Source organism: Patagioenas fasciata, chromosome 2 (assembly GCF_037038585.1).
Source record: "Patagioenas fasciata isolate bPatFas1 chromosome 2, bPatFas1.hap1, whole genome shotgun sequence".
Taxonomy (NCBI): domain Eukaryota; kingdom Metazoa; phylum Chordata; class Aves; order Columbiformes; family Columbidae; genus Patagioenas; species Patagioenas fasciata.
In genome coordinates this window covers 142,006,667-142,150,845 of record NC_092521.1, presented here as the reverse complement: position 1 = coordinate 142,150,845, position 144,179 = coordinate 142,006,667, and the positions used below count along the sequence as shown (strand labels likewise).

The 144,179-nt window shown below is 39.1% G+C and overlaps 4 protein-coding genes across 10 annotated transcripts in view; 2 read left to right on the top strand and 2 right to left on the bottom strand.

Annotated features, from left to right (window-relative positions):
• The window catches only part of TAC1 (tachykinin precursor 1), a 7,042-nt gene extending 1,635 nt beyond the window's left edge, over positions 1–5,407 (top strand). For both annotated transcript variants that reach the window (XM_065832047.2, XM_071805113.1), the window contains exons 4-6: positions 321–344; positions 2,013–2,066; positions 4,775–5,407. In XM_065832047.2, the coding sequence (XP_065688119.1) occupies positions 321–344; positions 2,013–2,066; positions 4,775–4,824 (128 nt within the window). In that variant the 3' untranslated portion in view covers positions 4,825–5,407. The remainder of the gene's footprint in view (positions 1–320; positions 345–2,012; positions 2,067–4,774) is intronic.
• Positions 5,408–21,718: 16,311 nt separating this feature from the next.
• Positions 21,719–38,670, bottom strand: ASNS (asparagine synthetase (glutamine-hydrolyzing)). Its single transcript, XM_065832618.2, has 12 exons — positions 38,583–38,670; positions 37,128–37,410; positions 34,611–34,848; positions 32,933–33,118; positions 32,501–32,602; positions 29,749–29,876; positions 28,844–28,970; positions 27,273–27,379; positions 26,825–26,925; positions 24,961–25,042; positions 24,539–24,694; positions 21,719–23,188 (listed from the first exon to the last, which is right to left on the bottom strand). The coding sequence occupies exons 2-12, from the start codon at positions 37,374–37,376 to the stop codon at positions 22,979–22,981; spliced, it is 1,686 nt and encodes a 561-aa protein (XP_065688690.1). The 5' UTR covers positions 37,377–37,410; positions 38,583–38,670; the 3' UTR covers positions 21,719–22,978.
• Positions 38,671–56,520: 17,850 nt separating this feature from the next.
• Positions 56,521–73,084, top strand: C1GALT1 (core 1 synthase, glycoprotein-N-acetylgalactosamine 3-beta-galactosyltransferase 1). Of its 6 annotated transcripts, none has more exons than XM_065831662.2 (4): positions 56,521–56,627; positions 63,558–63,797; positions 65,508–66,175; positions 68,599–73,084. In XM_065831662.2, exons 2-4 carry the CDS (start codon positions 63,575–63,577, stop codon positions 68,806–68,808), a joined length of 1,101 nt encoding a protein of 366 aa, XP_065687734.1. In that variant the 5' UTR covers positions 56,521–56,627; positions 63,558–63,574; the 3' UTR covers positions 68,809–73,084. The 6 variants fall into 6 exon arrangements, with proteins under 6 accessions (XP_065687734.1, XP_065687730.1, XP_065687733.1 ...); XM_065831658.2 differs by lacking the exon at positions 56,521–56,627 and adding an exon at positions 57,234–57,370; XM_065831661.2 differs by lacking the exon at positions 56,521–56,627 and adding an exon at positions 57,240–57,380.
• An 11,027-nt stretch (positions 73,085–84,111) lies between these two features.
• Positions 84,112–141,662, bottom strand: COL28A1 (collagen type XXVIII alpha 1 chain). Its single transcript, XM_065832574.2, has 37 exons — positions 141,613–141,662; positions 141,463–141,536; positions 140,332–140,488; positions 139,210–139,769; positions 137,692–137,712; positions 137,041–137,097; positions 135,744–135,797; positions 135,182–135,223; positions 134,448–134,474; positions 133,213–133,257; positions 130,523–130,567; positions 127,183–127,236; positions 120,445–120,513; positions 119,380–119,448; positions 118,114–118,182; positions 117,119–117,187; positions 115,501–115,569; positions 114,951–115,019; positions 113,756–113,824; positions 112,585–112,656; positions 110,630–110,698; positions 110,001–110,072; positions 109,289–109,357; positions 106,677–106,745; positions 104,197–104,265; positions 101,960–102,028; positions 95,451–95,519; positions 94,310–94,378; positions 90,232–90,300; positions 89,806–89,886; positions 89,680–89,715; positions 89,443–89,479; positions 88,615–89,169; positions 87,262–87,443; positions 86,501–86,717; positions 85,876–86,052; positions 84,112–84,919 (listed from the first exon to the last, which is right to left on the bottom strand). The coding sequence occupies exons 3-36, from the start codon at positions 140,450–140,452 to the stop codon at positions 85,883–85,885; spliced, it is 3,483 nt and encodes a 1,160-aa protein (XP_065688646.1). The 5' UTR covers positions 140,453–140,488; positions 141,463–141,536; positions 141,613–141,662; the 3' UTR covers positions 84,112–84,919; positions 85,876–85,882.
• Between the last annotated feature and the right edge of the window lie 2,517 nt (positions 141,663–144,179).

Sequence of the window (144,179 nt, the reverse complement as noted above, 5' to 3'; positions counted from 1 at the left end):
GAATTGTCTGAGTGTGGAAATTGGTTGTATATGCAATTATTGTCGTGTTTTCTACATGTTTACTAATCCAAGAACTGATCTAAGAAACTGCAGCTAAACAGATCTAAACTGCGTGGGTTTATCTAAAACAAGTTTTTGTAGCCTGTTCAAAGAGAAGTGCAGTTGTAAATGATCAGTCTGATTTGCCTTAATTAGAATACGTGTAGGGTAGTTTCGGTATTTGATTCTTCAAAGCATTGCATTAGCATCATATGTATACGCCAATTATTTTTCAACAACTCCTTTTTTTTTTTTTCTCTTTCCTTTCCTCTTCCAATCAGGATACGGCCAGATCTCTCACAAAAGTAAGTTTAAATACTGCAAATATGTTAGGTAATTATTAGAAGATATTTAAATGGGGAATAGCATACTTAAGAGGATTAGTTAGAAGGTGTCTGGGTTCAGCTAGGGACTGATCACCAGTGATAAGAAAATGTTCTGTTAAAGGATTGAAACCCCCCCCACTCAATGCAGCCATGAGGCTGGACCTCATCCGAGCTTCCACGAGCTTTGAGATTTCGATGCACATTAATGTGTGGATGTTGCAGCTCTCTCTTATTTCCCATGGGGGGGATTCTGTAAGCATTTCTCACAAGCAAGGCAGGCTCACTGCCAGACTCAGAGAGGAGCAATTAAGATGGCAAAATCTGGAAAATTAGAGTAGTGAATTCCCAAATCCCTGAGAATTATTTCACAAGAGATCCCATGCCATTGCCTGTGAGATATTGTATCTGTGCTCTCACTGCTGTCTGGGTGGGAATCAGACCCTTACTCACAACAGGAGCAAACTAATGATCTGTCACTATATAAATAAGCATATCTTGACCCATTAATAAGTGCGTCTTGCTTTGCTTCTGTGTAACACCAAGTGGGAGATGGTATCAGCAGCGTGGTGTTGCTTTGTTCTGCACAGTGATAGTTTTATTCTCTGAATTTATCTGAAGATACTTAGACGGGAGCCAGAAGATCTTGTATTCTATGTGACCTCCTCTGTTCACAGAGGTCAATAATTGTCCCAGTGTTCTGTTAGCCACAAGATTTTATCACTAGGATTATGTATTGGAAGACCAGTTAAAGAGCCTAATATGAAGCTCATGCCAAATAGCCTGCTGACTAAAGTAAAAAAATTATACTTTTCTGAAACAGCTTTGGCTTGAATTAATACTGATGGAGTCTGAGGATCATTATTCTTGCTTTGTAGATTAATTAACCAGGCAAAATTCTTTCCAAAGAGAAATTTCTATGTTTGCCTCAAAATTTAGCTTTGAGAAAGAAGAATGGCTCCTTTTCATTCCTTATCTGAAACTATAGCTACCACTGTATCTAGTATGTGTGTAGGCCAAAACTTGGGATAATTTATCCTTTACACATCCAGTACCTTGAGGAGTACTAATGGGACAGGAAGGTAATATTTGAACTCATAAATATTCCAAAAATAGAGTCAGACTGTCTAGCTCAGTCGTGTCCAGACATACAGAGTCCAATTGGCTCCCTATCCAGTAAGGGCTCTGTCTGACCTGCAAGGAAGATTATACTTCCACATTAGAGAAAAAAAAACCCAACAGGTAGAAGAGATGCATTACACAGATGCAGGCTATATCAAGACAGTGGTTTGTTGTGCATCTTCTCAAATCAATAGAAATTGTACTGGGAGAGGAATAAGAATCAGTTATTTGCCATTGTTTTTCCATTATACTTAAAAAACAAACAAACCAACAAAACAAAACAGAAGTGTATCTGAGTTAATGAGAAGATGTCCACCAACTGACCTGTGCCTTGGTCTGAGCTGTTTAGTCTAATTAGTCAGACTGATGTTCATTCTCCATTGTCTGAGAGTGGTGTGAACAACTAGTCTGTGAGATGAACAGGTTTGGAGCCTGTATATTCCTTCCTCACAAGACCACATTACCTTAAAAGCCTGGCTGTTTAAAATGTACTAAACCACCCCAAAATACATTTTTTTTTTTTTTCAGGGCATAAAACAGACTCCTTTGTTGGACTTATGGGGAAAAGATCTTTAAATTCTGGTATGTATATGACTAAATCTAGTACTCGGTAATATACAGCTTCTTCATTTCGTTACCTCTTTGTTCTCTCCCAGTGGACAGAAGCAGCCTTTCTGTAGTGTAGACCCAGAATTCTCTGAAAAAGGATCAGCATTTTCTTTGTTAACCAAGAAATTTTGGGATCTGCTTCACTCTGATGTTTGAGATGATCAGGCTGGTGTGAGCCGCAGGCAAGGTCAGGTAGAAGTCCCCAGGGCACTTTCCTTACTGCCCTGTCCTTGCCAGCAGCATGTTCTGCTGGTCCCCAAAGTGCTAATACAAGAAAAACTAAATTTTACCAACGCATCAAGAAAAATTTGAGGCTGAAAATGTAAAGCTCATTTAAACTTGTGATCCAAATCTGGATCTCCCCAGGTAAAGGGATATCCTCATCACCTCTGGAGGTCATATTATTCTGCAAACTTGGAGCAGAAGGTGGAAGAACACCTCATTCTGCAGGTCAAGGTGTTACACATTCCCGGTCTCTTTTAGCTTTTAATTTTACTTAAGGAAAAAAAAATAACAACAAGCATTTTAAGCTTTGAACAAGTACTGTGAATTTGTGTTTGGTTTGTTGTGGGGTTTGTGTTGTTTTTTTTTGTTGTTTGTTTGTTTGCTTGTTTTTTTTTAGTTTTTGTTTGTTTGTTTGTTTGTTTTGTTGTTGTTGTTGTTGGGGGGGGTCATTTTTGTTTTTACTCCATAGCATCCATATAGGGCAAAATCCTCCTCCCTCATGTGCACAGCCCTTGTGGGTAACTGCACACTGTCAGTAGCTCCAGCTTCCTGGTGCTATAGGGCTGTGCTGAGGAAATCCCTCACTGTGAACCATAAAGCGTCAGTTAATTCCTCAGAATAGGAATTAAAAAATAAAAAAACCTAATACATATTTCATGTCTCTGAAATACTTCTCACTGTTTTCTTAAATGGATTATAAAAGTTAAATTACTAGCTGACACCTTTGTATTTTGTGGATACATGCTGTGATCTATATTCTGCAATTATGGTTGTCAGTAACTTTTATTTTCAATTAAAGCCTGTTCAGACTAGTAATATTGCTCTCTGCATCATTTTGCAAATTGCTATGTATCACGAATAATTTTGCACAATTTTATCTGTGGTGACAATAGCTATTAAATGCATAATACCTGTAAATACATCTGCTATCACAAAAGTAAATAGCCTAGAAGTAACAAATTTGGTTTAGTTTCCATTGGGATTACATTTACATTAACATGAGAATATAAAATACAGCGAACGTTTAAAAAAGGCAAAGGTTTTGCTGCCCTAATTTCAAATTGCTGCTACAGGCAAGATACTGTTATGCGTTATTTGTAACAAAGGGGAATGGTGAAGTTTTACCCTGTCAGGCTATATTATACCCGTCTGACAGGTAAAACTAGAATTCAATGCTTTTCTGCCTGATTCCCTGAGAGGAAAATGCTAAGAAGTTGCTTCTGCTTCTCTGGAGGAGAAGATCAGTCCTAAGGACTGTGCAATCAAAGCAAGATCAGAAGTATGTGCTAGGACTGTCCTTATGTCTCCCTACTGAAAGACATTTAACTGGGCAGGAGTTTTTCTTGGTGCCGTGCCTCTGTGCCATGGTTTTCTTCTCCTGCAGAAAGTTCCTGAGTCCCCTGGCCATGTGGAGGGGTTCAGACCGCCCTGCGCTGGGTGTGAGCACGGAGCTGATTTCGAGCCTGGTGTAGAGAAAGCAGAGCAGCGGGATGCTGGTGGCTCAGCTCCTGGTTTGGTGCAGTGGGTTCTGACACTGCCTGTGTCCCCAGCTGTGCAGTCTGTCAGATGAACACTCCAGGTAGAAAACAATCACACCTATGGTAAAGATACTCTCAACAACACATATTGAAAAAGCAAGCTCAACTCATTTTGCATCTAGCCTGGTGAAAAATGAAGTCAACTGGTGAATTTAAAAGTGTCACTGGTCCAATATGCCAGCTCCCTGCAGGATACAGTGCTGAATCCCCCCAGACTAGCTGTGCATTGCATGCACTAGGCAGGCATGCAATCTTCCCTTTGGGGTCAAAGCAAAGGTGATTCTGGTGACCAGCTGTGTCACCCGATAGTCAGGCTCTGCCCAAGAAGGGCCCTCTGGGTTTCCCTCTCATTTTAAAAGAGCAAAAAGGAGAGATCTACTGCTACTAAATGTGAATATGTTATTGGAGATTATTTTAGGCTGTGGTTGGTCTACAGGGTAGTCTGAGGTTTGCTTAGTTCTTGCTGCAGATTTTAGTATAAGGTGTCTCTGTGCGCAGGGATTGAGGGGTAGGGAAGGTTTAAATCTGGTGAAGAGCTAACTTTGCAGGATGGAAGGTGGACATGTTGATGTAGAAAGCCTCTGTTCACAAATTGATCCAAGTGCACAGGTCCCGTCAGTTAGATAGATTATTGGGAGGTAAAGAGGCTCTGAGTTAATGGTGCTTCAAGCAGCTCGATAGACGAGAGGTAGAAAATGAGGCTCAGACCTTCAGCCTCCTGAAGGACAGTGTAGTCTGAGAGGTAAAACCAAAGCAAAGCAGCTCAGGGTTGGACAGGGAGCCCTCATCTCAGTTCCAAACACACCGATGGGGTCCAGCTGGTGGCCCAGGAGGCTGCAGGTCTGTGAAGTTTCCTTGTGCTTGCTGGGGTTTACACAAGGCTGTGCCATGTGCTTAATTCTGCTTTGTTTTTTACAGGGTCCTCTGAAAGAAGCATAGCACAGAGTTATGAACAGAGGCGTAAATGAGACATTCCTGTGCATTATTTATTAAACTTCATTTGTTCAAATGGCCAATGCAGTGTAATATAAACTAACCACTGTATGGAATAATTATTTATTTAATAATAACAGTTGGGTTTGTTTCTTTTTTGAGTTGTACATTCAATAAAATTATTATTTTTCATATTGTGGCAGTGATACGTGTTGTACAGGTGCGTTGTGGTTCTGAAAGGACCAGGAACCCTGGTGACATCTCGCAACAAAGCACATTATTTGATATGACCCGTAAAGTCATGTTCACTAAACAAAAAAACAAATTTGTTCATTGAAAGCGAGTCTATTGGCTTCACAGCCAGTGCAGAACAGAGCTGATGTACAGTCTAGTGCCTCAGTTTGTTTTCATGGTTTATAATGTACTGTAATTTCCGTATGAAAAAATATATTTGTATCATTGCAGCATGTTTTATGTTTTGTGACTATGTATCTATATATTTTAAAAAAGGGGGATGGGTAAAGTTTGAATGGGAATCCAAGATCTTCATTTCACAGTCTGGAATTTTATGATAGCAACATTTTAAATAAAAACTACTCTGGGGATTTTGCAACATAACTTTCTTTGGTGATAGTGATGGAGTTATTTCCCACATTGGTCCAGAATGAGACTCAGATCCAAGCGACAGTGGTCTGAGACTGGAAAGAAACACCAAATTAATTACTTCCTTTTGCAGGGAAGCTGTGAGCCTTCTAGTGTGGGTTTGGTGAAATTTTGGGGGATTTGCTACTGGAGACAGGTGTTCCTAGGATTGCTTCCGGTCACACAAGGTGCCGTCCATCCTAAACTCAATGGAAGTCAAGACGCGTGTTGACTGAATGAAAAAGGCCTGATGTATCCCCCAGCTTCAAGTGGAATAATTTGCTGTGAAGTTCATCCCCTATTGCAGGTTTATTATTTGAAAGTCAAGCTTTTAATAAATTCTAGCCCTCAGATTCATAATAAAAGCACCCATTGGCTTGAATCCATGAATATAAGAGAAAAAGAGTATAATTATATTTTTAATTAAAGTATCTGGCTACTATATTTCCAGGACAGTTCCAAAATGATACATACATCTCACCACATGCCAAGGCATCTGGACATCTATATTCTTTCCACCTGCTAAAAGCTATACTTCTCTGTTTGATGCTGTCGTATGAGCTTTCGTCGCAGATGAAACAGCAGTGAAAATGGCCTGCGTATACTAATCAAATTTCAAAACAAGTAATACAAAGTGATTAACTGGTTGTTGTTTTCTATTTTGAAAGCGAACTCAGCAACCTCCATTTTCAGGTTTACCGGAAGCATCACCTCAGCTGCACCTATTAGGAGTGGGGGGATAGAACCTCCCTCCTGCCAGGTTAGGAGCAGCACCGAAGCTTGCTCATGCTTAAACTAGACCCCACTTCCAGCTATCTACGACCTGGCTCTAGTGAAGTGGGAGGCTACACAGTGGGAAAACTGAGGCAGACTTGCTCTGGGGACCATGTTCGTGTGACACACAGTAGAGGCACCGGCGCTCTGCCAGCTCTTTGTCTTGCCAGGGCTAATTTTCAGACTAATAAACTGCTGTATGAGCTCCCACTGAGCTCAATGAGGGGAGAAGCTGATTGCTGGGCTAACAGCATGGGCAAAGAACTGTGGAAATGCATGCTGACTAACGCTCAGTGAAGGGTAAAAAGAGAGAAAAACCTTTAAAATGCTCTTCTTCAAGCCTGGAGGCCCACGGTGCTCCTGGAGCTCACAGCCCGTGTGTGCTGAATTGTGAGATGCAGAGAGGAGAGGAAAAGCCCCACTGCTCACTCCCTGCAGCCTGAGCATCTCACAAACTGCCCCACAGAAGAAACCACTGCAAGCATATTTGCATCCAGAGAAAGTCATGCAAAACTGAGTGGGCTTTACATGTTTGGAGAACAGCACAGAAATTAGTTAACAGCATCCAGCAAAGGACTGGGACTGAATTTTCTGGCAAAACCAGGGAATCATAGAATAGTTTGTGTAGGAAGGCACCTTTAAAGATCATCAAGTCCAATCTCCTGCCATGACCAGGAACATCTTTCACTAAATTAGGTGTTTCAAAGCCCCATCCAACCTGGCCTTGAACACTTCCAGGGATGGGGCATCCACAACTTCTCTGGCCAAGCTGTTCCATGTTCTCACCACCCTCATTGTAAAGAATTCCTTCCTTATATCAAATCTAAACCCTCTTACAGTTCAAAACTGATGCTCCAGGTCCTGATGAAAAGTCACTCTCAGTCTGTTTTATACACCCCCTTTAAGTACTGAAAGGGCACAACAAGGTCTCCCCAGAGTCTTCTCTTCTCCAGGCTGAACAACACAAACTCTCTCAGACTTTCTTCATAGGGGAGGTGTTCCAGCCTTCCAATCATCTTGGTGGCCTCCTCTGGCTCGTCTCCAACAGATCCATGTCTTTCCTGTACTGAGGGCTCCAGAGCTGGTTGCAGGACTCCAGGTGGGGTCTCACCAGCAGGCTGAGTAGAGGGACAGAATCACCTCTCTCAGCCTGTTGGTCACGTTCATTTTGATGCAGCCCAAGATGATAGAATTGACTTTCTGGGCTCCACGTGCACACTGCAGCTCATGTCCAACCTTTCATCCACCAGTATGCCCAAGTCCTTCTCCACAGGGCTGCTCTCAAACCCTTCATCCGCCAGTCTGTATTGATACTGGGGGTTGCTCTGGCCCAGGTGCAGGCCTTGTGGAGCTTCATGAGGTTCACATTGTCCCACCTCTCAAGTCTGTCAAGGTCCCTCTGGATGGCATCCCTTCCTTCCAGTGTATCAGCTGTACTGTGACCATTTTCCCTAGAAAGGAAGGCTGACCCTCCAGCTTCAAAACATTTTCTTGTTACTTGGCTGTATAATGAGTGGGTTTAATTCGGCATTTGAAACAGTTCATTTTAATTTCTGGTAGTAAAATAATGTCAGATTTGTGCTAATTTAGGTTTTGAACAGTGAGATTAAAATTGGCATTGATTTATGTTTGTACAGACATATATTCCAAGCTAGAAATAAACACGACACACACCAAAAGGCACAGCCTGAAATGCTCCAACTAGCTCCACCAATGATACACAAAGAAGAAAAGCCCTTATCATATTTCTGCACTGGGAACCGTTTGGCCGAGCTGTGCCGCGGTGGGGCTGCGGGGCCATGACTGCCCAGTGAGTCCAGGGCAGATGTGGAAGCACATACACCATGCACATCTGAAGACATCCAGCCCCATCCCCACCGCCAGCTGACTCCTGCCACCCTTGTGCCCCAAACATTTGTCCTCACAGACAGCCTGGGATCCTGGAGACTCAAACAGAGATTCTTAGTCTTATATTTTTTTTCAGCCTTTAGAAGTAAGCAATAGAATCTATACATTATTGACCAGTTCAAAGGGACTTTTTAATCGTTTATGTGGTCTTTAATTTCCCTTTTGAGGCTCCTTCAGCTTTTAAATGCTTTTATGTGTTGGACAGCATTGCTTGCAGCCCCAGACCACTTGTGCCTTGGATCTCTGGGTGATGCCATCCCTTCAGCTCCACTGCAGGCTTTGAGGGGCTTTCACTAAATCCCCTGAAGTCTCTGCAATAGCCAGACACCACCGTGACACAGACTTCGCTCTCTTTTGGTGGCAGCAGCCTGACATCCCTCAAACTGTGCAAACTAACTGATAAAGCTGCAGCAAGGACATCTGTCAGTGAAATGCAAGCAAGCTTGAAGTAAAGTTAATAAATATCTTTCTAGGAAATCAGCACAGAGAGTAAACCCAGGATGATGCTGGTAGTTGTCCCCACTGGTGAACTGGTACAGGCAGTCTGACATCACAGCCTGCCTCCAACATACTCCGCCCCCTTTTTCCTTCTCTTTTTCCCCAGAAATATATCATTTACCTGCAACATGACATGCGGCTGTTCTTCTGGTAGGCACTGCCTACCTCACATGTAGGCACTCCCCTTCTGCCAGATGGAGGGTGCTGAAGCTGGGCTCACAGCTGCCTGCCTTGCCCAAGCATGACCTGGAGGACCATTGGCTCCATCCATCATCTCCATCTCTCTGTCACTGCATGGAGACTGTTCCTCCATGGCACAGATGCAGCCAAACTTGCCCTGGGGTGCCAGAGCCATGGTGCATGCAGCCTCTGCATGAACTGGGGAGCTGGGAGAGGGGTCTGGACCCTGTGTGCACCTCACCAGGGGAGCTCAGGCTCTGCAGCACTTGTCCACTCAGTTGCCATGAGCAAGTCCTTTGCTGCATTCACATCAGGAGCCTGATATTTTTCAGCATGGTCCTAACCAAAAGTAAAAGAAGAATCTGGAAATATCTGGGTATGGAGATCTTTCCGGGGAAACTAGTCCCCAGCCATTGTTAGCTAGAGCAGAATAACATCAAGAGGTTTTTTTTTTTAATTATTAAAGTGATTCTTTAAAATGCACCAGTAGCAGCTCTTTCAGAGCTACCAAGAACCGTTATTTAAATGCAGACTTTATCCCTGTACCTTCTTAAACTAAGGCTTAGATAACTGCTTTAGCATAAAGAGATACCAAGCAAGTCCCAGTGCAAACTTTGGTAATGACCAAAATTTTTCCTGATGAGCCTGAACGGTTCCCTTAGCCATAATATCGCAAACTGCGTTAACAAACGTCTCCCAGAGCGCTGGGACAAGAGCACACAGCGGCTCCTTCCCTGGAGTTGGACTGTGTCAGGATGCAGCCGTCTGCAATTCTGGGTACAGCTCCGTGTCCTCATGCTACCTCCAAAATGGCTCACTTCGCTTCACAGAAAACAGTCATTACTGGAAGAGGAGGATATTTTTTTGTTTGTTCTGTTAGCAAACGTACAAATGTCCTCAAACCTATCCACATCTTTCAAGGAAGACAAATAGTCTCTCTTCACATTATTTTCTCAATGTTTTTGAAGGAGCATAGTCTGAAACATTCGTCAACAGGAGGGGCATCTGGGCTGTATGAAATTCATTATGATGTTCATTAAAAATTATCACTGCTCCATCCCTGATAGATACCTGTTTTCCATCAGAATAAAACAGCAGCTCATCAGCTTCAAAACTCCTTTTCAAAGAGAGCTTTGCACAGTGCGTGCAACAAACTTCACCTCTTGTTTTCTGCATCCACCTCCAAATGAAACAATATCACCTTTTACTGCATATAGAAGAAATGAAACGTGAACAGACTGTTAAAAAATCGAAGTTGTCTTCAGTCACAGTGCTTTACACTCTCTCAGAAGCCTGGAGGAAGGAAAGTGAGGTAAAAACTGTGGTTGAGCTAAAAATGCAATGCATACCCTGTACCCAAACAGACACTTCTGCAAGGTGCTACCCAAGTGCAAACAAACTTGGGAAATGATAAAGGATAAGGTTGAATGCTAAGAAAATCTCTGGTAAATAAAAACAAACACTTTTTTTTTTTTTTTTAAATCTAAACCCTTTCTTACATTAGTATTTCAGAAGCCTAGCTGTAAGAGAGTTAAAATACATACCTGCACCAATATATGTCAATATACTTTTTACATTGTTTTCTATATTAACTGGTTTGTGTTGAAAACACCTAACTGAGCAACAGAAGACCTTTAATGACAGATATCTGATTTTGGCACTTCGAAATGCTTTTGGTTTTCACTGCTAAAATACTCAGAAAACAATAAACACATTATAATTCTGTGTACCAAAGCATTAAAATTCAAGCAACACCCTATGGAAGAATGTCTTGATTGGAGAAGATACACATTAATTACTGAAGGAACATATACATGCAGTATGGCTACATTTAGACTGCATTTAAAAGCAAAAGTTAAAAGTAAAACCCTGTTTGTAGGCAATCTAACAATGGTGACAGATTTTCTGCGTATCTGTGTGAAAAACAGGTTGTATTTGTGTCTGTTAAGTTATATGATGAGTACAACTGTGAGAAGAAGTTTTCAGTGTGATAGAAAAAAAGATATTTTAAGAACTATTTTGCATATACCTGCAGTTTTCTGTTTGCAGAAATTTTACATATGCATTTAGTTGTGGTTTTTTATTGTTCATATGAGGTACTCATATACTCGAGTTTGTTGTAATGGAAGCATATCACATAGCTGAAGAAATATTGTTGCATGCTCTTTCATTTTCTGAAAATATTTGGGTTTTGAGATACCACCCTGTGATGGATCATGGGGCACAGGGGCTACACCCAGGAATGTAGATGCTGGATTTATTTAAAAATAAGACCTCTGGGGCAGGGCAGCAAAACCACTACTGTTTCAGCGCAGCTCTCTGCTCTGCTGTCTGCTACAGAGAGGAGGAGGTTGAAAAGCAGGCTGAGCTTGGCAGAGCAGGGACAAGGTGGCTGGGCAGCCCTTCGCAGCAGCGCCATGGGACTAATGCCCACGGTCCCACCGCTCAGGGACCTCTGGGCCACGGGACCTTCTGCTCTGCTGATTTAAGTGACCCTGGTTTATGAAAATCATATGGGAAAAAGGGTAGAACTGCACAGAATGCTTTCCTTTTTACCCTTCTCTGTGCACACAGTTACTGGAAGAGTCAAAGGATCTGCCCACACAGAGAGGATGTAGCTGGGCAGCACCCAGGCCAACAGGAATGGACACTTTCCAGCTCCTTCTCCATCCATTGTGGAAACTCCCCCAGCTTCAGCCTTCGACTGGCAAGGAGAAGGAAGGGGAGCTGAATTTCTAGCAGGGAAGCAGATCATCCTTCTGTCCCACGTACCTAGCTGTGTCAGCAGAAGTTATACACTCCTTTTCTTTCCATGGAGTCAATCACCACTATAGCTGCACTGGGTACGTCAACAGCTTAGTTTTAAAGCACCTGCCTCTGTTCAGAGCTGGGAATCTGAGTTTATCCACTTATCTTTTCAAGTATTTTCTAGGGGAACATTTGTTTTACCATCACTGTTGGTAGTGCTGCATCTAATATATACAGCTATATGTGTTGCAGAGGAGATAATTTATTGCACTGAATATGGAAAGTAAATCTCATCCAGCATTTACCATTACAATAGAAGAATGAATTTGGGTTGGAGCATTTTCCACCTCAGACAGCTTATATCTATTAGGAAAAAAAAAAAAAAAGCTTTGCAACAGAACAGAAAAGTAAAACTTCCAAACGAAACAATACCAGATGCTGAAATGATGAATATACTTTGCCCCTCATTGGGAAGTGTTTGTGCTCAGCACAAACCTATCAGCTCATTACATATTACTAGTCAGTGCAAGTGTTACGACTTTGCTTGTTATAGATCTGATATTATTGATACATTCCAAATATATTTATTTAATATTGTTAGATTTTATACGTGAACCACACAACCATGATAGAACCTCTTATTATTTTGCGAACAAAACAATGTCTTATAACTCTTAATGCTAGTTCTTCCAAAAACTTGTCCAAGACACTCCTTGAGGAAGATGGGCAGGGTGGCACTGCCACATCTCCCTTCTTCTGATGTTTTCCACAGGTGCTGTGGCTTGGAGTCATGTAACTATATGAGAGTCTCATATTTTATGCTGAAAAAGAAAGTTTTCAGGCAATAGATTAAGAGGAAAACTTTGAAATTATTCTGAAAAGAGAAGGAAAGGAGAAATTCCAGGTACAATTTTTATAAAGATTTATGGTCTTAATATATGTCTTAAAAAATTTTAAAAATCGAGTGCTTGGCACTGTCAGCATTCCATATGTTTGTACACTAGAACTCCATCACATATTCTCAAAACCATCAAAATGCTGTTCCCAGGGGGAAAAATGTCACCTTGTCTTAGTCACTCCCTTTCTCTGCAATTTTACAGAGCACTGAAGCTTTACTCTATAGAAGCATTTCCGCATTGCAGAAGATGCTCCTTATCATGGAAACCCAAGGGAGAGCTGACATTGTGCTCTCCTCAGGATTTTCATCAGCACCTTATTATTTTGTCAATGGCTTCATCAGCACAGCCATAAGCCCCAAACCAGAAGGGATGCACAATATTGTTTTGGTCCAACAAGCCCAAGAGCACAATTGAAATATCATTAAATATTTTCTTAAGAGTTACAGAAGTTCTTTCTTAAAGGAAACGTTTTAGCTGGGAACCACCACACTCTGGCAGGTGTAGCCCCATCTCTCCCAACCCAATGTCACTGACAAAACCACAGCTGGAAACAGAAGCTACTGTAGAGAGGAACAATATGCTTAGTGATTCAAAGCAGCACTGTGGCTGTATTCCTCTCGTATCATTGCAGCTTTTAAACACATCTGAAAAGATATAATAATCGTGACGCCCCCAAACACGTGCTTTAAGCACTTGATCCAGCTGAGGCAGTTGTTGTAGCATTTAATGGCGATTACAGCAAATTTCTAAAGCTCAATATTTCTTCAGAGCTCTACTAAAACACTCATGAATCTTTCTATTTTTGTCTCCTAAGAGCAAAGGAGATCAAAGGTATAATGAAAACAAAAAAGGCCCCTGAGTGGTTGCAACGCTGTTTGAAGAGAATTCAATTGAAAACTATGTCTGATACTTCCTACACTTCATTTTTTTATATTGATTCCTTCAGACTTATCTAAAATAGAAGCAATTAAACAAGTCAATAAAAAAAAGAAATCCTGAAATCGAGAGTAAAGATAAGCCTTGAGTAAAAAGACACACTATAAAGAGTATCCTGGATGGATCCATCCATTTCTGTCTGCTGAGCAATCTTATCACTTCAGATAAAATTAAATTTGCTGTTTACCTATTACCTTTTTGTGTGTGTTTTTGAAACAACAAAAAAATCTTCTATCTTGCTCCACTTTTAGTTCAGCATTGCACACAAAGACATCTCTTTATGTGCTGAAACAGCAGAATTTGTGCTCATTGCAGGGGGTATGGACCAGATGACCTTTAAAGGTCCTTCCCAACCCCAACTGTTCTACGATTCTATGATTCTCTTGCCTGGCTCACGGGGTGGTTGAGGACAACTGCTCCATTTCCAGCCCCCTCGATGCAGCAGATGCCACCTCCACAGAGGCGTCGTGACTCCCAGCATTTAGCAGACATCAGCCAGTACTTTAAAGGCAAAAATTAAATAATATTCTGTCATCAGCACCCTAACGATAAAAATATTTATCCTGAACTTGTGCTGGGTGCCACCCACCTGTTTCTTACCCAGTTCTTAAAAACAGCTGATGTCCCCATATAACACCAATTTTCTACAAAACCGTAATGCTCCCAGCTCCAGGCTCTTGCTGTCACAACATGTGTCTGTATCAAAGCAACACATCTGCCAACAGATGAAGCCTGAAAGTTTTGCACCAGGCTGAGAGGAGGCTTTCTGCTGTGCAGGTGACCAGCTGCAGCAGCAGCATGTTCCATGAGACCCTGAGAGAAAGTGTCACCCCCAGCCGGGTCATTTCACATCACACCTGGCCAGGCAACGTGATGGCTCCTCTGCAAAACAACAAGGTTTTCCAGCCATCAGTCCTCAGCACAAGCGTGCACACAGAAATAAAGCCAACATGTGATGAGCATAGGCAGTGATGGGAAGGTATTAATTCTGCACAACGTTTTTCATATCCCACACCCACTGCCAACTCGATCTGCGCGTGACCTGTTCTTTGGCACTGCAAAATTAGCAGCAAGTCAGAGGGCTGCAAATATTGCTGTGCCAGGGCAAATTTTTTTCACAGGAATAATGCAGGCATCTCTCATTCCCTCCTAGGAACTTTGATAGAGTCAGGTCATCACTGAAAAATACTTGCTTATTAAAACTGTTTCATTATCTCATAAATGCCTCTAATCAGTCATTTGCATGCTAAGAGGAGAAGAATGGTATCAAATCTGAAGAGGCATAGGAAGTGAATGCAAATACCTCTTCACAGTCTCATGAAGCAAAATATTTCCAACAAAAAGTGTATTTATGAAGGAAAAAAAAAAAAACAAAATCATAATAAGTCTGTTTTGGCCATGATGATTAAGAAAATTACACCACAGCAATAGTTTCCATAATAGACTATTTCAACCAAACATTTCTGTAGAGGACACTTACATTTCTGCAGAGAGCTACTTACTGTGTTTATCTTTTCTATTTCGAGCTGGGGCAGAAAGCCATGCTTAATTTTAAACAAGAGAGGAGAACTGTCTGACAGCTCCAGCTGTTTTAGCCGTGTTCTGCACCAGAGGAAAAATATCTGAACAAAATTTGAGATTAATCACCCTAAGCTATATTGAAACTAGTTAATTCTCTAACAGTGAAGAGAGGTGTGATTTAAAAAAGACATAAATCATGCTAAGAAGTCTGAACAAAATTCCTGTAGCTTAGCATCCTCCACAAGTACTATCTAGGAGATACAGGGAGACCTCTAGATCATCAGATATGTTTTCTGTTGTTTCTATCTATATGGACCAATATTCCACGCAATTCAGCTTACTCAGGGAAGCTTACTGTCTTTACATAAAACCATAAAGCACTGAAAGACCGTGTTCCTATCCTAACTGTAATCCTCCACAGCTAAGCCTAAACAGAGAAAAACTTGTCCTGTGGACCTTGCCTAATGCATGACAAAAGCAATAGGAATCTTGCAGTGATTTCAGCTGGCTTTCAGCAAGAACGTAAAATCAAAACCAAATAAACAAAACAAAAAACCCTCACCAACAAACAAACAAACCACAATCTACCACAGTCAATAAGAGTGATCAAACCTGGTGTTCACAAGGGCTGAAGACTGGAAGGTCTGAGAACTACCTTGCTGCCCCCAGCTTGGTGGTCATGCCCTGGGAGGTAGCATCCCAGAGGATTTGCAATCTTCTCTGTCTTCCCGTGAGACAGAAGTTCCTCTGCTCCGTTGTATGTATTGCACTTATTTTCCTGGGGCTACAAAATAAGGAGGCATTAAAAATTCTTTCCAGTGATACAGAATGCCATGAGATAACTGCATAAGCTCCCACTGTCTTGCCACCAGCATACGGAGATGCCAAGGAAGTGATCAATAAAAAGGAAAGTTACTTTCAGGCATTCCAGCCCTGTGCAAACTTGATCTTATTATAATTAAAAGTCTCTGTGAAATTAACAGAGCAATAGGAAAGCCAAATGGTGCAGCTGCAGGGCGAGAGCTCCAGCAGCTCCCAGTATGCTCCACTGGGAGTCTCATCTCCACCAGCTCACACTCTGCACCCAGAGGGGCTTTACAGAAGTGTTGGCAAGAAGGGGGAAAGGAGCAGGAAGGTTCCACGTGGAAGCTGAGTCTACCCTGCAGCTACTGGCTGAAGTACACATCCCACACCTCACACAACAGCCAGTGCCAGTCACACTAAGCCCAGTTTAAGCACAAGCTGCAGCCTTGATGGGCACTGCAAACTCAGGGTAGGCAAAGTGCCTCCTCTTCAGGGTTGCATGAGCAGATCAGAGTGTGGGACAGTTAGGCCAGATCCTATCACTGGTAAGAGTAAGACAACTTTTCTGTGCTGTTTCCCAAGGTACTTTGGGCTTTCAGGCGTTCATTTCCCACTGATGAGGAGACGAGTGGTGCCGCCTTGTCTGCTAACGTGCATCTTTCTGCCTCAGCTCTGCTCAGCTCCCCAAGCAAAAATTTGCTTGACTCGGTGATGTGTTACAGGAGTAGCAAAGGCACACCAAGCACAGGGTCCATTTGCATCCAGAACCCTCTGAAGCATTGTTTTTCTCCTAGACATGTCACCAGCTTGGCAGAGACGAGACTTCAATCCCCCAAAGAGCCTCCATGGCATTTCTCAGTCCTCCACTCTACTGCTTGTTTTTAAAAGATGCTTCGCTTAAAGGGATATGGCCTCATATAGACAGATATTGCAAAACACTTTTCTACTATTCAAACAGTCCGTAGTACAGCTAATTTTGGTTTGCATTTGTATAGGTCAGAGAAACAGGCCAGTCTGTCCCCAAACATCTTCTGAGACACAGATGTGTATTTTAATAAAAGCTGGGGGCAGGGGAGGTGGGCAGGGAGCAAGTTTAACAAGTTATCCTTGACCTTAAGTTTTGGAAAGGGCCCGTTCGTGTGATGATGGTATATCCTGACAGAGGGGGTCCCAAATTAATTTGCTGAAATACCACCAGGAGCAGGGGTATGCCTGTGCAAGACTGTAGGTTCCCAGGAGCACAGGTTTGGCTCCATCCCCTCCCTCACCTCACATCTACCCAAACACGATCCAGACTTGCACCCTCATGATATCCGCCTCATAACTGCACACTCCCAACTTATACTCGAACCAGTCTTCATTTTCCTCCCAAACCAGGACCTACAAGCCTTCACTCATCTGAATAACACTACAGCAGTGATTTTTCCCTTGACTCCCAGGCAAATCCTGAGCTAGAAGCCCTGGCTGGGCTTCCACAGGCACTGGCACAGCACCATGTTGCTCTTTGCCAGATGAGTTTGGTGACACCTAGACACCCCCAGGCATCAAACATCTTTCAATAGGGACATGGATACTGAGCAGCACCTTCTGATGTGCATCACTGAAGTGTGAGCTCACACAATCCAAGTAGTCAGCTGCAGAGTTGCAGTCAAGAGAGGCAGGAAGGCCATCTCATTTTCCCTAAACACCATGTTTAAGCTCCAGATCCTCATGCTTTTTTCCTGCAGGAAAGAAAAAGCCCACCTTCCCACTCAAAACTCCAAGATGAGATTCTGTCATCAGTAGTTGGGAAGTCCACTGTAAAAACTGGCCAGGACAAAAGCGGCCAAGCAGGAAGCTTTGCTAGAAGCGTAACAGACTGCAGCCTCGAGGGAGGGTGAAGGAGAGCACATGCAGCCAGGAATGAAAGAAGTCTGAATCCCTCCTGGTCTCTGTACCTTCACAGCAGCCTTTTGAGAGTGGGACATGGCTGCGCTGGAGGTGGTAGAGAGGCTTAAGTGCTTTCCTACTGCTCATGAAGGAAGTTTTTGCTGGAGTGAGAGGTCAGACCCAAGTTTTCTGTTGTCTTAGAACCCTAAAGGTGGTTCAAGAGCTGTGCTGGGAGAGGGATTTCCCTATGCCTCACAATATGACATAAAGTGTGTAATTTCAGAAAACAGGGCTGGTATCATAGTACATGTACATGTACCCCCTTTTCTAATGACCTTCGAGTTGCTAATACATCTTTTCCACCAGCAACTTGCCTTTCTTCATGTACCGCAGTGGAGCACGGTGGCAGCAGTGGGGAAGAGGCTGCAGGAAATGGTGACAGACACACCTGAGAAGTATGTGAGTGCAGATGGGGAGTTTGAGGGTGCACATGGATGCCCCACACTGCATCCTTGACCTCAGTATGATTCCTACCACTGGTGTTACTGACACTTTTTCCTGTGGAAGAGGAAGCAGGAAGGATTTTCCAGGGTGGAGAACCACAGGCAGCAAAAGCTGCCGGTTGCTAAGAAAATAACAATCTCAGTGAGAGAGTAACTAAGAGATGTAACAGCCTGTCATCCTGGAGAGCATTGCAGGGTGTCACAACAGATGTCTCACCTTAACCCATGCGGCTGTCGCTCATGTTTCAAAAGTAACCGATGACACCCAACATGCAGACATCTCTACCACACAATGCAAATGCTGCCAAGGGACAGCGATCCTTCCCCTGAGGGGTGCCTCTGCCATCACCTATACCAGCTTCTGCGCCAAAAACTTGTACTGACTTAGAGCCCATAAAGCTCAAATTCCCAGACACCTGCTCTGCATAGAGTCACCCTGCAGCACAGATTTTTCAGTTGCCGGCAGTGAAAATTTTTATAATTCAGTGAATTTTAAGGCAGTGAATTTTTATAATGCAGGAGACATGGTGGGTCTTCACAAGAGCTGAGCATTCCCAGCTGGGATTCCCACAGCACCCACTCAGCCCAGGCTGAGCCCACAAGCAGGATCAGCCCAGGGAACCAGCAAACCTCACCAAAATCATACATGGGCAGAAGATGGCACTTAAGACCATATTCTTGAAATATAACATGAATTCTGATGTCTGCGGATGGCAACGGCCTGTTTATCCACAGCACATCCTCCCCTTGCTTCCTTACCAACCCAAGTTCAGCTGGAGGAAACAATCAAACCTTCCTGCCCTGCCCTCCCAGGCTGCCAAAGGAGTTCCAATTAGTGTCAATTGGGATAATAGCTCCATTTGCATTTTTAAGCTATTATTAGCAAGTTGTCAGTCAGCCAGTAATTTGTATAACTTTGATATAATGAGTATTTAAATATTTAAAAAGAGAATGTTCCTTTCTACCACCCCCTTCCTTTTTGTGCTAAAATAATAATAGTTTTAATCAAAAGTAATTTGTACTAATATACATTTTGCCCCAGGTGTTAAGAGCAGTCTTCAAGAGCAGTGGTGAAAGATGTTAAGTAATACAGTTTATTAATATAGACAACTACATCTATTCTTAATAGAAGAAATGGAAGCTGGTTTTGCAACCAGATCATTCTGGCTCTCCTCCTGGCTTCTGCAAGATGATGATGGTGTAGGAATTGAGGTCAGCTCTGATAATTTTATGTACCTGGGATTATAATTCCCTAAGGGACTATTTTGGACCCAATTACTCCATCTACTCCTCAGTGAAAATTCCTAATTGAAGTATCTCGTATCATTGAAAAAAGAAAAAAGCAAGCAGTGGGGGAAGTGCAGACCTCTCTCCAGGGTGAGCCTTGAGCAGGGGAAAGGGTGCATTTGTCAAATCAGCCAGCCAGCTGTACATTGGCATTATACTATCGATGGTCACTGGGGGATGTTTCCTGGCACAGTTGGAGTGTCGGTTCTCAGGTACATGTAGCATGGCACTGTTCATCATCACATAGAGCTCATAAAGCACCGGGATGCGAAATCTTTCCAAATTCATATGACGTACTGCATTTTATAATTTATCTCTAAACATATATATATATTTGAAATTATTCTTTTGAGAAAAAAAAAAACAGAGGTATGGCCCTAAGCCTTTCTGATGTGCATCTGTAAAACCTCCTAGAAGGAGTTATAGAGTTCTGTCTGCATGACTGTCTGAAATCCTAAGATCCACATGCTAATCATGACAAAAATAGGAGAAAAACAAAAACAAACCCTAACAAGTTCAGAGGTAAAATTAACCTTTTTCCTTCCACAGTCTAGTATTACCTTCCATGTTCCCTAGAACTGGCATTTTATACCTGATACAATTCTCATTTCTAATTTCTGATTTCATAACTTATTTTTAACTACTTTCAAATTGAACATTGAACACCTAATGTATTCAACTCTCACCTGCAGCACCAGCATGAGAAGCTCTGCACAGTATCTTGTGAGTAACAGCAATTAAACAGCCTTTTTCTTTTCTGCTTGCCTTTACCCCTATTCTAAACTAGAGCTTTCCATGAAACTCTCACGCAAATCCCACTCACAAGTGTATGTGAAGGAAGAGGCTAAAGGCACAAGGAGAGAGAGAGATGGAAAGCAGTCTGGCCTCGGGATGAAGAGCTTGTTTGCATGGACATGCTAACAGTGTCTGCCATCTGCCGGCTAGAAAAAAAGAGATAGTAATAATTAAAAAAATAATCCCAAGAAGAAACCTTCTGATCTGAATTCAAACTTTGGGATGCTCTTTTTGGCCTGCTGGAGCAAGCCCGTCTGCTGTCAGCCCCCTGGGACACGGGCTGTGAGGAGGAGCACACAGCGCAAGGGGCAGAGCTGCAGAGCTGAGCCAGCCACAGCCTCGCCTGGAGAAACACCAGTGCTGGGTGGATCCCAGTGTACCATCAGCATTTGCTGCTGTGGCCCATGGAACACTTGAGAGATCCAAACTTAAACATACAGGGCAAGAAAAACTAGCTGCCCAGCTAGATTTCTCATTTTGGAAGATTTTCCAGGCAACTCTAAGATGGAAAATAGCATTGTTGAAAGGGGTAGGTGAGATACCACAAACAAATCTTAAAAAAGCAGCACGGACAAACCCTGTTTATATGTAACACCTCCCATAGCAACTAGCTTTGTAAATAAAAATGCAGTTGCTAAATTTAAATGAAAATAAAAATCATAAAACTGTGCATTACCTGCACCCAGAGTCAGGCTCATTCAAAGCCTTTTAAGACTTTCCTAATTGCAGCCCTTATAGTCAACTACAATGTATTAATTCATCTGTAAATGAAAACCAATAGGTCCTGAAATTCCAGCAGAATGGCTACTGCATAACAGCCATCCTATAGGTGATGTTTGTGCTTGGCTACCCCCAGGAAAGTCGCTGATGAACACACAGCTTACCTCACAATAGGGAAAGGCAGGTTCTGCACTTCAGCCCTACTCTCCTTTGGGTCGATTGGTCAACAGCCAGCTCAAACACAGGTTTACCTTGATTAAATATCCTTGCACATTTCATCTCTCATTTACTGAGGTCATACACTAGGTCTGTCAGAACACAAGACTAAGTCCAGCCCCACAAAGTCTCAGTATAATTTTTTTGTATTTTATTTTTAACCACAATTTACCATATTTTACCTCAGTTCTGAGTGGAGAAACCTGACAACCTTGATTGATGTTAACTGTGAATCTGAATAAAATTATAAAACTCATTGAGTAATTAGCTTCCAGAGCAAATCAAACACGGGTTCCTGCAACCTAGCTTTCCAGCTTCCTTTTTTTAAATTTTAGTGAAGACAATTAAATTAGCATCACCTTGTAGACGATGCACATCTTTACTGCTTCAAAGAAATGCAAAAAGACAAGTGCATGGCCCTTAAGTAAAGAAGGCTCCAGGAACATATTACCTTATTCATTATATATGAATAAATAACTAGTATGTGCAAGCCTATGTCAAAATCTGGCCAGTACTGGCCATATCTGGACATTTTCTGCGCTCCCTGGTACCACAGAGAGGTTCAGTAAGGTTTCTGGAATACAGATTCAAAGGCAGGACTAGAAGGGAGTAATAAATAGACAATCAGCCATTGTATGAAGGTTTTAAATCAGAATTGCTTACATTTTATCTTTTAAATAACAATTTGCTTTGGTTTCCTAGTCAAGAATGACAAGAAACTAGAATTCTGTCTTCAAAAAGAGCATGCTGTTAATCAAGCCAACCTGTAGCACACATACATTTTTGATCACCCTTATGTTTAAGTTACCTTCAAAAAAGCAACCTCATGCCTAAGTAGTTAATAAAATTTGTCCTGGGTAAAAAGTCATTTTTCAGTAGGGTATTAGAAATTCTTGTGGATTCTGAAGAAGCCTTTTTTTCCTGTTTTTCCAAGCAAGGTGCCTGATCCCATTGTCTTCGACAATGCTTTGTCTGACTAAAAACACCACGCAGTTGGCCACACGCAGTTGAGCAGCAACAGTCTACTTTTTCATCAGATGGAAAAACTCCAACAATAAGTGAAAAAATTTCTTAAAATATTCAGCCATGCAACTTCCATCAGACTGATACAACTCACCTGGTTAACACTCTATTTTCAAGAATAATAATTATACTTAAAAATTGAAGCCCCTGAGTTAGAAACAAAGACATAACTCAGCTTCTCTAGTCTGTTCTGTTCTTTGATAACAGTCACAATATCTTTTGACTGCTGGTATATTTACAAGATTCAAACCAGCCAACTGGTCACTTTACAGTAGCAAATAAGACTTCCATTCATTTAAGTAACACCCATCACCATCATTATTATAAACTCTAGTAAGCATCTCTGCATAACTATTAATATCTACATACCTTTTGAAAACCAGACCAAGTTTCTCAGGAATGCTTAGAAAGACATTCAGAATAGGACAATACAGACAGACTATCCAAATCCCACAGCCAGGAACACAAATCATTACATTGTGAGGGTCAAAGTCCCCTTTGCTCGTCAGGCCTGCAGCAGTTTGCATCACCTAACCTAATTCAAGTCCTCAAAACAGAGCTCACACTAAAACATATGAAATGATTGCAAGGCAAATGAATACAATCAAGGTCACATAAGGAGCAGAGCTGCCAAATAAGGCAGATTCTTGTCCATAAAGTATTTTTCCATGAATTACAAAGTTCTGGTACAGCAGAGTGAATGTTTAATAGTACACTAACCACAGAAAGCTCTTATTTCCAATAGTGTTGTCAAAATGCATCTTAAAGACCATTTAAGCTTCAGGCTTGCATAATTTGTTTTTTCTTAAAGCAGAGTGCATGCAAACTGTTTGCAGCACTTCCATTTGGGGGATCGTTCCAACAGCCTATTCTTGGGTAGCCGATTTGTAATGTTTCAACGTGCGAGCAGAAGGATCAGTAGCTTTAACCCATCTTGGCATCCAGTAGTGGGGCAGCCAGCTGCTTCTCCCTGGGTAGTGCTTTTCAAAGATCTGGCGGTAGTAATAACTTTCTTTTGTTTTGGGAGGATTGAAAAGATACTTCTCTGCTGCCTTTTCCAACAAAAGGTCATCAACCTACAGACATAAGCAAAACCCAAGTTAGGCTGCAAATACATTTAACTTTTACAAGTCAATTTGCCGAAGTTAAAGACATACAAGGATTCACCAACCACTGAATGGCCATAGGTTTAAAAAAAGTCTCTTCTAGAGGAAACGGTTTCTCACAGGTGAATTTTTATCACAGGCTTCCTTGACCTTTATGAATACGTAACTATATTTCCAGTGCTGTTAATATTTCTCTCTGCATTATGTATGTGAAGTCCATTTCTCTTTGGTTTACAATCACCTTTGCTAGTAAGCTCACAAAAATTTCTTTCCTATCCTTCTCTTTGTTATGAATCAACTGGAACAACCTAAAGCAGTATTTTTGCCATGTCAGTGGCCTCCTTTTTTTTTCCTTCCCAGCCCCCAGAAACCTGTTGACTCTGCTTGTATAGCCAAGCTCTTAGCAACAAAAGACCTGGGATGCAGAGGCAAAAACACCTGCAGTTGCTAAGTTGGCTAAGAAAGGGAGGATGAACAGCTGCACCAGCTGAGACAACTTGGGAAGCAGCTCACTTCTGCTGCCAACCTGCTGTCTACCTCCCCACAGCCTCAAAATAGATTTGCCCCAACTACACCAACACAGGCTCAGTATATGCATCACAACACTGTTGGCTGACCCAACTACTTTCTTGCCTGTGGATATAGAGAAAGAAAATACAAAACAAGCAGTTGGTGATAGGACAGATAAGCACTCATCCACAGGCCAGAATACACATCTTTCTGTAAAACAGAGCTTTGGTGTAAATTGGGTGTTACTGCTTCCTCTTGATGATTGAAATATCTGTGTACACCAGAGACTATTAGACTTTGTCCAAAGCCAGAATGCTGTAAGTCTTCATTGGCTAGCAATGCAAGTAGAGGTTTTCAAAAGCAAAAAAGGTTAGCTAGGCATGGCTTGGAAAAAAAACGACATAAACAAGAAAGGACATTATAAAGTCATTATGGTGTTACTCAGCTGCAGAGTGAGTTCATGCAAGTGCCTTCAGCTGAGCAGCTGCCTTATGTGTAACCTTGAAATTGTGTTTGCTGACACACAATTTAATTTGCAATCCAGATACTTAAATTATGTTCATTTCCTTACACAGTAATTTCTGTCAGGCTCTAGCATTTCTTTGTATCTAGGATTTCAAATGTGTTTTACCAACTCAAATAACTAGAAGATCATTGACTGAAGTTTATCTTGCTCTTCCACCTTGAAGCTCAAGTTACTGTCATACCCAAATTTATTCTCCCAGTTAAGCATGTGAGCTGCCTCCCATTGGCAGCCATATCTAAGACACCTTAACATGAAAGACAAAAAAAAAAAAGGGATAATTTTACCTGTTGATCAATATAGTCCTGAAGAATAGAAAACCAGGATTTCTTTACTGATGCTATACCATCACTGAAAGCTTCTTTGGGTCTCCAGAGGATTTCTTTGGGAAGCAAGTTAGAATCTTCAAAGGATTGTCTTAAAAGGTATTTTTCAATTCCATTCTGTTGGCACAACAAGTAACAATGTTGTGAGTCTCAGGAAATGCAGTAAAAAGATCCGGCTTTAAAAATGTAAGAAATTATTTCCTTTCAGAAGATCTAGTCAGAAAATGGTTCCCAGTAGTCCAACAATCCAGCAAGACATTTAGGAGCATGCTTGACTTTGGGTAGAGGACTTAACCATTGAATTCAGGCGATTTGGTCATGCTTAGAACACGAATCAGTGAATTTGTAAGCTTACATTTGGGTACAGCCCTAGTTTTACATACCTTTGGGATTCGCAGTTCTGCTGGTAGAGATAAATAATAAGAAGTAAACCTATGATCCAAAAACGGGACTCTCAGTTCAAGACTAAACAGGAGAAATAAACAGAAGAGATACTGAATTAATCCAACAAGTCATCTATTTACAAGTTGAATAACAATCCAGCTTTCCCTGTCTTTCACACAAACACAAGGTTTTCTGCTTTTACTTAGAAAAAGTTTCACTTACATATTCATGACTATTGCCATTCAGTTCATCAGTTTGGAAGCTTAAGTGTATGGTCAGCACAGATCAAATAAAGATCTTGATGATTTATGATGCCATCTGCTGGACATCTTCTAATACAATGAATTTAAAGACTACAGTCCTGCAGGACTTGCAACAACCAGTGTCCCATATAGACAAAAACACATTGAAAACAAAAATCCTGTTGCCCCCATAGAACTACAAAGTTGCTCACTGAGATTTGCATCCGTGTTTGTAAAGATGTTACAGAACCAAGTAACAATTTCTGCTGTAATTTCTGAAATTCACATTTAAGACACCATTAAGTTATTGATTAGTGATCCTGCAGCTTTTGTTGTTGACTCTCTTAAGGGACAGGAGGCCTTGCAGAAGGATCTAGATTGGGCTTTGAACTGGAGCATCAGGCTATGATTAATGGGATGACATTTAACAAGTCAAAATAGGATTCTGCACCTTGGATGGAGCAATGCCGAGCAAAAGTATAAACTGAGAGAAGAGCAACTGGAGAGCAGCCCTGCAGAGAAGGGTCAGAGGGTGCTGGGTGGCAGCAGCTCAATATGAGGCAGCAGCGAGCCCTGGCAGGTGAGGGGGCAAACCGCATCCTGAGGGGCATCAAACCCAGCATCACCGGATGGTCAGAGAAGTGATTATCCAGCTGTATTCAGTGCTAGGACAGCCTCACCTCAAGTATTGTGTACAGTTTTGGGCCACACAACTTAAAAAAGATGTTCAGGTCCTTGAATGTGTCCAGAGGAGGGCAACAAAGCCGCTGAAAGGGCTGGAAGGAATGTCCTATGAGGAGCAGCTGAGGGCTTTGGGCTTGTCTAGCTTGGAGAAAAGGAGACCTCATGGCTCTCTACAGCTTCCTGAGGAAGGGACATGGAGATTTAAGTGCTGAATGCTTCTGCTGGTATCCAGTGACACATCGGAATGGTTCAAAGCTGCGCCAGGGGAGGTTTCCACTGGGAATCAGGAAGCATTTATTTACCAATAGGGTGGTCAAACACTGGAACAAGCTTCCCAAAGAGGTGGTCGATTCCCCAAGCCCGTCAGTGTTTAAGAAGCATTTGGACAATGCCCTTCATAACATGCTTTAACTTTTGGTCAGCCCTGAACTGGTCACACAGTTGGACTAGATGATCACTGTAGGTCCCTTCTAACTGAAATAGTCTATTCTATTCCTGATACAAGCCAGGATGCTGTTGGCCTTTTTGGCCACCTGGGCACACTGCTGGCTCATGTTCAGCCAGCTGTCAATCAGCACCCCCAGATCCCTCTCTGCAAGGCAGCTTTCCAGCCACTCTTCCCCGAGCCTGTAGCACTGCCTGGGGTTGTTGTGACCAAAGTGCAGGACCTGGCACTCGGCCTTGTCAAACCTCATACAACTGGCCTCAGTCCAACGATTCAGATCCCTCTGTGTGGCCTTCCTACCCTCCAGCAGATCAACACTCCCACCCAACTTGATGTTGTCTGCAAGCTTACTTAGGGGGCACTCAATCCCCTTGTCCAGATCATTGTCAAAGAGATTAAACAGAACTGACCCCAGTACTGAGCCCCGGGAAACACCGCTTGAACATCTTTTAAACCACACAAGTCCTCAGCATCCAAGAGACCATGTTTTACCCGTGTGCTGCAGTAGTTCTGTCCGCACGGAGTACATCAAACAGGTAGAGCTCCTTCAGAAGCCTCTCGCTCTCTTCTGCAGCTTCTTCGGGAGATGGAGCCTGTAACCAGACATATGCATGTAGCACACAGATATAACACGACTGCACCAAGGGAACCATTACTTGCTGTCTGGTGTTTGAGCTGTAACGATCACTGAGTAATCTCAGAATTAGAAAAGACCACATACAAGAAATAATAGTCTCAGGAATTTTGAAGTTTAAAAAAAAGTTATCTTCCAAGTGATTAAACTGAATCCCTTGGATCTTATGCCATCTCAGGAGAAATTCTCACCAAATATACGGCTATGACAACCCTCAAACTTCAAGCCTTGAAATCTCAGTAGAGATTTTCTGTTGAAGGGAAGAACAAGCAGCTCAAGGACATTCTGTATAGTGAGTATACTTACCTTATGGAAATATATATATCCTTGTGTCAGCTCATCCGATCCTTCTCCTGAAAAAATGACCACACTGTCTGTTTTCTTCCGTATATATTTGGAGACAAGATACATACCTTAAAAAAAAAAAAAAAAGTTATTACAATCCAGCAACATGTATGATGCTCTATACAGCTAGTCTTAAATTTAGCATTATAGAAGTTTCTCTCCTACACTACCTTCTTCTGTAGCAAACAACTGCACTACACTAAAATAACATCTCATTGTTATTCAAAGCCATCAACAGCCACACAAACTAAGTGCTGCAAATACATCTAAATCATGTACTTATACTTAGCCCTCAAAATATCAGAAAGATGTGTGTGTCTGTGATCCTGGGAATGTTGGGAGGATTCCCGTGGGAACACATAGAGGAGTTGCTCTGAGTCAGTTTGAAATTAAGCACATGATTAATTACAGCACAGTCCTGAACAAACCTTCTAGCTTTGAAGAACAAAAGTACCAGTAAAAGTTGCTGCTTAACTCTCTGGCATTGTGGGTTGAACTGCATGAAGCCCTTTTTTCAGGTGTGTGGGGTTTTTGTTTTGTTTTGTATTTGTATTTGTGTGTGTGTGGTTTTGTTTGTTTGGGGTTTTTTTGCGTGTTTTTTTTTGTTTGGTTTTTTGTTTGTGTGTATGTGAGGGGATTAAATAATTATTTATTAATCATAATTATGCCTTCCCCTCATTACATCTTTTCAAAAGATATGCTTTTATAACAAGAGATCTAATGAAAAGGATCTAGTCCATTACTTTTCATACTAAGCTGCAATCACAAAGAAAAATGACAGATGAAAAATTGGTTTTATTTTTTAAAGAAACACTTTTGACATTTCACATTCCAAAGTCCTACTTTCATGTACCAAATTACATGCAGGGACCTGGGTTTTCAAAACTGTGTTGCCTATTGGGCTTATAAACTTTTCTACAATGTTTTAGGTTGACACAAGATTAATTGAGTAAAATGTCATAAGTGGTATTACACAGGTCATCACATTGGATTACTGCATTTTCATTCTATCAGGTTGACAACCCTTTCTAAGGAGCTGCTGGTGACTTCATTTCTCAGAATCAAACATACATTATAAGAAGTCAAACTAGACTGAGTGCATGTATTACTTGAGAGTGACAAAAAACACTCCATTTTAGTATTAAAATCATGCAAGGAATAGAGTAATCATAATTGGTTTGCTATCATATCATAGCTCAGACAACCTTTATATTTCCCCCCCTTCTTCCAAGGTTCACATTTATGAGAGGAGAAAACCTGGACCTGTAGATCTAACGTTTCTTCTTCGTATAAATTTTGCTTTTCCTCCCAAAGCTTCAGAAACAGCTCTTGACAATTGCTTTGTACAGTTGGTAACTTTGAAACTAGTAACTGGTTTTGCCTCAGTGTGGAATCACAGACAAGACCAGGGAGCAGAACTTGGGAGTCCCAGTTCCCAGGTTCTGTGACAGCTAAAAGATCTAGCAGATGACTATGTGATTTTCCATAAAATTCTATTCTGGTGATATAAAGCTATTAACAAAAAATCTTACCAATTGAAGCTCTTACTGTTGTTATATCATAGGTTTCCAAGGAGAAGATAACGTCCTCTATTGCCTGAATTCCCTCTTCAGAATTAAATATTACTTCATGATGTTCACTGCCTATATGTGCTGCCACCTGTTTGTAAAAGGTCACAATAATGTATCACTTCTAAATTAAAACATATTTTAAACATACATTGTGTTTATAACACACACAATGAATGAAAGCACCAGCTCCCTTCTGCCACAGTGAAAATCATATGACATCAGGCCAAGAAAAGACAGTACTGTAGCCGCCCCTCTGACTTGCAGTGGTACATTCACCAGAGCAAACGTACTCTCCCTAATTACAGTGTTCAATTGTGACAACAAGAGACCATCCAGTTGCTTGCCCAAAGCCAAACAGAATCTATAGAGGCCCTAAATATTCTGGATATTTGCCCCGAAGAGAAGCAGCAGCTCAAAAGACATGACAGCCTGGCTGTCTAAGGGGTACCCTATATGTCATTCTGCACATGGCTCTGAATTCAGTAAACTGGCAATTAACTTACAATATTTAACATGAATACAAATGCCATAGCATAGGAACCATAGCATGGAGATTTACCCTAAAACCCAGAGACAGAATTGAGACAACTGCAAAGTATCATCCTTTTGGTAACAATGTAATGGGAGCCTGGCATGAAAGTCTTCCAAATACAAGAGAAAACAGGTCACACTCAATTATCTCGTTTGTAAGATTTAACTAAACAGCAGATGTTGTACTAAACAGTCTCCTGCAAACTGATTTACATCACAGCAATACGTTAATATGCAGTATTACTATTAATACGATAGTATGAAGGCAGCACCATTAATATATACTGTTTAGTAATCAGCAGCTCAGAACAAACTAAAAATAAGGCTTACTGTACCTTTCTGGCAGCCAGTAAGTCGGGGCTGTTTTCCATTCCAATTGCAAAGGTTTGTAATGGATAATTAATGTTGATTTCTTTCATCAGTTTCAGAAGAACAGCTGCAACCAAGCTGGAATCTAAACCCCCTGCCAACAAAACAAATCAGTTGGTTAGGTGTCTGACTGATTTTTTTTTGGTTGCCCCTTAAAGACACTGAATCTAGATAACAGAATCTCATGAGTGGGCTTCATTTTTAAGCCATGTGAATCCAAGATACTTCCCGCACAAGTGCAAATTTACCTCTGCTTAACAACAGCATCAGGCAACTTCAGTGGAACACCTTCAGTAACAGATACTTTGGGTATCAGAAGCACCAGTGGAAATCCCTCTTTACAATACACACACAGTGTTCGGAAAACAGTGCACCACTACCAGAACACACCCCTTCTTAATTCTGCTATAACAGGATTTATTGTCCATTTCAAAACTGCTCTCTATACCTTTCTTACCCACACATACTCTACTGACTGTTTGCTGGTTGAATAAAAAAGAATTAAGTAAAAGAACAGAATGTTTACTGTAAGGATTGTACTCTTCTCCAATCATTTTTTAAAACTGCGTTTCCCACATTTTAAATGAATTAATTTTTAAACATCACTTTAAAGTGAAAAGGTTCACTAGTGACATTCTTATTTTTTTCTCTTAATTCTCAGAGGAGGAGAGTGGAAGGATTTGGAGAGTTTGGAAAACAAACAAACAAGAAATCAACAGAAGCGCAAGGTGCCCAGATGTACTCTAAGGCTCCACCTTCTCATTCTCAAGAGCCAATTACGCTAATCCTTGTCTAGTTCTACTTGCTGCTCCCTTCTGAAGAACTGAGCAAAACACAGTACCTGTTCTCCCACACCTGCCTTCAGTTCTGACAGGCAACAGACAAAATCCTCTTTGTTTCCTACAGCCTGCATGTGGTTTTTCAGCTGAGTGCATTAGCATCCATCCTAATCTTTTTGGGCATGTTACCTTGTAACCTTCTGCACAAATTACACACTAAGTCTGAGAAAAGAAGGGTACAGAAATCAAACTGAGTGCTTACAACGTGGCTATTGGGAAAATCAAATCCTGAGTTTCCACTGTGAATTTGCAGAACTCCCCCTGTGACTGGAAACAAAAGCACTTCTCCAACAAACATATTCAAAATTGTGAACCGCAGAGATACTCTGGTATTATACCAGCAAGGGCACTTAGTTTTGCTACTGAAACATTCTACATGTGCATCTGTGGAGCTGCTGACTGCCTTCTAATTTGATATCTGAAATTTCAGTTTAGAACAGGCTTTTTGGGATCTTCCAACTCTGCATATCTCCCCGTTCCATTTATCTCCATCCTACTTTTTATGATGCCACAGTAAGGAAATGGTCCAATGGTATCTCATAGTCAGTTCTGTCTCATTGAAATTCACATTTAATAGGGTCCATGATAAATGAGTGTAACTACTGATGTACAAAGCCAACCATATCTTGGGCTGAATCAAAAGGAACATGACCACCAGGTCAAGGGAAGTAATTCTGTCCATCTACTCGGCTCTGGTGAGACCCCACCTTGAGTCCTGCATCCAGCTCCGGAACCCTCAGTACAGAAAAGACTGTTGGAGAGGGGCCAGAGGAGGGGCACAAAAATGATCAGAGGGCTGGAGCAGCTCTCCTACAAGGACAGGCTGACAGAGTTGAGGTTGTTCAGCCTGGAGAAGGCTCCAAGGAGATCCTATTGCAGCCTTTCAGTACTTAAAAGGGGCCTATACAAAAGACAAGGACAGACTTTTTAGCAGGGCCTGTTGCGACAGGACAAGGGGTAGTGGTTTTAAACTATAGGAGTGAGATTCACACTAGACATGAGGACGAAATTTTTTACAGTGAGTGGTAAAACCCTGGCCCAGGTTGCCCAGAGAAGTTGTGGTAGATGCCCCATCCCTGGAGACATTCAAGGCCAGGCTGGATGGGGCTCTGAGCAACCTGATCTAGTTGAAGATGCCCCTGTTCATTGCAGGGGGTTGGACTAGATGAGCTTTGAAGGTCCCTTCCAACACAAACCATTCTATGACTCTGTGATATCAGAACTGTAACCACAAGTACAAAGTGCTACAAAACCACAGTAAGTAAGATGTCAGTGCCATGGGTACAAGGCCTTTCTTCTGTCAAGCACCTCCGTAACACTGATCTGGTAACAGCCAATTCACTGAACTTCCTGTACCACAAGCTGTTACCTCACCTGAAAAAGGAGTGTAGAAATTAATTTTGGTCCAGGTGCTCTCCTGTAATTTGGTGAATCAATGGCAGTCTAGGACAGAGGCTAAAGCAAAGAAGGTGACAAGTAAGAACTTCAGTTCCCCCTGCTAGCTGAACATGCCAAGGCCTTTTTCTATGCTCACTCCGTGCACAGTGAATGTAATAATTACATTTTATTTTCATATGCCAACCTAAGCATAAATCTTACACGTTTAAGATCATACTGTGTGATTTTTCAGTTAACAGTATTGTATATTTTTCTTAGTCAAAAGCAGCCAGTGTCTCAACAAGACATCCCATCCCAGAGTAAACTGAAAAACCTAAGACTTGCAAGGTACTTGCAGACTGGAAAACTTGATCACAAAAAAAATGAAGATTCAGATCATTTCAAGCACATCACAGCAGAGCAGCCAGCATACTTTCCTCTAACTGGTAGATGATGGGCAAAAGAGAGAGAAGACACAAGAATTGTGATTCTTGCTACTTGCCTGACAAAAGGCAACCAATCCTTCTGTGAGCCATCAAACGTTTTCTAACAGCATTTTCAAACAGAATACGGATGTTGCTTTTCACTGTTTCAAGATCAAAACCTGTCCAAACAAAGAAGAGGAAACAAAAATCAAACAAAACACACACACATCAAGAAGCGTTACTTAGACTTTGGTGGATTATCCAATTAGAAAAACAAAGATATTTGTCTGAATTTCCTTTGATAACGAAGGCACGCAAATTCAAGTATCTTTGTACACAACAGCCAACAAAAACAATTTTCAAGTTCCTACCTTATAAAGGTTCTTCCATTTTTGCTGTTTTTTTTTTTAAATGGCAATTTAAAACCAATTAATACAAGTTTTACAATCAAAGACTATAATATTTTCACTTCCTAATCAGAATAAGTACCAAATACTTTGCTGTACTACCTGAAGGCAGATTTTCCACTGTATCAAACGCAGTATGGAGTGGTTCATCTTTATAGCTATGAAATTTTACTAATTCCACTGATGCGACCTTGCCAGAAGGTTTCAAATCCAACACTTCATAATGACCTGGGAGAAACGGTTCCACTTTGGGACATAAGGATGTTGAATGCTTTAAGTTGATAAGTCCTACAAATAAAATGGGGAAGAAAAAAGCTTTTCACTTAGGGTGGTTAAATCATACTACACTCGAACAGCTTCTATACTAAAACTATAGATACAAATATGTTCTCTGAATCCTAAATTTGATTTTTAAAAGTATCATTTTGAGCCTGAGTCTGCCCTGGCTGGAGCATGATTCTTTTTCTGGTAGATTGCACACATAAATTTGAGCCATCTCAAGCTGAGGCAGACAGTGGAGAAAGGAAGCCAGTACGTTTTACTAAATGACAAGCTGTAATTGATTCCTGTGAGCATTAAGAAAAGCACTTTTCTAACTGGCTACATGAGGTCCAGGTTAAGGTGTAATATGCTTATGAGAATTCCAAAGACATTTAATAACTGATTTTGTGTTTAAAATTAAGTGTAGTCAAGCTAACAAGGGGTTTGTAATAAAACTACATCACTGAAGAGATTGCTTAATTAGCACTGATTTAGTGATTTCATAACTCACTGGTTTCAGACTGACCTAGAGCGCTGCTAATGAACGCTAAGAATCAAACCTGGGGCCAAAGCCCATTTCCATTCCTCTTGTGAAAGAGGATGTTTTACACCTGCTGGTCAGCTGGATGCCCCTTACGGAACACCCCAAAAGAGATACTGAATTACTGTTAGACAGGGACCAGTAATTCACCAGGATGGTTAGAGGACACAGTCCCTAAAATATTTGCTCCCCTTCCTCCTTCCCAAGAAGCAGAGAAGGTGCAGCTTTATTGTACTGGTACTTAGTACTACTGTTAGAGGAGTCAGCCTACATTGGTGTCTGATAATAAAACTGATGTACAGAAAACAAGAGGGACACAAGCAATTGTGAAAGTCAATTTTAGCCAAGTGTATTTTAGGCAATAAACTCCCTTTTGGCACTGTTTGGATTTGTTTATGCAAGTTTGAAGGCTACAGATAATTACTCAAAAAAAAAAAAAGAGAGAAAAAAGAGACAGTAGTGGATATGTCATCTCAATGGACAAAAATCGTCATAAGTGTCAGTAAAAAACTACCCACTGCTGCAGGAAATTTCAGTGGGGTTTTAAAATTCTTGGCTTTTACAGATTTACTCGTTCTGGTGGCATTATTTTCCAGTTCACCACAGAACACCAGGAACAAATTCTAATGTAACTTATCATAGCATAAATCTAGACTAACACTACAGACTACATTTAACTTCGGGACAACATAAAATATCTTAGGCTCAATACTGCTATGATTCCAGAACACAAAGAGTTATAAAATTATACAAGCAAGTTATTTTAGATATATTAAGGACAACCAAATATCTTAGAGCTTTATTGTCTGTGGCTTTTGTTTTAATGATGTGTTGTTCTTGCACTACTAAATATAGTTCATTTACTACTGAACTTACAGCTCACTTTCTCTTCACACTTAGAAGAAAAGCCTGACAAAGAAGTTTGTCTCTGATAACAACCCCTAAGATAATTTAGGCACTAAACACAATGGGTTTTACCTTTTGCCTCAGAACAGACACCCAAAAATCCATCATCAGTCAGCACCTTAAACAGTGGTCTGACTCCATAGGTATCTCTTGCCAGAAACACTTTTCTGTTTGTGGTGTCCAGCAGGATGAAAGCAAATACACCATCTAACATGGATGCTGTTTGTTCTATTCCTCCTCTGTTGTAAAGATGAAGGATAACCTCACCATCCACTAATGTTTGATATTCAAATCCAAACTGCTTCTGCAACTGAGAAAAAAAATAGAGAAAAACACGAATAAGCATCTGCAAACACTGACTGCTTATTAATTGAAAAAACACCACCATTCATGTAATTGTTTAATAAGAAAACTGAAAGGGTTTTTTTTGTACAATCACAGTTCAAGCATTATAGAACCATTTCCACTGGAGAAGGAAATTATACTTTTGTGTTCAAAATATTATCCAGGATCATCTCTCAGACAATGTAGATTGACTCTGCAGTCTTAAGCAATTCAAATTGTGGCAGGTTTTCAGAGATACATTTCTATTTGAGGATGTCAGACTGCAAACCCATGACCCTGGTTTTCAGAAGCCCTGCCCTCCCCATCTCCCACAGACAAATGGCCGAAGCAGGCAGCCACTGCTCCAAAAAATCCAACTCAAAATAGAATCAGAACCACAGGCAACATTTTTTGTAGTCCCAAACCACTCGGGGTCACATCCTTATCTGATAATAATGATATTTACATAAGCCACACCCTTCCCCAAACACATTCACGCTGGTAACATCTCTGCAAAGTAAAGTCCTTCAGGAATAAACTCTGGTTTACTTATGCAGTCACTGCAATTCCTCAGCATTGGGGGCGGGTTGTGTGTTTTTTGTTTGTTTGTTTAGTGCTTTTTGGATTTTATTTTATGCACAGAGAATATCCTTCTGCCTAATCTTCCTCCATTCCTCAAACTAACCTTTTCACTCTACCTGTGCAGATGAAGTGGGGAAAGAATAAATTAGCTGTCAGACTTAACTCAGACCAAATATTCTTCATGTTCTTGTGGTGCTACTCTTAACGCCCTTTCAATATCTCCCAGACAGGGAGAAAAAGGGTTTCAATAAAACAATAAGAAGCCAAGCAACCCCACAAAACCAATGCTTTAGCATTTTAATTTACATTCTTTGGTTTTAGTTGTTATTTACAGGGAGAAGTCTTGGATCAAAACTGAGTCAATATCAGAATAACTAAGTAATTGCCCTAAACAAAACACCTGTTTCATGAATGATTCTTTCCCAGGTAGGTTTCAGCCCCAAGCTTGACAGAAAAATCTCTTTATAAAGAAAGAAGGTACATAACGTAGCGAGAATAACTGAACAAACTCCTGCTGATGACAATGCAAACTCTGCATAATTAAATTCCCCTTAGGGCTGTGTGTGTAGTGTAATTGACAGTAATTTCAACTGCTTTCAACAGCAGAAAAACCACAATGCAAAACACAACAAGTATTACAGACTACTGGTACAGTATATTTCACATGGACTGCAGGGCAAAGTGTATCTCACATTTCAAACAGCTAGATACTTAAAAGATTGGGAAAAAAAATGTCCTGCCTATTCAGTCAAATTCTCAATGACATGACTGATGTCACTGACATCACTCACAGCAGCCTCACTGACACAAAAAATGTGATGTTAGAAGTATCAAGACAGCTCAGATTATTCATAAGTTTCTGATACTGCCACGCTCAGTTTATGATTCATTTTAAGCATTCCATTTCAGCATAATTCAGAAACAGTCACAATTGTAAGATGCTTTATACACCAAATTTGGATGATCTGAATCACTTCCATTTACAAGTAACACAGGCAATAGGGACATCTCAGCACAGGGACTGAGGAACACTGATCATGTTCAGCAGCAGTATGACACACATCAGGGACAGTCAGACACTTTAGGAAGCAAGTGCAGAGTTGTTACTTGTTTTGTGCCAAAGAGACTTGCTCAGGTGGCTCTCCAAAGACCCACAAAGCACCTGCCTTAAGCTGCAGACACCTAAGGACTTTGGTGGCATACTGCTTTAACGTAAATAAATAAGCATGCATACGATACATTAATATATTATAAGTGACATATCCCAAATAGATTAAATGCGATAACTGACACCTTGGAGAACAATCCAAAATAACTGAAGAGCAAGACAGTCTAGAAGTATTTGCATTATAAAGAGAGAAGGGGAGAAAGAGGCCTGGAATTCCCTTCTCAAGAGATAAAGATGCATCTTTATTTTAAACTGATTAGACCTAAAAATACAAGTACTTATTGCCCTTCTTGTCAATTAAAACCTGATTTTTCATGACTAAAGACTAAGTATGTTAACTATCTAAGCCACCACAGATTCACAGCTCATCAAGATAATTTTTTTTAAATACTAATAATTTAATAACTTTTGAAAAGTTTACTGATATTCTAGTCCACCATGCTTTAAACATTTTCCAAATATCCACCAGTTTTTAAATAAAATAACGAAAGCCATATGACCTGTATAACACCTACCTGTTTGAAATTGTAGATTTCTCCATTGTAACACAGCCACAGATAAGGGAATTTCTTCACCCGGATAGGTTGCATGCCATACAACTGATCAACAACCGCCAGGCGGTGGAAGCCAAAACAACAGTTGGTGAATCCATTGACGTTCTCGAAACGAAAAGCATCAGGACCCCTGTGTGCTATCTTCATGGCACTCAGACACTGGACAGAAAGGCACTCATCACTCCCAAACAGGGCCCAGATACCGCACATGATGAGGCTGCTGATCTACCTGAAAGTGGAGAACCTGTTCAACAAAGACATGACCATTATAAGCAAGAACTGACAGCTAGAAAGCACAGATAACAAATGCAGACTGTTAACTGCTTAACTATCAAAAGGACTGATCAAGAGAACAGCATCTTACTATCACAGGTAAAATGCTGTTTGCCCAAAATATAATAAGACCCCTTTGGCCAGCAAGAAACTAGGCAGAAGTTTAGCTTTAGGTACACCAAGGTTGTCGATTATTTTTTTCCACAGAGCACATATACAATAGATCATTACTGGGCATCAGGTATGATCTCTTTAAGTAACATCATCTCAGCAGAAACATTAACAGTCCTTGCCGTTTGTGGCCTTTTGGTATAAAATGAGGGCTTATAAGAAAGAGAGAAAGAGGCTTTTTACTGGGGCCTGTGGTGACAGGACAAGGAGCAATGGTTTCAAACTGAAAGGCAGTAGGTTTAGGTGGGACATCTCCAGTGCCATGCATGGCCCAGGTAAGAAAGGTATGGAGTGTGATGTTGGCACAATGCTGTGCTCCTTGGCCATGACTTTTGCAGCCATGCTGTCCACAGAGCTGTAGGCTTGGTGATTCTTGGAACCTGAACCCTGACCTTAACCCTAACTACAGCTTCGGGCTGAAGTCCTCAGTGCGCATCACTTGACCTGGAGACCACCAGACTCAATCCACCTCTACCATTAGTTAGGGTGAGGGTTCTGAGAATCACCAAGCCTACAGGTCCAGGGACATCGGGGCTGCAAAAGGCAGGCCAAGGAGCACGGCACTGCACCATTGCTCCCTCCACGCCTTTCTCACCGGGACAAGCGATGGCGCTGGGGAGCTCCGCCCCAGCATATGGTGCCGGGCTCTCCCACCGGCTGGGGCGGCTTCCGCCAGCCCCGCGGGCCCGCTCTCACAGGAGGCGCCGGCACCCGCCGCCGCTCGCCTCCGCGCACGCCCGCTTTCCCGGGCCTCCTCCTCCGGCAGCCGCAGCGCGCCCTGGGCCCGCCGCGCCCTCGCTCACAAGCCGGGGCAGCGCGTACCGGCGAGGCGAGGACGCCGGGACAGGGGGCGGAGGGCCGGAGCTCGCCCAGGCTGCCGCGTCCCCCACGTTCCCAGCCAGCCCTGCTCAGCCCAGCCCTGCCAGGCGCAGCCCCGCGCCCCAGGAGCCGCCGCCCGCGCCGGTGCCTTACCCGATCCCGGCCGCTAGCGCACAGAGAGCTGCCGCCCGCGCCGCGCCGGGTGATGAAGGGGAAGGCGGCTCCCGCCGACGCCGGCTCCTCCCCCGCCGCCTGCTGCTGTTGAAACCCGCCGCGAAGTTTCATCATGCGCTTCTCCATCCGGTGTCGGCAGGGCCCGCGGAGCTCAGGCCAGGGGCCGGGGCCTGTGTTTGGAAGCCGGGCTCGGAGAGCCCCACAGTAGGGCAAGAGCCAGCTCGCAGGCTGGGGAACCCGGGGCTAGTCATCTCCCCTGGGCCGCCGTGGAGAAAAGCACCTGCTACGAGGCATTGCTGGGAACATCAGGCTTATGAGTGCAACTTGCAGCCGTCAGAAATCCTGTCCCTGCAAATCTGCCGAGTTGTACCTCGTATTGTGCAAAGTGAAAAGAGCTCAGACACCTGCATGTGGCTGCCTGCGAGCTGCTTTATTTGGTTTGGCAGAGAGTGCTTTCAAAGCTCACACCTTTGGAAGCATTTACAGAAGACTTAGGATTTTGCTGGGCAAAACGTGGTTAATAGGTGCTATGGGTAGAAAAGAATTTCGATGGTTACCTGAACTTCATTTATTGCAGTTTTGCCTTTTTGCCTTTGAGAGTGCTAAAGTAAATGGAATTCAATAGTGAAGACTAGGATGTGAAATGCTAAATAGAAACCTTAATTCTCTACCTATACTTCAAGAGAGCTGTTAGTAATTTGCATGCAGTGCACTTTCATAGGTAACTTTAGTGGACTCAGTGCTGTGCCTGAAGTGCTTCAGGTTATGCAGGCTGTCAGCAATAAATGTGGTCTGTGTAGAATTTTAAAAGGACCTTTAAGAAGCCATTAAAAGGACATTTGTAGGTTTTAGAAAGAAAACTGTTTTCAAGTGCCCTATGCAAGAGAAGCAGACTCCAGCACTGATCAGGAAGAGATGTAGGAGGTTTCTGTTCAGCAGAGCTTCACCTGGACACAGGACTGGCCTTGGCAGAGTCAAGGTGTTGGGCAGCCTGCAGACACCATGTGTACAGTCCTGGGACCTCTGCGCTGCCTGCAAGAGCAGAGTGAAAGTGCGTGCATTGGCACTGAGTCACTGCTCACCGAAGAGCAGTGGTAGTGCTGCAGAATGCCTTGTTTTGGTTTTTGTTTGTTTTTGTTTTTCTCTCTGTCCCCTCCCTCAATATCTAAATGTCACAGCCTCTGCATTTTGGAATACTACAAGAAATAACACAAAAATGTTGCATTAACCTGGGTTGGTTTGTGTTTGTCTGGTTTTGTGTTGTGGGTTTTTGTGTGTGTTTTTTGTTTTGTTTTGTTTTCCAGATACTTTCATAAACAGCTTTTCTTTACATATTATTTTCTCTGCACAAAGATTTTTGGATAAGCCTGCTTAGGCCTGTAAGGAACATTTAGTGAAGAACTGTTGTTTTTACATAACTGAGGACCTGGCACCTGACCCCAGCAGGGGGGAAGGACCAAGAGACATCGGACTATGAATTCTTATGTAATACACAGTCTCTTCCTGGAATATATACTGACACCTGTATACGTACTGATACCTGTATTTACAAGTTAATTTAGGAGAAGGGTAGCCAGAGTACCAGGAATCCATACCTTAAATAGATTGATGAAGGGAAGGGTATTGTATGAGTTGGGGTAGTCTGTAAACCCTGAAGTACCCAACCAGTGGGGAACAGGGGAGGGAAATTGCGGCTGGGATTTTGGGAGGATATAAGCAGGGGCTTTTTGCCCTATTAGGTGTGCCTGCCTTTAGGTAGAACACCCGGTCTTGCAAAATTGTTATTAAAACATGCTTTGCTGAGAGATCCTGCCTGGGCCTATTATATTTGCAAAATAGTTGCTTCCTACAGATTTGGGGGCTTGTCCAGGAAAGACGTCGTCATCTCAGGGGTCCCTATCGCTGAAGGACAGGAAGATGCGCCCCGTTGATTTCAACAGCCCTGTGGATCATTGGTAGGGACTCTAGGACAGACCAACAGAAATCCTGAGACTGTGTTGAAAAAAGCGGATCTCTGCAAACCATAGGGGAAAGGGGAAAGGAAAAAGTGGTAGGCACAATACAAGCAACCAGGCAACTCTGTGCACGGACCAAGGTAAGAAAACAGACTGTTAAGTACTACCTTGGTGGTCGGGGGCATTCTGAGAGGAGGGATGAGGCAGAAGGAGAAGGCTTGGGACCCAGAATGGGAAATGTAAAGGAAAAATGATCACATTCCTCCATACACTCCTTTAGGGAGGACGTTAAGGTATTGGGGAAATGTGTGATGTACAGAAAGGAAGGATAAATAGAAAATGATAAACTATTGTGGTTTTGTCTGGACAAAAGAGCCCATAATAGAGCAGAAGGTATTCTGGCCAAAATACGGATCTGATGACGATTGGCTATGCCAAGATCTAAATTGGTACATTAAAAACAAACAAACAAACAAACAAACTGTAGGGTGTTTAAATCTTCCTCCATACCAGGGTGGGTTTGAGTCCCTCCCTTGCTGCAGTATGTTTATGAGTGCAGGGGCTTCAAATCTCTCTTGAGAATGGGAAAATATCCTTTAGACATAAACCATTGACCATGTCTGAGATTAGGATTGGATCCAGTCGCACCTAAACTCCTCTCTGAAGGAGTTTAGAAAGTAACGGGGTCCTTTCTGAGCCTTGTGACTTAATGAGATGGTCTCCCTGAATTTTTTTAGTGATGGGAAATAAAACTGGGCATATAAAATGGGACGCCCTTGGCCGAGGTATTGCAAAATGGGGAAAATATTTATGGTACAGCAAGTTTGTCAAGAAAAGCATGCAATGACCTTATATTGAGAAGACTGGCAAATTGTAAGTAAAAATCACCTAGAAAACAGATGTCCTGGACAAATGAATTAATGGTATGTATAGGATGATTTGGCATATGACTACCATAAAGAGGATGGTCGAAAACTGGTATAAAAACCTAGAGAAAGAATTTTAGCTACAGTTGGGAGTAATTTAACTAAGGTGCTTGCAGAGATGGTTTCTGCTCTCTGTATCACCTCTTGATTCCCTCCCCAACTGTCTTTGTTGTCCTTACTGATTTGCTGGGCTTCACCCTGGGATTGCGAAAGTTATTTTGCAGTGCAGCCAGCAGCAGATGTGTCTGTGTGTGTGTGTGTGTGTATGTGTGTGTAGGGGAAGAAGTGTGAAAGGGGGGGGGATGTGCATGTGAATGCCCTCTAGTGTTACATGGATGCACCCATCACCCCCGACACCCCGAGGATTTGATTATGTGAGGAAATCAAACTCTTAAGGGAAGGTGGGGTTCGATGCGCATCATTATTTTCTGATTTTTTTTTTTCGGGATATAATCCATCCTGAGCCGATGTTAACCTGTTATTAAGAGAGTTGGTCTGTCCAGAAAGATCATTTAAAAGAATGTGGAACTAACTCTACAGACAGGGGAAACTGGACTGCCGGGCCCCAAGGTGATTCTAATTGAGATTATAATAATCAAACAAATGGAGATAAATGCCAAACAGTGGTTAAAAATCTGATAAAAGCTTTCGAGCTTTTGAGGAGATAAGAATAAATTGAACTGAAGTGCAGGAATGTAGACCAGAGGAACGCCCCAGCACCGACTGGGGAAGATTTTTGGAAGGCTTTGTAATGAACTGGTAGCAAGTGTGTTTGTGGATCTACGGAAGTATTTCAGAGAGCATGTGCCAGGTTGGCAGGAGGAATTAACAAAAATTCTGAGTGTGGTCATGTTTGTGTATGATGGTCGGGAAGAGAAGCGAAAAGTTGAAGGAGATTGATTTGTTAATAGCAGCTTTAGCTGGGAATTTGCAAGTGAAAGATAAAGATTGGAAGGGGAAAAAACCCGCAGAAGATTTAGACCGAAGTTGGTGATAAAAGTGAGAGAATGAGAGAAAATGGAATGCTATTATTGTGGAAATCTGGGATATTTACCCCTAGGGCGGCAACTGTTAGAAGTTACTAAAGGAAGAAAACTCAATGCACTTTTGAAAATCACAGGGGCTGAAAATGTTTGTGGTGGCGGGTTTTGTTTTGCTTTGTTTTTTGTGGGGAAACTTGTTTTAATCACAAAAGGGCATATAATTGGTAAAGTAGGAGATGATGAGGTCTAGTTTTTAGTAGAAATGGAAGCTACCCTATCCCTTCTAAATTCTATCCTAAAAAGATCTAAAACGGAAGAGAGTTGTAATAAATGGGGTAGCAGGGTAGAAGGAGAGACAATTATGAATAAATTCCTGTTTGTGATAATAAGAATTAAAAGTGTATGGGGAAGGAATATATTAGTGGAAGATTCCCCAGCTTGTTTATTAGAGAGAACTCTTTACAGGCTCTGGGTGTGGAAACATAGTTATTGCCTGGGGGAGGGGTGACAAGGAGAAAATTTGAAATATATTATATTCCCTGAAAGCTTGTGTTGGTTTTGGCTGGGGTAGAGTTAATTTTCTTTATGGTAGCTAGTGTGGGACTATGTTTTGGATTTATACTAAAACCAGTGTTGATAATAGATGTTTTTGTTATTGTTGAACAATGCTTGCACAGAATGGAGGCCTATTCTGCCTCTCACAGTGCTCCACCAGCAAGTGGGCTGTGGGGGAAGCGACAACCAGTGCCACACTTATCTAAGCTCTTAGACCCAGTGTCTCAAGGTTGGCCACAGTGTGTACAAACTGCAGTAGCAACCGCTCTTCTGGTGGAAGAAAGCAGGAAATTAAACCCTGCTGCTTTCCTATGAAGAGATGACAATTGGCTGCACCTCTTGAGAGATGGATCTTCAAGGGTAATTCAGGGGAAAGGACACAATGGGTGTGCCATCATTGAAGGTGTTATCTCACACTTGAGGTCCTGGCCCCACAAGAAATTCCAGTTTTCAATGAAAAATAAAAAGAAGTCCTCCAAGAATTAGGAGCCAGCGAACAGAGAGGGAAATGGGTACTCTCAGATGGTAGAGAAATGTTAAATAAGCAAATCATGAGGGAGGTATTAGCAATTTTACATCAGGAGAGTTAATGGGGAACACAAGTAATGTGTGACATAGTGTTAGGAAAATATGGGTGTACTGGAATTTATACTATAGCCAAGCAAATTGTGAAAGATGGGTGGTTTGTAAAAAGAAAGCAGCCTGCAGGAGGGCAGAGTCCAAGTTTACAACTCTTTCAAAATATCCAAGTTGATTTACCAGTAGCTGGTTGAATTAAATACATACTAGTGTTGGTTCATCACCTTACTGGGTGGGGAGCAGCTTTCCCCCTGAGCACTGCCACGGTGGCAGTGGTAGCAAAAGTGGAATAACAAATGGACCCCCACAGTGTGAAACTAAGGATCTGTTTCAAAAACTGTATACTTGGCTTGTCTTCTTTTCTATCTTCTTTCAGGTACCAAGGGCTTCTAGCACGAACTCTGCCTATAGAGTTTGCAGCTCACAAGTTTCAGCCTGGAAACTGAGTCCTGGTCAAACCCTGGAAAGAAACTAAGCTTCAGCCAGATTGGGAAGGAGCATTTCGAGTTCTGCTGGTCACCAAGACAGTGGTACGACCAGCTGAGAAAGGCTGGACTCATTACACATGGATTACAGAGCCAATTGAACCTCGGAAGGACAATGATGAGTGGCAAGTACTGAAAACTGATGACCCCCTTCGACTAAAGATACAGAGATGAAAATGAAATGGAACTTTTGGGGATTATTAATCCTGTATTATGTAGAATTTACAAATGGGTTACTTAACATTAACATCACTGAAACTGAAGGTTCCCTAACAATTTGAGTAGACACTTGCCAGATCCTTAACTGTGGGGATGTACAGAGCTAAAGAGAATTGAGTTATGAAAACAAACACATGTGTCCAAGGGGACTGAGTCAAAGGATGATTTAAATAAGTGCATAGTTTTTGTTGCTGTCTCTCATTGCCCCTCCTGGTACAGTGTTATCTGGACCACAGAGTTTAGGGGATGGACAGTGAGCAATGAAGAGTTACAGAGTTGAAATGAAAAATTACCCTATCTAAAGGGCAATCTCTCCTGAGATGTGAGTCCCTGCAGTTCAACCCTTTGCTAATTACAATACAGGAAGTAGATGATTCAGTAAGTGGGGTTTCTGGATCACAAACAGACATTAGTGGAAAAGATGCCCTGGGAACGTTCAAAATATATGGAGATACAAATACCTGGGTAGAATGGATCATATATATGGTGCAAAGCCTAAACAAGAGCAATTGCTACGTCTGTGCACCAGGAAGGCCTCTGGCCCAAGTGGTATTGTTCCCTCTGAGATGGAGCGAAGATTGACAGGGAATGGAGTGCATCTTAGCCTTATACCAAGACTCTACGGCATGGGGCAATAAGTTGTGTCATACTCTCTCCCTACTATTTCCAGCCTTGCAGGGAAAAATATCAAAATTCCTCTGGCATTTTCAGGAATAATTGGAAATCATACTGCCTGTCTCTCACGACGGGGCAGGAATGATACCAAGTTCCTGGGAACGTGAGTAGGTGTGTAGAGACACAGGAAGCTGGTCCTCATACATCCTCAAAGGCTTCTTGAGTGGATCTTTGGTGGTACTGTGGGAAGATGACACATCATTCCATTTTATCCCCCACTGGGAAGGTACATGTGACATTGTTCAATTGGCAATTCCTTTTACCCTGGCATTTGAACACTGTGATTCATCAGGGCAACAGAAAAAGGAGTTTAGGGTTTTCCTTTGATGGCAGAGTTTATCTTCATTCGATTGGGGTCCCCAGAGGGGTCTGCAATGTACACAAAGCAAGAAATCAAGTAGCTGCAGGTTTTAAGTCCTTTTTGTTTTGACAGATAACTATAAACAAGAATGTAGACTGAATACCAATGATTTATAAGTTGTACTAGACAAGCAGTTAAAGGAATCATCAAACAATTAGATGCTACTAGTAGAATGGCATGGGAAAATAACATGGTCCTAGATATGACATTGGCAGAAAAGGGTGATGTATGTGTAACCAGAGCTTTGCAAGGACTCACGACTTTAGCAGAAGAATTGTCTGAGAATTCAGGTACAGATAGTCCACTCAGGGGATTGTTAGAATCTTGGTATGGAAAATTGAAAGAAATCTGGTTTTACTTCTTTAATTGTAGTAGCAGGAGCACTAATTTCTGTAGCATGCTGCATCATTCCTTGTGTCCAAGAACTTGTTCAATGCCTTATTGAGACAGCTCTATCGAAGCAAATGCCTTAAAGGGCCACTGCCATACTCAGATAAAATGATGCTGCTAAAAGAACAATAAGAAAGAAGGAACAGTGAACGCATAACTCCAGAAGAAAAATATGAAATCATGTTGTCTAGGCTTGAAGCCACCTATAGAACTGTATCATAAGAAAATGCAAAAACAACAAAAGTATAAAATAAGGAAGGAGGAAATTGTAAGGAACAATTAGTGAAGAACTGTTGTTTTTACATGACTGAGGACCTGGCACCTGACCCCAGCAGGGGGGAAGGACCAAGAGACATCAGACTATGAATCATTAATGTAAAACACAGTCTTTTCCCAGAATATATACTGATTCCTGTAGACATACTGATACCTGTATTTACAAGTTAATTTAGGGGAAGTGTAGCCAGAGTACCAGGAATCCATATCTTAAATAGATACAACCTATTATATTTGCAAAATGATTGTTTCCTGTACTTGATCTCTAAATGTCACAGCCTCTGCATTTTGGAATACTACAAGAAATAACACAAAAATGTTGCATTAACCTGGGTTGGTTTGTGTTTGTTTAGTTTTGTGTTGTGGGTTGTTGTGTGTGCTTTTTGTTTTGTTTTCCAGATACTTTTGTAAACAGCTTTTCTTTACATCTTTATATATTTTCTCTGCACAAAAATTTTGGATGAGCCTGCTTAGGCCTAAGTTGTAGTCTGGACATTTTCATTTTATGAGCAATTTCTAGCTCATAGCTAGATATCATACAGTGTTTTACGACAGTAAGTCACAAGCCATTTCATGAAATAAGAATCTTTTCATGGAGAAACTGAGGTAGAGAAGGTGAGAAGCAACTTGCAGAAAGCAGCCCAGTAAGGCTGGGCGAGCACATCCGGGGAGGAGCCAAACCTCCCAACTCCTCATTAATGTCTGCACCCTTAGGGCACACTGGGTAACAACTACATATTAATCCCACCGTTTACTACCCACTTTTAAAAACTGGGGATAACTCCTGCATTTTACTATGTCTTGCATGTTTAATCCTCTATTTTAATTGAGTTTATGATGTTAGATATTACATGAGACTAATGACAGAAATACCATACAAAATCTATTTTTAAACATTAGCAATGTTACTGTTTGGTAGTTACAACAGTGCAGGTGCTAACTGGTATGGCCCTGTCCTTTTCTAGCCTTTTCTCTGCTATTGCCAAGCCTGTTACTGTCCCTTTACATTGTGTTGCTCTTCAATGCCCAAACCTTTCTTTCAGTGTATCTGCAGACAGCACTAGATGTAATTACACCCCAGTTTCACAGCTCTGTTCTTTTCAATCACTTTTCCTCTCAGTTCTCTCCTTCCTGAAGACATTGTCATGTCTAAGTTTCTCCAAAGCAATTTCTTCTCCACTATACTTCTCCAAAGCTGATTTTTACTTCATTTTTTGTTGAGAGGAATTTAAATTGATGCTAGCTGGGTGGAGAGAACAGGTTTAAACATAAAAATTGTGTGCCATGAGTAGCTAAGAGACTTTCTACTTCATTGTATCACCTGTTTAGTACCTGAGAGTAACCATCTGGCCACAAGCTAAAACCATCTAAGAATGTCTGAAAAACACTGTAAGACGGTTCCTGATTAATTAATTAAGAAGTACTTGGATTAGTTTTATTTCTAATCACCTGAAATGAAAGGCTAAGAGGATTCTCTGAAAGCAGCAGGTAAATGAGTAGATGAAAGGTGAAAGTGATTAGGTAAATTAGTACAATGTATTACAAAAGAACCTGTTGCAGCTGTGTGACTTACACTGAGCTGGTCACTGTCAACTCAGCTGTCAGTGGAACACTGCTTGTAGCTGAAGTCTGTGCTCCTCATTTTTTTCCACTAAAGATGAATACCTTTGGTGCATCCATGGGATGTGGTGCCACCAGCATACCTGGAAGACTGGAAATGTGTAATTTCTGGGAGATCCATGAAATCTGTTTGGAGAGGAGACAAAACTGGGGGAAAAGTGGAGAAATCAGAGGTTGTGATTAAGATGCAAGTCTTTTGCTTTCACAGCGATGACTGACAAGTTAACAACCTGTAGTACCCAGGGCTTTTACAGGGAGTAGCCTCCTGAATGTATCCCTCATAGCTCCTGGCGTTTTGCATGAGGGAACATGTTTCAGCTGTTTTTGTGGTGGTGGCTTTCCCAGCTCTCTGTTCCCATCCTTTGCTCTCTTGCCTCACTGTGCAAGAAGACAAGATCTGAAGTAGAAAACGATGGCCAGACTCAAATATTTGAGAAAGACTTTCCTTTTCCCGTCAGCATCAAATACACATACTCTGCAGTTTCTCAGACAGGAATTGAAGACCCTTTGTTGATACTGAAGGTTGCCACGAGTAGCTTCATGGGCCATGTCATTATGATGGGCAGGACTGTAAAACATCTGAAATTCTATTGGTGTGCTCAGCCTTGTACCAGTCCTTTGCACAGCAATTGCTGGTGAGTAGCTGCAGAACACAGGCATTCTGCACCCCGCCAGACCATCTACATAGCCATGGACCATTTTAAAGGTGCTTTATCACCAGCAATTTGAGGGATAATAAGGATAATGCTGAAACAGTTTCTATTTTTGTAAAATTGGAGATTTTGGCTAGGCGAAGAGAGGGATGTACCTTGTCTACACTCTCATGACTCCCTTGGCATCCAGTATCCATTTTTAGCTTGGGCCAACTGGTCTCCATGTGGCCTTGAACACACCCTGAACTGCAATATCAATAGTATTCTGAACTCTCCAATGCTTACTCATGTAGTAATGGGGTTGCAAGAATAGGCAATTTTAAGTTTCCAGATGCCTGAAACTGTCTGTTTCTGAACTCTCAGTGACTGACTGTTTATGAAGTAAGCTTGGCATAGATCACAAAGAATCCTGTATTTTCCAGCTTGAAATTTTTCCTTGATGTATTTGCTACACAACACTTTGCCACACATCATCACTGAGTAGGATATCCTACTATTGATTTGTTTGTGTTTGTCAGCATCTACCAATTACTTTTGTGTTGAAGTCTGTGTACTACATCTGTGTACATCTTCTGTCCCTGAATGTGCAGTAACAAGAATCTAATACCATTCTTGGGGCAGGGAGTTAGTGTACAGCTTCATTTCCACCAGCAAAGAGTGACTTTACTCAGACATTGCTCCATGATCCAGCACTGGCACAATAGCAGAAAATCAAGTGGCAAATGCTCCTTCTGGAAGCAGCCTAGTGTATTTTCTAGGACGGGGACTGAGTTTGAAAGCAGAAGGTTGTTTCTCCTAATGGAGCCACACAGAAACATCCATGGTGGCATTAGGAGCCCATTATACACTGAGAGAGATCAGTGGTGGGCAGGACTCAGGGGAAGGTGGAGATCAGCTCCTCCTCCCCAGTCACATGCGTTGACATAAATAATGTAACTCATACCCTGGCTGTCTTTACAGATATAAAGATGTGTTGGGAACATGGACCTTTACCAGACAATAGTTGTAGTGCCAGGTGTTCTGGTAATTCATTTGACATCTGAAACCTATGGGTATATGTCAGAGATATGCGTGTGTGGAGAGCGAAGGCCTCTTCCTACTTTGGTTTTCCTTCCCCAGGGGAATCGTAACATGATGAGCTCCTGAAGATGAAGTGCTTGCACTCAAGATCTCAGGCAGAACCATACTTTAATCTCTGTATCTGAGTGGGGGGAAAAAAGTGAAGAGAGAAACTGTCAAATTCAGATGCTGTTTGGGGATCTGTGATTTGAAGCAAGGCAGGCTCACGTTTGTATCGCTTGGTCTGCCTTGTACCCGGTGGGACTGCACCACATGCCAGTGAGCTTTGAGCTTGCAGCTTTTAAACAACTTATCAACCTAACAGAGCTGTTTGTTCCTATATTTTTGAATATATATATATTTTTTCCTCTCTGTTATTTTCCTTTGGAAGACATTTAGAGGACAGGCAGACTGTTTGTCTGTCCTCCAGACAAAATCCTCTCTCTCATGGCATAAAAAGTACTTGTCTCTCCCACTGGGTGGGAGTTCCTGTTGCTATAGTCTCTCGTATTTAATCTTTTTTTTTTTTTTTTTTCCTTTATGCTTAATTATGTTAAGCTCCAAAACAAATAAGACTTGCTCTGACCTCGGAGTTAGAGGTCACAACACTGAAGTGTTAAAATCTTTTCTAGAGCCCAGGCATTCAGAATTTCAGTAAAGTACTAGGAAGGTACATCTAGTGCTGCAGCGAAGAGAGAACACAAAGCAAGGTGATTTGTTATTGCTTCCACAAAAGAGGAAGCACTTTGCACTATTGCTCCATCCTTTTTTTTTAACATCCCAGCCCTTCTATTATCCCCCATGTTTCTCAGCACAGACAAGAAGGGGCTGTTGAAAGAGCTGTTGGCCATACAGCGCACATGGCAGCACGGCATATGGCACACCAATGGCTCTATTGTCGATAGGCCCAAGGCCACAGAGGAATGAACCATTGCTGACTTGAACTGAATAGTGCTCTTGCCTAAGGAGAAGGAATCCAGTGTAATTTATTCTCTCCTCCTGGGGGGTGGGAAACAAACCACAAACACAAAGAACTATTACATATGCTTTTTTTAACCAGTTGCAGAATAAGAAAGAAAAATGACTTGTCTGATATTGATTGTATAACGTAAAGCTGAATAATTCTCTAGAGTTTTTAGAGCCATAATGGCAGAACTAATTTACATTCTGGTTCTTTTTCATACAATCAGAAAGATTAGGTGTCAGATGAATTAGCATTTAAACTAACCGTTGTAGTCAATATGGCAGGATTAACTGCAAATTACAATCTTCAGATCACTTTTTCATTGTAATTTGTCCATTGTGAGATTTTGGCCAGTTCAATAGATGTTTTGTTTAATACAAAAAAGTTCCTTTTCATCTAGAATACAGCTAGATTCCACTGTAAGAGACATGGTTAGCTGGTATAAAGCTGTATCAGCTAAATCCATGCTTAAATATACCTAACAGAGACTTAACTGAAATGTATTTTTCAGCTGGAATAACTGAACATAATTCTAATAAAGTTTTTTTGACACACATCAGTTGTGCTGCTTTAGTCTTTTAAAACACTGTGTTTGGTTTTGTGATTTGTGTCTGGAAGAAATCAAAAATGTCCAGTGAAATGTGCTTAAATGCACGTATATGCTCTCTTAAACGCAGTTAAGAACAACAGACGAAGAAAAACAATTATCGAACACTGCATGAGGATCTTTAAAAAAAAAAAAAAAGGTTACATAGAGTTTGGTTAATAAAAGGCTGAGAAACTATTCTAAAACATACGACTGCAGCTGCTCTTTCCCATCACTAGGTCGAGCTCTTACCTCAAAATGAGAAATCATCACCTTGCTGGTATTGTTACCAGAAATAGAGGCGTAGAACAAATATAACAAAGGTCTGCAATGAAATAACTAGACTGGCAAATGCAACACTTTGCAGTGTGGAAAATAAACAACTGCACTACCACGTACACTAAGCCAATTATTTTCTGTAGAAGAAAAAAATTAACAGTGCAAGTAATTTCTCACAGAAGTACACACTAAAATACAGCTCACTTCACAGTATGTATTGGCTTCTTACTAATTCTGTCAAATCAAGTAGTACTGAACCCTTCAAATGACCACCTTGTTTCTTCATTATAGCTACTTTGGTTTTTTGCTAGGAATTAATTCTGAATTTTGTACAGAGGTAAACTTTTGTTATTATTGCTATCATGTAAATAGTAAAAGGAAATGTCTCTCCTCCCTGTTCTTCCCTAGCTAGAAACTCTAACACAGACTTTGTAAAAATTATCTTTGTCTCTTTCTTATACATATAAGGAGAAAAAAAAAATTGTAATTAGAAAAAGTGGGAAAAAAAAACCAACCAACCCAGAAGAAAACCTGAAGAGAAGAAATCCAATTCTAAAGGAACGCAAAATGCAGTATCAATTAAAGATGAAAAGAATTAAACAATTAATGATTGCAAAGTAGAAGAGTTCTGCATTGTAATTCTTACAGAAAAATACTTCATCTCTTATAACAGATGCCAGATAATGTGGGTATTTCTACTAATTTAACAGGATAGTTTCCAACATTCCCACTTTTTTATTAAGCTTTGTTGTTGTGTGTGTGTTTGGTTTTTTTTGTTTGTTTGTTTTTTGTTGGTTCATTGAGGCTTTTTTCAAAGAAAAGAAGCATGAGCCAAATAAAATCTATCAACTTTTATAGAAATACAATTATACAAGAATGAGACTTTAAAGCAGCATTACTTTGAATCTCATTTTAACTGACAATGATCCCCTGAACCTCTCTGCTTTTGCCAAGAACAAGTATAAGATAGATAAAAGAATGTATCCACAAGTGTTGGCTGCACCTCAAGCTGTTCTGAAATGCACCTCTTTTATTAGAGTTTTTATTATTTGAGAATTTATTATTTTCTTATTATTGTAGGATTTGACAGAGAAAATATTTGCACTTGACCTGGCTAACTTTTAAGGTGCATGCATGTGTAAAACAAACTGAAATATAGTTATCTATACAGCAATATCTCAGTAACAAGAATAAGAGAACTATTTTGGAAGGCCATTTCTCTAGATAAATCAGGTCCAGAAAGTACATTCAAGTATGGGAGGCTAATTATTAGCATACTCATCAGTGTGATAAATGTCCATGACAAGTAGCCTTCCTTGAGAAAATCTCTAGGCATGGTTTACAGAGTGACACTTGCCAAGAGCTATTTTTCAAGCGCGATAAGGAGAAGACTGAGGTGTCGCTCCACCCACAGCACAGTGCTCCATAGGGATCCCAGCAGACGTCCTGACCTGTCAGTGCCCTGGTGTGCCTTCCCACTGCGTCCCACAGCATTCAAAAGGTGCATAATTTTCTTAGTTCAGTGATAGGAAAACCTCTTTCTGGTGGGCTGCAACACAGCCCTCAACTTACTTTGAACTGGAAAATTGTAAAATAGTTATGTCAAAGAATGGTTCCTGGCACTGTTTCATCCATAGAAATACAGAGGTAGTACAGAGCACTCTGAAGTAGGCTTAGGGACAGCTCTGTAAACAGGATAGAAACATTGGGGGAAGTGCTCTTCTTGCAGAATTTCCAGAATTATAACTTCTTACATTTTGTCTGGTATTTCCAATCAAAATCCAAAGACATTTAATATTCTTTGATTTTGGTAACAAGCAAAACCCCTTTACTTCAAATTATTTTAAAGTGTTCTTTAAACTATAAAATTTTTAGCAAGATCCGGTGGTTGATTTCCTATACTGCCACTCCAAATGTATAACTCAAGTTTTTGGCACGCTCTGAATTCTAATGTGTAAGCTGACAATGGCTTGTTTTATGTCAAATATTTGTTGCAAGCACATCTGGCTGAGACAAATAGCAGTGTAGAGATTGTACATTGTTTAAATGCAAACAGTACTTCCAACTTCACAGATCAGTAATGTGTATTGTTACACAGCAATTCCACTATTGTTTGTGCAAGAAATATAGTGAGTAAAGTTCCGTATCATAACAGGATATCAGACTTTGAGCCAGCTGGTGTTCTTACGGGTAAAAGGAAGGTGCGGTAATATGCTTCAGTTCAGAGAACCTTCTTTATTATATCTGACACAGTAATCAAACAGATTACAGTTCAAGTGAATTAGTTTTACAGCTCTATAGATGGTTCTGATTGTTCCAGGACACCACAGCACCAAATTACTGTGTCCTGTCTCAAGTCAAGTAGACAAAGGTGTGCTGGTAAAGTAAAAGTCCATTCCCTTTCTTGAAGGCCTTTGTTCTGCTCTGGGAATTAGGGTAGGTGTGGATAATACTTGTACTTAGTCTGGTCCAGTGTGCCTGCAGCTACAATTTGTGCATTCACAAGCTGACAGAGAATGGGTAATAGGTTCTTTAGAGAAGAATGGTGTCACTGAATCTGAACGGTCAAGTTAGTGGGGTTTTTTATAAATAATACTAAGCAAATAAGGCATTACATTTAAACTGGTTGTCTGACCAAACAGGAGCGACCAGAGAACGCAAAAGTAGCTTTCAGTCAAAATATATGAAAACTACTTATTAATATGTATTTTTGTGGTCTTGCTGATGATCTATAAAAGTAATGGCATAAACAGAGTCAAGATAAGACAATTTAAAACAGAACAAAATGTTAAGAAAACAAAATAGTTATGAATGGAAATATGTAGAATTTGGTACAATAAAACTGGTACAATAAAACTTGTCAGCCATTAGCATGTAGAAAGGTGCTTACAGAAGGAAATCCAGTTTCACCACAGATATTTATTAGATATCCAATTAAATCTTTAAATATTATGTGTGTAGTCAATGACCTGCCAAATCATACAGCCTCACAACAGCTGTAGTATTTTACTTTCCACCTTAGCTTTGTGTCAGCTTTCTTCTTTAGAAACTTGGTTCTCAGACTCCTGCACATGGAAATGAAGAGAGTTGAGAGCAGTAGCTGACCTGTGAATGGGTTTTTATGGTCAGCAAATACTCTGGAGCACTCTCTGGAGGGCTCAGGTGTGAAGATGCCCAGCTAGGTAGCTCCCAAAGCCCTACCTAGTGATGAGTAAAGAGATCAGGGTCCTGCTACCCTGCTTTTGCCCTGCACCTTTTGGAAGCATGCAGGAAACAGTCCTTCTGTTGACTAGGGCTACCCTTCCTAGGTAGTGAAAGATCTCATTCTTTCGTATATACCAACATGAAGACCAAATTTACTTATTTACTTTAAAATTAAATTACTAAAAATTTAATTTCCCTCTCATTTGTTCCCAGCCACACATGCCGCAAGGTAAGCTATGTGAATCTCATTGCCATATTAGCATTATACCAGTGTGTCTCTCATCACTGCTGGCCTTTCTCAGTGGCAGAGGAGAGTCTCGGGTAGAAGTAGCACATTTATACAGGAAGGGATCGCGATGAAGCAGAGAGAATGGCTTTTCCCTCTGCATAGCCAGCCAAAGGCATGTTATAGATGATCACAATAAATAGCACGCGCTCGTCAGAATAAATAGCTTAGAATTTATTACGGCAAGCGGGCAAAACAGCGCTGGGTGACCGGGGAGTCTGCGCTCCACCACAGCGTGCCTTTCCAGTAGCAGCAAGCTTGGTTAAATGTGGTAAAGGATTACATATGCATGGTTATTCCAGGAGCACCTATACATATTCATAACTTTTCCTTGAAAAGGCCGTTCTTATTAAAATGAGTTTCAAGAAATTATATCTATAGTCTTCAGCTTTGGCTCTTTCCTGTTGTGCCTGCTCAGTGTCTCCGGGTGGTGGTCACGGGCGGGGGTCTTTTGAATGAAGGCTGCAGTCTGTTTTGTCGTGCATTTCTTGTCTTTGGCCTAGCACGCTGGGTTTGGCCAAGGCTCCAACGGCTTGAGCTGGTTTTCCTTCCGCTTTGTGCTGAAGACCCCCATTATCCCGTTCACACAAGGATGCAACTGGGCCCTTATCTCTGTCAGTCTCTTCCTGAATGTTCTTTTACACATATCTGTGGAACAAGTTTTTTTTTTTTTTTTTTACAAAGACTACATACAGGTTGCATTGTTTAATGGCAGCATGTACTAATATTATATGCTCAGGTTTCACAGCCACTGATAACATATCCATTTAGACCGGTTTGATTAACAAATATATCGTTAAGTCTATTACAAGGCAGTTTGTTACCCAAAGCAGTGCTGCACTGCAGAAGGTGTGCAAGTGTGTTTGCTACCACTGCAAAGGCAGAGCAGCTCCTTGGAGGAAGTACAGCTCTCCACATTCCCTTACTCTGAACTGCCAGATTGCTCATCTGTCCACAAATAAAATAAAAAAAAAAACTGCTTGTATGTGTGGTATGTAAATGTCTCCATAAAGCGTTAAACAGCCATTACAATGTGGCCAAACCAGTCACATTTGTTAAAGCGAACACTGTGTACACAGATATGAACAGACAAGCCATGATTGACTTTTGTTAAATTGCAGGACCTTCCGCTTTCCCTCTCTTTGAAGTTTTCCTTTCCATGTAGGCTAACAAAGGGAGTAGCAAACTGGGATGGGGCAGGAATGAGAAACTATGACCTGGAGCCATGTGGGACATGGGAGCTTCTCAAACCAGCACAAAAGCCAGCATCTCCTGAATGACAAATCGTCCAGAGAAAAAGAACTGAAAACAGACAAGGAACAGGCATACGCCCGATTGTTTTGGAGAAGGCAGACAGCAGATGAACACTTAGATCTATAACCATAAAGAGGCAAAGAGGTGCACTGAACCCGTGGACAGACTTGAGGAAGGACCAAAAACCACGGGGAGTGAGGAGATAAAGCAAGATACCAAGAGCAGAGTGTGCAGTGACCTCCATTTACAGAAACTCGAGTAGCCCTCAGCATGGATCAGTTCTTTGCACACACCTGCACCTCAGTCCTTCTAAAATAAATCAATAAAACCTCTACCTAGTAATGCAAACCTCCATTAACTTCCCACTGTTTGCAAAATGCTACCCTTTGGTTACTTTGCAATGTGAAACACCTTTTAAATCTATAATCTCTCTTCACATTTAATAGATTTTTTCCTAAGGAAAGATACGAAGAGAGAAACGTCACGGATGTTAAAAAGGTAGGCAGCATTAGCACAGGGAGATAAGGAGCGATTTCAGAGGGTTCAGTTACCTAGCAACGTCCCTTGCAGTTGCCTAATGGTATTTTGGAAGTGCAGAGGCTCCAGACCGGCTGAAGTACAGGGAATGAGTGGCTGGAAAGCAGCGGAGCTCCGCAGCCCGGCCTGAGCACACGACACGGCTGCTCCCAGGCAAGCCCAGGCACACAAGAGCAAGGTACGCGATAAAAGGGTGCAGGGACAGCCCGGCCCGGGCATTTCTTTCCTAGAGGTATCTGAGGAGGCAGAGGAGACACCGCCGCCAAAACACCTCACCACTTACAGACCTTTAAGTGGTCAAGGAGAGGTGACGCTTTTTGCTCTCCCGTGCCCTGGCATGCTCTCCGCTTTCTGCCCCGTGCCATTTTTCAACCACACACCTGATCGCCCTGACCAAGCGCCGCGGGCGAGCCGACCCCCGCCCTCACGCTGCAGCTCTAGCCCGGGGCACCCGCCCTCACGAGAGGCGCGGGATCTACTCGCGACCCGGCCCCAACGACGCGGCCGCGCTCCTGGTGGAGCGGCGGAGACAGGACGGATCCCGACCCGACCCCACGCGTGACTCGCGTCCCGGAGGCCGCCGTTCTCTCGCGCGCGCGTCCCCCAGCGGCAGCGCCGCCCACTGCAGCCGTCCGCGTGCAGCGAACCCGAGCGAACGAGCAATCTGCCACGCGGCGGACAAGGGTTAAACGCGCGTGCCGGGCAGGCCACGCCCCCCCGGAGTCCGCCACCCAATGAGCGGGTGGCAGGGCGGGGCCGGTCTGGCCACCCCCTCCCCGCCCGCCCCGGGGCTGCGCAGCGCGGGGCAGCGCGATGGTGCCGCCGGCGGCCGCGCGGGGTGGCGGCCTAAGCTGCGCGCGGCCAACGGCTGCCTGCGAACCGCGCCGCTGAACGCGCGCCGGGCCCTCGCCGGCCGGTGAGGTGAGGTGAGGTGAGGTGAGGTGAGCGGGCGGCCGGGCCGCGGCGGCGAGCGGCGCTAAGGGGGCGGCGGCGGGATCCGGGCCGGGCCGTTATCGGGGGGAGGCCGGCGGGCAGGCCGGCGGGCGGGACCCTGCGGGCAGCACACCGTCTGGGGAGGCGACGTGAAGGCAGGTGCGGAAGGTGCCTCCTTGCGGTGACGGGGCGGGAGGAGGCGGCTGGGGCGGTGCGAGCGGTGCCCGCGGTGCCCGTGGAGCCGCGGTTGCGAGAACAGCAGGTGGCTGGCAGCTCGCCGGGGAAGACGAGGCTCTGAGGGAGACAGAGCCCCAAGGACGGAGCCAGGTGTCTTCTGGAGGGGGAATCCCTCGCTGCTCCCCAGCCATAGCGTTCTGCGTCTTTTAACGGGAACTTCCTGGACTGACGTCGTAGTTCACTAACAGCTAGGTTAGTAGAGGTCTAAGCTGTGCTTTGTACGTGCTAACTTGTTGCTGAATGAGAGTGTCAGCGTTTGGAACGAGGAGGGAGATTACCAGGATCTTTATTCCCTCTCACCTGTGCTGTGGATTGTTACACACCTTGTTTCAATGCTGTTCCTGTCTACCTGTACCAAAATACCTGGCTTTTGTTGTCTGTATTTTCAGATAGAACAGCAAAGAGTTTTGGATGAAAAAAGTTCCCCTCAAATAAATATTTATAACATTAGTTTGTTTGGGTTTTTTTTATGAAAAATGTTATCTGTGCTTAGTTGATAGGAAACTGCAGCAGTTCACAGTAATCCTTGGTGCAGGCAACGTTAGCAAATGTACAAGTGTTTTGTATATAGCTTCATTTTAGAAGCAAGTGAATATGTACACATGAAGCTTCTAGAAAGCATGTGATTTGGTGAGTAGAAGACCTTTCTTGGGCATTGCACAGCTAACTGTTTTCTACAGTTTGGCTCTAATTATTCTGATGTGTTGCTTGACTCTTTAGGACATGGTAGTAGTGATCAATTTCAATATTAATTACATAGCCCTCAAGGCACATTTGCAGTCTGTTTCATGCTGAGTCCTCAGAGCTTCCCCCTCATTTCATAAGTAAAGGATATGTGGAAAGTGCAGCTCTGTGTGTGCAGGCTAGCCATATATCTAATTATTTCTCATTATTTTCATTATTTATTATTTCTCGTAATCTTAAAGTGCTGAAACATGTACAAAAATATCTAGAGTTATGTCCCGCATTCTGTAAATTCGAAAATCTCGGATTTTTGTTGAATGTGTTTCCTCTTGAAACAAGTTCCGAAAGTTATGTGGTCTATGGTCTGAGTTTCCTTTTTTTTTTTTTTTTTTTTTTTTTAAGAGAGAGAGGTGGTGAGGTGGTACAAGCTCCAGTATCATATATTCCTGAAATTTGCTTTGAATTAGGAGGGTGACCTTAATCCTTGTTGGAACAGCAAGCAGAGGGAGAACTTTGTTTCTTGTTTTAGATCAATGTGTTAAAAGGCTTATCGTTAGGACTGCACAGGCACGGGGGAGGGGGGGTAGGGGGGGTGGGTCACCCCTTTAATCTCATCAGAGGAAGCAGCCCTGGTTCTGTCACTGGACACCCATTGGCCCCATTGCACGGGTATGACGCGTGTCAAGATAAGTCAATAGAAGGGCTCTCTGGAACAGTTTACAAGATTGAGCAGCGGTAACTACCTACAGAATATGAGGCATATTGTGGGTTGCAGGAGAAGAGCATCTTGTGACTCGATAAAACATAGTATGGGATGCTTAGGGGAGGGACTAAAGGGAAGGAGCAAGGTGGTTTGAGGAGGAACAAGTGTAGGAAAATGGAAGATAAGGGGATAAAGGACCTGGTTACTTGTAAACCAGTGGCTGGTCAGTATGTTTGGCCATGTCCTGTGCCAGATTACCATGCCTGCCGTCTTTGCCCATTAAGCTCAGTTTCTGTTTTCCTGGATCAGGGGACTCTGTGCTATGTTCATGTATGTGTACTGAGGTCTAAGTACCAGCAACTGGAGTGATAGCATAAATTGTAGGGACCTCTGTGTCTGGTATGCCAGCAGCTGGAGAGACTGGAGTGAGTGAGTCTCAACACCAGCAACCAGAGTGGAGACTATGAGTCATGGAGGCTTGTGTGTCTGGAGTACCAGTAACTGGAGAGATTGCAGGGCCTGCGTATTGTCTTCACAAGCATGCCAATGTGTGATTGCTACTGAATATCATGCAGGGCTAGCCAGTGAGTTGGAGAAGGGGCCTGGGAGCCAGATTGTGAGGCAGCTCTAAGTGTGGGACAGGTACTAGTGACATCAAAGGGTCTTCAGTTTGGCAATATGAGAGTCCAGGAGGTCCAAGCCACCTACTGGAGGGACTAAAATCTGGGAGTGGTTTTGGGGGCTCATTTGCATGTGTGTCTCTGGGTGAGGCAACTGGAGACAAAAGGATCCGAGGGCCAGTTCCTGAGCAGGCTGAATGTCTAAGGCTGTTTACTGGTGAATACTGGTATGCCTGTGCGTACCTGTGTGTGTGCGCGTTTCTGGATGAGGAGATCTGTACCAGGATCCAGAGTGGGGCTGTGGGAAGGCTGAGGATTCAGGGTTGGTTTCTGGATAGACTGAGTGTCTGAGACCAGTTACTGGATGGATCCCCAGTGTCTGTATTCCCCACTAATGGAGTTTTGTCCTGGTCAGCATAAGGCCAGACCATATTTATGTTTGCATGAACACTGTTTTTAGCTGTGTTGATCTGTGTGGTCAGCCATGTGTATGTGCACGTTTGCATGTGCAACTGTTGGGAATACGTCCTCAGCCTTGTCACTGGCTGGACCTGGGGATGTAGAGTTGCAGCAGCCTTGTCTTCATTGGGCTGTGGAGTTCAGCAGGCCCTAGCACAGGAAAATTACTTTTCCTATGGAGTTTGAAGATGCAGAAATCATTGACTCTCAAAACTTAGATTTGGAGCTGAATCTACAATGACTGTTAATTTGTGAGAGATTTTTGAAACATTTGTTGGTCTGCTTGATGTGAATAAGGCTACCTGCATGAATATCTAGATAGATACATTTGTTTAAGATGCCATGATAGACCAGTGGAGCATAAATTAAATTTAAACCTAGGGTTTTGTTGTAGATGTTTTTTTCTAAGCAATATCTGGTTTTGAACTTGAGAAGTAAAAGTAGAAATAGGAATAAAAATGGGGATTGTTTACTGACCTGGTAGATTTTGCACTTACCTTTTCCCTCTCTGTATGTCATAGCATCACAGACTGGTTTGGGTTGGAAGGGACCTTTAAAGATCATCTGGTCCAGTTCGCTGCCATGAGCAGGAACACCTTCCAGTAGATCAGGCTACTCAAAGCCCTGTCCAACCTGACCTTGAACACTTAAATGTTTTGCATGCCTTGCCCCTGAATGAATCATAGTATACAAAAGAATGTCAACAAAGAGTCTGAGTGAGGATGCTTATCATAAGAACTGACCTTCCTGTTAGACATTTTCTAGTTCTAGTCTAATGCTATAGCATTCAGTTATTTTTACTGGCAAGTTCAAGGGCTATACTTATGTCAAATATCAAGATAATATAAAAAATGAATATTTCTGTCCTGTTTACTGTTGGAGTTCATGAACATGTAGATACACTCACATGTATACAGTGGTCCAGTCTGTTGATATAATATTGATAGAACAATGAGCAGATTATTTTAGATTGAAAACTGTAACTATGGGCATTTCATTTCAGGTGTTACATACAACTTCAGCATCTGTCCCTGTCTGCTCCCAGAAATCCTCTTTGCTTGTGGAATACTGTCAAATCAACTTCTGATTTCCAAATATGATGAATGTACTTTTTTCTCTTTTAACATTTCCAATACACTTAAAGTTGTTTTATTTCTTTTTTTTTTTTCTTTTTCTAATTTAACATAGCTCTATAGTTTAAAAAGCAGCAGTTATTTTCAAGTGGGTTTTTTTCTCTCCAAGCAAGAGTAATTTTAACAGCTGTTAGAGCAGATAACTGAAATTGTATGGCGAAGAGACACCAAATATTGAAAAGTGGAACAATGGGGACCTTTTATTCTAGAATGTGCTGTAGCTACACTGTGTGCATGCATGGATTTTTTTTCACTTTTTAATATACTGAAGGAAGGCATTGTTTTCTTCTGACCTTCTCCCCTTATGTATTGCAAATTTTGAGGGGACTTTGTGGTGATTGATGGGGAAAGTGAAAGCAAAAAAATTATAATTTTAGAACAGCGGATACTATTCAGTATCATAGGCTGCTTGTGCATATAGGCTTTTCCTTAAGTGTGCAATGTTTTTGGGTTTTTGTTGTTACTGTATTTTTTTTGGAAAGCACCTGATCTAAGTCCTCATATTTTCTTCCCAAGTTAGTGGCATGTAAGACAACAGAAATAAAGCTGGAAACCAAGTCATTTTTTTCAAGGCCTGGGTCACAAATGAGAATGCAGTCAATTTTATACTTGTGATGTCTAAAGGCAATTTTTAGTATCCATCAAAATGTAATACTAAATTGAGGAAAGACAATGTATGATTAAAAAATTGTATTGTGCTTTTTCATATTAAAGCTTTTCAGCTCCATATCAACTACAGTTATAATTACGTGAATTTGATGCAGCCTTTAAGTTTGTTTATTTTGTACTTCAAGTTGTTTCCAGTTTTCTTTTGTTTTTCTATCAGTGTGGAAAGAAAGGGATATCATGTTAGAGCTACTTTGCTCTCAAATGATGTAGATCTACATGTGTGCAGTAAATATGATTTCTGAAGGTGCCAACCTAACAGTATGCACGTCTGTTTTCTGTCCTCTCTGCTCTCCGTTCAGGAGAGCACTCAGACAAACAGAAAGCTGTTATTTGGAGTGCATGTTGCTGCAAAGTGATTCATGCAGCTTGCTTGGAGACACTCTTTTCCAACAGACTCTGCACAGCCAGCGAGATAAGCGCTTGCAGGCTAAATGAGTTGTTCTGATGGCTGCAGCTCTTTTACGATCAATGGTTTTCATCGATGCTCTGTACATTCCATCATTTTCTTTTTTTGGCTCCCTGACTAACTAAATTGGGTTCTGCCCATTGACATTAAGAATGATCCTAATGGAAGAAACATCATCAACTTATTTGTAAGGCTCTGGCTTGAACCCAGCATATATTTAACAAGCCATGTTTTTCTAGTTTAGTCATGAATTATTAGAAAATATCTCAGCCCTTTGCAAATATGAGAAGGTCTTAAGACTCAACAACCTGAAATTGGTTTGCAAGTGTTTAATATGTAAAAATTCACTCTTGTTTTGGATGTATAAAGCTCACTTTATGCAGGCGTAGATGCTGGTTTTGTTTAATTTTATAAAAATGGTCAGCCAAGTCTTTTTAGGGAGCAAAGATTTTTTTTTTTTTTTTCAAATTTTTTTACTACTGGAATACAAGGTTTTTGATGTGTAGAAGAGGCCTTGAGGCTGATGCATTTTCCTCTTCCTCCCAATGCCCTTTAAAAATGGATGTTTCTGTATGAAAATTCAGTTGTTGTCATATTCTTTCTTCTGGAAATCTGTCCTTAGTACTTCCTAGAAGTGGAAGGAAAACTGCCCTGCTTTGGGAGTTGATTTGCTTTTATAACTCTTCAAAGTCTGTTTGTGTTTGACAACTGTTAAAGAATTCCTGTAATATAGTTACTCCTGGAGTCTAAGTACATCTTATGACCATATTGTATCTTGATCTGTAGGTCACCTTTGATCATTTTTTAGCTTTATGAAAGTCTTAGATATTACATTTTAAAGTGCAGATTTTTTGGGACAAAGAGAATAAAAAAGTGAACATATATTACAATTTTATAATTAAGATATTGCACTTTATACATTCTTGTATAAATACAATTAATGAGGTTTGTATGTACAGTCACTATTGCGATTTATGACTGTCCTTTATAATTTTAAGCGAAAGAGCATATGGTCGGCCTTTTGCACTAAATTTATCGATGGTTGTACAATTTCATATGGATAATATTCTGTGATTCTGTTAGTATTTGCACTGCTCTTGTCCTTGAACTTACATGGAAGTCCAAGGGAGCTGAATCTGAGCTAGAACTGACATCTCTCCTTCCAGAGATTTATTTAGTCCTTGGTTTCTTCCTATAGTTTTAGCTTTGATTTGTGTGTTAAGCAGTTTCAAGCTAAATGTATTTTTTCCTTTGTTTTTGACAGTGTATTATCTTCAGGAGATGGCCTCTTCTAAGTCTTTGATGAACCTTCTAACCTTCACTTTTGGATCAGCAATAGGATTTTTTGTATGCTATCTTCTGTTCAGCATTATACTGGAAGAACAGGTTAAGATCCAGCCTCATATCCTTCACAATGATCCACATGGTCAACACTCAGCAGATATCGATAACAATCAGCTGCAAGGACAAATGAATTTCAATGCAGACTCTGGACAGCATAAAGGTATTTTGTTACACCTGACTAATTATATAATATGCCTGCTTTTCATGCATTGCAAAGTGTTGCTTTCTTCACTGCCAAGAATATGTATGAATAATTTTCTTTCACTTTCCCAATGTTCAAGTTGCATCTAAATAACTTGGCTCTCCTGAGGTCTACTGAATGGTGGTTTTCATTGTTTATGTTTTCATTACAGTAGTGATTTTTGTCCTTAGAACCCAACTGTTTGTCCAGCTTTTGTATCCAGACTTGTTTGGAGCAGGAACTTATCAAATGAACTATTGATACCAAGTAGTGGTTTTGTTAAGCAGATATATTTGCTAGCACTATAGATGTGGCTGAATTGCTTTTTAACTTTAAGAAGCTAATTTTGGACCACGTCTAATTTTTGATCTAACCTCTTAAATAAAGCTAAGAAAAAGAAAGAAATTAACTTTTTGATGAGATTAATAGAAGTTGGAATTGAGGTGGAAGGGCAAAGGGGTCACTGTGGGCATTGTTTGCCAAAGTGATCATGCAGCAGTCCAAACACAGATTTCTGTTCCCAGTCAAAACCAGGGAAATTCTGTTATACTCTCTCTTTTTTTTTTTTTTTTTTTAAAGAAGGTGGACCCTTCTAATTTTTCAGGCATATTTCTACATTTGACATATCTCATTAAATAATTTAGTCCTAAATACAGATAGTGTCCGAGTTGGTACAGTTTGGATGAGAAAAAACGCACTCTAATGCATTTGCTGAAAAAGGTGTTAATTAGTAATATGCTATTTAAACTGAAAACTTTTTAAGACAAGTTTGTGAGTGTTTCACATGTAATTGTAGAAAATTGTTACAAAGAAATCTGCTCTATCGTTGCATAAAGCGTAAGCAGGATTATTTTAGGATCAGTTATGCAGAACTCACTCTCTGTGGAATATTCTTTTACATGAGTTAAAATCACTCTGTATGTATCAAGTGAAGATATTTCTTTGAGGGAGATTAATTTTCTGGCATCTTGGCAAACGTTACAATATGCACCTCAACTAACTGTCTATTCTGTTGGATTGTCTGTAAATAAAAAAATTTTAGCACAACAATAATAGTAGTTTCATAGTATCCTAGCTTATTTAATCTGTTGGGGTTTTTTTATAAGTAAGATGTAACTTGATTTGGTGATAATTATTTCTTTCTGGCATACCATCTGCTTTCTTCTTCAAGAATATGTTGCTATTTTAGAGATATTTTTAGGTTTTGTTAGTTAATAAACTCTGTTATACATATTCATGTTAGCTTTTTGACCTTCCTGTGTTGTAATCGTTGTGTTCATTGTGAATGGCAAAATATTTTGCTTTTTAATTTTCGTTAGTCCTCTGACACCATAAAGAGGTTGCCTCTACACAGTTTTTCTGTACAAAACAGGGTTTTCTAAAGCCATACTTCTCTGAACAGATACCCATTTTGATATGGCTTTTAGGCTCTTCTTTATCCTATGAAGTTGAAGTAGCTTTAAGAATTTTAGTTTCCTGGATTTGGGAGTCTTGTTTGTTTTCTTCCTAAATCTAACACTAATTTCATTAAATAGCACATTTGGAAGCAAACATCTCTTCTCTCTCTGCATGTCTTTTCTGATCTAGAAACAGAATGTCTGGGGGGAGGTTGCTCTTACGTTTATTTTGCAGTCTAGTCTAATATTGTTTGGGAATTTTACTCCTTTTTTTTTTTTTTTTTTTTTTTAGATGAGAATAAAAATATTGCAGAGGGACTGTATCAGAAGGTGAGAATACTCTGTTGGGTTATGACGGGACCTCAAAATCTAGAAAAGAAAGCCAAGCATGTTAAGGCCACTTGGGCCCAACGTTGTAATAAAATACTTTTTATGAGCTCTGAGGAAAACAAAGACTTCCCAACTGTGGGCCTAGAAACCAAAGAAGGCAGGGACCAACTGTACTGGAAGACTATTAAAGCTTTTCAATATGTATATGACAATTATTTTGATGATGCTGATTGGTTTATGAAAGCAGATGATGATACATATGTTGTCTTGGACAATTTGAGATGGCTTCTTTCAAAATACAGTCCTGAACAACCAATATACTTTGGAAGAAGGTTTAAGCCTTATGTGAAACAAGGCTACATGAGCGGAGGAGCGGGATATGTTCTAAGCAAAGAAGCTCTGAAGAGATTTGTTACTGCATTTAAAACAAACAAATGCTCTCACAGTTCCTCTATTGAAGACCTAGCACTGGGAAAATGCATGGAGATCGTTAATGTGGAAGCAGGAGATTCTAGGGATACAAATGGTAGAGAAACCTTTCATCCATTTGTTCCAGAACATCACTTAGTCAGAGGATACCTACCAAAAACATTCTGGTACTGGAATTATAATTATTATCCTGCTGTAGAGGTAAGTCCTTAGGAACCTTGTACCCATTTTATGAAGTACATCTTATGATGTGTTTGGATATGTATGATGTGTGAGTTAGCAGATTAATAGCAGCTCAATATATTTTAGAAAATAAGATTTTGTTGTGATATCCTGTGATACACCTGTGTGTAAATGTGTTAAATATACTAGTCATTAACTAAAAGTTCATGTGAAGAACTTAACATTCCAGAAGAGCTAGCAAATCTTGAATTATTATTGCTGGTTTGCTATGTTCTGTGGACAGCAAAAAATGATGAAACCTTTTTGACACTTTTGTCTAGTGTCACCACTACTACCATCCTTGCAAAGTTATTGTTCTGTTTTGTTGCCTCATATCTCACACACAGTGTCTGCAGCTTCTCTTCCAGCCACCCAACGCCCTGTGTGCAATGAGAAGCAAGACCAGTGGTTCATTCTGAGCTGTGTGTGCTGACTGCACAGACTGGCTCAAACAGTATGGTGTAGTTACATTAAAACCTACTGAAAGGAAAGGTGGCACCGATACACCCTTATCTTCTGCCCCAGTGCAAACTTTGCATAAAACCTCTAAAAAGAGATGTAATTGTGAGACTTGCTCATGATTATGGTTGGTTAAAATTGGCTCAGAGATTCCCAAGTGACTGGAGTGACCGATGGGTAATGGCAGGTATGAGTGTACTGTCCACTAATGGTCTTGCCTTCAAATGGAGATGTGTTGCAATATTTTTGTCACTGATAACCGTGTGCATGTTTGCCTGGTAACTGCACTGCCCTCACTTCTTTGTTGAGCATTGTTAAATTGTACATGTAAGTCAATCCCATTGTAAAGATTGTAGAAGAATGAACGTTGTCTAGACATGAAATAAAAGCATGACCCATACAAGGAAGTATGATAAATTTCGTTAAGTAGCTTTATTGGACTCTTGTCTACCCTCTGTAGAAATGGAGGCAAGCGTGAGAGCCGGCAAAGCTAATTTTTAAAAAATTCTTTTGTTGTAGCAACAAAAATGACATTTGCAAGATGTAACGTTCTTACTGCAAGGACTTAAGATTGTCCTTTGTGTTTAACATCTGAAATCTCCAGTTTAAAAAAAAAAGGAAAAGGGGTGTTAGGGCACTACTGGAAGTTAAAATGATCTGAAGATATTCTGCAATGTAAACTTTGATCATATAATCTGTAATATGGCTTCTCTTTTAGGATTATAAACTCACTTTTAAAGGTTTTATTTTTCAGCAAGCTTTGAGATGAGCATGAGTAGCCAAAAACGAGGATAAAATGTGGGATTTTTTACAGTGAAGCTGGAGAAAAGAAGCCTAGTTCTTCAGTAGGCTTTTTTCATTGTAAAGCATTTATTTTTTATACTTGTACTGAGAAGTTAGAGCATTTCTGTAGCTTAAAACTGTTATGTTACTGTATTTAGTGTCTCAGGATGCAGCAGCTTTAGCTGTGGTTGCGCTTTACAGTTGGCTGAGCTGTGGACAGTTACATCCGTGACTGACATAGTGATAGTGGGGATCCATAATGGAAACTGCATATTTGATCCTGTCCTGTCATATTTGTGTTTGGATAGAGACTACTTCCTTTGATATCGAAACCAATCAATACTGGTTAAACTTAGTATTGAAATAATAATAATAACAATAATAACAATAATAATGATGATGATGTAACAGTTGTTCTCTTCAATTCCTTTAAATGTTTACTCTTAGTTCAAATAAGAGATGGAATATTAGCAGCTCTGCAGTCAAGTCTGTTAAAAAAAAAAAAAAAAACACAGAACTCTCTTCCAGAAAAGTGCTCTCAAAACTAAATTTGAACTAGGAAAAACAAGTTGTAACAAATGTGTTAACAAAATCATGTCAATGAAATTAATAAACTTAAAAAAATACTAGTTCCAAAATTATTTGTTACAGCTTCCTATATGTAGGGAGTCAGATACTGACAATTTTTACAAACTGTATAATGTGTGAACACAAACCCAGAGGTGCCTGCGCACATGCTAATTTGGCTTATATACTCTGGATGGATGCTGTCATGAATAACAAGAATTTGTTGCTTTGTATATAAATTCAGTGCATTTAAACCTTCTTGCTGCTGCTTGTTTGGTTTTTATTAAACACCAGCATAAAAAAGAAGAAGTATGGAAAAGCAAAAAACCTCTGACATGAGGGCAGCTAGCTTTTTTGCTGACTTGATTATAGAAACAGAAGACTTTGTGCAACTTTACTTTAGAAAGGTGCTTTAGCAGATACATCTGATACATTTTGCTTGCCTGTCGCTGAGTTTTGAAGTATATGTATGACTGATGATAGTGAATTTTTTACTATGAAGTCAAGTATATGTTTGAATTCTTCCTGGATCTTTCATCCAGGGCATGCTTTGCAATTCTTGCTGACTATTTTTGACTTGTTTTGTATTTTAGGGTCCTGGATGCTGCTCTGATCTAGCAGTTTCATTCCACTACGTCGACTCCATTACTATGTATCACTTGGAATATTTGATTTATCATCTCCGTCCATATGGATATTTGTATCGGTACAATCCTGATTTGGCAAAGAATCCAGAAGAGCAGAGCAAAAATGAAGCACTGGAGGGTAATCAAAAGCTAGAGCAAAAAATATCTGAGAATTAACTGGACTTTGAAGAAAACAAAAAGAAGCCAGTACAATGAATAAGAGTCTCCTCAAACTCCTGCATGAAGCTTGTGGACTAAAATACTCATGTTAATTCTTGTTTCAGAAATCAGGTTGGCAGTACTTCACTGTCCATGTACAGCAGAGGCCAATGCTGGCTCTGACTGTTTGGGATGGTGGGACCTTGCAGCCCTGCTCATGAAGGCTTAGGGCCCTAAAGCTGTGAAATAGGAGGTTGTTCTGTTACTCTAATATCTGAAAGAATTTGTATGAAAAACATAGTGAACAAGTTCAAAGATAATCTATCAAAGTTTACAATGCAAATAGCTTTCTAATATTAGAATATTAGAAATTAGAAATTGGATGCTGCACGGTCAAATACTTCATGACGGCTTTCTCTAGTATTCTTGATATCTTGAAGTTACTTTCTGTACCTTGCCCTATAAGAAAGGGAGTGGCATGAAAATAGAGTTTCAAATCTGCTTTGCCTTAATGACAGACTGGTTATTATGGATAGGCAGAGATCCACACAAAAGATTAATCTGAATTGTTTCAGAAATTGCATTCACTACTATGAATTATTTTTAGAATTTTTAAACCTCTGTTGAACAAACCGATATGAATTTGGATCACTACTATTTTAGGGAGAAACCCAGAAATAGTCACTGTTGTTTAAATTGCTGCGGTGATGCAAGCTGCTTATGTGTTTGCCTGTGGCTTTTTTTTTTTTATTAACTTATCTGTTTGGTTGAGTGGGTATAAAAAGTCATCTCAGAATTTCTCAGCATAAGATAAGGTAGATGCTTTTTGAAATAGAAATCTCTTTTCCATCACACCTTCTATGTAAAACAGAAAGAATGGTATCTTAGCAAAGTTACAATGGCATCATACTTTTAGCCCATATTATGTTTGTTTCCATTTGCTTTTCCCATCACTATACTTTAGATTGTGGAGTTACCTTATTCGTTAAAATTTTACAGATACAAAGAAGTCCTATGTTAAAGTTGCAGCAAAGCCAATTTGACTGCTTCCTTAAACATCTAGTTTATCATGGCTGAAGTACTTAATTTCTGAACATCTCATTTTTTCTTTCACTTTTAAAAACTTCCTCTGTATCTGCTTGTTACCTTTTTCAGAACAAAGTGTTAAATGATCCTTATTTGACTTTTTGAAGCTGCAGTATATAGTTATTCACCTAAGCCAGCCTGAATACAGGAATTTTTCAAAGTGCATTAATTTTCTCCACTACTTTGAGTATCTCTGACTCTTAACTGGAAACACTTTCTTGGTGTGGGACAAAATAGGTATTCTAATTAATTAAATTCTAATTAAATTTTCAGAGGCCAAGCCTATGTTTTATATAGTTAACTTAAAACTTTCTGTTTTTTTCAAATTGAGTGAATAGCAGTATGGGGGGTGGGATCAAGCTTGACATGCTGTGTGTCTTTATTCCACACTTGAGTAGAAATTTCTTCATCTTTTTATTACTTTTCACCTTCATCATATTGATGAATTTGGACATAACCTAATTACCTCCAGTCATTGTTTTGGAAAGGGCACATACTGGTAGCAGACAGCCTTATTTACTACTGCTGTCCATCAGGGTGTTCCTGGGAGAGGATGTTACCATGTAGTACTGGAAGTTGTTTGTTTTTTTTCCAAAGATAATTCTTGTACAGATTGGAGTTCTAACTGTTGTCCAAGAGTAGAGAGTCATGACTTCCTTTCTGACCATTGCTCTGCAGCATGATGGCAATTACTGAAATATCTCATGGTGTTGAAATATTACATATATTTTGTCTGCCTGAATATAGACCGGGTTCATATATCAGGTATTAGTTAAACAAATGGTTCCTGCAGGGTTAAATCTATTGGTCTTTTATGAGCAAGACTGCCCCTGAAGTACTGAAAGAGATATGAGCTTTATTTAATGTCAATTGACTTAAGCAGAAAATCATAGCTGCATTTTTTTAGTAAAGGAAAAAGTCTCCAGTTTACTCCAGTCAAAGAGATGCTTGTCCAGAGAAGAACGGATGGTACCACACTGAGAGGTGCTTCCTTCTCTGAGCTAAATGTTTATACCATGTGGAACACAAACAAATAATAATATGAAATCCTTATGGTCTTGTTAACTCCAGTGGCATTGTTCAAACATGCAATTAAAATTTTTTTGAATAGTTAAGGAAGTTATAAAATGAAATCGACATCCCAAATTAATCTCTTTCTAGATTCAGCCCACGTAGAAGATCTACCAACCTTGTACTGTTCTTTTATTACTGCTTTCTTCCTCGGTTCATCCGTGGGGATTTAAAGTTTTTCTGCCACTACAGGCAGAGCTAATCTTGCATAGTTTCTGCAGATTTGTGCCCTGTATTTGCCCTGTGAAGTAACATCTTTTCGTATTTGTATTCCTTCTTATCCTGACCGTACTGTCTCTGGGGTTTGGTTTCACCGCGTATAAGTCTCACGTGGACAAGAGGAGCGGGTAGTGAGATGTTTGAGCTCCACACAGGTTGGTTGCTGACGTTGCAAGTTAAACCAGCCACCACTGAGCTCACAGTGAAGCCTTTTTTCAGCAGCCGTTTTCATCTTGTCTGCTGCCCGACGGCGGGGGCTTGTGCGTTTAGCAGTGCGGGGCAGGAACCTCCCTTTCCACTAAACATGCAGGACCTCAGAGCGAATGGAGAAGTAAAGGAACAAGTTCAATATCTTGAGGGAATAAGGCTAAGAACATACTACCTTGTGATAAATAGGTGGCCTATCTGGAGAAATGAGAGTAGCTTTTTCTTCCAGCATCCATTCTTGCTTTGTTTTTAAAGTGTCCTTGCACTTAGGCCTCTAAATCTATTTCTTTTGCCTCTCTAACAGCACTGCAAAGAATTTTTTTTCCTTCCAGACAAGCAAGAAAAGTATCATCTTTTACATCCTGTGATTATAACCAGAGACTGTTGTTCTTTGTTAAATACTATTGCCATAACAATGAGCCAGTACCTCTGAAATAATTGCTTTGTATCTCACTGCCTTCAAAAGCTTCAGGTTGGAATGTGAACAGTTAGTATAATTTTCATGTATAACATTACACTACAACTGGCAGTTTGTTGTTTCACTCTTGGGTCTTTGTGCTCTGAGAAAGTATTTACTGAATTTGAATATTTCTGCAGCCCAAGGAGGCCACTATATTCCAGGTGGGTAGGCCTTTCTGAAGCGCAGCAACACAGGCTCTCCGTGCTATACAGATTATTGCTCTATGGTTTGGTTTTGTTTCTACAAGGTTTCTTAATTTTATAAAAACTAAAAGCTTCTGTTAGGCATCATAGTGATTCAAATGACCTATCTAAAAATTTTGAACTAATTTTCTTAAAATTACTAGGCAGCAATTGTTTGCACTTGAATGTGGAAATGTCACTTACTGCAACAGAGTAACATTTTAACCTTGTATTAGGCGTTTTTTAGTTCAGAAAGAATAGGAATGCTAAGAAGTTACCCTCTAATCACTGTCTTTAATCAGATGATAGTATTAATCTTTGCAGAAACAGACCAATTTTAACATTCCTTCACTCCCAGTTCAGTTTTGTAGTCTATATTGGTCTTATTTAAAAGGTTAAAGGCAGGTGATGTTAGCACCGTCTCTCATTTTGCAGAAGATGTTTTCCTAGTACCTCTTAGCTTTAAGGACACTTTATTTGTTTTGCTTTACTGGCAGTATATGTTAAAAATAACTTTTTCCTCACATATTGCCATTTGTTCTGTTATGCATCCAGAAGTATAAGTTTTAGTGAGTAGCTGATAGACCTCTTATAAACAGTATGCTACCTGAGCAGGGTGTTTTATATTAGTACGACAGAAAAGTGTGGGTTATTTCTCTGATGTACCTGCTACTGATGTTGATAGTGCACGCACAGGTGAAAATAGATCTCTCAATACAGGACCACTTGGAAAGGCAATTTTGTCTTTTTTTTCAGTCAAGAAAAGCTTCTGTGGAACTCCAAAAGTGTAATTTGCTTTATTTTACCATATTGTATTAAAAATACTCCACAAATATTAATGCTCTAAAAGAATGAATATTGCTGCTGGACAGTATGCTCCACTTAAAACCTGTGAATGTTTCACTTTGCAGTTATAGGTAGTTGTGTCTCTGATGGTAGATACAAGTTGGTGACTTGTCTGGAATGATCACCATAAGGATTTGTTTCTTAAATACCTTCTTTGAAGTGCCTTTGGTCAACTTTTAGCATCAAACTTAAGTTGAGAATTGAATAAATAAGTTATCTCATACACAGTCCATGTCTGTCGTCATTTACCCCTCCTGTATGCTAGTAGTGTAGCATAGCAGCACAATTTAGTCTAATAAAAACATTCGTAGTTTTTTCTTGGGTGGGTACAGTAAAGTCAAAAAGCTTCTCACACTTGCTATGTTTTCTGTTATTCTAGTTATTATTTTTATTATAGTAGTTGTAGTAACAAATAGTAAGCTACCTTGAAAGCAAAGATATTTTTTAAAGTGTGAAAAGAATCCTAAGTCCTTGTACTAGATTCACATAAGAAGGCTGTTGTTTCTGCATTGTCCTGATTTTTCAGTGTCTCCATGTTTTTACAGAGTCCTGAGCAAACTGACTATAGCTGATACCTCAAAGATGAAGCAAAACTGTTCAGAATTAAAGACTTTCTTTTTTAAAAAGGACTTACCCTTCCAGTGAACCTCTTCTGAAAAAACAAACAAACCCAACCTGTTAAGATTTTAATGTTGTGCTTTCTAACCTAGCTTTCTGTGATTCATGCAGAATAATATTTGGCAGAAAAGAGTATTCCACTTGTGCAGATGGGAGGTTTCTTTCCATAGGAAATGCTGGTTGTTGGACATGGGAGGCACAAGCCTGGTCCAGCTGTGTTTCATTGCCTCAAGTACTGTAATAGATCCTGCAGGTGCTATTAACCTGGATTAATTAACTGTTTCATTTTGAAGTGCAGGAAGTGTGTGGCAAGCAACCTAGCTGTGCTCAGAAGCTAGAATATTTTGGTTAAGGAGCAACAGCCAATTTGAACAGAAAATAAGATAAGAGTTCCTCTGAAGTTTCAGGCATAGGTTATGCTTTTCTGTGATGCTACTATAACTAGATCGCTGGAGAAAAATGTATCTTTAGTATCTTTAAATGAAGGTAAACTTTTGTAACCTGCTCACTCACAGAAAGCTTTGTTGCCTCAAGAGAGTTTTCCTGAAGTTCTCCATGCACTAGTGTGAAATAAAAATAAATTTAAGTAAATATCTTAGACCCAGAGACTGTGAAGTCTGTTCTCAGCTGTGGGGAGGATAAGGCTGCGTATTGCTTGTTCCAGCTCTCGCTGCAAAATGTTTATCAGTCATTCCTCCTTTTTGACAATGTTTCACTTTAATGGGACCCTTCTATGGGTTCCAGAAATTTGGTAGTGAGGGACTTATTTTGACAACTATATGAGAAATAATTGAGAAAATCAGAGCCCTGCAGTGGATGTTTTAATTGTTCTACATGTAAAGTAATAATCATTCAACACAGACCTGGGAAACAGCTGGATCATGGGATCTTACTTCCAGATGTTAGGGCGGTACTTGGTATTTATAAAGGAAAAACCGTTATTCAATTCAGAAATGTAGCCTGAGCTCCCAATTTTCTTCAGCTTTCTAATACATATGCCTGTAAGACTGGTCAAAATGTCAATAAAAATTGTAGAGATGCTCTCAACACTGTTTAGTCAAAAAAAAAAACCACCCCAGGGAGACTACAGGGTGTTTCAAAAAGATGAACCAAATTTGAAATCACTACTGTTTTGAAATTGGGTCCATCTTTTTGAAACACCCTGTACTTCTAAGTACACTCTTGTTAACACCAGAATTCAGCTCTGAGGTGGTTTTGAGCTGTGGCCCATATGCTTTCCTGTTCACTCTTCTTTCCGGGCTCCCTCAACCCCTGTTCCATTGTGTGCAACACTCCACTTTGGTGGTGAAACTACAAGACGTGAAGTAGGGTCCCTCCTTTCCTTTCTCCCCCAGACATGCTTTTCTCTAAGCTTTGTTTTATTTAGGGAGGTTGAAGCCTCTGGTGCTGGATTCCGCACTGGTACTGACCACAACTTCATACCCTGGTGTTCCAGTTCTACCTGGGGCTTCTCTGATGTGTCAGCTCTGGGGATGAGAAAGTGCCAATTCTTTCGCATATTAAAGGTGTTACGTTCTTTGGAAGTGTGATTTGTCTTTTAAACAGAATCCCATTCCTCCCCCCCCCCTTTTTTTTCCCCTTTTTCTGTCAATAGTTTCACCTTCTGCTCTGTGAAGTGTTTTTTGAAGAGGACGTGATACCGGATGGATTGCTCTCATTTTCACACTCCCAAGTGGCTGGGGCTCACTTCAGGACCGTATATGAAATGGTACACTGCCTTTGGTAAGACTTATGTTTTAAAATCAGCCTAAATTAGTCACTACCGAAGCAAGAGTTGGAACCATGTTTTATCGTTTGATACTTAAAACACGTCTCAGTTTGGTAGGATGGACAGGTGGGCTGGCTCCAAACTCTAGCAGCCAGTTGTGCTAAAGAAGTATGAAAAATGTTTTCCTTAGAGAAGAGGGAATTCTTTGTAGCAATGTTCTAAAAGGAAGGTGAATTTTCCAGCTATCCGCTAAGCATTGCCACAGTCTGTCTTTTTTACTTTTGCACAGAGGTGAACAGTCTTTTGCAAAGCTGAGTGGAAATAGAGTTTCAAATTTAGATCTGAGTAGAGATGGGAGTTTCACAGGAATGTTCACTAAATAAAATGTTGAGGTGAGCAGCTTGCTTATTTAAACTCTAAACCTTTATTTGAGTAGGTACCTAAGTTTGCAGTACTGTTCTTCGGTTGTACAGAAGCAAACTTTTGCATATGTGAACCCATCACTTTGGCATCTTGAAGTCAAAAAGGCTGGCTTACTTCTTTGAATTTCTAACCTGGCTTCCAGGAACTCCTTGTCCTCTCCTGATTTCTTTCCCCTCCTAGGATAAAATCCACCGCAAGGAAAGGAGCTCTGTCAGCAACCTCAGTCACCTGAAGAACCAGATCAGCCTCCTGCTGCTGCTCCTTCCTGGTTCCACCCTGAGTTTTCAGTGTTCCCCGGCAGACCTGAATCCTGTGTGGCCTCAGGCAGTCAAGGTCTTCACCCTTCCTCCTCTGTCTAAGAAACAATCAAAAAACTTAGAAGTTAATGTGCATTACTATCCTGCACTTTTACAACCTTGGACTGTGATTCTTTTTTTTTTCCCTTTCACTGTCCCACATGAATTCTTAACTAGGATCACCCAGATGTGCTGTTAAGTGTTGCCTTCCTGCCCCCCACCCCTGGAGCTGGAGAGTGTGACATTGAAGACAAATGTTAACTTAGGGCCAAATTCCAAGTACTTGGTGGAAATCAAAATCAGTAGATATGTCTCTAATTATTTTTTTTAAAAACATGTATTGTCTTCAGCCTCCTAGTTCTACTAAATTTGAGAGTGCAATGACACTCTCAAATGTCTGTTCTCTGGCTATTCTGTCTCAAGTGGAGGATGTGGCTATAAACTGTATCCTTCCCAGATTTGTAGCCCAGGTGAGCATTCTGCAGGGGTTAACCACGAATCATATTAAAATCACGCCTGAGGGTCTGAAATTTTCCCCAGCACAGAACAGTTACTTCACCAGCAGTTTGAACATTTACCATAGCAAACAGTAGGTGCCACATGTTCTGCTGTGGATTCTGTTGAAATCGTAGCTGAAATATGACTAGTGTTTCAAGGACAAGTAGGGTAATCATGGCTAAAACCAACTTTAAAATGCCATTTAGAAAAGCGAATTCTCCTGTTCAGGAGCTGGCAGTGCTTCAATGTGAACAATGAAGACTTTATTCCTATTCGTCAATGTTACCCCATTTTTTAACAGAGAATAGGCAGTGTTTGTTTACCCAGATTAGAACATAATTTGTCAGTCTAATCATCAACATCCTGCTTTTAAAGTATTTCCCTGGCAGCTAGCTTGGGCTTTATCTTTGACATCTTCCCAAACTGCATTTCTTGCATCTTGTTTAGACTCATTCAAGTAAATATTTCTCAAAATGCACTGGCCATGTTTTCATTTTAGATAACCTTCATGATCTGTAAATGCAGGAGTTGTCTTACCAAACATAGACCTGAGCATTCACAAATTCACACCAGTCCCAGAGGGAGAAGTCTCATGCATCAGCTCTATCTTCTTGCTTTAAAACCATCATTAAAAATGTAGCATTTGGGTCTTTTTAGTCACTGTACAGCCATGAATGTTTTATCCAGGAGAAAGACTTTTCTGTTTCACCTTGATGCTAACATGTACTATTTCCATCACATGGAGAAGGGACTGTTCTGCTGCATCATATGAGTGAATACAGGCTGTTTGCCCTCCTTCCAGTGTTGCATCCTGGTTAATGGACACTGGGTTTTATGGGTGTAAAGGTTCCCTTCTCTTCCTCTTTTCCTGTACAACAGTTGCGGCTATTGCTTGATGAACTCAGAGATCATGTTTCCTTGGTACGCAGAGCTAAAAGGTTAACCTTGTTATTGGCACAGGTCCTTTCTCTGTTACAAAAGCTTCTAATGTCCGATAGCAGGATGTCAAAGGCTTTTCCCCACGTGGAAGTAATAAAGGGGAATTGCACTGCCTGCAGGTCCTGTTCCTAACTTAAGCCCAGTGCTTAAGAATTACTTGTTGTAATTCTTAAAAAGCAAATACATAAACAACAGGAAACAAATGCAATAAGGCAGGAAACACTTTCCTTTTATGTTCAGTTCAGCATTACACTGATATTTAGCATTTCACTGCTGTTTCACAGATACATGTCTTCTGTGTTAGAGGAAGAAGCAAGCTGGTTAAAGAAAATACAGTTAAAGAAACAGTCAGCATCTGAAAACACAGGAAGAAATGTCCAAACAAATGCTTGCCAGCCTATGATAACCAGCAGGCAAAGAGAGCGCCTGAGAACAGTTGGAGATAAAGACCAAGATGAGCTACTAACACACCCTGAGTGTTAAAGGTCAACAGACACCTGAGAGCGAGAATGATCCTGATGTGATGATTGGAATGAATTTTATATTGCAAATAACTTCTAGATCAGATGTTAATGCTGCCCCCTCCTATTGCAGCTGTTTGATTTAATAGATGCTGCTCTTCCAAAAGCTGGAATGAGCTCTTGTTACAGAACAGGATGCTGCAGAAAACAGTGTAAGATACAGAAAAGTAAAAATATTTCCCTGTACTACATATATATATATTTAAAGCGATTTAGTGAAATGACATTCCCAGAATGAAGCCTTGTTCTCAGGGCTGTAACGTGAGAAAGCTTTACAGAGAACAGGTGGGTTGGGGCACTGCTAGTTTGAGCTGACTGGGGGAGTAGGAGGGTGGCTCATCTGGTACCTCGGGTTGTATACAGATGTCATGCTGGGTGCATTGGGGCACCATCCAAAAGCAGAGACCAAAATCTTTACTCCTGTCTGAGACCGCTTACACCTCCATGCACTCTGGCTCACGACCTCTGAAGCTCTTGGATCACCAGGATGAATAATCTGGCTCAGAGCAAAGGCTGCTGCTGTGTTATAGCTTCATTTCCAGCATGACACATTCTCTGCCTGGCCTCATACTGGAGATACATGTTGGGACCAAAGACTCTCATTTATCATTGCTGCTATTATACTGAACTCTGACTGCCCTGGTTGCTCAGGTTTCCAAAAAGTGCTTCCAGGCTTGACATTTATTGCTAGCTGTAAATTTGTTAGATTCAGCAGTATTGCAATGGTTATAGATGAAGTGGGGTGCTGCAAGGGGATTCATGATGCGATTATGGGGATTATGGGGCTCTTTGGCTTTCCTACCATGGTATAGTGGATAAGGGCTCTTTTTATAGCTGCCTTCCTACTTCAGTGTAAATACCTTGTAAGACTTGTTCCTGCAATGCACAATATCTGGTTTGCTGAATTATCCTATTTACACAATGTCCAGTTTAAACATCAGTCATAAGACAACTTATAAATTTATTAAAGAGAGTGAGGAACATGAAGTAGCTATGGTGGCCAGTAAAAAATGTAATTTCGTGAGATGAATTAAGAGGTGATTTAAAAGTCTTCAACCAGCTACTGCTGCTGAACTGAGTTTTGGAAGTTGTTACTTCAATAAGATTTGTAAACACCTGTTGATGCCTTGCTATGTTTGTTTTATAGAGGCATTTTGTTGTTTTCCTCCTGGTGGCACTGTAGGATAAAGCTGTGCTCACTTGGGCCCTGTACCGCAGCTGCATCATTTAAGATGCTGGGATTTCTTTTTGCTGATGTGACAGGTTCTGGAATGCTTGACTTGGGGACCAGGACAATACCCTTACTTCGTGTTAACCTGAAATACTGATGTGGACTATAACTTATTTTAGGGAACTTTTGTCGGGTGATTTTCTCCTCTCAAAAAGGAAAGTTTCAGCCAGTGTATGAATTGTAAACAAATCCAATGCGTCGCTGAGCGTGACAAAAAATATCAAAAAAGCCTGACATATGACTACTAAACTCTCAAGGATCCTGGTCAAAGAAAAGTTTTCACTCACACAAGTTCACCTATATGCTCTAGAATATCCAGTGAGTACTGCAACTTTTGGTTTGCCATATTGTACAGTTCATCCAGAACAAAAATTGAAGATTTCTATTTGCAAACATGATATTCCCTTCAGGCAGAGCGCAGTTCTGCCTCTGGTACCACCCTCATTAGTACATTTTCCACTCATTACAGCAACTTGTGTATTTTGGCAGCCTGTGTCTGAAGTGACTTATGATGTGGGCAGTTATACAAAGTGCAGTCCCAGTCGTAGTTCTCTGAGGGTCATTGCAATGAAAATATTAATTTTCAGACCCAGATTCTATATGTGAATCTCATTATGCTTGAATTAATTGGAAAATACAGCCTTTCTGGTCAGCAGAAATATATTTTACCTATTAATTTATGATGTAGTTAACAATGATAGAAGCTACCCCTCGAGAAAACATGATGCACTAGGGAGTTGCCCTGAATGAAATAAGTAGCTGAAATTGCCAATTATGTCATGATGGTAATTCAGAAGAATTACTAGCTCTTGGCTTTCCATGGGAAAATCGCTGCTCACTGCCCTGCTTGCCACACGGGTGCTGCTGTGCTCAGCGAGCCTGGGGCCAGCAGGCAGCAACCAGGCTGCAAAATCCCAAAATCATTCTCCAAATCGATGCTTTCCATGCACCGATCACCTCTCCCCTGCAGCCCCTCTTCCCTGGCACTGCCACTGAAGGGCACAGCCTGGGCCTGGGGGCTTTTTGAATTGTTGCTCATTTATTAAGCGCTCTGTCAGTTTATTTTTAAGTGTATTGAAAGCTTGGGGCTGCTGAGAGAGGAGCACCAGCCCAAAGGCTTCCAGCAGCGCCTGGGATTTGCTGAGTTTCTAACAATTTTAAAGCTAATCCAAAACTCATTTGAGGGGGTTTACTCTCATATTGAGCCTTGTATTTGCCAGATTTATACTTGTCAAAACTCTTATCTACCATTATTTTTACAAAAAGAAATGGTTTTCTTTGTGTTCCAGGGTCAACTGTACCAGATGTTGGAGAGATCCTACTGCTGTGCCAATTAAGTGCAAAAATCTCCCTTTTCCCTCCCTGCCTGGGAGGTTACAGCTGCTGAAAGCAGAGACTGAGACAAGGAGGAGAGCCCATGTGCTCTTCTTGTCTTAGAAATTGCTTTAAAATAGGTCTCACATACTGTTAGAAAGTCTTTATGGATCATGTTTTAGAGCCTTACCCATTTGGCTGAATTTCTGTATGTTCCTGTTTAGTGGGGAGGAAGAAAAAAAAATTCAAACTAAAGTAGAATTTGTCTCACAATCTGGGTTTCGTTTATGCCTGAAGCTTAGGCCTGATTCTGTCCCTACTAAAAGATGTGATAACAGTAAAATCACGTATTTAAGGCTCTCTCAAGTAAAAATCTACTGATTATATATAATTATGCTTCATCATCTAGCTACCAAGTATGATAGCTGAGACCTCTGCTTATGTTTGGCTGTGCAATTTCAAAAACTGAAATAATTATAAAGGATGATTGATAAGCTGTACGAGGAATAACAGTAGATAATGGGGATGTCAAATATCTCAGTGCTGGACCTACAGTACCTCATGTGTTAGGAGACCTTAGAAAAGCTGCTCTACCCACAGGTAGAGCTGGAGTGTCCCAGCCCACACACCTGCCCAGGAAGACTTTGGCCCTTTCACTTAGTGGTGGAGGAAGAGGAGTTATTGGTTTTGGTTTTAATAAAAGAAATTTTTAAAAAATTCATCAAGTTACCCATGAGACCTTGCTTTAATCTATGTGCTATGGGCTGGTTGTCTTTGCAAGCTTTGACAGGGTGTGCTGGATCTACAGCTGGCACCAAAAGAGCTAAGCAAGAAAAGTGCAGGAATACTGCGATAAATCTATACTGTCCATAAAATTTTCCTTTAAAAAAAGTGGATTCTGGTCTCAGCTGTGCTATCAGGAAAGTCTTTTTCTTTTTTTTGTTCCTCCAAGGAATGTCTTTGAGAGCAACTTGCAAATGAGACAACATGGTAATCAGTTTTCTGAGGACGTTTGAAACTGCAGCGCAGGAAATGTTGCGTATCCTCGGTCAATTTAGGGTGAGAGAGAGGAAATTGGAAGATGTGGGAGAAAATGGAGGAGTGCAGACAGCAGGACGGTCAATGAACAGGCAGCATTATTAACCACTCTGAATGGGCCCCAGGGACGGGCAGCGACTGAGCGGGGTTACGGCAAACGACGAGTTCAATTTGAAAGTTGTTAGCAAGAGGCTGGTAGAGCTTCTCAAAGTGAAAAGCTGCTGCTGTTGTGTGATGAGCAGATGGGGTACTATTTTCATGTTAATTTTCTTTTCCTTTTGCTTCTGTTAGAAGCAAGGATGTAAGAAAAAGAATTTACCTTATAATGATCAGTTCTACAGAAAAATGCACCTCTCTTACTGTCAACCATTTTTAGCTTTTATGGTTTATAGCATTTGTCCTGGTCTAGCAGAAGATTTTAAAATTTCATAATTAAACCATTCTTGCTTTTAAAATTTGCCTGTAGTGTAACTAAAGTGTTTGTTTGTTTGTTTGCCAGTGGAAACAGTAATGCTTTCAGTTAGTAATGATGTTTTAGGATTTTATGTAACTCGAGAATAAAGCAGTGGGCGTTTGGCAAGCAGGGCCTTCTCCTGGTTTCCTGACCCAAGACACGTTTGAGGATGCAGAGCTGGGTGAAAAGACACAGGAGCTGATGCTGCCAGTCAGTGCTGATACAGATTTAGAGAAGAATTGCCCTTTCAGCAAGGACTTCTGTGCTTTTTCATGGTTTACTAAATATCAGAGCATACATTCAGAATCTGCAGTCTGGGGATTCACAGAGAGACCTGAATAGAAAGGGATGCTTATTTCGGAATAATCTGATTTAAACAGCACTCAATTAAAAACAAACAAACAAACCCAACCAACCAACCAAAAACCCCACAACTTTATAGTCTCCGCTTTTGCTTCTTTGCTACAAAAGGTTTAGTCAACCCTACATGGAAGTGGAAAAGCAAGCAGTGACGTTCTGTATCACACTGGTTTCATTGCATTAAGAAGATTCCTTGTACACATGTTTAAAAGTGCTCTTTTTTAAACCATTGTTACATAGCAAATGGTGTCACTATTTGTACTTATTACAGCTTGTCAGCTTTACCAGAAAGGTTTGCACTAAAGATTATAGAAGATCTTATTGCAAACCTATAACTTACCTCTTCACAATTATTCCTACATTCATTATCCCTAGTATTTCTTAGACAAGACCTGTCTCTTTATCTGGAGATCTAGAGCTGAACAAAACAGCTAAACCCAGCCCCGTAGCAACTGCCCAGGCACTGAAGATTAGCACAGATTTGAAAGACCCTGCAAATTCCCAGATGTCCTTGCAATTCCTGTGGACTTTGCTGCTGTGGGTTTCCAAGAGGAGCTAAACCTAAAATATTCCTGGCAGGCGCAAAATGAAGTGGGTCTTGGCACCTGTTACACTCAAGAGATATTTTTTTACAGGTATCCATAAAGTAATCCACAGTAGATTTTAACTGTGCAAATTTTTCATCTTTTCTGTTATGAGATGGTCTTTTTTCCATATCCTCATCTGAATATGTACCTCTGTTCCTGTATCTACCTGTATCTACCTACCTCCCCATCACTGTAGTTATCTCTATCTGTATATGTCTCTCTCTCTATATTGCCTTTGTCACCTAACTGAAACAAATTCAAAATACTGGATTTGACACCTAGCCTAGGAAAAAAGTCTCTCAATACACCTTTGAAGTTTGACAGTATGTTAACATATTCTGTGTTAAATTTTGAATCTGCTTTTTCCAGCATCGTTGTCTCTATCCCTCTTGCTCGTCTTTTCCCCTAAGCTTTGCATTTATTCCTCTCTTGTTTTAGACATGAATTCACTATTAAAGGTCTCCAGCCATAGATATTCTTGGTATGATGGCACTGGTTTTACTACTGAACAGTAGTTTGATTCTTTCCATGATCTTTTTGTGTCACCATTAGGCAGTTTATCTGCTTGAAAACTTTTACTTGACCTTTTATTTTATTTGCTGCTTACATCCAGCTTTATATGTAGCTGATTTTGTTTACCACTAGAGTCTGTCTACAGCATTTGTGATATACTTTGAAGCAACTTATTTTTCTGATGTAAAAAACCCTAACAGACTTCTAAAAGTTTTGTCAAATTTTGCTTTCTGATTCTTTTTTTCCTGTGAAATGAAACTAGTTCTCGATTTCAACAGCTTGACGTTTGATCTACACCAAATCCCTTCATTTTCAGGATATCACGGGACACATAGCACAAGGTAGTGACCTTGAGTTTTACTGCTCCATGTCAAACAGAAATTAATTGTGCCCTTAGGGGTGTTTTTTTGAGTGATCATCATATAAGTTCTGAGTATAATAAGAGCAAGATTTTTCTGGGGGGACGCTGTCAGGTTTTTCTTTTCTAATTTGAAACTCACTAACAAGACCAGATTTTTGGGAAAAAAAATATCAAAACTTTGAAACTGTACTTCAGGGAAATCTTTCCACAAAATGAAGTTTGCATCCTATCTGCTGGGAAGAAGTTCATCTTGCATTGTAGATGCTATCGTTTGCTTACAAGGGGAGTGGAAATTGTGCACATAATCATTCAAACTGCCTGTGTAGATACTAGTTATTTGTTTGCAAAGGAATAACAACGCAGGACTCTTTATCAGGTATTGCTTTCCATTTTAATCACACACTCATCATTTTCAGTTTTAACGATATATTCACATAGGATTATGGCTAAAAGTAGAAAATACATATGTAAACATATATATGCATCTTTCAGTGCTTTTCCCTTTTGGAATTTAAAAGCATATATTAGAGTGATTTTTTGTTTTGTTTTGTTAACACAGAGGCCCTGAGAAATTGAAATGTATTGACTAGCCTGAAGGATGTGAAGAAGCCTGTTTTTAATTCTGAATAGAAGTCCTATCTTTATAATTAGTTGAAAATATTATATCTATGTTAATCCATATGTGCTTCAATGCAGGGTGGGACCCTCTAACCCTCTAATTACATATAGCTGTGGTATTTACACTCCAAAGAGGAACTCTAATTAATGGAACTCTTACTTTACGTCTCTAAATGCTGTATTAAGAGTCCTAATTTTAGGAACCGTTTACTCTTGTTTAGAGCATATGATCTCTGTCATTAAATGTTGAATGTAAACACTTTTGATATTTTAATTGTAAAAACAGACTTTCATCATGTAGTAGTAACAAATTAATATAAATTTGGAGGGAAAAGGTATGTTTCCATGTGTATATGTGTGATTGTAAGTTATTGCTACAGTGTCGCAGATAACATAGGTTATACAACAATCTAGTTAATGTGAATACCATAGTGGGGAAAGCAGTAGAGCATGGTAGTAATATATTCATGTTAACATATAATTTTGGATTCTTCTCAGTCATTTCTTCCTCAATACACACAAACTTCCAGCTTTAGAAGCTGCCAACAGCAGTCATTTCTAGAAGAAATAATGGATTGATTAATTTTCCTGAAATGTTTAAAAAAACAACACACTGCAGTTCAGTGGAATTTTCCTGTACTGAAAGACGAAATAAAGTATTTAATACAATTTCCTGGGATGAGCTCTGTGGCTTCTGTAAAGGAAGTTGTGCACTGCTGATCAGCATGCTCTGAGGTCCACGTCTCACCGAGCATGTGGAACTAAGGCAGTTAGTACAGTCTTCTTGGATTTAAAAAACGTAAGGTCCCTCCCCAAAGGAAGGTTATACTGATTTGAGATGGATAGTCTTCTAATTTATAATGGTGAGAAGAGGAAAACAAAGGAAAGGGCATAAATGGTCAAGGGAAAGAAGCCACTGGAGGATGTACGCTATAGTCTGTCCTACTCAGTATAGTTGTAAGTGATCTAGGGAAGGGAGTAAAAAGTGAGGTGACAAAGTTTGTGACAATACTGTGTTACTCTGAAGAGTAAAGAAAAGCGGTGACTGCAAGAATTCCAGAAGGACCTTGTGATATTGATGGCATAGGCTGTGAGTGGCAAAGGAAAACTGAGTTTTGATATGTGTGAAATAATAAATGAGCGGAAAAATGATCCTAAATTTGCATTTAATATGATGGCTTCTCAGCTTATCCTATAGATGAGTTTTTGGACTTACAATCTGTGAAGATACCATCTTCAACATCAGTAATGGTAAAAAAAAATCAAATACAGTGTTAGAAACTATAAGGTAAGGAATAGAGAAGAAAGTAGAATACTTCACTGTGCCTAAATGATCACCAAGTACGCTTCTGATCCCACCATCTCAAAAAGTTTCAGAGAAACATATCCAGGTTGATCAAAGGTATAATATATGATGTGATAAGTATGCATTGTATGGGAGCCATTTAAATAACCTCAGTCTTTTTAGCCTGGAAAACAGGTGATTGAAGGAGGACCTGATGGAGATAACTTACTTATTCATCAATCAATGCAGGTTTCTCGACATTCTTTTTCTGTTTCAAATCTATTGTTGGTACCGTTACAACCTCCATACCAGAACTGGCCACAAGAATTGCCATTCTTGTCGTAATACCATTTCACCACGTAGTCCAAACAATCCCCTGGTTTCAGAGGTTCCAAGCACCTTGGATCTGAAAGTGTATCAGGACAAGTTAGCCTGGGATCTGCAGATAAGTTACATTATCCTAGAAGTGCCTCATTCAGTAAGAGGAGCACCCTTTTCTTTCCTTGTAGTACCTGGGAGTACATATACCTCTCTCAAATTTGTATCCAAATTCTATGTTTATTAATGAGTTACCTGAACAAGTCTGAACAAATACAAGAACAGTTTGAAACAAGACTGCCTAAATCCTGACGTAAGAACCACGCTGCTATTTAAATACCTAAGCACACAATTGGTACATAGAGGTTGTTTGTCATCTTGGTTTGAAACTTTGGCTCTCACTGTGTGCACAGCCAGAGCACCCAGAAAAACAAAAGTGGTAAAATCTAATAACTGTTTTTGGGGAGGGAGTAAGGTTTGCTGGTTGGTTGGTTTTGGTGCAGACTGGCTAACCAGTATCTGAGGACAGTACTCACCTTTTTGGGTTGTTGATACCTGTGCTTGCAACACTGTCAGGTGGCGATCTTCAGCAGCAGTGACATTGGACAAAGGATTGACAGCGGGATTCTGAGGTCTGACTTCAGATATGTCATAAAGTGGAGGAAACCTTGCTTCTCTGGGAGCAGAGGTGGTCATGGTGTGATCCTGAGCAGATGGCAGCAGCTCAGTATATCTGGTCCGTGGTGGACTAAGCTGCAAAAGGAGTCAAAAATCTTATAACTTAAAATTCTGTCTGGGCTCAGACGCTAAGAGAAAAAAATTGAGACAATTATGTAGGAAACTATTGCTAATTAATGTGTGAAAAAAATACCATTAACAGCAGGCGAGTTCAGACCTCCTCCTAGTGATTACTCAGGATGTGACCATAATTTTAACAAAGGCATTTTCTGATGCTGAGACCTGAATGAAAAGGCAAAGTAATGCCTTCCATTTAGTCACTAGGCAAAATTAATTCAGCTGAAGCAAAATTTCAGTTACTACTTAAGTCTGTAATATAAATAAAACAAAAAATTGAAGAAAATCTGGGGTAACTCAGTGCTTCTTAACATCTAGTACACTCACTGTGAATGATCTGACATCTTCAGTCTGTCAAGAAATGACAGGCAGGAGGAACAGGGAATTTGTTATTGATAGAGAAACACATGTACATTATGCTTCTCCAAAGATCTTTTTTTTTAATTCAAATAAAGACGCACATCTTTTAAGAACATTTGATAACCGTTGCTTCTTTACTTACTGGGTGACTAATTCCTCCTGTAGGAAGCGTATAAATCTCTGAAATAGCTACTTCGGGTAACGGGCTATTAGTAACTTCACTGGCAATTTCAGATTCTGGACTTGGAGATAAAATGTTATCTTTTCTCATGTAGACTTCGGGCGCATGGTCACAGATTTTTGTGATCAGTTTGTTTTCAAGAGCTAAAAATTTTAACAAAATGATGAAATTTAATAAGAGTAATCAAGAAAAATCATAATGATTCACCACAAGCTTCTAGTGCAGTACTAACCCTAAATCTTCGATGATAGTGATTAGTGAAAGACCATCTTCTAAAGTTCTGTCAAGATGCAAATGAGAAGTAAGAAAGTAATGCACTCTGATTTTAAGGCGCTTTTGTTTAAGAAGAAACAAATAAAAATACCAAATCATAGCTCAACAGTGAGAAAAAACAAACAAAACTGAGTGAAGGAAAGAAAGTGTTTACATGTAGGAAGGAAAAAGAAAAGCTGGGTGACACATTCTATTTATTTGCACAAAAATTCAGTGACTGGGAATACTTTTATGATGAATGCTGGAGCCTGAGTCAGAGCCTATGTTTAACCCTAGCTGGGACCAGAACCATAGCTTGGGCTCAGTTCTCACTGTTAATGCCTTAGATCCAGACTTAACGCCGTCCACAGTCTCAGCAAAAGTTTTGCTCAGGAAAAATATACTTTGTAGGGCTAGTTTGCAGTTAATCTAGATAAATGCACTTTTTTCACAGGTCATAGGTTTCCTTTGGATTTTCTCCTGATTCCAGCTCTGGCCACACAATTTTTCAAGCCACAGTTTGAAATAGACAATGTCCTATTAGACACCACTCTCTTGCGTGTTGCTCCACCACCTTTTCCCTAGAATCAGGATGAAAGCATAGGTTTCCTTATGGCCTCCAGTAATAAAAAAAAAAGTACAAACAAGAGAGTGCTTGTAAGAGAGAGTGAAGGGACTCTAAGATTGGTAACAGCCATGTGAAAGAGAGGGAGACTGAAATGTTGCACCAAGGTGGAAAAAACTCTGCATTTCTCTGGGATGAAACCATGGCGAAGCACAAAAGGACTGTGAGGGAAGACTGATGCAAACCCTCACAAAAGAGAAGTGCCCCAAAGAAGGCCTCGGCTTGGAAAACTGGTGTTCATTGTGTTTGTTTCTGCAAGAGGTAAAAATTTGGCGAAGGTTTTATCTGGCCAAAGAAAAGAGGAACAGAAGAAAGAGCTGCATCCAGAAGAGAAACCTAAGCTGCCATTCAGCAGGCTGCCTTGCCCTCCCATGGAAAAGGCTGAACTCTCTTAAACACCTATTTCAAATTTCCCCTTCAAACATAGTTTCTTTTACCTGAAAGTATCATGAAGTCATCTATCTGGTAAACATGTTCATCATCAGGGTCTGTTGCAATGAGCTGCATTTCTTTCAGAAAATCATCATAATGAGGATCAGTCCTTTGAACAATGCCAATGACAAATATCTCGATATTTGTAGCGTGGGCCTCCTTTACTACAGTATCCAGTTGTACTTTATCACGAGTGTCTGCTTGCCCATCTGTTACTACAACAGCCACTTTTCTTACTGCTGGGCGCGCTGCCTTAAATAACTGAATGGATTCCTGGATAGCAGAAGCCGTGTACGTGCCTTCTCCTAAGTAGGTCATTTTATCAATAGCGGATTTCAGGTGCTCTTTGTTTGTGTATTGGTTCAAAGAAGACACCAACTCCACCTTATGGCTGAAGTTGACGATGCCAATGCGGACTGTAGCGTGGTTGGCCGATAACTTGTCAATTACTGTTTTCATAAAAATTTTGATAATATTGAAGTTATCTGGTCCAACGCTTTCTGAACTGTCAATGACAAAGACTAGTTCCAGTGGCGTTACTCTACATCTGATACCACAACCTAGAAGAACAAATATTTCAGACATTTTATGAGAAACCATATATCAGATTTATAGTCAGTTAAAGGTCAAATAACGAATTAATTTATAGTTGTTGATACTGATAAATAGAAACAAGAGTTGGACATCACTTCCAGCACAGATTTGGGAACATAGTGAACATCGTTTTCACACCAGTATCCTTACACTCAAACATGCAGCGGACAAATCCATTCGATCAATGTAAATTCAGTGTGTTTTATTAGAACTATTTTTTTCCATACTGGAATGCTTACCACATATTTCATTGATAAGCCTGATAACTTCTTCTCTCTGAAAAAGAATATGTATTAATTTGCTGTGTGCTCTAGTTTTAAGATTGCTGAAATCTATTTATTTATTTAGTTAGTTAGTTATTTACAAATTGCAGGCAATGCAATGCCCCTTAAACAACCTTGTATAACATCACATAATTTTAAAATATTTTCCCAAATAAAATCCTACCTTTTAAATTAATTCCTTTACATACTTACCGAAAGACCAGGTTCACCTTTTCTTCCCCAAATTCCCTGAAAACAGGTAGAGTGAGATAATTAAAAAAAGCCAAATTTGTCTAATTTCTATTGTGTAAAATTAAGTAATATGAAAACATGTTTTACCTTTGGTCCTGGAGGTCCTGGGTCTCCAATTTCTCCTTTGGCACCTTTGCTCCCTGGATCACCTTTCTCTCCATAGTCTCCCTAATTTATAACAACCTTATTAAACACAATCAGTAACTCCAGTTCTGTTGACAGTCAGATCTGGAGTTATGGTTCAATAAGCTTTTAAGATAAATTTTCTCTCTTCTTTTTTTTTTTTTTTTTTCTTGGTGTGTGTGGCTGGTTTATCTTGCATGTATTATGAAGACAATATCTGAAAGCAGGCTCTCAGACTCTCAGGCAAAGCAATAACAGTAGGTATTTACCTTGCTAGCTATACAGGGCAATGTCTTTGCCTTCTCTTTATCTTCAGAGACTTGTCACACCAAGTAACTGATAAAGAACAAAAAATGATCTTTTTTTCCTTACCACAAAGCCAGGATTTACCTTTGGTCCAGGAAGGCCAATTCCTATTGATCCCTTTAAGCCAGTCAAACCTTGATTTCCTTTTTCTCCCTGAACAGAATATAGAAATTAAGTTTAACTAAAAATTAAAGTAAAATCTATGCCGTATGTATTCACTTTATAACATTTTGCATCATAGAGAAAGCCAGACGATTGTATTATGCAATGAAACACATTATTTTCAGTGGTCTGAAGCTGAAGAAATAAGCAATTTTGTCTGATTCAGAACACACATGAAGCCTTTATAAAGTATATAATGGAGAATTTATTTCTGATTAATTAAATGAAATACTGTCATTTCACTGAAACAGATGAAAGACAAAAGTAACTTCAGTGAGGCTCAGACAGTTATTCATCCAGTCTGCAAGCAGTAAAACAACGTCCAACACAAAGCTTCTCTAGAAATACATAACCAGAATCTCTTCAGGGTTGGCTTAGTTTTTCCGGCCTGAAGTAAATAAAAAGACATCTCTGCTTTTCACACTGTGGAGAGCAGAACATCTTTCTGCCGGTACTTCAAAAGACAGTATCAGTCCAGCTACCAAGTTTGAAGTTGTTTATAATGATTGTTCTCCATGCCCACCTGCATGCACACACACTTGAGGAGCATGTTGATGCCAGCAGTGTGGGCACACAACATGTGGGCATAAAACACAGCTGTTACAAAGTATGTACAGAAAATCAGTCACAGTATCTGGCTTCCAGAAAATCTCCTGTTTTATTTAATATGGAAACACAATACGTTTTTTGTATCAATTGCTGTGTACATTTTAAACACAGCTAGAGGGGGTTATATGCCCTGGTACATAAATGCTTCACTATAATTTACATTATGTACATAATTCACATTACAGCAGTGCTGGTGCAGATACCAAAACCAGCTCCAGAGAATGGCAATGAGATCAGGAGCAGTCATCACCTGTACCAAACCTAGCCTATAGATGCAAGTACAAGCTTAGTTTTATTCTTTTCAGTCCAGAGCTCTCAGAATGTCTTTCTAAAGCTTCTTTTACTAATATTCCTTCCCCACTAGGGTTATCACACAACTTCCAATTAATGCTTTTGCAGATCTGCAGAGCACATATGTACGAACCAGAATTATGATACGCTGTATATTCCAGTGGTCCTTCCCTAATAATCAATGTCAGATCCAACACAACCAACATTTACTGCTGCTTTTTGTTACATTTTACATTGTTAGATTGCTCCTCAAGCCATGAAAACTCAATGAGACTTACTGTTCTAAAAAATGTTGTACCTGCACAGCTGACATTTCTCACAGGCACACATGTGAGTTTTATCCTTTAAATGTCAACTGAGGAACCAAATTTTGCTTCCTCTCCTTGTGCAATCAATCAACACAAGAAGGATTTATCATATTAATAGATACCATAAATAAAAAAACCAACAACTATGCTGTATTAATTTAAAAATATGTTGCTTTCCCAGTTCAATCCACTTACATGATTAAATTCAAAACTGATCATCAATCTGATAATAAAAACCAAAGTGGTATGCATGTAAAAATGCATACCCTTGGATCCCTGACCCTAATATCCTGCTAGATTATGGATCAATAAGCAGACTACTAGGTAAAAATGTCATTCTATGAACTAAGTGCAGATCTGAGAATGTCTAGACTGTGGTTTTGAAAGGAAACCAAGCATAAAAAAGAAAACCTGTGAAAGTAGCTATCAACATAAAGTTACTCAAAAAACATCTCATTTTTGACATTCTGTTCTTACCAGATACAGACTAAGCTTTATGTATATATATATTAAAAAATACTTTGAGTGATAGTTGAAATCCAGGAGCATAGTATTTTTAAGCCGATGAGCAGTGGCCAAAAAGAAAAAAGCCTGATATGGTTCCGAAGAGATGGAAAGACAGAAGAGACAGAAGCTCAACGAGCATCAGTGTATGGAGGAAACTGGTACTACAGGAGCAAGACAGTTGCCAAAGTTGTTCAGAAAGAAGTTGTTCCTAAGAATTATATAAAAATAATCATAATTTTAAAAAGTGATTCCTAAGGGAAGAAAATTTAAATGACAAGCCTGTACCTAAACAACTCGTGGAACACTGTAGAAACAACATCAGCTGAGTTTGATCCACCATGTATTACAGTTTTGTTTTCAAACCCAAAGATTCCACAGTCAGAACCCATGTTACTTTCCTACATCCCTAAATTCCACATCCTTACACTACAAACACACCTTTGTCTGACAGTGCATGTCAGTGGACCATGTTCTTTCACTAGGAAACTTCCATGATGAACCTGAATTCTTTGCAAATCTAAAACATGCTTTAGATATTTATTCATAGCAGCACAAAAATAACATCAAAAACTGCGTGTATCTGTATATATATATAGAGAGAGAATGAGATGTTTATGTACACACTGAGAATATTTTGACTAACCTTTATCTTTCTTCAGGAACCGAAAAGATATTATATAATCTATATATATTTTTTTTTTCATATATCATCAGACACATTTGATTCCTGAAACATTTCTGTTCAGAATGGCAATTGCACTTTTATAAATAACCTCACATACCCATAGCATTAACAAATATATATCCTAAGTATTAGGTTCTGGAAACATGTAAGGAATGTCTGTTAAAGCCAGGAAGGAAATAGTTTTTCTATACCATAAAGCCATACAGGGATGGCAGAAATTTTTCTATTTTCCATTCAAATAGAGCTAAGAGCCTTCAGAGATTCAGCAAACAAAGGAAGAAAAGAAAATAAGAAGTTGCTTATGCCCTCACATTAAAATACATCATAGCTTTGTGGTTACTGATAACAATTAATACAGAAGAAAACTGCAAATAGATCAGAACCAAAGATCTACATAGTCATGACTCAAACTGTGTAGAGATCCCTGCCCAGGAAAGTCCTGAGATGAGATAAATCAGAATCTGTTAAAGAGAGTTATACAATAAGGAGAAAGGAAAGAACATGGTAGAGTATGTTTTTATGCTACGAAACACCTCATAGTAAAAAAGGGAAGGTCTCTCTGCAGTGTATGATTAAACATGAATATAAGAAGAGAAGACATTAAAGCTGAAATCAGATCAAGTACTGAACAAAACAAATTCAGAACGAATCTGTGCTTTTCTGGTAAAGCTTGTATGAAGTAATTCCACGCTGAACCAAAGAAAGGTTCTCCTCTGAAACATTTTGCAAACAAGGTACGTTTCAATGATTTGTTGTCTCATAATGCCACTGTTTTCCAATTAAAACCTATTTTGTCAATGAATTCCCTGGTGGCTTTAGTGTCTCCAGCCAACCGCAGTCTAGGGAGGTATCTTTCCTAACCCAACAAAACCAGTGTCCCCATTACTGAATCACTAGTGCTCTGACAGCCTAGAACTGGAGAGCTGAGCACAGTCCTGATACAGTGAAATACTCAGTCACATGCTCTACTTCAGGCACACTGATTCAAGAGAAACGGGAGAAACTTGAGTTGCTCTCCACTAATGCATCCAGTTTTAATAATTTTCTTCCACAGATTCATTACAAAACAATTTATTAACTTTGAATGTTCAAAATATCTTACTGTGTTTGTATTTCTCCTTATAAGGAGAGAAGTTGTAATTATGTCTGGAACTGGGTGATTAAAAACCTGATGAAGAGTATGTGGAAGATTGGCTAATTTCTTTTATACTCCTACAATTATTGTTTGACTTATTTTGACATGATAGATCTCTGTTACTGTCTTCTACAAGGTCATCCAGAGAAAACCCTGGATATTTTCATTGGAGTGTCCTTTAATTCTAAGTAAATCACTAAGATGTGGTAGAGATTACACTTTTTTTTTCCAGGTTAAAAATATTTGTCATGGCAAGAATAAAAGAAGAGCAATTGGGTGCCAATAATACCGAAAACTCAAGAGTTAAACAAAATATTACATACCTTATGAACAAGAAATTTAAATATACAATGAAAATTTGTAGGAGCTCACTGACTCAGTGGCAAAGAGAAAAACAGACAATGAATCTCCTTAAGAGACACTTTTGAAAAGACACTGGACAGATCTCACATTAAAGTGGATTACCTTGCTTCCTTGGATGCTCTCACCAGGGGGTCCCGGTGGACCAGGCAAACCTTTCTGTCCCATGATACCCTGTAACAGTCAGTGGGGCACAAAAAGAAGAATTAGGCAGTAAACTCTATTCCTGGTAACACTTAGAAAGTAATCTCAAAGTCATTGCAAGCAAAAAGTAAAACCACGTCAAAGACCATAGTTCTGATTCTTCTTTGGTTAATGGTTTCTCACTGTGGGTCTTTGCAAATTCTTGGCAAATTCCCAGGAAAGCCAAGGAACAACTAAGCTGAAAATAATGAAAGAATAAAATTCGCCTGTGAAAGCGATACATCCTGAAAAAAATATTCACGCTCTGTTGCTTATTGCATTTCTGGAACAGGGTGGTAACAGAAATATTTCCCCATTTACATACTGGTTTCTTCAAAATGGCAGTGGACACTTCTCTTAATCTCTGCTAAGGAAATCACACCAAAGAGTTACAGAGGTGTATCTATTTTTAATTTAAGTAGAGAAATATACACAATATTTCTCCTTGTTGCCTCTGTAAAAATGATCGATGAATACACCTATAATAAAGAAATCCAAGCATGCATTGAATTTCTTTTCTTACCAACATGTCTTTTTTGAACTATAAATCACCTAAGTGGAGGGAGAAAAAAATTGCCCAGATGTTGCATGCTGACTGCTTATAGAATTGACTTTTTTGTTTTCATGGGGTTTTGTTTTGTTATGTTTTGTTTTTCCCTAATGGTTTTACTAATTAAATTAATTTGAGCCAATTTCATTGAGCAAAAATTACAAACATAAAGTTCACATTTAACATATTTTCCACTACAAAAGAATCTCTCGGAAACAAAATAGATAGAAATGGAAGAATGCATCATTTAAATAATTGATCAGCTGTTCTGTTCAATTTCCAGCTGTAATCTCATAAAGTTTAGCTGCAAATGCAATTGTTATCTGGTCAGTATTCCTTCCTGATCTGGTTGTAGAAGTGTATGGTCAGTTCCCATGTTTTTATGCTTGATTTCTCCTGCACTTGCACCAATATAAATCAAAAACTGATACAGACGTTTCTGTGTCCAAGAGATCAGCCTGGCAGCCAGCATCACAAAAGAGTAGAAAAGCTTCAACACGGCATTGTACCAACCTTAGGTCCAATTGTTCCACTGCCCCGTGGCCCCGGGGGCCCAGGATAACCTCTCATTCCACGGTCTCCCTGAAAATAGTCACAGAAATGTCAGGTATTCGTCACCTATTAACTGTTAACAGCTTTCATCCACTTACAAAGCAGTCAAACTACTGAGTTTAAAAAACAAACCAAATAAATGTTAGATACATAAACCCTTGCTTTATAGATAGATAGTTTAAAAAGCTCCAAATGGAGGTACCCACATTATTTAAGCTCTAGGTGAAGAACATTATTACTCAAGCAAAGGTCCATGTGATCAAAATTGCCAGCAGAGTAAGGAATCTAATTTGCAAACCTATTAGCTACAGAGGAAAAAGAAAAGCAAACTCACTCGGAAACAACACTATTTTTCAATCATGTTCTACAGGGACTTGCCAGGATGGACAGGGAGCTTTCTCATGGGACACAACAGAGATCATGCCTTTCACTGATACTGTGCTTGTTCTGAAACTAGAAACATTTAATTTCCATAACTGTTGAACTAATGTGTTTATGAAAACTAAATGAATTTTAATAGCATTGATACAGAAGAACAAAAAGAACAGCTCTTCCTTGTTTTCTTAAAAAGCTTTAATGTCTATATGCTTAGCTTGATTTCTTGAGGAAATGAGGCCTCAGTGATATTCAGCCTGTGTTTCTGCTTGTCTGTGTTAGTCCTCTTTTTTTTCTCCTACTATGTTCTGAACTCATCAGTTGATTTCAGCCAAATCCATCAGAAATTAAGAGGCCTCGAGCATATTAATTTTTGACAGATTTGGTGATAATTGGATGCTGGGTAAAGAACAGAGATTCAGTTTATGTTTTTCATGGGAAAAAAACACAAACAAACAAACAAACCAACAAACAAACAGACAAACCCAGCAAAGGACATGGGGGCTGGGGGACATTACTGGTAAGGGTAAAGCACAGGGACATAAGAGGCAGTTTTGTTTTCCTCAGCCCATAATTGTACAAATGACAGAATAGGCAAACATTCAGCATATGGTCACTAGAAAACTCCCATCAGTTTGAAAAGAAAAAAAAAAAAGAAATCTATAACTGATAAGTTATAGATGCAAAAAATTCTGGGTCATGTTTAGCAAATGTACCTAAACCTATGCCTGTGCAGGCAAGCGCAAAAGAAAAAAATGTTCTGATAAGCTACAGATCACCCAATATATTAATAACAGAGCCAAAAAGAAATTGTATTTCTTGAGAAAATGAAAAAAATAATTGTAAAACTGCTTCATTGTACTTGTTTTTGCACTCGGAAAAGCTGTAGAATGGCTGAGCCTGCAGAGGGAGCATTCTAACTAGGAGAGAGTTGCAAGTGTATATCACGCAAATCACAGATGACACTGAGAGTTGTGGCAGGAACAACATATCAAACTGATTACAAAGGAAGGAAACAAAAGTACAGGATCTTTTACTGACTTCCTTTACTTTCCGGGACGAATGTGTGCAGTCATTATAGCAATTGCTTTGAGGTGAAATGCTCAAGGTTCAGTCTCTAGCAAGAGACCACTCCAATTCATTTTTTTCTTTTTTTTTAATATGGCTATGAGACTCTCATGTTATGTCCTGACATATGCACTGTTTATGTAAATATATTATGGCCTGAACTATGCTCAGGTTTGATGGATATGGAGAGGTGGGAACTCTGAATCCAAAGGTGAAGGCTGAGATTGAGCTTACAATGCTTTCCTTCTTGATGTAACATTTGGCTTCCGAATTTATCTTCAGTTTCCCTTTCTTCCGAAGAACTGGAGCCTGGCCGGCTTGAGTCAGGACATCAGCATGGCACATGGGTGCTCTTAGCTCTGACTTGTGTCAAGCTTGTTGGGTAAAATTGATTGCTATGTTCAGTCAGAAGGGAATTTCGCCCTCAGATTTGATCAGAGCGGGGAGTTTATTGTTCCTCTCTGCTCTGGTCTGTAAAAGGGAACTAAAGAGAGGGCTGTTCTCATTAGTAGTGTTCTTTTGCCTCGTATGACCTGAGGCTTTTACATCATGCCTTCCCTGCTAATGCAAAGAGCCAATATATTGGCAATACCCTTGAACATTTTGCCCTTTTTTTTTCTTTCACCCCTCAAAAATTCTATCTATAAACTCTTCAAGATTACAATCTTAAGTACTTAAGGATTGTAGGATTTAAGTCTGGTACATAGTGCAGTGACATGTCCCTCTGCAGTGGGATGAACAGTAGGTATTCTTGATCCTTTAAAACCTCTCTGGTTTCTCAGTTTCTCCCGCAATGCATTTTCTTACAATTAGCTTGAGACTCTTGTATTACTAGAAAATACTGAGAGCCCAGGCAAATCTAATAATCTTCCTATCGAGCACCATCTGTTACCAAAGGAATAATTATTGGTCCTCAGTGTCCCCAGAAACCATAATAAAACCTTAAGCTGTTTGTAGGAACTTCAGGAGCAGAAGTTGCAAAGACCAGCCCAAGCTTTCCCTGCCCAAGCCTCCTTCTGAACCTAACAGAGGTGCCAGAGCTAAGACATGGATGCACAGATAAGACTTTACATTATAAGTTTGTTTTAGGAGATCCTGGGCTGCTGTGGCCTGTGAAACAGCCTGTAAGCCACTGTGATGGAAGGCAGGTTACCAAACAAGTAAATGATTCCTTATGGCCCAGTATCCAATATACCCACAACCTGCTTTTAGACCAGTCCTGACCAAAAAGAGCGTAAGGGTGACTTGAAGTCATCTGTGTCTTCCTCCCATGGGTAACACATTCTTACACAGGGTCGTTGCAGGTGAAAGATTGAATTTTAGCCTCACATGCTTAGTTAATACCAGATGTCTCACTGAAAAGCTCTTTTGTAGAGCTTTATAATAATCCTATGTTTCTGTATTTCTTGGCTTAGAGAAAAAGTCTTATTTTGCTTTATGAGTTGTGAAGTGCAGCAGTTCTTTTTTCTAAGGTGTGACACTAAACTGTCCTCGAGGGAATTCATTTCAAGAAGAATTAGTACTGCTCTTTGATGAGGTCTAATTTATTCCCTGTACTGTGCTTGTTGACAAGTATGTCATCATCAGCAAAACAGTGAACTAGAAAAACACCACTGAAACAAGAAATAAAGAGCTGAGTCAAGACAGTGTAAAGTATGGGACTCCAATATCTATTCTTTACCATTTGTTCAAGAAAATTCATCAGATGACCTAACGGTCACCTGCAAAATATATCTTGGCTTCCAAATATATATACCTCACTTGCTGTGAAGCATCTATATTTGATACTGAAACATACAACAAACACTGCAGTACTCTCTTTAGTGAGGGCTAGTGGACACAATGGTATTTGTAAGAAGAACCATTAAAAAAGAGACATTTCATGTCTACTTTCCACATTTTAGTTCAAATAGACAGGGCCCAGGCTGCAAAAGTTATTTATATTGCAACTGGATCCAGCCCAAATATTCACGCATTAGGGACTACGCTTGGGGTTTTAACAATCCTGCTGCTATCCAGTTACTGACAATGAAGCTTGCTTTATTTCTAGTGCTGGGTTCTTGCTCTTGAATATCTGTAACCCACCTACTAGTTGGCAACAGTGCTTTTAAATAACTTTTTTATTATATTCTGACATTATTTGCTTCTGTTCTAATGCTACAAAAAATAGGGTGCTGCCAGGATTGAATGCATCCCACATGTTCCAATTTTGTTTTCATGTGAATTTGACCTCTGATACATAAAATTCCTATCTAGCAGTGTGCACATATGTGAGCCATTTCTGAAAGTGGGGAGAACAGAGCTCTGATTCAGCTGAGTGGAACATTCCTATATAATGATACTCAAAGGAATTTCAAATTAACTGGAGCGTAAATTTATCAAATAAATGTTCTTTTCTATAAGCAGAGATTGTTGCCGTTTTTCTTATATATATATATATATATATATATATATATATATATATATATATTTTTTTTTTTTTTTTTTTTTTTGTGATGTGGAAAGGATGAGAGACAGACATCACACTTCCATTTTATTTAAAAAACCCAGAAGATTGTTCATTTTATGAACTAAGTTCTGGGGGAATTCTTGCAATTCAGGTGAATTTTATTATTTCCTCTTGGAATTAAATACTATTAAATTATAAGAGCCTCATCTCTTGGTCACAGATATTTCACTTCTGCTCAGTCAAATTCAGGTTGAAGTAATGGGCCTATTGCCAAATTTATTTTTAATCAGTAATTTTCAACTAAAGGAACACAGGTCATATTCCTCGCACAAAAAGATACTACCAATAAACCTTTACTAATCTGAATATACTTCAGCCCACGGACCTGGAGGGCTGATGATACTTCTTATGCTGTTCATGGGTGGACTGACGGATAAGATTCAATGTCTTTATAAAGGAATGTGAGCAACTCACTTCAATTGGCAATGATTTACAACACTTAGAATGGAAAGCAAAAATTGTAAGTAGGTTAATAGCCAATCTATGATTTAATTAAATATATATGTTATTATATCATGAAACTTCCACTGCTTTAGGAATCACTGTCATAAAAGCACTAGATCTCATGTTCTCCACTGCAAAAACTTGGTATATTATCTTTCACTTTGTAGCTTTTATCTCCTCTTCTATAATGCATTTTATGACACCATATTGTACTTCCATCAGTCATGATCTGGTTACAACTTTCCTAATAATTATACAGTCAAAGAATTGCTTGTCCTAACAATTACTTGTGACCCATTTTCTGATCTTTCATATAAGCCACTATGCACTACGATTTCACAAAGTTTATTTCTGTAAACCTTGTACATTTGTGATAATTTTCAGAAACACAACAAACAATGTTGAATTTAAAAATTCCAATTGTGAGAAATTGTACTGTCATTATTCTAGTGGTTTTCTTTCACTTTAAAAAAAAAAAAAGGTTCCATGTCAGATTTAATTCAAATTTCTTTATTTTAAACCCCTATATTCTCACTGAAACTCTGATTTATATTCCTGGTGTTTGTAGTCTTTCAACCATGGCATCACATTGGGAGATTATGATATGATCTTCCAATTCATTTTCTTTGGGAAACACTACTTTCCAGAATTATTTATTTAGGAGATAGGGGAGTATTCCAGACATGATGATGCCCCCTAGACATTTTGTAGTCACAAGTTACATTTTTATCTGATACCTGTCTTAATAATTTCATACACTATTCTAGGAGTTTAATGAAATGTTCTTCTGTAGTACCAAGAACAATGTCTTGTAAGACTGTATTATATCAAGTCTTGTATCTCTATTTGCAAAATACATAATCTCATACTGAAAAAAAAACCTAATTAGCTAGTAATATGTGTTTTCTGTAAGTCTACATTCAATGACATAATTTAAATTACTTCTAGTTTTTTAATTATTTGCATCATAGTTCAGACCCTGCATTACTTTATAGGAAATGTCCTATATTAATAAGCAGTAATTCAGAACAGGAGCACAAAGCCTGATTTCTCAGATTCCATTGTCAGGTTAATCTATGATCATTTGAAAGTCAAGTCATTCTGTGGTCACTCTATGCTCAGGTCATTCGAAGGATGACTGTCCTTTGGTTTTTCCTTTATTGTGGATATGTTTTTAAGAAGTTATTGCTGTTGTTTATTTTAAATAGGAATTCTCATGTTCTGGGAAGTGAAGTTGAAAGTTCTTTCTGTTTGGGAAACAAACTATTTGGGCAATATTTATTTTGCTTTCTCCTGCAACAAGCTGCTTATTTCCTATTTCACATATGTAATGAGGAAACCATTAATAAAACCACTCTGTGGGATATTTAAAAAAGATCATGCTTGATTTCAATCTTAAATCTCTTTTTTCCAACTTTTTATAACATTATAATTACAATGCAACTTTTTAGGTGAATTACACACCGCTTAGACCTTTATAACATTTTAGCTATTCTGTGTTTTTGCAAAAAAAACTCGGAAGTGTTTCAGTGTTGTATTTCTAATCCCTTTATCAGTTTTTTTTTGTTTGTTTCTTTGTCTGTTTGTTTTTCTGCTGAGTTTTGTTTCCAAACTAATATTAATTTCAGATGAAGGTTTCTAATCTTTCTTAGTAATCCAATTCTAGGAACTTTCAAAGTATGTCACTAGTTCCATGGAAACAACATTTCCTGTGATTCCTCTGGTTTTGTCTTCCCGTTATAGGAGACGGGAATTGCATAATTATTAGACAATACTCTGTGTTAGATTATAACATCCACATGGAAACTGCAGCATCTAGAAACATTCTGGGTCTTTGGATGTATGAAGAACCTGCAGATTTGCATAAAATCTGAGGACAAAGCAGGAACTGGTTTATATCTATCATGCCAGAGAAGTCTATCACAAGCTTTTCTTCTAACTGAAATGCAAAGTGGGATATGAGATTGCAGTGGTTTGTCATATATATATTCTATTCTAATATAATGCATTTTTCAGGAGATGTTTTTCTACCTTGTCTACTAGTCAGATGTGTGTAGTACTATTGTACAAGTACCTTTGGTCCAGCGTCTCCCACGCCTCTTGGGCCTACTGGTCCTTGGGGGCCTGCTGGTCCTGGAGGTCCCTGGTACAGCAGAGGAATAAAGCACGTCAGTAGTTGTGCGAAAGTAAGAGTATTTGTGTTCTTCAACAAATAAGAGAACTTCAACAATAATTACTAATCTCTCTGGTTTTGCTGTATTTTGTCAAACCCTTTAAGTTTCTGACATGTACTGAGCAACAGTCATCCCCAGTCACAGGTGAAAACCTGAAAAGACTACCAAAGTGGTGGAAAAAAGTCCATCTCTTTACTTAATAACATCGGAGTAATTAATTCTCAGCTCAGAGAAGCCAGTGAGAAAGCAGACATTGTTCCATAACTCATACAGTGCAGACATTACACACCTGAGATACCAGAGGTAACCCATCTAAATTTGGGGGCTGGGTAACTGTAACATACTTTGGTGTATTTGTGCTCAACAGTGTCTTCTCCTGAATTTCCTGCTCAATCCATCACAGACCCTCCAGCTGCCTTTCATACTGTGGGAGGTATCCTCCCCTTCCCTTTCTGCATTCATAGGGCAAACTTCTTTGCCCCATCATGCTATAGAGACTTAGCTACATAAATCTAGTCCATGTCTGACAGTGGTTTATGGAGTTGGCCTTTCCAGATCATGAGGTATGGAAAAGCAGCTCAAGAAGGGGAAAGATGCATGCTGCAGCACAACATAATCTTCACACGCTTCAAGGACATGAACTCATGTACCAGAGAGAAACACAATCAGCTTTTACTGAACTCAGAGACTGAGTTGCAGGGAAATGTGGCCCTTATGGCAGCTGTAGATGGGAATCCTAGAACAGATGTGATTTCAGGAACACTACTGCAGAGCAAAGCTCTTTTTTTCAATTGTCAAGTCACTAACAGAAATGCAGGAAGTGCATACACGTAAGTTTGTCATCCTGTGACTGGGCAGACTACAACCAGCACTCATTCACCTTTATTAGTCAACGATTATCAAACCAGGTTTCTCTTGAATTCTTTGATTAATTAGAAATGAAAAGTTTTCAGCTTCTCACTGACCTCTTTGATTCTGTATCTACCAATATTTCTTTTTCATGTGGTTTAAACAAGTCATCTTGACTTGTAAAGCTTAAAACTTCTGTTCCTATGTGGCATTTTAAGGTCTACTAGAAGTTCTTCAGTCATCTATTTGCATCACTGCCTTCCTCATGATTGCCTTTGCATTTGCATTCTCATTTCAGTTTTAACTGGGATGACAGTAGGGTTTTTTCATCTGTTTGCATGTCCTATGCTTAATAGGTCTGGATCTGTTACTGGCATTCCTTGACCCTCCAAAGAGTCTTGAGCTGGTCTAGTGTCCTCACATGCTGTGAAATACATCAGGTACGTGGCATTACACCAGGAATTCTGAGTAAATACCCTCTGAACAAATTCTGATCCCTTTTTAGGATCAGTTTGAATGACAGGAAATTGGAGCTGAGTCGTGTCTTATTTGGAAGCACTCAGGTCCCACCTCAGTGTATTTAGGAGTGTCTTTGTGGTTGTTTGAAATCAGTCTGGATTATAGACATAAAGAAAGTAGTGCTAATGGAAATTGACATGTGGTTGAAGGATGGCACCAGTATTTTCACTTCCTAGTGAAAGGCTGATCAAACATCTGTGTGGCTTTGGATGACTGAAATTTGGGCTTATATCCCCTTGTAAGGGAATGTGCCAGCTGGAATGCTCAGGCATTAACCCCCTCTGGAGCTAACCATCAGAAAAGCAAGGGGAGGGGAAACCTTCAAAAAAGAGGATTTAATCCCCTGGTATGAAAGCAGCTGAAAAATCAAGGAATTGAAGGCTTCAAGATTCGGCCAAACTGATGTTATAAGAGATCTTGAACAAAAAATGGTAAAGAAAAGGGAGGGAGGGGGAGAGGGAAGGAAAATAATTCAAAGCAGCTATTATATTAAACGTGTATGAGCAACCATGAAGGTTTTGATGGAATTACACGGTATCACTTTCATGATGCTGAAAGAAAAAGGTTTATATCCTATTCTGACTGCCTGTAGAACTGGCACTGTATCTAGGACAGGAAAGGACTTCAAAATATATATGAAATATTTAAATTAGATATAGAATTAAATGGAAGATTAATTGCACTTAGTTATGTAACTAAATATGGGGTTATTGAATAGTAACTTTTTTTTTAATTAGAACATAAAGTAGAGAATTAAAATTGTACTTACAGCTTCACCTTTGTGGCCATCGCCTTTTTCTCCACGGGGCCCAGGTGGTCCAGGCAGTCCCCGGTTACCCTAAACACAAAATAGTAAATCACGCATTGTGCTAGTAACTGGATCATCACAATTTAACAAATATTAAAAAATATGTAAGAAAACTATTTAATATCCTTTTGAAAATATAGGACAGCAGTTACTAGCTCTTGCAATTTGTTTTCAAAGCTCAGAAATTTTTGTGCTTTTTTATTGTCACTTCAGTTGATCAAACTAAGAATTCAGAAGAATAGGAGGTCTGTTAGGAAATTATTCATTTCTAGATTTTTAGTTGCAGAGACAAATCTTCAGAACATTTACTTTATCTTAAGTCAATAGAAAGTTAAATTTCTTTTTTAAAAGTTAAACTTTTATGACTTTAGGAGTAACTCTTTACACTTGAAGAACAAATTCAACAATACTGAAACATAACATGCCAGCTTTAAGGTATTTTATATAGGACATTTTGCTTTTCCAGGTAATCACATTGGTTCTCTCAAACAGTAAAGCAAAACTGCATTCTATGAGAGAAGTAAAAGAAAGAAATACAACCTATTATAATACATAATTTCTCTTAGTTTAGCCTAAAATGCTCTTTAGCAGGAGACAATCACTCCTTCTGTTGACTCTTCCACTGACTCCCACTAAAGATTTGTGCATTTGCAAAACCTCAATGCTTCCTTTCAGGACCAGAAGAGAAGCAAATAGCAATATTTTCCTCTTTCCCTCATTCCAGTGATAGTTTTCCTGACATTTATTGAGAAAACTAATTGAGCTTACAATAGACTGTTCTTCATGGAAACAAGAAAGAAAATATATTACTTTGAGGCATCCCTCAAGATACACCGGTAGTCTGTGCTGTAGATGTTCACATGACAGCACTGCTCATCAGAAATCCTTATTGATACCTGTAGGTCACACTTTGACCCCACTCCTAAGCACGGTATGATATGGCCATACAGGGAGAAGTGAACACCCTTCCCTCAGTCCCACAGAACCAAGAAAAGTAAACGGACTCTCCTGTGGAGTGTTGGAAGGTCAGTTGTTAATATGCATACAGATAACATATAATGAAGAATAATTACATACAAATAGCAAATATTTCCCTGTCTATTCTAGTAAAAATAAATAGCTAGACAAAAGAAAATACAAATGACTGAAAATGACTGGAAAATTCTGCAGTAACATAATGCTTGAAGAAACCATGAATGGAGCCCTGATAGCAGCTCAGATCTCAGGGGCTGGTCTGTCTGAATACAGTGTCCATGCCTGGAGAACAAACTGACTCATATTGCTGTTAGGTATCCAACAAAAACAGACTTTGGGCCCAAATTTCCTGTCCCATTAATGTCTCTACCATAGACACAAGCCATCAGATCTTCTTAAGCAATTTATCCTCGTCAAGGAAAAATGGAAGAGGTGCTTTAGCTTTCCTAAAGATGTACACATCACAAGTTTAGTCTAGGAAGTAAGTGAATGAAGACATTCAAGGTAGACTCAGTGTTCTGGTTAGATGAATCTTTGAAACGACTTTAAAATGGAATTTGGGATAGGGGTGCAAGCATGCCTTACGCTTAAAGAAAATGGTACATGGTAGATCAGTCTTGTATCAATTTCTCCTATTCTCCAGTCCAAAGGCATATTTTCACTGGAAGACCATAAGCAGAACCTGACCACCAGATCCAAACTGTGTCAGCAGTGGAAGATATTTCTTCATGTTTCCTAATTTTCAAATTATGGAATTCTGATCCACTTCTGTGAAAATTTAACCAAGGAATGTTCTTCTAGTTCATAAATAACTTTATAATGGAAAGCAAATTTTAACCTTTTCTTCATTTGTAATATCCATAGTTCTTAAATTGTGTATAAAATGAGAAATGTTTTAGAAACATTTGATAACTTGATTATTTTTAACAAAAAAAAGAAACCTTGGATCATGAATTCATCTCTTTCTACTTCTAATTCCAAGTAAATCCTATTCCATACCCTATATGCAAATAAGTATTTCCAAATGATCGATTTTTTAAATTCTTTATTTTGAGTCTTACCTATGTTTTTGAATGTGCAAGGCTGGTATTACTGAAACACCACTGTTAAAATAACTAATACCTTTCAGTTTATACTGAGTAAAGAGCATATTGCCCATATAGAGGTATAAAAGACCACATGAGATACTGAAAGGCCAAATTGAATTTGAAGAGACACTTTCCTAATGAAGACTTCCCAAGGGAAGTTTGCAGGATGAGGTACATGGGATTAATTATGTAATCTACTTTGTGTTTCTTCTTTGAAAAGATTTTGAAAAACAGACCTAAGCTGGAATGATGGGAAAGTTGAAGAAGTGATCAGTTACTGTCCTGAAAAGGTTGTTCAAGTGGTTTCTACATTTTCACAAGAGTTTTGCATATGTCTCATGTTTCTTTATTTTCCATATTTTGTCTAAAAACTCCTACCGTTGGTCCCATTATTGAATTTCCAGGAAGTCCATCATCTCCCGGTGGCCCCTTGGGTCCTGGATCCCCCTACCCAGAAAGAAACAAATCCAAAACCATATTAATTATTTTCAGTTTTAATTTCCAAAGTTTTGCAGAAAAGAACAACTATTCAATTCTTTCTGGCAGTGACAATTATTGAGCTGGGTAATACGAAATCAGTATTTCTAGAGGAAGATTTTACTACCTTGATTCTGACCTCTCTTATACTTCTGCTTCTCCACAACTTTCTCAAAGAGTTTGTCCTGCCTTGATGAATAACTTGATGCTTTTAGTTTTCAGCTGAAGGCTGAATATCATAACCCAGGTTCAGTGGCCAGACTCACCTGTGGCTTCTGCCTGCTTACGCCCACAGAAGCCAGGATGCATAACCTTGTTTCTGCCAGAGCACATAGAGAACAGCAAAAAAATTCAAAGACAAGTGCTGACACAGAGTATGCTTAGAAAGGCTACAGATTCAATGGTGCAGCACTTCAAAACTGCACACTCCACAGTCTGAAAACCCAGGAAGATACTTGAGGTTTTCCTCAAATATTACCCAGTATAACTGCATGGTAATCTTAGCTCTGTCAGTGTCTTTCCTGGAGAGCAATCGGGTTTAGAATTCAAGTTCCTCCTGTTATCCCTTCACAGAGCAAAATTTGACTCCTTCTAGTGTTTAATCTATGGCAACTGATGTTTTACTTTACATTAAGGATCTTAGGAAGAAAATTTCAATTTTCGATTAAACTTTTGGAATTTTTAGCACTAGTGAGAAGGACAGGCAGTATTTAACCAAACATTCACTAGGGAATGCAGATCACATATTCTATCAAAACCACAGATCAGTTGTAACCATAGAAAGGACTCTGAGAGAAAACAGCTCTCTAATGTTACTGTCTCCATATTAATAGCAGCGTAACAGTTGTCAGGGGAAATACAACTCTAGTCCCTGAACATGGGTGTAGCTTAAAATAAATAAATTTCCAGTGGACGCAGCCATGTCTGTCCAGGAGTTAAGACCTCTCGCAATCATCCACTACTACATCAAATACCTAGAGATGTACTAAAAAGACCTCAGACCATGGTAACTCCCAGTTTTAAAAAACATGCGGATTCCTTGCATTAGAAATCTATAATGCACTTCACTACTGCAGATACCAGGACATTTCAAGAATACAATTGCTAATGATCATTGTACACATCATAAAAACAGCAAGTATTTTATTCTTAAAATAAAAATAAAAGGAGTTTCAACTGTTTTTAAAAACTTTGAGTTAGCTTTACTGTTGCTGAATCCACTTATTTTACTCAGCAGGACAACTCCCACTCATTTCAGGTACTTTTTTCCAATATAGAAAACTAGGTGGATGTAGCTGTAGCTATCTCGTATATGACATTTAATCTAAATTAGTATCCACTGGTCAGCTGTTCACTTGGAAGTAACATGCAAACATTCATCTCCACAAAATCATCTAGTTTAGCATGTAACTCTCTGGAACTATACAAAGACACATTCCCGCAGAGATTTGTTGCCACATTCAGGAAACATTTAGTCTAAGAAACAAAGTACAGAGTAAATTTGAAAAACAAAAACAACGACAAAAGCAACAACAACAACGACCAACTTCAAAGTGATAAATTTCACAAGAGGGGCCAAAACACAACCAAAATGCAAGAAGAATTTTTCTTTTTCTTCTTTTTTTTTTTTTTTTTTAACAAATTACTTTGGAAGTAATAACACATACTAAGTTCAGTATCCTCTAAAGACCCCTCAAACACACTCTGTTAATTTTTATTATTTGCCAGTTGTTATTTCTAAAATTCAGTCATCTTTGTTACTACAACAAGGAATTTTAACTTATTTAACTGTCCTGGTTTTGTTAAAAAACAAGTTTCTCTTTTAGTGAATTTTGCCTGTCAGCTAAAGCCTTCATATTAGCTGCATTTTCCTGGAGAAACAGATATATGTTTTGGTAAACCTAGCAATGGAATGCGAAGTTATTGATAAGAACAGATTCACATCTCACGAGAGGGGCAATGAGAAACAGGTGACCAAGAAACTGACCAACGGAGTATAATATTCCATTCACTTGAATACTTCATATAAAAGTGGGAGATCACGAGGATCTCATCCCTTTTGCTTATGGCCGACATTAGGAGAGGACCTTGTCAGTTGTCCCTGCGAACTGAGGCCTAGTGAGAGACTGAATCCAGCTCCGGTTGGCTGCAGAGTCTAATCCAGGACTTCGGGTGCTGGCTCTGCAGTTGCTGAGACTTTCAAGATTGGTTTTGTATATTTTGTATTATTTTCTCTATTCTTATTAGCAGCATTAGTAAAACATTTTTAATTTTTCCAACTCTCTTCTCTTTGTCTTTCTTTCCCTCCTGATCGCCTGTCCTGAGTGGGAAGGGGGCAGAGGGAAGGGCTGAAGGGAGAAGAGGGGAGAGAGGGTGTCAACAATACATCTGCCACGGTTTTATTGTCACCCCGCAATCAAAATCCTCGACATTAACTTATATTCTTTTGACAGATGTATGCACTAGAAATTTTCCAGTCTCTGGTCTCCAGCAAACATGTATCAGATAATCACCTTTGGTCCAGCAGGTCCCTGAATAGATGATCCAGTGACACCAGGTGGTCCTCTCTCTCCTGGTTCACCCTGTTACAAAATGGTATCATCTAGATTTAAACAGACAGTTTCATTTTCTGCACAAGTAGCAAGAAATTTTTTCAACACTTTATATTATAAAAATATCTATAACATAGATCTATCTACAAAATAGACAATATTTGGGAAAAAAACATAAATAAACTTACTCTTCTTGTGAAAGCTGGTCCATGTTTTATGTTGTAAATAACAATTGGTTGAACAATGTATTTCATTAACTTTCATAATTTTTTGTGTCTAGCTTACAAAGCCAATGGAATAACCAGAATACTTGTATTATTTCAATTTCTGTGTCATTTAGAGCAACACTTAATCACAAAATGTTATAGTAGAAAGCTAATGCTTCGAAAAAAAATTTTGTGAAATGCTGATCTTTAGAATCACTTGGACAACTTTAATTTAGCTTCTCAGTGCTCACACATAAATATAAGGTCTCTATTATATGGTTACCAATTCTTTTTCTCCTTGGGACTTTTTGTGTCATTCAGGACAAGGGATGGAAATATTTCTGCTTTTCCTTTTTTCTGTTTAGTCTCCAAGCATCAGATGCTTGAGAAATTGGTATATTACTTAAATTCCATAGATACTTTTATAAAACACAAAGTGAAGGATTACTCTGAAGGAACAAGCTTACTTTTGGTCCAGCTGGGCCTTGTACTCCTCTATAACCAATCAGTCCTTGGGATCCTTTTTCTCCTTGATCACCCTGATGGAAACAAACCTTTTGTTTCAATCACAGCAAAGTTTTACTCACAACTGGGAGACACACGAATAAGAAAAAATAGGATGACAATGTTGCCCGTAATTAGAAAGTATTTAGATGCTCCACTTCACCTGAAATCCCAGTTCTAGAATCTGCTCCAAATTTCCTACATTTAGGAGGAGAGATAAAAGCTGTCTGTGTATTGATACATGTTTCCAGCTTTTAATTTGGTATTTACACATCTAACTTGTAACATAATTTCTCTTAGCTCCTTCTCTCTCCCTGTGAGCATGTTCAGATAATTTGTCTCCTCCTAACTTTCTGTACTGAATTTTTATGAAATCTCTACTGCACAATTAACTTTAGGGTCTGTGTTTATAGTCTAATCTTTGTTCCACTTGTGCAGGCTAAGGAATACACTGCTCTCTCTTAAAGTCTTTTAAAACATCAGGTAAAATACAGTTGCTCCTTAAGAGATAATGAATGAAAAAAGGGTCCAGAATCTGAGCTTTTACAAATAAAATTTGTAGTATTTCTCCAGGATGCATGTCAAGCCATACCTTTTGGCCTACATCTCCTTTGCCAGGGGGTCCTTCTGGGCCTCTTGGACCTTGATCTCCCTTTTCTCCCTAACAGAGATTAAATGGTTAATTAATTTTCATTTAGGTAACTTTATTGAATCAACAGACTTATGAGAAACAATGCTTGCATAAACACTTTTCCTGAAAATGTCAGTAAATGTCTGGTTAAAACTTCGTCCTGCAAAAAATTCAGTATTCTGTCTTCTTAACCCTGCCCCCTTCTACGCTCCTGCATTCATATTCCTTACTTCACAGACATTTGTAATAGTGTCATTTGCAATTACATGAGTCTTTTGTAGGAGAAATTGTATGCATATACTCATATGAGGAAGAGAAATGCTTGCAAACTTATAGACAATGTCTTGGTCGATCAATTCTGAGACAAACAACTTCTAAGAAGCAGTCATTTGGGCCAACTCTGTAGACAAAGGCTGATCCAGACTGCATCTATTTGCCAGCAACACTACTTCAAATAATTCATAAATAATCCACATAAAACATTCTGTTACGGAATATTATCTACAAAATATTTCTGTATAATATAAGTCAGATTAGTATGTCAGAATGCCGGTAGGTAATTCAGAAAGTTAAAACCAAATTAAAATGAAGCTTAAAAACTTATTTCTGATCCGAGCTGTTGATGGAAGTGGCATTACAGAGCCTCCTGTTGATGGCTTCAGTCTAGGTCCCACTTCACACCTGCAAATAGCTGCTGTAACATCTCTGTGCTACTAACTGCAGGCACCAGCTGTTCTTTGCACTGTCCTGAACACCCAAGGTAGCTCAGTACTAACAACATTTTCACTTATAATGAATTACAACAGTGAAGGTGACAGCACCAAGATGATCATCAGTATAAAGTCAATATGCAAGAGAAAAAAACCCCAGCAATCCCAAATACAAAAGCCACCTGTAAATTTAACCCAATGCTTACTCTTAATGCTGATGTTTCCCTTTTGATACACTGAGATTTTCACTTTTGAGCACTTACATAGTGGGAGACTTCAAATTTTTAAAAATAACTGACAACAGAAATTGAATACATTTTCTTACAGTGGAAGGCTTACTGTCTTAGGCTGTGGTATTTGCACTGCTCTTGTAGATGAAAAAAAAGTTGCAATATTACTAGGTGCTTATTACAGATCTTCAGATGTTTTCTGATTAGAGACTTGCAGTCAAAAAATGCTGATGAGCTTACTCTGAACCTTGTTCAGTTCATCAGAGCTACATGTTGGTCAGCTGCTGCCCTCATTGATGAGCTGCACAGTTGCAGAGTTTGGAGACGCCTGAATTCACAGCAGCAACTGAGTTTTGCTCACTCAGCAGCTCATTCTTTCTGGAATGAGTAAAATTAAAAAGCCTCCATTTAACTTACTCTTAACTGACTATTTTTGGCACTCTGCTGTGCACTCCTCTAAATTTCTTTTGACTGTTTTGAATTTATGATTCTCTTTCCCAATATGGTAGAGTTTCTCTTAAAATCTCAGAATTTCCCTTGGAAGCAAGCAGCCGTGCTTGCAGCAGTTTGTGATGGTTTTGTACCAGGCTGACAAACTTCAGCCACACCTCACCACCCTGCTGGATGTCCTAGGTCACATCACTTTGAGCATGACTTCTTGGTGTCAGGAAAAATCTGAACCAGCTGTTAGGAACAGGCTAAAGACACAAGCTATCTCTTCTCTGAGAAGACTGTGAAATTTAACAGTAGTCAATAGGTCACAAAAGGCAGGGCAACTAAATCAGCTGCTGATTCAGATGGTAGCCACTGTTCACACAGTTTGTTGGAAACATCTCAACGAGCCTGGTCCCTTTTCCCTGGCAAAAATATTGGCACATGCCCTCCCCCAGGATGAACTTACCACCGCATATCTCCAAATAATAATTTGTTTTCTTTCTTCTACACCTTTTACATGCAGAAAAATATATTTCCTTACCTTTTCCCCTGACTTCCCAGGATCCCCATGCACACCTTTCTCTCCTGGGAGTCCTGTTTGACCTGTATCTCCCTTAAAGAAGAATAAATAATTATATCTGCATGCTGATATAATGTTGAAATGTTAATTCATGACGTACAATATTTTTGCTCAAATAAAGGTTGTTATTCCCAGTAAGTTAAATATTCTATAGAGTCAGTAATTTTTTTTTACTCATACAATCTAAAATAGATATTTTAAATTTATTTCAAAGCTCCACATCTACTTCTTCAATCTTGGTTTTGTATTGAATGAATTTACATCTATTCCATGGGTAAAAACATGATTGAATGCTGTTTATTTTGTGCACAAGAACAAATGATACAAATGTAACTTCCTTGCAAAGTCAAACATTTGGGACTTAAGGAATGCTCAGCCAATAATGCCTGTGCAGACTGCTCACTTCACTTTTGAATTTGCTTTACAGTTTTTGGTCTATCTGACCACATGCATTGCATGAACTGCATAAAGCTCATAGACTGGTTTGTACCATGACTGGAGCTGTTGACTAGAGACTATCACCTCACTGATGGTAGAACTGGTAAAGGCATTACTTTTGAGACTTGCCACAAAGAGTTGAAACTATCTATAAGAACTAGTCCTGCACAGTGCTTCTTCCATGACTCTGGGAAAAATCACCAAAACCAAGATGTCTGTGTCACCTTACCCAGCGTTCTGGAAGCTCTACTTAAATTGTTAAGGACATAGTACACAGTCTTTAAAGTGGTAGCTGAAGTCAAAGCTTTAAGTGTTTGATAACTCTTCTAACATTTAGGCAGTATGACCACCATTGTCACACAGACTGTTTGGTTTTTTTTCCAATCATTGCAGAAGAACAGAGGTTGCAACATTTCTAACTGGCCTTGGAAATACCTCACCGCCTTTGGAAACACACGGGAAAACTCAGTTTCATTTACGGCTGCTGTGATGTTATTAGGTGAGAGGTTGAGAGCTCTAATGCAGTATTTTGAGTTTAAAACCTAAAACTGTGAAGTTAAGGGAATATCTGTCACTGAAATTCCTTATTTTGATCATAGTTGATTTATATTAAAAAATCTTCTTAGTTTATCAGCAACTAGTGAAAGAATTAGAAGACGCTGTAAGGAGCAGTTAAAAATAATAATAGGCTCACTTTAAGTCCTCGTACGCCAATCCCTGGAATTCCTGGTTCTCCTTTTTGTCCAGGTTCACCTGGTTGACCCTGGTAACAAAACATCTTTTGTTTAACAGAGGAACACAATTTACCTTCATTCATTATTTGCACTGTTTCACTAATTGCTTTTCACGCAGAGTCCTTACGGGTCACTTCCAACTTGAGATATTCTATGATTCTAAGTTTTCAGCCAAGCAGTTTTCCACTGGAAAATTCTGTTCTTTAAAACTCCCCAATCTTGCAGGACTGCATCTGTTTTATTTAGATTTCGCGCCCACTGCAAGCTTAAGTGTTTTAATGTGTTTTACATTTCTATTTTATACCACTATATCAAACACACTCTGGTCACTGAATTAAGAGTGAATCTAAATAAAGAAAAATCAGAACTTCTGTTTAAGATAAAGCTTTACTCTCATGATTCTTCCTTCCAGTAGTTCTAAAACAGTTAAAGAAATAGAAATTCATTGGTTTCAATTTTGCCTTTTAAAATACTTTTTCACACTAAGAAAACTGTCCTCATATACAACATGTTTCACAGCTCCCTATTTTTCCCTACATTAATATTAAACATTGCTGCTGCAACTGCCACTTACATGCCAAAGTAATGCCCAGAAGAAAATGATTGTAGTTCTCTCTGCTCTTGCTACAGTGACTGGTGTCTTCCTTTTGTAGATCAAGGTGACTACAAATCACATTCCTGCTTTACAGCTCTTCATTTCACTTGCTCTCCTAAGTACTTCATCAATTCTCTTTTTCTTGCCTTGGGGTGCTCAGCTGACACTTTATCACTAGAGGTTTGGGCTTTGAGAGCAGGAATTGCTTAGCCCAGGGCTGTCAAACTCATTTTCACCGGGGCCACATCAGCCTTGTGGTTGCCTTCAAAGGACTGAATGTAATTTTAGGACTGTATAAATGTGTTCAGTCCACTTCCAGGTTCTTTCCACATCCACAAAGATGAAGGGCTGAGGCTAAGCACATGCCACATGCTCCATATGGGGAACACCTTGATGGCATGGGTGATTTTCCCTCAAAGACTGAAAAGCGAGTTGTTATCTCTAATGAAGAATTAGGTTTTCATCTCATCAAACACACTCTTGAAAAGCCTGGCAAAGATATGTTACTTGTTGTTTCTTGCTGGTGCTATTTTTTAAAAAAATAATGTCTCAGTCATTACCTTTGGACCTGGCAGACCAGAACCTTTAGATCCTTTTGCTCCAGGGTTTCCTTGGGGACCCTGTATACCCTACAAAGCAAAAGAAATGAGTTGCTGCATTCCATTCTTCCACATCCAAAATTCACCATCTTTCAGTTAATGATGACTTTATCTTATCTTTAAAGAAAACGATTTTCTTGCCTGTCCTCAGGCCTAGTTCTGAAATCTTGGTTTTATTTTTCCTTCAAAGCACTTTAAATTCAGAAGTGGTGGATTCTTACTTTGTGAAACTCTTATCTATACTATGTCATCATCCAAGCAATGTATTTATCTCCTATGTAAATGACTAAGCAGTTTAGACCAAATTTCTGTTTGCTTGATTCTAAGACCACTCAAATCAGTTGGAATCACTTATATTTGGAAGTTTTGCCTAAAGATCAGTTTGGTAATTTCTAAAATGAAAACTCACTGTGAAATTTTTAATGTCTTTACATCAAAATTGGAGCTCTGATACAGTATAACATGAAAACTACATGCAGATGCTCATTACATGTCCAAAATTCAGGCTTACCTGGCTTCCTGGATTGCCTGTTCCTGGTGGTCCTGCTGGGCCCTGTGGTCCCACTTGACCTTGTTCACCCTGTACAAAAGTATTTTCAAGAGTTAAACTGGAATAATCCACACTAGCTGGTTAACATATTTAAACTAAAAACAAAGAAACAGCCCCCAAGCTGTATTAGCGTGAAGTTTGCTGCTTCGTTTGAGTTAAATGTGTTTAGTATATCTGAAAGTCAACTGATCTAATAAAAATAATACCCCTTCCTACCTACAAACTCTGTCTCATTTCTAACACAAGATGATCACAGTAATAACTTTATTATCAGAAAAAACCATAGTTTATCTTTACATACTGAGGTTAATTTTAAAGATTTTATTGTACAGAAATGTACACAGTTTCTCGCACAGCTCTCAAAGGAATAACTTGCCAGTGTCAACAGAGCAGCTAGAGGGTATTTTTGAAAAATCTTTGTCACATGGTATTGCAATGGTATTGTACAGCACTTGGGGATGGACTAGAGGAACTACAGCAGAGGGAATCATGGAAACAGAGGAACATGGGGAGGTGATGTGGGTATTGGAAATGGCACACACCCATGAAGGTGTCAAGGATGTGTGGCACCAGTCCCTAGAAAACAAAAAATAGTTACTTTCATATATGCCAGAAACATTTATTTACTGAAATTGTCCCAAATGTCTACTGTCCTGGCCATCGCTGCATTTTTCCTACACAGACATGGGAATAAGATGGCTCTGTCTTGAGCTAGATGGTCTGGCAGGTTCTCACCGAGCTTCTCTCTCACAGACTGACCAAACCAGACCTCGCCACACCACCTAGGTTGCTCTGAAGATTTTGGAGAGCCATTTGACTGGACGGTGAGATCAGTAAGTTCAAGTTAAACTTCCCACATCTGTGAAGCACCACTCCCTGCTGATGAAGCTGTCAGCAACTTGGGATGTGAGTGCTGTCCTCTCCTCTTACTGAAGCTGAGTGTGGGGCAATGAGGAGAGCAGAAGACATGGGGACAGGAGAGAAAGAAACCAATGGGGAGCAGTAGGAACTGAGGCAATAATCATGAGAGAAAGGATCCGGAATCGCTGCCTCTGCTTTGTAGGACACCTTGGCATGTGTCATCAGCCACCCTCTGGGGATGCACAAGATACAGGCAGGAATCTCATCAGGCCAACATTTGTTCTGGATCCTACTTTGGGGGATTAGGCACCAGAAAGCTAACAAATTTCAAAAGCCAGAGTGTTCCTTTTTCTGTCCTGGGTCCATTAGATTAGATGACTCAAAGAGTTTTTTATCTTTTTAAAAAATTTTTAAAAAATTTTAAATATTTAAAATACAATATTTCTGAAATAAATTTAGGAGGAAAAAAGTCAATTTCTTCCCTCATATTCCCAACTGCATTGAATACAGTCTTTAGTGCCCTCAGTTAACACTAACAGGCTCAACTACTTGTATAGATTAGTACAGTATATGGAGCTGCATGGAATGGTGTAGTACCTCAGATTCCAGGTAAAACATACCTTTCTATTATTGTGATATTATGTTAATAATTAATCATTAATTTAACTAAAAATATAATTAACTATAGATACAATTAGAAAAATATTATGTTCCTCACCTTGTCACCTTTGATTTGTTGACCTGGCAGTCCAGGAGGACCAGGCATACCTTCAGAGCCTTTTTCACCCTGGAAATATGTGCCATTTTGTAACTGTATTTGGGAATTTATAAAGGATACTATTCCAGATAAACTGGTCATCATAATGTAGATAATGAGGAGAAAAGTATTTATTTACAAATGAACAAGAAAAATAGTCAATGGAATTATCAGTCTTAGAGAAAAGTGACTCAATTACAATTAATTACATGCTTCATCTTCATTCATTGTGTAGTTGAACGCAGGACTTCTAAAAGAGAAAATTAAATACGAGGAAGAAGGAAGCTACATTTTGAAAATGTGGTAATATGTTCATTACTCAGAGCGAGCAGATGAGAACTTGATGCAAGGACACAAGTACCATCTTTCCCATAAAAGGAAGAAAAATTTATTTGCTTAGTAGTTCAAGACTCTAGAGAATCTTGAAGCTACTAAAACAGAGGGATACATTTTGATGGGAAGCCCAGTTGTGACGATCTTTGCTTGTTTGTACTTATTTTTTCAAAAGGAATGTTCACATATATTAGCCTAGTAAGTGCCCTTAATGAAGTAATTGTCCATAGAGACTCATACAACATCTTTTTGTTTCCCAAAATGGTATCACAGAATGAAAACAGTTACTGAATGTTTTCTTCCAATACAGAACATAAATAACTAGGCAGTCTTTCAAACAACATTTTATCTCATGAATGCTACCAAAATAAGGTACCTTATTAAACACATAAGTAAGAGAATAATTATCTTACTACTGTTAGAGGGACCATGCAACTTTTTTTGTAATTATCTGGATACAGTTTCTGAACTCGGAGGGATACTCAGAGAGCACAGTGATTCAGAAGACCAAGATCCATCAGCTGACATTTGAGACCGGTGGAATGATCAGTGGTCTTAAATAACTTATACGTTACTGCAAATTCGGCCTACAATGTTAAAAAACGTAATTTCCATAACACTACCTTTTGGCCTTGAATGCCCTCTCCTGGTAGACCTTTCTCACCTGGCGGACCTTCAAGGCCACGTGGTCCCTATAAAAAACCAAAAATATATTCACACTATATCAGAAATTCCATTTCTATTGACATTTTTTCTAACTTGTTAGTATAGGTTCTTATGACACTGTTAAGTAAAAATGCTTCCGTAACAGTTGGCTAAACCCAAGCAATTAAAATGAAATGTAGCAACCCTTAATTGAAATAATGGTGTGAACTACATAATTAATGTCTAAAGATTGTGCCCTTAAAACCCAGATGAACCTGTAGATTAATTTATAATAAATACATTTACCACTGTGAAATTTATTCCCTACAATCTCATAGAATTTCATGATTTTCAGAAAATCATTAATTTGAACATAGTTTTTTTTTTTTTCCATACAAAGCAGCAGGTTAAACATACAAAATTAGAAAACATCCATTTTGTTTTAAACAAGTATAGAAATAATTGAATTGTAATACTTTCTGTTTTTAAAAAAAATAATAATCTTTCATTATTTAAAGCTAATAAAGAGTTTTTAAGGATGCTCTTGATTAAGCAAAAAGTTTCTACATTTTTTGGTGTGTCTTTTACAGCCACAAAGGGACTTTTAAAAATACTGTTAGGATGAATCTAACTTCCATCCATATTCGTGGCTTCTTAATTGACAATCTCTTTGAGATTTTTAATGAAATCTACAAGGAACCACACATTTTATACATTTCAGGAAGAAAAACCAGTGAGCACTAACTCAATTTTACAAAAAGCTTGCCAAAGTTCTGCAATTCAGAATATAAAGACGTATCTAAAAGCATATAAATTGGGTCTTTGTTTTCGATGCACTCCAAAGTACACAAAGGAGGTGAGAAATGCCTCAACTTTTGGATTTTCATCTTCTTAAAATGTGATTTTAGACAATTTTTAAAGATTATCCTCAACTAAAATAAGTAGGAGTACACCTATTAATATACAACTCCATATCTTTCTGAAAACTGGATACTGCAATCCTGCTCACATGGAGCAAGCAATTTTTAATTTCCTCAAAACTTGTTTGGAGTCTGCTTTCTTCTCTCACTTGGGTAAAGCCACCCGGTGCAATACTGGGCTGGCACAGCTGAACACATTTTTGCTGCTGCAGACTAGGTATAGGGGGGGTTATAGAATCAGAAGCCAGTATAGCTGTTGTCAATCCATTTCGTTCACTAAGACTTATTTTATTTACACTTCTATTGCATTTATCATTGACTTACAGGTAATCCTTGCTCACCAACTCCAGAAGGTCCTGGGAGTCCAATTTTACCTTCCTGGCCTTTATCACCCTTGTGAAAAAGAATGTTAGAAATTTCAGTCTTAATTTAACTCGATGCTTTGGAAAAGCATAACAGGTATATATAATAAGTTAATGATGTCACAAGAAAGGTCTGAAACAAAACATGTAACATCTGTTGATGTAAAACAAGTATAAATGACAATTTAGAAGCATTTGAGAGTACCTTTTGGTTAATACTTGGAGCACCATACCATATTCCAGCCCTCACACCAACAGCAAAGCGGTGTTACCACTTTGTTTAAGGGTAACTGCTTAAAAGTGCAGGACCTGAGAGGTGACGGGGATGTGGAGGGGGGAAGTCAGGCTAAATTTGATTGAAATGCAACTCAACCACAAGGTAGGAATGCTCAGGTGTGGAGGATCCTCACCATAGCCTCTCTCTAGGCACTCGAATTGAAGCCTGCTTCAGCCAAATAAGGGATTACACTGGAACTCCAGGAACTGCATAGTTTCTGTATCTTCTATTTATAGGGTTTCACAATTCCTCCAATTTACTGAGGATCATGTTCTTCAAGAATAAGAGCACAGAGGGCTTTTATCTCTCCTCAGAATAGCACAGATACTAGGAATGACATTCCTTCTCCATAAACTATGTTACCTTCTGGAATGATAATAATTATAATAATAATCTTGAGTTCACTGTATGTCACAGGGATTGAGGTGTATTTCTATGCCTTGAAGTACAGTCTACTCATCAGAGCAATCATCTATTAGTGCTTGAAAATGAACTCACATATTTAACTCCCATTTAAATGGTATTATTTCTGACTTATTGTGTCAATGGGATCACGATCAAAACTTAGACATGCTGGAAAGGCAGGTCTGTTACCTCCATCCTATGCAAGTACAAAATCTTATCTATATTGTATCAATTTTACATTTAGATGATAAGAGTTTGAGTTTGAAAAAGCAGCAGCTGAGAACTTTAACCCAAAAGATGACTGCACATAGTTAGCACTTTAACAGACATGTTACTGAGAGTTACCTTGGGTCCTGGCTCTCCAATGACAGAGAGTCCTGGAGGACCATAAGGACCTGGAGGGCCTTGCTCTCCCTGAAGGAAAAAAAATTGAAAGAAACTATTAATGCAAATGGAACCACGAAGTGTCTTTCCATAGCCTCATTTAGGCCTACAGAAACACGTTTTTAAAGTGTTGTTTTTTTTTTTTTTTTTTTTTTTTTTTAAGTCTGTATAAGCGAAATGTTTAGATTAAGAGCGGGGTCAATATCCTGGCTATACAAGTTGCTGGCATAGGTAATAATGTTATAAAACCATTCTCTCATACACATCAGGAAAGATAAAAAATATATTTGTTCTTTGTAATATTTTTGGCCTCGACTTATCCAACCATGTGGTGCTTCCTCAGCTTCTTTTCTTGCTAGAAAAAACGGGCATTTGGAAATTTAGCAGTGCTTTATGCTTTAATGTTGGATTCAAGGTTTTTCCCATAGCAGCAACTGCATATCCTGTTCCTTCTGCTGTCTTTGCAGCTCGTAATTCTTTTCCAAGTCTAGTGTGTTTCTAATGAAGCCAATGTAGCCACATGAGTATTAAAAATGCTTTTTATCAAAATGTGTTTATTTTCTCGGGACGTATTCCTTTTTGGGGCTTGAAATTTTGTATATACTGAAAATTTTTCTATGCTGCATTCTGAAACCTTTCAATGAGATTTTTGCACTTGAGAGGTCAATGGAAGCATAAAAATTACTTCAAAGCCAGATATTTCTCCAGAGACCATCAGTTTCTAATGTGCCAAAGAATGAAGATAAGATGCAGGAATGGAAATATACAGTAAAAATAAATGAACAGATTTTCATTGAAGCTTAATTTCTGATAACTATGCACTTGGAGTGCTATTGCTGCAACTTTAAACCTAGAATAAAGTGGAACTTGATGCCCAGTCTTCATTCAATTACAGGGCAATAAGGTCATTTGAAGAGCAGCTACGAAATTCAGTTCTTATTCAAAATACAAGATTTTATAGCACACCTTCATAATCTAATAAATTAATACAGCATCATGAGGAGAGAAGTCTTAAAAGGCATAGAGAAAATCAGAGAAAGCTGGTATAACTCAGCAGAATTGTACATGTATCTCCACATAGCGCACTGACAGCATATTAGCAACATTGACATTGCTTTAACGTGGATTTTGTCATGTAGCTGTTCCCAAAATAAAGAATACATCAAAGTTTACTGTATTACTAGGTAGACATTATTGTTTGGGATTCCTAATAATATTTTCATGGAGCCTTTGGGCCAGAGTCAAAACCTGGTTGACATGTACACAGATTATCATAAATTATAACATTTTTACTGATATAAAGCCAATTAGAAATTGACCCTTCATGTTCATAGCTGTTTCTTTTTCTCCTGTGTTTGTTTTGAAACTGATCAAACAACAACAACAATCCCTCAAATGGCCCATCTTCTAGACTTCCAGCTCCTCCATGGGATTAACTTGGAATTGAACAAACTGTTCTTTTTAAATCAACTGATCAAACCCTATTTTTATTAAGTGCTTCCCATCAGCAGGAAATTTAGGGAAGGCCAAGAATAATATAACCAAAGCTTGTACTTGTCTCGCTTTAATTCTCTTTACAAACTCTCTGTTTTAAGTACTGTTGTCTTTTAAGGCAACAGCTGATTCTGTTTAAACAAGACGTAGGGGAAATATGTAAGGAAATGTTTTATACTATTTCTTTAGAAAATAATATATACTAAACTAAACATTTTCAGAATAGTTTTAGTGACTTAGAAGTCTCCATTTAATTTCCAGTGGCAGTAATTTAGGCTTCTGAATTTCATTCATGCTAACAGGTCACAAGCATCAATGGAAGTTCAGCTTCTGTTTGTGCATCAATATGTGTAATAGAAGTGTGGTGGCAAAACTGTGCCAGCAAAGCCAGAGTGCTGTATCTGCACACATGCAGCCCCATGGCATGCTCTGCTTCCAGGGCAAAGTCATCCCCATGGGAGATATACAAGTAAAACTGTTGTATTAAGGCTTCAGTAGAAAGTTTTGCAAGCGAATTTCCATGCATAGTCATTCCCTCAAGGACAGAGATGCTTCTGCTGCTTTTACCCACCATTGTGCTTCTTGCAAAGTTGGTCAAGATGCACAAAGCGTGGGCTTTGGAAAAACGCTAAGCTAAGCACACCAGCCTGGTGCCCGAGAAACTTTGCCTTTCAGCCTATAGGCTCCCTTAGCTCACCACCAAGTCTCCTTTCAGTAGCTTTCCACTTGATAACAGATAAAGCTCCACGTAGCTTCAGGACCTGGAGACAGTCTGGTTAGGGTGGACTTGCCCACTTCAAGGTGCCTCAGTGAGAAAGAAATAGGCACAGGCTGCTGTAAGGTCAGGCGATGTGCTAAATATTAGCTGTTCAAATTCACAGCCCTCATTTCTTTCATGGAGAAGGCAGCCTGGAACCTCTGTTGTGCCATGATGTATTAGCACGCACCAGAGAATTAATGCAAAAGACAGGCAAAGTTGAGAAAATATTAAACCCAGAAATCTATCAGATAAAAATAAAAAACCCCCTAATTCAGCAGTATGCAGCACCATTATGTGTAAGGAGGCTACTCTGGGCACAGGAAACACCACTAAGCACATTGGGTCTATTTTTGTCAAAACTAAACCTCTGAAATGGTGTAGGAACCTGTTCCATTCTGAAAAACGGTGTTTGATAAATACAAGCTCATCTCTCAGCTGAAACAACTGACAGCCCCTGACAGAGCTTCCCAAGCACAGTGACTTTGAGAGATGTTTCCTGCCACAAATCATTCCTTGGCAAGTTCACCCCCACAACAGAGCTGTGCTAATACATGTGCTGCCTTAAATGCGGATGGGAGTCCTATAAAGATGTTTTTTTCCAAAGCTCTTTTTTTTTTTTTTTTTTTCAATTGTGATAAAAACGTTATACAGTTTTCTTTCCTGTAATCCACCTCACAGCAGCTGCACCACTAAGTACAGTAAGTATGGGTGTATGCAGCATAAATATCCCTCATGATAAAACACCTGCAGGGTAGTATCAAAGTTTTATTTTGTCAAACGCTTACTCACTGACAGCAGAGAATGCCTGAATAGTAACGGAGAAAGAAACCCCACCTTCTACCACAAAACATGCAAAACTTGGAAGCTTAAACTGTTCAAACTATTTTAAAGTCTTTATTTCAAAATTCATATGCCTGTTAGTAAGCCTGGCTTTTATCTTCTATGATCTTAGTGCTACAGATAATGTGGAATTTATTAAAACCATAAAGTGCTGTCAATAATATCATTATCTCTACACATTGAAGGAAAAGTCAGCTTTTCACAGTAGCTTCTTTGTAAATATTTTCTTTGTCTAACACTCTGCTCAAGTTATTTTTCTCTTCCTTTTGGAATTTTTCTTCAGATGGCATCTAATATCAGCTAGAGTAATGGGAAGGAAAATTACACTTGATCTGAGCTTAATATTTTTACATATTAAAACCGTACCATTTTAAGCTTGGCACGTAACAGTCTACCCACCCAAAATAGTTTGTTATGTTATGATGAGTACCAGTTAGTGCCAACATAAATAATTAATTTACTTTTAAGAAAGCATATACATACTGTAAGGAACACAAAGACTCTGTACTTCAGTCTATAATGCAATGACGATTAAGCGATGGTAAAAAATAATCTTCAAATATAAGGATTTTTATCTTTAAAGTAAACATTGGTAACAACAATGCAAGTAGATATAGATTTTTTTAACAGATATCATTGATATTTTGTATTTCTAAGCTAATTGAGGCACCTAAGAACTTCTTTATAGAGAAGCTGGATTTTTCAGTTTCCCAGAAAGACGTAGCTTCCCACATAAGTAAGGAAAGAATTTGTAGGTCATCAGAGAAGCAGCAGCATTCCTTAGCAGTTCATTCTGGGACACATTTTCAGGGAAATATGCAATGATGGATTTTTCACAGAATTATCCCAAGAAGTTTCTATGGGAATAACTGCTTTGAATACCCACATTCAAACTTAACTCTTTCCTTGAAAGTTTGAATACACATCTGTCCATACAACTGTAGATTCTGATTCAGAATCTTACTGTGCATAGGAAATTTTCCACAGAGGCACTTACTATAGCAGTGGCTTTTAAGAATGTGTTGTTTTCTGTCTTTCCAATAATATCTCATGGTTTCTAGGAATGTGTGATTTATTTCTAGCAGCTGGTCTCTGAGTTTAAACAAACAAACCCAATGTCATGTCTGAAATTATAAGTACTCTCTGTTCATCACTTCTTTGTGAGTGGAACGGAACACAGGTCATGCTAGATTTAGGTTATGGTTGGACCTGATGATCTTAAGGGTTTCTTCCAAACAAAATGATTCTATATTCACTTCCTGATTTTATGCCCCAGCTTTATAATCTGTGACCATATCATTCTGTTTGTAAATCATCTGCTGAATTTTGCAAATAGTCAGTATTATTCGCATCACTAACAAACACATTTTCAAAACCACCATGAATATAAACACACTTATGCAACCTCACTAGTGCTATTGTAAAGAACTCACTGTTGTGGATTTTATTGGAAATCAGTGTTAGTTTAAGCTTTTTTTTAATAAATTAATGAAAACAGTTGAAATAATGTCTGCTCTTTTAACAATGAATAAAAGTGCTCAGAGGTGGTATTCTGAGTTATGTCGTGTTGATATTAATGCCACACAACTGCCTTTAGCTCTGCTAAACCAGGGTGAAATCACTAGTTTAGCTCAAAAAGCAGAAAGTATTAGCATGAAAAGGCCACGGGTATAAGGAACTGCGCTAAGAATAGACATATTTATTTTGTCAAAGGGTCTTATAAATAACTGCCACTTTTCAGAGATATAGTACTATGTGTCATGAAAACTAATTTTATAAGAGCAATTGAATAATCCTTCTGTAAGGACAAAAGATACTGGAAAGACTGCTACGTGTCTGAACCAAAAAAGACCTTGACCTTTACTAGCTGAATGGGTGTTTATTAAGATGTAAACAACCACTGATCATCTGTACTGTTCATTACAAAATTTTTCACTCATCTCAAATAAGATTCAAAATGTCAAAGGTTAGCTTTGGTGCTAGGTATGGACAAGAGATGCCCTCTAAACACAGATGTGTTTCTGCTATACTCTTTAACCATAATTACCTAAGTATATTCATTAAGCTTGTCTGGCAGTATTTTTGTTATGATAGATGCCTGAGCCTGGAAAATTCTCAACTATAGGCTTTAAACAGCAGGTTGCAGAGTTGGAAGAGGAGAAAAGAGAGAACTTACTTATTCATACTGAAAATCTGGAGCTGAATTATAACAAGAGACCATAAATATTACGTGGAGGCAGATGAATTCTAGAGAGAGCTCCAGGTATTTTACAGACATGAAAGTGGTGAAGAGACTGACAGGAGGACAAACAACATTCAACAAATATGTTTTAGTGTATAATAAAAGTATCTGGTAGTACTAGCTTGGACTCCTCAGTGTGAAATGACAGATTAAAAAATTACTGTCATTTGCTGTGCTGAAGTTAAAGAAATTCATGATTTTTCCCCCACGTGTATGAATAGCTTCTTTCAGACCCATCATCCTCTTTATTTCCCAGCTACAGAAATATTCTGTAGCAGCTTTCCTAATCAAGGATTTCATTGAAAAGATGAAGAAATAAGAAGTATGAAAAAGCATTTGTCAGGAAGAGGAAAATCGTGATGGGTGCCAGTATTCCAAAAGTTTTCCCATAAACATTTCCCATATCTGTATTTTTTTTTCTGTGAATCTTCAAATGAAATTGTTGCCTAAGAAACAAAACATGAGTGTTCAAATATTGCATTTTTGGCATATTGCTTTGTATGACTTTAGTTGCCTTTATAATTTCAATATGGCATTGTATCAACCTGGCTATCAATAATCCCACCGTAGGAAGTCTTTGCCATTAGCTTATACATTTTCAAACTGATACATCGAATCACAGAATCATGAAAGATCTTTCTGTACCAAACAATGATGTTAATAGCTGTCCCATGGACAAGACAACCGTGTTCACATAGAGCAATTTCCCAAAGATCTGCAAACCAGAAGACTGCCTAAATTAAACAGATACTCTATCCAACTGTTTTTTCTTGACAAGCTGTAGTCATTAACTCTAAATGATATATTTTAAATATAAATAAGGCATTGCCATCAAATCTTACACCTCCAGCAATTTCAAAGTTGTCTTGATATTTTACAGTATACAAACAAAAAAAAATTTCTTTAAAAGCTCAATCTAAAGATTTTATAACCACTACCTAGAATTACTTAAGATCTTTAAACACAAGGCAATTTAGTCAGAAACATTCTAGAAAAACTTCCCAAGTGATGACAGAAGCTAAGACACATGTTCAGGTGACTTAAATTCCAACCTAAGAGCTGTGGCTCTAGACTAGGTCCTTGGAAGCCCTCTACTAGGACCCTACAAAATGCTCTCCCAAGCTCAGATGGCTGGGCTTGGAGACCCAAATGCAGAACCAGCTGCATGTGCCAAAGACAAAAAGCCTTCATGATGCAACAACACCATGGTACGCCATGAGACGATGTACATTATTGCTGTGCAAAGGACACCACTAACAAAGAATGACTGAGGAAAAAGCACTGTAGACTATAAAGATTCTATACAAAGTTTCTGCATCCTCCCTATATAAATAACATCTACACATATACAACTTCATCTTACCTTGCGTCCCTGAATGCCTTTCAGGCCTGGCTCACCTGGAGGTCCACTGATACCCTGCACAAAGGTCAAAGTACGAATGAGTTGCCTTTGAAGATGCATGTAAAGTTTATTTTTAATTTAGCCTGAACAGGGTACAGGAAAACATAGCACAATGCTAAGCTCTAAAGGACAAGAATATTATGAGTCATAGCTAATGAAGTGCCCAAAACATTGAATACTGTATATATTCAATAACCAGTGCTGGCAGAAAGGGTATCTTACTCTATGTGAATTGTATCTGTTCTATCAGAAGCTTTCTGTTGCTTTCTTCTCCTGCTCCTGACTTTACTGTATCTTTAAATTCTCTTCTGCCCAAGCAAATAAACTAAGCTATCATGTCCTATTATCTCTGTTTGTAAGAAATCACTTCCTCTACATCCCTTGATGATGAGAAGCTGAGATGGTTTCTAATTCCCTGACATTACTACAACCATTGTGTCCCCTCACACAAGGAAATAATTACTGGCTCTTTGGAAGAGCCAGAGCAGGTAAGGTACCCTGTGTGGAGCGATGGCTTTTGAGGAGGTCCCTTCACCAATACACTGGTTGGTACAATAGCTTGAAAAAAGTAGGTCTGATAATTATGAAGAGCAGTAAGATCACATGATGAATAGATTACATCCAAGTCCAGTATTAAATCTTTAACTCTTACTGGAGCTTCCAGTTCACCAACTTGTGAGTTAGTGAACATCCCACCGGCATCTGCTGGGCTGCCCAGTTGGGTCAGATTGGTCAACGATGTTACAACTACCACTAACAGAGCTGACAATCAAAATGAAATAGAAGCCTCATGAAGTTTCTTAGGAAACTGGAGGAAAAATAACTCATGAAGTATCAAAACAATAGTACCACAAGATTATACTTCATTGTAGGAAAAATGCTGGGTCAAATATGGATAATTTTATGCTTATAAAAAGACACAAAATGGCCCAAATCTTAATGTATTGGTTTCATTGCTGACACAAAAATGTTCTCAGTGTTCATTCCCCTTCTTAAACATGCTAAACTGCAGGCAACACGTAACTATCCAAAATGAAGCAAAAATTATCCCTTTCAGCTACCATCATTAATAGCAATAGAATCCTCCAAAATACTACATTTTGGCTCAGAAACAGATTTGAAAATTTTGGAAAATCTGTGATTTTGTATCTCACACAGATTTCTGGTCAGAAAAATGATTATTCTCTCCCTCCCTTTTGCAGCTTTTGCACAAAGCATGCAAAAATGCAAACAACGCACCTAAGTAATAGTTATACAGACCACAAATCAAATATTGGGGGGGAAATAGTATGAACAGAATGAAAGCAAAATAGCTAGTGTTATGCTAAGTTATGCTCAGATCATAACTTTACAAACTACAGAGTAACAGTCTCATAAGAGTACAGTGATGTCCCAAGTGCTGCAATGCACGCAAACTCACGGTTATATGGCCTCACTCTTTGGTTTCTGCTTTTGAATTGAGTACTATTTACTAAAAGGAATCTTGCCGTTTTCTTTGTTTCCAAACAAGCAAACTGTGTTCTCTTAGTATCTCAGGGCCATATAAAGAAACAAAATATTTCTTTAAAATTTCTTCATATTTGAAAAGCATTTCCAAAAGAGACTTTGAAAAATCATATTTTTGCAAGCTATACTTCCCAAGGAGAAAATTGTGATCGTGATGTGAGATGGACATACATCCCAGCAGTAAAATGACAATGTGCTTGAGGCAGCATGTACTAATAGAAATACATAATATAATCTGTTAATATGAATATATAAGAGAAATCATTACTGAGCTCATTGCATGCTATCTTCCTTTTATTCATTAAGCGTGTTGTAGTTCTCATGGTACTTAGTTCTCATAGCTCAGAATTACAGTAAATCATTTTAACCATTGATTGATTAGTCCTCTTACATAGTGGTACATTCATCTGTTTCTGTTCTCCAACAGTTAGGATTTTATTTGTAATGAGCCTTTCAAACCTAAACTGAATATGGACCATTGTACTATATAATGATCTGTAACATTAAGCTCAAAACTGGGATAATGTAGGAGTATGCTTCATATGAAAAGAAGAAAAATATATTTTGCCTTAAAAAAGTCAAGTTATGTCATTGTACAAGAATTTAGAGATGGCTTGACTTGCAACAACAGCTGTTTTTTTACAGAGTGTGCAAAACCGAAACTATGCTGTGTGGTGAGTTGAATTCATGTGGGGAAATGCTGGTGACCTGATTTGTCTCATTACTTCCTCCTCAAATTGGCCAAAAATCCCCCAGATTCCATGTGTTTCCAGTTTTTAATAAACAAGAACAAATAAGTGTAATCTTCTGGGGCACAGACCACATCTTCACTAATTGCTTACCAGAGAGAATTCCTGGAGCGTAAAAATAAAAATTTAATACATTTGTGACATTATTACATGGCCATTGCCAAGTGAAAGGAAAGCAAAAAGCATAATTTAAAAACATTTAAAATGGCATTTAGGACTAAATTTTCCAATCTCAAAACCATGCAATAGATTTCCATTACCCTATTATGCTCCCATTATGTTTTCTTTCACACAACCCAGAAACAGGCTCAGTAGAGAAGTGAACGAGCAAGTGCTGGTCGTCATCATTCCACATTGCTTATGTCTCTACTAGGAGACTGGTATAACTTCTTGAGATCTCTACTCCATACAGCAGCTCTTTTTACATGTCTAGTACGGATTTTTAGTGGAAATTTCACAGGTCATAAGAAACACAAACACAGCAATAACCTTTTTCAGCAACTGCAAAGAGCGAAGATGACAACAGGGACTCCTCCATCAATAACAAATAACTGATCAGTGATCTGAGAGTGGTAACAATCTCTGCTCCTAATAGCATTGAGACTTTCTCTGACTTATTTCTCAGGGTTTTTAATAATTACTGCAGATTTTAGTCCCTCCAACAAATTTCAGTCTCTTTTGCTGCCTTATATTTCAAGAGGACTGTGTACTGCTTTCCAAGGTACAGGTGGATGCTGCCATGTCATATAAGAGGAATTTAGCAGTAGGGGTGTGGCAGTGCATGATTATACTCTAAGGGAGTAGAGAAGAGATCTGTAGTTGGAGAATCCATGTGGGCCAAACACCTCTGAGTAGCATTAGGCAGCAGCAGTGAAGATTTTTTCTTTGAAAATTATTTCCAAAAGGCAAAGATTGCCAGATTCTGCTGTCTTGGTGCCTCATGCACCAAACATGTTGCTCCCCACAGAGATGACAAGTTGTATGTAGAAGAAACTTACAGAATATGGAGCGTTTTCTTTTTATTTGGTAGTTTTTAGTTTCCATACCTGAGGTCCTCGAAGTCCCCTAGGGCCAAAAGGACCTTCCAAGCCCTGAGGAAAAATGAGATTCAGTTATCAGATTAATAGGAAATTGCGATTATCTGCTTTAAAGTATTGAAAACCACAGTGTACATGTAATGACTCGTATCTCTGTTCAAGCATATTCTAGGGAGTCTATTCTCTCTCCAGGCTACTGCTGTTCTCATTCTGTATTCATTAATTGCCTGTTACCTTCCATCCTCAATATTTTGTTAAAATACTTTTCATATATAACAAACATTGTAGATGGCCACTTAACATCTTAGCTGTTTGATTAACTAGTTGTTATTTGCTACAGATCTTTACATTCAATTTCAAGAAGCATATTAGATACAGAATTCTTAAAAAAAATGCTGCAGTGCTTATACCAGAATAATTGCAGGTAGTTTTGTAACACTAACTCAAAGTGCTACTCCATCAGTAATATGGAGAATCACACTGATAGTTTTAAAAAAAACATTAAAAAACACATCCAAAAAAGCAAAATGCCATATTTTTTTTATTCCATTAGCTGTCCTTTCTCCATCTAATGAGTTCTTACCAGTTGCCACCACTGTAGATTATTCACAAATCTTTCTACTGCATTGTTTTTAATTTAGTCCCCAGAATGCATATTCTATGAGATTTCATTTCTGGTTGACTCAATACTCAGTTATAATTTATTTCTAAAGCAAAACCAGCTTTCACCAAATAGTTTACTGGTCTTTTCTTTCACTTTCTTCTCCTTTAATTAGCAACATCTCCATGCACAGAGACACCAGCAGACTGCTGCTCTTTTCCAGGCAAGTGTCACATTTTGAACCTCTAGTTGCCTTGACCTATTTAGCAGTGACAGCTACACATCCACACCTCAACTATTGTCTTCCCCTACAGATTCAGATTCAGAATTTTTTAACAATTCTCTACTGCCTGGCATTCAGTCCCAGGCCAAGCACCAGCCCGCAGAGAGAGCAGACAAGTCTACTCAGTTCTAGCCCATTTACAAAACTACACAAGCAATGGATGGCACAAACATCAATATGCTGATAATATGCAGTCATAGCCGCTTTTGGTAGAATGCACACATATAACTGAAGTCAGATTTGCTTTCAAAGCTGAACACAAACTTTCTGAATTTCAAGCCCAATTAGTTTTTGAAGAAACTCAGATTCACGGCATCAAAACCACTGCTGAAGTCAGCCTGGTAAGTGAGATTGGAAAGTGGCAGTGGAAAAATGGAACATTTTCAAACCAGACAACAGTACCGCCCATTATGCTTCAATACCCATCACTGCAGTTAAAGATCCACCTCAGAATATTGAATTTACATTTGGCCATGTATGTTCCATTTCTTATGAATTTGTCCAGCATAGAAAACTTTCATTAAAAATTTAAAAAAACCATTTTGTTCTATCCTCTGTATTCATAAATGTGAAGCTGGGAATTCTGGAAGTGCCTGTAGTTTTCATTTCTTCGCTAAATTCTTGAAGTCCATAATCCATTGTAATCTCTGATCCTCTGCAGATGTCAAACTTTTTTTTCATCACTGTCCTCAACAAGCAAATTTCTGGCATCCCTGGCATATGTTTTCTACATCCAGATTTCTTGGCTGCTTTGATTATGTTCTTTGCCAGTTTCTAAACAGCTTCTTTTTATCTTAGCAGACATTTCACATAACCTCGTGCTATTTCTCACATATTGCTTGGACAAAGAAGTCATGATCTTCCTTTGTTACTCTGACAGATGTGACTCTTTCTCCTTTCTGGTGGGTATTTTAGACTTTTCTGACTCACCTTTTTCTGCCTTTTTGAACCATAGCATCTCACAAGATATAATCAGCCTTTAGATTTTTATTATAGTGTAGTGCACTTTTTTCTTCATGACAAATACTGCTTTGAATATTTCCTAATTCCCACCTGAAATTCATCATTAAATAACAGGTTCCAGGAACCTCAAGCTTTTCATGTTGGTCTTTGATAAAGGTAAGTATGATACAGATGTTAAAACTGAAGAAAAGTCCTCTAATAGAATGATCAATTGCAATCTAGTTGATAATACTTAAGAACTCTAACTATAAGTCAGTGGTTTGTAGTACTCATGCAAAACTGCTCACATTAACTCAAGACACACGATTATCTCCCTCATGAGTACATTATCCTTCAATATTTCAGAGTGTAAAAAACAGGTAAAAATCTATATTAACTTGTATCACTTCTGCACTTCAGGTTAAAAGAAGAGGAGGACTAGACAGAAATGTCAATGTGTTTCAGCACAGATGGGCCGGTAGACCTGAAAGTTGTTCAGGTTGTGTAAGAACCTGCCTCCATTGTAATGTAACTTTATACATTTGATTTAAAATTAACATTTTAAGGAAAAAAAAACTGGTGAACTCTGTAACACACTGACAGTCCTGCGCCAACAGGGCTTGGCTTTGGTCAGGACAGCTTTTCTTTTAGGTAAGCAAGTATGTTTCTTCTGCAAAATGGAAAAGGAAAATGGTGAACTGTGGGTTCAGTTTCTACGAATCGTATTTCTACTGTGAATGTATCTCTGCTACCAGGGAATTACAAGATGTTCCAAATTTACAATAATCTTTACAAGTTATGTTTATTAATATGTTACATGATTTTCTAATATCTCCATCAACATGAAACAGTTCAAATAAAAATTATACTTACTCTTTCCCCTTTTATTCCTGGGGGTCCACATTCTCCTCTTTCACCCTTTATAAGAAATCAAAAGGTTAACAGCTAAACAAGGTGTTTTGATTACACTAAATACATTAAAGACTACGCAAGCAGTCCAGGAGTACAACAGGTTTAGTAGATCTTGACAACCTGAGAGTGGCATCATTAGATATGGTCTGTAGAAGATATGGTCTGCTCTACTCAAGATAGGCACTTTTTCTATCTAAGAATGCCTACAAAATTTCCAGTCTACACTGTAAAAGAATAATACATTTAGCATTTAATAAGTTTTGTTGTATTTTTCCAGTTTGCTGTGTTGCCTCCAGAGATCTTCTCTATGTTCTGATTTCACTAATGTGATGTCTGAGATTTTTCTGAACAACAGTTGTGAGATTGTACAAATCGAATGAAGAGAATTACTAATGTGTTCCACTGATGATTTAGCATATCAATACAAATACAAAAAGTGGAGTTTTAAGTCTGCCTTTCCCATTTCCATGAAATGTTTCCATAAAATTGACTGAAGTATTTTTCTAATGAATACTAAGATTCAGAGAGTCACTGCTTTTATTAACAATCCCTGTAAGGAGACAAGTGTCCAAAGCAAGCAAAGTCAAAATGGGATTATCTCTGTTTCTGTTCTGGCTATGACAATTTGCAATGTAAATTTTGGCTCTAGAATCTTGTACATCATTGAAATGTATAAATTTTTTTTGCTTCTTGGAGAGACTATCTGGAGAATTTTTTTCTTTTTTTGATCAAGCATTAGCCCTTGAAAGTTAGAATTAGCTTAAAAGTATAATTCCTTGTTGAAAGTTTTTTAAAAGCTAGTGTCTGCCACATCTATTTGTGTTTGTGGTAAAAAATTTCACATTCTTTCTATTTAGCCTCTTATTCAACCCTCAACTTTCTTTTTTGCTTCCAGCAGCTTAATTTCTGGTCTTTGACATTTTTCTTTTTATATTTAGATTACATTTTCTGGTTTTATTTGTTTATGGTTTTGTTCGGTTGGTTGGTTAGGTTTTGTTGTTTGTTTGTTGGTTTGTTTTTTTGCTTTCAACAAGTCAGTCTGCAAGTATTTACACAAACAATGAATTTACTTCTAGGCATTGCATTAGGAACTCTCATGACAAAAAGACAAGACAGGCTCTTCTTTCCATTGTTTCACATACACTGTCAACAATAACAATCTATTTTCAGACTACTTCTATTCTATAAAAACTTACCTTGTCTCCCTTGTAGCCAGGAGCTCCCTGTTCAAAAATTAGGCAAATAAACAAACAAACAAATCATAAAAGAGAAAGCAAAGGTATAACATACTACTAATGTAAATAGAAAAACAAAACAAAACAAATCAAACCCAGAACAGTAAAGAATTATGGTTCAGAAGTTTAAATTTTCACAACAATAAAATCTCTCTCTTGAGATATTTTATATCTGGAGATAAATAATTCTCTTGAAATTTAGATGTGTCTTTTTTCCTCATAACATTAGCTGTAAATATGTCACTTTGTTTGCCAGCCCCTTGGCAGATATATGCTACCACTTAAACAGGACTTTTAAACTGAATTTACTTTATGCATGGAGTAGTGCTAATCTTTCTACTGGGAATCAACAAGAATTCAAGCTGAGAAATTAGATGTCAGAAGCCACTGGAGGACTATCTAGATATTTTTAGTGATGACATTTTCGGTTCTATCCTTGGGATAAGTCTAATGCAAATCAATAAAAAATCACGTAGCTTCAAAAGTTCCTTTAGTCAGTAGCATCCCACCTCTATATTTAAGCACATAATTAGACTATTTGTCTCAGTACAGATGGTTCTCTAAACCAGAACTTAGTTTGCGTGCTCTAAATAATTCAATAAAGCAGAAAGTTCAGTGGAACTAAACTGTCAATCAGGATCTGGAAGATAATCTGAAAAGATCCAATGTGAGTTAGTACTGCAGTAGTCACATACCTCTTCACCCTTCTCTCCATGATCTCCTTTTTGAGCATCGCCCTATTGGAAGCAAAGGAATACAACTGAAATGTGTATTGCTTTTTTATTTATCGCCATTACGGTAAAACCAGGAACACTGTTTAAGGAGCAGAAGTCTCTTTTCTTATTTACAAACATCCACATTTCTTCCTTCCGCAATCAAGGACACACAATTCCTGAACATTAACATAGAAAAACTCAACTACTGTTATTAGATGACTGAAATCTTAGTCATGAGAGCAAATCACACTGCTCAAGAGATTTGTGTACTGTTAGAAAGCTCTGTGGAGCTTAGAGAGCATTCAGCTAGATTCAGAGACCTCTGCTGTCAGAGAAAAATTGGAATGATAGGCAGTGTTAACGCGGTAGCAGTTTAGTTTCAAATTTTTCTCACTTCTACAGCAGCTAACTATACATCTCTCACAGCAAAATTTGATCTTTTAAATAATATTTTAACATACTTTTCCTTTGCTATATTCACTTCTATGTTTTGAATAAAACTAGATAGAATTTGCTTCATTTTTTTTTAAATTCACTTTACCTTGTTTCCTTTTGGTCCTGGCTCACCTTTTTCCCCTCTGATAGCAACACTGCCCTGAAACAAAGCAGGAAAATATTACCATCGTGAGGATAAAATTCTCTAGTTTCTCTAAGACTATATCTGCGTGACAAGCCAAAACCATTCTGGAATAAGCTTAGGTAGAAACCCACACTGATTCAGGTATGGCACGTGTGGCACTGCTTTTACCTAGCAAAATATATATGTATATATGGTATTATAAGGTATCTGTGAAGGTTTTTTAATCAATATTCAAGGATAAACACATGTTCTATGGAGCATTTGAAAATCTAAGCCGGAAGGTATCACAAAAAACATATGCAGTTCCTCCTCTCATTTTTCAAAGTTACCCCCCTACTATCTGATCTTCTCTGACTTAAAAAAACCCTATGCACACAACAGATAAGTGTCCATATTCAGCAGCCTCGGAATAAAAAATGGTTACACCATTATCCTTGTTTGGAGGATCATGAAGGTGGGGACTAGAAAGCTTAAGGTATATATGTATATATAAAAAAACCCTATTATGATAGGTTAGTTCTCTTTCTTTTGGTTAAAAGAAATTAAAACTCTTGAACCTTAAATTTTGAATTGGAAGCAGTGTTTTTCTTTCCAAATGCACCTTAACCACAGCCAAGGGACTGGATAATAGGCCCTGCTGCTCATAACCAGCTATACACGTTTGACATGTTGCTTAGTGTCTAGGGAGAAAGGCAAAAACCTCTGTGCATACCTTTGCTGCCTCTGTGGGAGCTATTAAAGATACAAAAGGGATCAAAGAGATCGCACACTGTCTGAACTCCCACTTCTCTCTTATTTACAAGAGCCAAGAAACAGTTATGTCTTGGTGTTGCAAGAGAATTTTAGACTTTTCTTCCTATATGCCATCACCCTCAATCTTTTCAACCTTTATTCCTTACACAAATAAAAGGTGCTGGTGGAAGTAAACCTTTGTCTAATGAACCTTTCCTTCCCTGTTGCAAGATTCAAGAACAACTTTTCGATTTTTGCTTCAAAATAATTTACCTATTAATCCATAGTGGTTTATTACCCTATAACATAAAAATATTTCCAAGACAGTATGTGATTATGGATAGATTTTTTCTGAGCTCTTATAACAGTGGCCTTTCACACCAATATGCCATGATACATCACTTCTTTTTTGCAGTATGTGTACTGCAAAATGTCTTGCTTTTTAGAGACACAGTAGCCAATTACAATACGATCTCAATTATTAAAATCCAAATTCTTGAGGCTTTTCGGATGAACGCATACTTACAGAATCACCTTTGTCTCCTTTTGCACCCTTTTCACACACACAGTTCTTCTGTGTACACTAAAAGTTTAATAGAAACATTAAGAACATTTTTCAAGTGTATTATTTCAAATTTTTAAAACATAAAATCTGTTTTTTTCCTAGCCACGGAATAGAGAACATTAAAGAGGAATAACAGCAAATAAATGATCTTCCAAGGCGTATACTTCTTATATAACCAAAATTACACTCCTGTATGGCCCAGTCAAAATCAGTTGTTGATTTATTTATAAGAAAACCAAATCTATTACTATTGTAATTAAAAATGTTTAATATAGCATATACATAGTCTATAGTATCATGAAATCTTACATAATTTTTGGACCATTTCGACATTGCCATTGTTTTCTATTGAGACCATTAATGAACTCGCATGTTTTCTACTAGTCCTATTCCACTCTGGTAGGAATATTTCTTTACGTCTTACTGTTGATAATATCCACTAATGAACAGAAGCCATCGATTTCTCAGGAGAAGGGATGTAACAAATGGATGCAAGTTAACTCAGGGAAGGATTGTTTATTAATCCTGGAGTATTGTTGCACTACAGAAGCAGTCGACATCAGATCTAGTATGAATAAGAGTAATCAGAATACAAAAAACTCAAAAACCTACCTGCTTCTGAATCAAGGCTTCCTGAAAATAAAAGAAAAATATTACTTTCAGACAGATTTAAGAGTACTAATTTAACCATTTTTCTTCTCTAGTTGACAGAATTTGCGAAGTGAGTAGTAAAGACTCTCAACATCTTCATCCTTCATCCCTTCCTCACAGTGGTAAGAACCAGTCTGTGGAACCACTCATATGAAAAAAGGTTCTCTGGTAGAAATAGGTGATTGCTTCATGTGACCCATAATGATCAGGAAAAAAAAATGAGATGCAATGGTACAGCTAAATAGACAATACCAAGGAACAATGCTAACAAGGGGAATATGAGAAGACTTCCTAACACATGCCTTACTATGCGAGGTTTTTCTAACATAATGTACAGGGGAACGACTCCATGATTTTATCAGCCTTATCGGTGAAAATAAGTTACCCTCTAAAATATTATCATATGCTCAGAGACACTCTAAGAGCTGGGAAACACCCTGTCTCTCCACCAGTAATGAGCACAACTGAGCTCTTACTGTCCAAGCACACAACTCCTTGGAGAGTGGCTGAGAGGAGGAAACTCCCTGTGTCCTGACTCCTGATGTAGCAGCAACATACACCACATTCCTCTCGACAGCATCGTGCCGTGAGGTCTCAGGAAAGATTTTTTTTTTTTTTTTAAATATATACCTTCACAGGTACAAAACACAGACTTGTGACAACAACAATTCTTTCAGAAATGCCTTTCACTTACTGTATCTGTGAGATTTCTAGCCATGTGCTTAGTTGCACAACATATTGTAATTACTTATTTTTATACACGTCAACTAGCAAGGTTCCATGTCTGATTTTTTGCCACCTTTAAGAGACTACAAAAATATTACATAAATTCTGTATGGACTACTCCCTAATTAAAGTTATTGCATTTTCTAAGAATCATTTTAGTCCAAATTATCCTAATTTATTATTTGCAAAGTCTTCTCTTACTGAAAAACATTTTCTACCATTTTAAAACCGAAACACTTCCTTGGTCTCCCCAACACTTTGCACATTCTTGCTCAGAAGTGAGAAAGGTCAAGTCCAGCTGACATCTCTCTCACAGCAACACTTCTGTCTACTCTGAATTAAGAAAATAATTAAGCAGTACTCCCTACTTTTTCTTGTATGTGCCTTATGCTGCTCTAGAAAGGTGGGGAGCTAAGTGCCCTTAATTAATAAGTACAGTGGCAGATTTACAGTACTTTGGAACCCCAATTTCTATCAAGTCAATTAAAAAAGAATCCATTGGCTTCAGAAGAATTTCTTGAAGTTGATTCTTAAACCCATAGTTACTGATCTTCTCCACTACCACTGCTGGAGCTCAGCTCTTGCAGATGTCCCACACAATCTTCACAACCTTTCTGAACTTCCAAACCTGAGGCTGGCTCCAGGCCTGGTCCACCTGCAAACCTCTGTGCTACCTTCATGACTTATCTATCAAAGTTAAATGCAATCTGTCATGGATAGATGAGTAACAAGCTTAACATCAGCATGACTTACCAGTTCAAATGCTATATCAACCAGCAGGTTCTGATCATCCAGGCATAAGACGTGTTTAGAGGATGAATCACCAGATATCAACCGCAACTTTTCTTCTTGGACATTTTTCTTAGAAAGGCCAATGGTAAAAAAACGTATTCCAAGACTCCTAGCTGTGGTGGCTATACCCTGGACATTAGGGCTGTTTGGATGATCCGCGCCATCAGTCATCAAAAAAGCTATTTTCACACTTCTCTTGCGACTTTCAGTTTTAAACAGCTGAGTGGCATTGGAAATTGCATAATAGGAATAGGTGCCATGGCCAATAAAGCCCAGAGACTTGATTTTCTCTTTAAAATTCTGCACATTTTTCCAGGCTATAAAGGGATGATCAATGCTGACTGTGCTGCTGAACTGCATACTTGCTAGTCTGACATTATACTTCTGAGATTTAACTGGCTTCATCTGGAAAATGCTGTCAGTTACGTTCAGAACAAAATTCTTCTGTAAATCAAACAACTGATTTTTGGCACTTTCTGAACTGTCCAAGATAAAGATTATATCAACAAGACATGTATCACCTGTAATGGAACAAGAAAGTTAAATCTATGAATGATGGGCACACCTGCACCACAGATTTCAGATAATTCTCTGCAAGAATCCCAGGCCTCAAATAGTTTCTCCAAGTATTCCTCTGTCTTCCCAGTAGAAATTTTAAGGATAAATTTCACTCTAAATGCCAATAAATTCTACTGGAGTCAAGTAATTAAATTTGAATCACTTTGATTCATACCAGCATTATTAAATACAGTCTACAGATACGAACTTTCAAATTAGGTCTTGATGGGATTGTTTTAGCATTTTAGTTGATTTTGTATACAAAATACTCTACATGCAATTTCAAACTAAAAATTTGGCTCCTTAGCATTTATCTTAAAAGAGGTATGTGTGTCAGCGAAAATCATAGATCGAACTGGAGTTCACAACCAAGTAAATGTCATCACAGTATATTCCAGGCCTGATAATAAAAATAAATCACATTTTATAAATGCATACATAAGTTGTCAATTACTAGCTAACTATCATAAAATATGTGGAGGCACACAACATGGTCAATCAAAAACTTTAAGAAAATTGTTTTACCTTCATCTTTTTGGATGGGAGAATAAGAATCCTTTCCTTTCTTCCTGTTTTGCCCATATACTGTTGGTTTTGTTGTCACAGCCAGAAGTAAAAAGCAAAAGAAAAAATGTTTCTTCCACATAGTGACTTCGATGTAAAATCAGATGACTTTTCCTTCCTGTCAAAAGTATAAAACCACTTGTGAATACTTAATTAATTAATGCAAATTAATGCAAATAATTAATAAATGCAAATATTATACTTCATTAGGAGATGCAAATATTATACTACACATACAGATACAGATACTTTACAGACAGAATACATATTTGAGGGAAGCACAATTCTAGAGACAACATATTAAAACCAATCGTAAATAGTTACTGGATAGGTGATTTAAGCAGAGCAGCCAGTACAATCCCAGTTGTAGCTCGTGTGTATATTGGAACCTGTTTTAGTAAAGAAGAAATATGGGTAGAGCAAACACAGTGCTCCCTTTTCTTTAATAAAAAAAAGCCAGTGCTATCAATCATCTTTAGCTGTCATTTGAACATCTATCACAGAAGGGTAAAAGAAATTATAACTAACACATATCGCTATTAACATACTTTGCTATTAAACTAATTATATTAAATTAGCAGAAATATTATAGAAACCACAGAATACAGTTTGTTTCTAGAAATCCCTAATTGTTAGGAATAAACAGAGATCTGGGTGTTTTGGGATGCAGATATATTACCCAAGTCTGGAGCATCAGTATGAACAACATACTCTTCTAAGAAACAATGGCTTAGTAACGAAATTCAATACATGGATGTATTATTAATGTTACATGGCTGTAACAGAATGTGTGCAATATTTTCCATAAAGAAAATATTCTATTATAATGACAATATATACTAATAAAATTAACATTACAACATTTAAGCCAGTAAGTCAACATGTTTCCAGAGAAAACTGAACTCCATTAAAACTGATTTACAAAATATCACTGCATTTTACAATAATTCATTTTAAATATCATGCACGACAAAGACAATATATTGAATTTAAACATCCTTCCTAAACCCTCTAATCCATCAAGCAGTTACAGATACAGGAAATATCAATGTAGTCTTTCAAAAACAGAGAGAAAATAACTAAGTCTCTTACCTTTGAAGGCATTCAAAAAGCGAATTCTGGATTGAACAACCTGTCAGTGTCGAAAATATGTCCAGCAGGTCATACTGGAAAATATGTTTTGGTTACAAAAAATAAAGCAATCTGTAAATAAATAGCTTAATCACTTGTAAATAGCTCTACCTTGCATCTCGATCTTTTATAGTCCATTATTGCTACTCAGTTGGCCAAAGTTTAAAACAAGATTGTTGGGCACTAAGCCAAGGCTGAGAGGGAGACCAAGCCATTTTATTAAAGGGACAGTGTCAGTTTGGGAGAACAAGTGTTTTCCCATTTCAAATAAGTGAACTTTTACATCAAAAAACTCACTTTAGATAGTCTGCACCTTTACCCATCACTTTGCCAGTCACACTTTCAGCTTGTCCATGTTAATGTTGCAGCCCTGGCTAGATCAGAGATTTGAGATTGATACACTATCATTTGTGGGCTAGAACTGAATTCTGACCTGATGGTTTCTGAGTCTTCCAGGACCATGTCTCAAAGGTGGTGATTGCATTAGCAATTACAATAATAAAAGACAAATTAAAAAAAAAAAAAAAAAGCCTTCCTGAGCTCTTTTCCTCATAAATTCTTTCTGGTTTTTAAATCCTCTGAGGGGTCAGAAACAGACAGGATATCTAAATGGAGCTATCATTTATGTAGCTCTCAGCATGCTGCATGCAAATTATATTTGCTTTATCTAATGGCAGGCTCCAGAGTAAAATCGTTTTGTCACAGCATTAAGTAAAAGATCAGCGTGAGAGAAAGTAAGAAAATGGTAAGTCTCAAGGAATCACAACATGCCTTGAGGGAGTTTTGTGCGGATGCCCAGTGCCCAGGCTCCGGACAGGCATTGCTACCAGACAAGACGTCCCTCGGCATCCCAGTGGCAGGACAGAAGGGAGAGCTCCTTCACATGGTGCTGCAGAAAGGAGGACTCAGGCTACATCACTGGGGTGAATCGTGTCTCTGGACTACTAAGTGATTAAGCATTGAAATGTTTCAGTTATAGATTAAAGCAATTACGAATAAATCGAGCATTTCAAAAACACACTGTAAAAAGATGGTTTTGACTGAAGCAGATTTTGTGGCAAAGGTCTAATCTTTCATCAAAAACATAGGATTGAAAATGTATAAAAAGTTGTTTATTAATCATCCAACCGTACTGAACAGCTTTAAAAAAATCTTCCTAATGCCATGTAGGTTTTACCGCTTAATTTTTCTCAAGATAGATTTTCTAGACTTGAGATCACCTTGGTAACTTATGCCTGGGGCACTACTTTTAAAATGTATACACCAAAAATAGGCTCAGTATCTAATTCTGTAGGACAGTAACGTTATATATTCATTGAGATGTTTTTCTTGAAAATATTCAGCCTTGTGAAAAATGCTAAAGCACAACTGTTTATCCTACATCAAGCACAGCTCTTTCACAGCAAGTCCTTTAGAAAGCTGTTAGAGCACAACATGGTAGAGTGCAAATACTTCATCTCAGAGAATTCCTGGTCTCCTGATCAAGAAATTTCATTTAAAAAACTGATGATTGGCTACCATCCAGATTTTATTATCGGGAAAACAGGGAAACATAAAGAAAAAATAATAACTATAAATAAAAATATTAAGATTAATGTTGTTTCATATGCTAAATTAAAAAAGCAAAATGAAAACTATTAAAGCCATTTAATGATTCCCTAAGCCTAAGGCAACAAGGAGGGCTTCTAGAAGCACACAAGTAGCAGAGGCCAGCCTTCTGTGATTATAAATCCACTGAACTACGCCTGCAGCAGTCTATCAAATACTCAAATAAAACCAAATCTGCTAAAATTAAGGGGGGATATTATCCCCACGGCAGATTTAACAAGGTGGGGAAAGCTTTTTTCCGTCCCGCAGAATTCTGAGAGCCTTTTTTCTAACTTAAGTGCATGTCATTCAGTCAGCCTTTGAGTCCTTTGACTACTTTCTACTGGATTTAAAACAGAAATACTAAGTTTGTGCACCTTTAATAGGAAAGAGGAGCCGTCTAGTGAATGCAGCAGTTGGTGGCACCTACCACCACCACCCCTGACACACACAGACACGGCAAAGAGAGGTCAGCCCTTTACTTGAGTTCCGTCCACTGGCTGCTCAGTCCAGATGAATTCATGAACTTGGCAATCAGAGCCCAAGGCTGAAAACCAGACACATCATCCACCAGCTCCTGCCAGAACAGAGGGAAAAGATGTGGGTGGCTGATAGGGGTGGTGGGAGCAGTGAGAACAGGGAAGGGGACTGAAAAAAAAGGAACTTAAGTAACACGGGAGGGGATCATAAATATTGCAAAAGAGGACTTCAAACACTGGAGGAGCAGCTGCGTGCATTGCAATAAGTAGAAATACCGGGAAATCTGAGGTTACTGTTGTATGGCTGGGAGTGTAGGGGAGGTAGAAGCCAAAGAAAACCAGTCTTAGTGTCACTGTTTATCAAACAACTTGCTGTACTGGAAGGCATATTTAATAAATCTGGATAAAAACACTATATTCTTCTTGAAGGAAGCTGAAACAGTTACGAGCAGGGATGGAAAGAAATAACCCGCTGAGGAGAGCAACATTCTAAAATTCAGATTGCCTTTAAATTCTGCAGCATGAAAAAATACAAGGAAAAATAATTAATTACTTAAACTTCACAAATCAAATCCTCATTTTCTATTTTTGGTACTGTTACAGACCCTAATA

Excerpts from the sequence above, each read along its gene's own strand:
- COL28A1 (XM_065832574.2), bottom strand. The coding sequence starts at position 140,452 with ATGTGGAAGAAACATTTTTTCTTTTGCTTTTTACTTCTGGCTGTGACA. Across the intron at positions 134,475-135,181 it reads ATGGAGAGAAGGGTGAAGAG|GGAGCTCCTGGCTACAAGGG; the intron begins GTATGTGACTAC and ends ATTTTTGAACAG. Across the intron at positions 133,258-134,447 it reads CTGGCTACAAGGGAGACAAG|GGTGAAAGAGGAGAATGTGG; the intron begins GTAAGTTTTTAT and ends TTTCTTATAAAG.
- ASNS (XM_065832618.2), bottom strand. The coding sequence starts at position 37,376 with ATGTGCGGTATCTGGGCCCTGTTTGGGAGTGATGAGTGCCTTTCTGTC. Across the intron at positions 34,849-37,127 it reads AAATCTACAATTTCAAACAG|TTGCAGAAGCAGTTTGGATT; the intron begins GTAGGTGTTATA and ends TTTTTTTCTCAG. Across the intron at positions 32,603-32,932 it reads AGTGGAAAATCTGCCTTCAG|GTTTTGATCTTGAAACAGTG; the intron begins GTAGTACAGCAA and ends TTGTTTGGACAG.
- C1GALT1 (XM_065831662.2), top strand. The coding sequence starts at position 63,575 with ATGGCCTCTTCTAAGTCTTTGATGAACCTTCTAACCTTCACTTTTGGA. Across the intron at positions 63,798-65,507 it reads AGACTCTGGACAGCATAAAG|ATGAGAATAAAAATATTGCA; the intron begins GTATTTTGTTAC and ends TTTTTTTTTTAG. Across the intron at positions 66,176-68,598 it reads ATTATTATCCTGCTGTAGAG|GGTCCTGGATGCTGCTCTGA; the intron begins GTAAGTCCTTAG and ends TTTGTATTTTAG.